Raw genomic sequence first — 122,983 nt, 5'->3', positions numbered from 1 at the left:
TGTGCTGCACCTCACCTGCTTGACTGATAGATCCTGGTCAATGTGAAGTTCCACACTGCAAGCCGGCCAAAAATAGCTCTGGCTTCAATAACCAGGTTAGTCAAATCAACCGTGACTGAGCCAGCATAAATCCTCTCTTCACAAACTGAAGTGCTGCATGCCCCGGCCTGATCAATACGTTAATTAATCCATGACTCTTTGATCAAAAAATGTGGCCTTTCAAAAAATGCTCTTTGGATAGGAAAAGACAGAGACTCTTTTTTTCCCTTTATGAGGGAAATGGTTACAATGGTTATTGTCTCAATCAAGATACTAAGCTAAGGTCCCTATTATTGAATCATTGAACTATAGATGTCAATGATGCAGTCGAATAAAGAATGATTAATGGGAGTAATTAAAGTATACAGTGATTGTTAAAGGACAGGACTATATATATATTTTTGTTTTTGTCAACAAATCCTACAGAAAGATCAAAAACAATAATGTGTTAGTCCACCTCTTAATACCACCTGCTTTCTCCAGCCTTTCAGCCTTCCTGGTCTGAAGCTATGTGGTTCCCTCTGAAGTCTTAAATCAAAAAAAAAAAAACAGGTCTTAATATATACTTTCATTTTTAAAAAGTTATGTAATTTCCTGTGCACTATGGGTTTTAGAAAATGTTATTCAAACAGGAGTAACTTTGTTGGGAACTATTTTCAGCTGTGGATTAATATACATTTGATGCTCTAGAAAGTGCAACAGCAGGACGGCGTATGCGGGATAAACTTGAGAAATGAAAAACAACTTTACAAGCTGACAGACCAACAGAAATAAAAACAAATGTTTTTAATACGGCGCTCTGTTTTGTGTGTGTGTGTGTGTGTGTGTGTGTGTGTGTGTGGGTGGGTGTGTGGTGCAGGGTTTCACTCCAGACTCAGGTTGGCTCCCTATCTGAAATGAAAGGCTTGGTCTCAGCTGTAGAGTCCTGTAGACCTTCAGGGCTTGCGCTGCAGGCCGGTAAGTTCTCTGCATATCCTTCACTGCTTAATCACCAATACATCTTCCTGAGCGCAAGAACTTCCTGCGGCCACTGGCCCATTATACAAAACTTTCCGGTGGCAGGTTCTGACCCCAGGCAGTTTGAGCAGGGGATTGAGCCTGGACCCTCATTACTGCGATTTTGGAGAGGCTGCAAAGTCCACACTGAAGTCAGAGCTGTGATGTACTTTGAACCTTGTGGGTGTTCAGAATGGAAACATCCAAAAAGTACACTGCTGCATAACCAAAGTTTCCACTGCTAAGTATCCACTGAGGAAAAATAATGTCAGATATTGATTTTATTGTTTTTGTGTTTTTACTCTTGTGCTTTAAAATAGCTAAACATCCATTTTTAATGACTCGACTGAGAGGGAATCTCCAGACTGCACACTGTAAATCATGTGACACTACAAAGTGACATTTACTAATTGGAAAAATAAAGCCCTTTGCAATATTTATTTTATCTCTAAAGCTTATTTAGAGATACACAAGACTGCACAAGTCAAGTAAACAGGGAAACCCAGCAGACATAGTAAGTGTCACAGTGTATTTGCTGTGCATCTCTAAACTGTGATTTAGCTGTGATTCATCCCCTCTCACATGAATAGGCCTTCGGTTTGATGACATTCTCTTTTGAAATGTGTCCTCTGTGATATGCAAAGTCACTCAGTTCAGGAGAAGAAACAACAGATACAGGCAGGTCACCAGGCACCACATGCAACTCCAACTGATCTGGAAGAAGCTGGAAGAAGAACTGTGACCTCGCAGCAAATCCTTTACCTTACAAGGCATCCCCCTCCTAGTTTGTGACAGAGCTTTAAAGGCGATCTATTATGCTTTTCCATATTTTCTGTCATATAATGTTACAATGTCGGATGTTAAAGGTTGAAATTGCTATGAGCCAAAACCTCAGATTTCATACTGTTCTGAATGTGTCAGTTTCAACAGTTTTTTCCTACTCTTGGCTCCGTATGATTTCTATATGTTGCCAAGAAAGTGATTTTTCGGTTGCAAATGAAAACTAAGCTTGTTTGATTTTTCTAAAGAAGAAAGTGCCAAACAAGACTGGATACGGTTTCTTTTTTTGGGCCAACATTAGCCTGGTAAACACGCATCAGGGTCTGAACTAAGGACTGAGGGCATCGTATGCTGAACACATTGTAACGCCTGTTAGGCAAGTTTTTGATTGTGTTCTGTATAAATAAAATTGACTTGTTGAAATAATGTTGAATCATGTTTGTATAACCCTCCTGAATAGAGGGAGAGAATAACCTGTGGAGCAGTGTTGTGCAGTGAAAATACGCAGGTGTGCCTACAAATGTTGTTTAAAAAACAAGTTGATTCTCTTCTGCAGAACAATTCAGAATCTTCAAACGGGTCACTGACGAATGATCAGTCCTTTTGTAACCTGTCCAGCCATTCATTAATTCATTAGTTCGCTTACTTCAGTACTTTATTAGCAAACTGAAGAACCATACCTTCTGTAGAAACAATGCACCGATACTAACTCCAACTCTGTAGCATATGTAAACATATGTGTAGAGAAGTGTACATGTACACACACATATACACATAGAGTCCAACACCCACACAGCTAGCATGTGAGCTACACATGTTAGTTCTTGCACTCATTGGCAGGGTTTGGGGGTGTATGCGGCTGACTAAGCATCACTGGAGAGCACATTACATAATGCCGTGATAACATGAGGACATCATTAGGGCAATGCCAGGGAGACAGGAACCCTCCCAAATCCCCCTCCAAGTCTGCACCCTCGCCTATTTCCTACCAGCAAAGCATCATGGAAGGGGTGCCCTTCAGTTGTCTACATCTCATTACATGAGGTTCAACGTGGCCTGCAGCTTACTGCTGACATTCAATTAAAGTCTTTCATTTTTCCATCATTTGGTCCGCCTCCGTGACTCTGCCAACGCTCCTGCTGTCATTTGATAATTATTCCAAACATCCCTCCAATAAGAGGTGAATCTATTTATTAGCCTCGGCACCCCAGTGAGTGCCATACACCTGTGCTGCTCTTCAGGATGAGGATGGTGATGTACTGTAATGTTGATATTGTGGATTTTGTTTTTGTACTGGGAATGTAAAAGAGGAGCAGTAAGAAGGGTAACCTGGCTGCTCAGAAGGTTCTGGTTCACATGTCTTTACATATCCTTTGGATATTTTGTCATGGTTGAGTTGTAACATCAAAGGTTCAGCGTGTAATATTTAGGAGGATCTATTGACAGAAATGCAACATTATATCCATAATCATGTTTTCAGTGGTGTATAAAGACCTTACATAATGAACAGTTATGTCTTCACTACCTTAGAATAAGTTATTTCTTTCTACATAAACCGTTTGTCCTCTTAGATGGCATCACCATGTTGCGCCTCCATGTTTCTACAGTTGCCTAAACAGACAAACAGCTCTATAGAGCACATTTCGTCACTACACTGAATAAGTACGAAGAAAAAAAACAAGAAGAAGTAACGTTAGTAGTAGTATTAGTTGACTGATTTATTAGAAGTAAAAAAAGAAGAGAAAATTGGACTAATGGAGGCCCACACACATTATTTAGCACAAGAGCCGACAGAGCGTGACGCCCACAATAGCTTTTCCTGCACGCTTGGAAAGGAATGGGTGAGCGGTGACTGATGGTGCATTCATGTGGTGTTGAAATAATCTTATTTTCCTCCTTAAATCTTTGTTGCAAAAAGAGAAATAAAGTGTGCATGGAACATAAAGAAGTGTACATTTTGCAACCATGTAATTTGTAATATGGTTATAACAGCTAGTTTGCTGTCCATGCAGAGTGAACTAGATGTCTGTGTGTTGTTTATACGCTCTGATAATGATAATCCAACACATCTTTGTAGATCTTTGTAGTAGCTTCCACATTACGACTTAAGAATGCATGAACACACACTGAAGTTTGAAGAACGACTTCACAACTCAGGAAATGGGAACATCCAAGGTACAAGGTTATTTACATGTCATTATACAGCACAAGGTGGTATAACAAAACTAAATTTGTAATCCCTTCAAACTACACAAAGTGTATATTAAAACATGGTAAAAATAAAATAAAACAATATATACAGTCATTTATATACATATATACACAGACGTATACACCCCGAACATGAATGCAGTGCATTTTTTGACAGCAGCAACAAGATGATAATTCACACATAAAAAGAGAAACAGTGTCCATCTTGACACCATTTGAGCACCAAGTATCATCGATGTAAAACACAGAGTCTACCTCCTCTCATCTTGCCGGAGTCTTGCGCTGATAGCTCAGTCCACTGACCGCCCACCGAGTGCATGATTCGGGAGGTTGATGGGGCAGGTATCTGTAAAGATGTGGGCACAACAGTCTCTGATTTCCGTTTTGTCCAGACTTTTGTCCGAGGAGCATGTGAATGCACCTTGAGCCGCTGGTTGCATTTTGCAACCCTCTCCACTAGATGCAATTAAAACTTAAACACTGAATCTTTAATTCTGGGTCAAACCTCAAATCATTATCCATGAAATTGGCTAATTTTAGAATTGCTTTATCTGAGAGACTACACATACTTTTCTGTCTAACTGGGAAATATATTGACATTTCAAACTATGGGTGGTTAACTATATCAATATCACTGTCCTGATTCCATACTACAATGTATACTAACATTAATAATTCATTAAATAATTACATTTTTATAGTACTACTAAACGGCATACTTTATTTACTAATCATTCTTAGTAATTATTAATTATCACATTCATTATAGACGAAATCTGCCTAATCTTCATGTGGCTGCAGTTGTTAACAGAGCTATCGTCAATTAAACGAATGTCCAATTTCAAATTTGAAAATTTCACAAAAAGCATGTTTTGGTCCAGATTCGATATGTATTGAATGGTTTGCATTGAAATATTGTAGTTGAGTGTCCATAACTTTGGTGATGCTCTGACTTCTCCTCTAGCGCCACCGGCAGATCACAATGTTCCCTTAATCTGTGAAGTAGCTTGGCACGTTCTGGATGGAGAGGCACAAGATTTTATGGTTCCCAGAAGATTAATCCTTTAGACTTTGCTGATCCCCTAACCTTGAATCTAGTCCTAAAAAGCAGTTCAACAAGACATGTGATTTGATAAAAATGTACAATTATAAATTAGGGCTGCAACTGATTTTCATCATCAATTAATCGGCAGATTATTTACATGTCAATTAAATACACATTACCAACAGCCCAAGGTGATGTTTTAAAATGTCTTGTTTTGTCCAAACAACAACTCACAAGCTAAAGACATATAGTAAATGATAACAATGAAAACTAATTAAACAGAAGCTCCTCTCAACTGAGAAGCTAGACAGTAAAGTACAGTATGTAAATATAATGTACGGTATATATATATTTATATAAAAAAAATAATAAATCAGCTAAATCATACATGAAATAGTTGCTGATTCATTTCCAGTCAACATCCACTCCTCTGCTGCTCTGAGGATGCAGTTATAAGAATACATCTACTTTTGTATGAACCTTGAGCTGTCATCCCGCAGTCTGTCTCTGTCTGTCCGAAGTCATCCCCGCTGCCTGCATTACCACCATTCACTCTAAGGAACACTGTCACATGTCTGATGTGACATTACATAACAGTTTTCTTCCCATGTGAATATTTAAGCAGTGATCAACCACAATGGGACCAGCTTCTATTCCCACAGTTCCACAATAAACATTGCCAGCATGACCCTCATTAAACCTCAAGTGTGAAAGGTCACGTACCAGCTCTGAGTTATTGATTAAGCTTGAAATTGATCAATGGCACACAAAATACCAGGCATGCACATATAAGTCATGAGCAAATGAAGAAACAGAAAATCTATACATATGTTTACATATACAGTATCTCTCAAAAGTGAGTACACCTCTTCCTGCTGTCAAGTGACTCGTTAGTTTGTTAAGGTGTGTTAAATTTGGTGTTATCGCTCTCACACTCCCACATACTGGTCACTGGAAGTTCAACATGGCACCTCATGGCAAAGAACTCTCTGAGGATCTCCAAAAAAAAAGTTGTTCTACATAAAGATGGCCTAGGCTAGAAGAAGATTGCCAAGACCCTGAAACTGAGCTGCAGCACGGTGGCCAAGACCATACAGCGGTTCAACAGGACAGGTTCCGGACAGGCCTCGCCATGGTTGTACAAAGAAGTTCAGAGCACGTGCTCAGCGTCATATCCAGAGGTTGTTTTTGGGAAATAGACGTATGATTGCTGCCAGCGTTGCTGCAGAGGTTGAAGGGGTCGGGGGTCAACCTGCCAGTGAAGACAAGCAGATTAAGGGCATGGATTACTGGAACCATGTCCTGTGGTCTGTTGAGACCAAGATAAACGTATTTGTTTCAGATGGTCAAGCGTGTGTGGCGGACACCAGGTGAGGAGTACAAAGGCAAGTTTGTCTTGCCTACAGTCAAGCATGGTGGTGGGAGTGTCATGGTCTGGGGCTGCATGAGTGCTGCCGGCACTGGGGAGATACAGTTCATTGAGGGAACCATGAATGCAAACATGTACTGTGACATACTGAAGTAGAGTATGATTCCCTCAGAGGACTTCGGAGACTGGGTTGTATTCCAACATGACAACGACCCCAAACACACCTCTAAGACAACCACTGCCTTGCTGAAGAAGCTGAGGGTAAAGGTGCTGAACTGGCCAAGTGTGTCTCCAGACCTAAACCCTATTGAGCATCTGTGGGGCACCTCAAACGGAAGGTGGAGGAGCACAAGGTCTCTAACATCTGTGATGTCTTCATGGAGGAGTGTAAGAGGACTCCGGTGACAACCTGTGAAGCTCTGGTGAACTCTATGCCCAAGAGAGTTAAGGCAGTGCTGGAAAATAATGGTGGCCACACAAAATATTGAGACTTTGGGCCCAAATTGGACATTTTCACTTAGGGGTGTACTCACTTTTGTTGCCAGTGGTTTAGACATTAATGCCTGTGTGATGTGTTATTTTGAGAAGACAGCAAATTTACACTGTTATACAAGCTGTACACTCACTACTTTACAGTGTAGCAAAGTGTAATTTCTTCAGTGTTGTCACATGAAAAGATATGATCAAATATTTAGACAAATGTGAGATACTGTATATATACAGACCTATAGAACAAATTGTTAGCAATAATTGATGTTTTCATATGGATTAATCCATTATCTTCTGTTAATTTCCCTTATTAAACATGTCTTGCCAGGTCCTGAGAGTGCTCTTTATATCTTCTACATTGAAAACATAAAGTCTGATGAAGCTCAAATTAATAAGGACAAAAAGAGAATAAATCCCCAATAGAGTGAGTGACAACCTTTTCACCACCGCTGCTCTGAGGTAACAGCATTTGATAGGCTGGCCCTCCTGGGGTATTGATGGATGCTAATGATTGAGAGAGTAAACTTGGGGTTCTTGCTGCAGATTCGACGTCCCACTGAGTGACACATCTGACACACAGTAATGAGACACTTAACAGCTCCTTAGATATCCAGCTGAGCTTCCTCTGGACTGAACATGACACTATCCACCTGTCTGGCTGCCTGCCTGTGTGTCTCTCAGGTAATTATCTTTCAAACTAAGAAAAATGTTTATTCTTGTTAAGATGGTCCTCAGACATATCTTGTGAAGAGCTTACACGATTTATGTAAATATCAGAGTGAAGATTTCAGATGAATCTAGATGAAAACTGACCATTTTCAGTAACTAGTGACTGCACTTAAAAATAGTGTCTTGAAACCAGCTAACATCTCTTTTTCTTCAGAGTTTTCAAAAACTTCAAACTTAGAGGTACTTTCCCCCAAAGAGTTGACCAGGAATAAGCATAATATCATAATTTGGTCTTGACTTGCTTAGCAGAGCTGAGATTGTTAAACGTTCATAGCCCCTTATTTAAATGATTCATTTCAGAGTGGAAAATGTCAAAAATTCAGAATGACATATTTTCAAAGAGTTGTAGACAGTCCTCTAGATGTTTTTCAGTGTTTTAAGCTTTAGTTAGCTCATGATAGCTTTTACATTTGTTGTTGTACACTCCTAAAACAGCATGCAGCAGGTTATTCTTGGTAAAATCTAGGTAGATGATGGAATGACACATAATATTTTGCTTTTTAATAATATACTATTTTAAGTTTCTTTCTTCATATTGTTATTCTGATGCTTATCTTTGTATGATGCCTCTCTGTTGCCTTTTGAGGGGTTTTTAAATATTTTTATTTGCATATTTAAATACTGTATAAGCAGTTTCATTGGAGATAAGCACAAAGGAAGAGTTATTCTGAAGTTGATGAAGTGTTGGGAAAGCTGCTTTAAGAAAGTTATCAAGTCCATCCTGCTTTTCAAATTGATGAAGTTGTAATTGTGTTTCCTTGTGTTAATTATTCAGTAACATCTTGTATAAAGGCCCAATTTATAAAAAAAAAACCAATAATAATGTTTTTGAGAATTTTACAGCAAAATCCCTCTTTTTTCTCTTCCTGTAACATAAAAATATTTTTATATTTGAGCTTGAACTTTGTGAGACATACATACATTTGTGATCCAACCACCATATATTGAACCCTCAGTGTACATAAATAACTGACATGACATGACAATCTCCAAGGGGTACTGGAAGACAACTTCAATCACCACAATCAACTTTATTGAAATGAAAAGATGGAGCTTTTAATTCATTTTGTCAAGATTGTGCTGAATTTCAGTTGTACAGTCAGCTGTTTCATTACAGTGTTCATTCATTGCAACGTTTTTCTGCAAGATATTTCTCTCTCTGTCGTTGCTATTCCTGCACAATGACAATCACATGTCCTTTTTTTAACGTACAAAAATCAGTCACAGCTTCTGTTTCTGTCATACAAAAATTTTTTATTTATTTTTCCAAAGGCAGCGGAAATGTTGTGGTGGCAGCCCGGCTGACGGTGAGTGTCCTGGTTTTTTCTCCTTTTTATCAGTTTTTCTGCTTTTTTCCCTTAGTTTTCTGTTCTCTGCCTGCCTCCCTGTGTTTTTTCCCCTGTGTGCTCTCTCTCCCTCTTCTCCTGAGCCCAGCCAACTACCTGCACCTGCATCTCATCAGCCAACTCATCAGCCTGCCACACCTGCCAGTAATCACCTCATGACTGCCTGTATTTCAACCCCGGTTCTCCACACCATCCTCGCTTGATCGTCGTTGCTCCATACCCGGTGCCACTTCCGTGTTCAGGCTTCCATGTTTCTTGTTTTTTCACATTTACCCTGTGCCTTGTCGCTGTCTTCCCTAACCTTGTCTCTCTGTCTGTTTCCCTACCAGGTACACTCACCCTCGTCCTCCGTTCGGCTGGGCTCATCCACTGGCCCACTCCTCCTCGGACTTCCCTCACGGCGTCCTCCCTGTTCCCCCGCCTCTCCTCGCTTCCTCGGCCCCTGTGTTCCCCGGCTCCCTGGCCCCCTGTCTCCTTGGTTCCCCGTGCCTGTGCTTCCCCGACGTCCTCCTCTCCCTCCACTCCTGTCCCTCTCACCCTTTTTCCCTCAATAAACCTCCTTCTCTCAGAGTGCTGCATTTGGGTCCTCTCTGTCCACACACCACACCTCATAACAGGAAAGTGCTTAAAATAAATAACAGGAAGTTGGTGGTTAGCAATAGTATGACAAGCAATAAGCATCATTATGACCAAACCAACCTCATATTTTATCAAATAAAGTGTGGTGCAAAAACACTACATCAAACTAAAGTAAAACCAGGTCAGTTTCTCTGGTAAACACAAGTACAAGTGTTCGATACTCGCTTGGACACTGCTGTCATTCTTCTTGCACATTCTTAGCTTTTTAATATCCCACATGAATGGGGTCATAAGGGACTGTGTGAGTGAGTCACACTGATTGCTGTCTGTAATTGATTGCACTGCTAACCTGTTTCCCCTCATGGCAAGTTCAACAGTGTTCAAAGGCTGCATTAAAGAAACACCACGGCGATTACTTTTTCACACATTATTTCTACAACAATACTGTAGCTATACTTAGTCAGGCTTGTACTTTGAGTTTCTCTAAAAATGACTGTGGATGTTTGTTCATCATGTTTTAATATAACCCCTCATGTAACCTCAGGGTCACTGCTGCTTTCTTCAGGGAAAAGCTGATGGTATAGATGGTAAGTTAACCCAGGTTCAGAGGACAGAAGACTGAAGAAGAAGCTGTACAAAGAAAAAGAACACTGAGTATGGCTGCAAGGTGCAAACAAGTGTTACTGATCGGGGTTGGCAGGCCGCATGATAGAATTTAATCCTGGGCTGAAAATTTTTGCAGCTGCAGACACTGACCATAACTCCTCCACAGATATATTTAGGTGTGGAGAGATATGGGTACATCACTGTCTGTTAGTATATGTCCCACACTATCACTGGATGTGGTGTCCAGCTGTCTGTACTTTCCCAAAATATATATTGTTCAGTGACAGAAAGCTCTAGCGACATTCACCTCTTTCCATCCCCTGGAGTATGGTTAAGTTTTATTTTTTATTTATTCTTCACACTTTATTTTTTATATACACACTAGTCCTTACAGTATTCAATTGACCAGTGTGCGGGTTATATGCATTGGAGTTGTTTGTAAGGTAGGAGCGGTAGGAGCTTGATATATATATATATATATCCCTCTCACCCCTTGGGGGGTGGTATGTGTCATCATCAAGCTCGGCCTGGGAGTTTGAGGTTTCTGTGCAGTACCTTAGCTGTCTTAGGACTGCACTCTTCTGGACAGAGACCTCTGATGTTTTACCTGGAATCTGCTGTAGCCACTCTCCCAGTTTGGGGGTCACAGCACTCACCACTGGCACCACTGTTGCTCTTACTTTCCACATCATTTCTAGCTCCTCTTTCAGCCCTTGGTATTTCTCCAGCTTCTCGTGTTCCTTCTTCTTGATGTTGCTGTCGCTTGGGATTGCCTCATCTATCACTGCAGCCTTCTTCTGCTGTTTGTCGATCAACACGATGTCTGGTTGATTAGCTATTACCAGTTTGTCAGTCTGGATCTTGAAGTCCCACAGGATCTTAGCTCGGTCATTCTCAACTAACTTCCATTTTGACCTTGGGACTTCTGGTGTTCCTGTACACTATGCCAGCTACCTGGTTATGTGCTGTACTGTCTCAAGGGCATCCTTGCACAGTCTGTACCTTGGGTCCTGCCTGGTGTGGTAGACCCCAGCCGCTATTGATCTTGTACTGAGTGCCTGTTCTTGTGCAGCCATGATTAGTGCTTCTGTGCTGTCCTTTAGTCCGGCCTTTTCCAGCCACTGGTAGGATTTTTTGATATCAGCCACTGTTTCTATTTGTCTCTGGTACATGCCGTGCAGCGGCTTGTCCCTCCATAAAGGTTCTTCCTCTTCCTTGTCCTCGCCCTCAGGCTTCTGCTGCCTGAGGTATTCACTAAGCCCTTCATCTTTGGGGTCCATCTTCCTGAAGTACTCTTGGATCTTTGTCGTTTCATCCAGGACAGTGGACTTGACACTCACTGGCCCGCGGCCTCCCTCGCTACGCTGGGTGTACAGTCTCAGGGTGCTGGATTTGGGGTGAAACCCTCCATGCATTGTGAGGAGTTTTCTTGTCTTGATGTCAGTAGCCTTTATCTCCACCTTTGGCCAGTTTATTATACCTGCGGGGTATCTGATGATTGGCAGGACGTATGTGTTGATGGTTCGGATCTTGTTCTTCCCATTCAGCTGACTTTTCAGGACCTGCCTTACTCTCTGTAGGTATTTGGCTGTGGCGGACTTCCTTGCTGTCTCCTCATGGTTTCCGTTAGCCTGCGGCACCCCAAGGTATTTGTAGCTGTCCTGAACATCTGCAATGTGGCCTTCTGTTAGTTGAATCCCCTCGGTTCTGATCATCCTCCCTCTTTTTGATACCATGCAACCACACTTGTCTAGTCCGAACGCCGTTCCAATGTCGTTGCTGTTGATCCTGGTAGTGTGGATCAGTGAGTTGATGTCTCGCTCAGTTCTGGCATACAGCTTGATGTCATCCATGTAGAGGAGGTTGTTCCACTTCAGAACCGGTATTCGTAGTCAGTCCTTGTGATGATCTGGCTGAGGGGGTTCAGGCCTATGCAGAACAGCAGTGGGGATAGTGCATTACCTTGGTATATGCTGCACTTGATGGTGACTTGTGCAATTAGCTTTGAGTTGGCTTCCAGACTAGTTTTCCACAGCCCCATTGAGTTCTTGATGAAGGCTATTAGTGTCCTGTTGATCTTGTACATATCCAATCATTCCAGTATCCATGTATGTGGCATTGAATCATAGGCTTTCTTGTAGTCAATCCAGGCGGTGCACAGATTCGTCTGCCTGGTCTTGCAGTCTCAAGTGACTGCTCTATCAACCAATAGCTGGTGCTTACTGCCCATTCCCTTCTGGACCCTGTTCATGCACTGAGCCATGTGCCTACTCATCTTAGCCGCTATGATGCCTGACAGGAGCTTCCATGTTGTGTAGAGGCAGGTTATTGGCCAGTAGTTGGATGGGATTGTTCCCTTCTGGGGATCCTTCATGATCAGGACTGTCCGACCTTGGGTTAACCATTCTGGGTGGGTCCCCATTTGTGCTGCCAGGCGTTCATGGAGTGCAGTTAATTTAAATATATATATAGAACATGTTATGCAAAAAACTGAAGCATTGCAAAGGATAAAAAACCCAAAACATTATCTAATTGCCTGAAACCATTCAGTCATATTCCTATAAAGCAGAGTAAAGTAAGGAGGCAAACTTGTGGTAAATTCTCACAGTCATAAAAGAGCAACTTTGACAGCATCCACAGCTTTGTCTTTTTTTAAACTGTCAAATGACACCTCAGCATATTCACAGCATCATTAGCAAGAATAGCCTACTGGCGTGAATAAGCCTTTCTGGGACTTCTTTTCCCATTATACAGTTCAGTAACTGTAAAAAATATAACACATTCGTAACACATACAGAGTCAGATGTGTGCTGATTTTTACAAATATAATAAATGTAATACAAATGTTTGTGCAAGAATGAAAAGTCAATAAAAGTCAAAAACAGTAAAGAGAACCAAGATACAGTGAGGAAAATAAGTATTTGAACACCCTGCTATTTTGCAAGTTCTCCCACTTAGAAATCATGGAGGGGTCTGAAATTGTCATCATAGGTGCATGTCCACTGTGAGAGACATAATCAAAAAAAAATAATCCAGAAATCACAATGTATGATTTTTTAACTATTTATTTCTATGATACAGCTGCAAATAAGTATTTGAACACCTGTCTATCAGCTAGAATTCTGACTCTCAAAGACCTGTTAGTCTGCCTTCAAAACGTCCACCTCCAATCCATTTATTATCCTAAATTGGATGCACCTGTTTGAGGTCGTTAGCTGCATAAAGACACCTGTCCACCCCATACAATCAGTAAGAATCCAACTACTAACATGGCCAAGACCAAAGAGCTGTCCAAAGACACTAGAGACAAAATTCTACACCTCCACAAGGCTGGAAAGGGCTACGGGGAAATTGCCAAGCAGCCTGGTGAAAAAAGGTCCACTGTTGGAGCAATCATTAGAAAATGGAAGGAGCTAAACATGACTGTCAATCTCCCTCGGACTGGGGCTCCATGCAAGATCTCACCTCGTGGGGTCTCAATGATCCTAAGAAAGGTGAGAAATCAGCCCAGAACTACACGGGAGGAGCTGGTCAATGACCTGAAAGTTTCCAAGGTTACTGTTGGTAATACACTAAGACGTCATGGTTTGAAATCACGCACGGCACGGAAGGTTCCCCTGCTTAAACCAGCACATGTCAAGGCCCGTCTTCAGTTTGCCAATGACACATTTGGATGATCCAGAGGAGTCATGGGAGAAAGTCATGTGGTCAGATGAGACCAAAATAGAACTTTTTGGTCATAATTCCACTAACTGTGTTTGGAGGAAGAAGAATGATGAGTACCATCCCAAGAACACCATCCCTACTGTGAAGCATGGGGGTGGTAGCATCATGCTTTGGGGGTGTTTTTCTGCACATGGGACAGGGCGACTGCACTGTATTAAGGAGAGGATGACCGGGGCCATGTATTGCGAGATTTTAGGGAACAACCTCCTTCCCTCAGTTAGAGCATTGAAGATGGGTCGAGGCTGGGTCTTCCAACATGACAATGACCCGAAGCACACAGCCAGGATAACCAAGGAGTGGCTCTGTAAGAAGCATATCAAGGTTCTGGCGTGGCCTAGCCAGTCTCCAGACCTAAACCCAATAGAGAATCTTTGGAGGGAGCTCAAACTCCGTGTTTCTCAGCGACGGCCCAGAAACCTGACTGATCTAGAGAAGATCTGTGTGGAGGAGTGGGCCAAAATCCCTCCTGCAGTGTTTGCAAACCTGGTGAAAAACTACAGGAAACGTTTGACCAAACAAAGGCTACTGTACCAAATATTAACATTGATTTTCTCAGGTGTTCAAATACTTATTTGCAGCTTTATCATACAAATAAATAGTTAAAAAATCATACATTGTGATTTCTGGATTTTGTTTTTTAGATTATGTCTCTCACAGTGGACATGCACCTACGATGACAATTTCAGACCCCTCCATGATTTCTAAGTGGGAGAACTTGCAAAATAGCAGGGTGTTCAAATACTTATTTTCCTCACTGTATATACACAGAGTCACCAGGTGGGAAGCACTATTTTATGTTCAAGTTGTGGGTGAGTGTATATCAAAAGCTCTGAAAGATGCTCATTTAAAAAAAAGCAAACAGCAGACCAAAGACATTCAGCTCTGCTGTAAATCCTGGTTGACAGGTTGTCAGTGACAGATATGTCTGAGGAGACAGAAGCTTTCCATATAATGTGCTGACGTTTATGTCATGTTGAATTAATAATTCATGGCAAATTTACAAGCGCCTATAGGAAATCTCATGGGGAAGAAGTGCCTACAACTGTCTTTAAACACACCTGCTGCTGCTCTTCCCCAATGTGTTATTCATAAGTCAGGGCTCGGTCTGGGTTCAAGATTCAGCACTTCACTTCAAGCATTGCTGGGGGCTTTGAAATCTTCCAGCAGTGAACAGTTTATTTTATAATATCACTATAAAACTGATAAAAACTGCACCACTTGTTGCTGATATAAGGACCATTAAACTTTATGTGTTTGATATACACAGTCTTCCTGACTTACTCAGGACTAGACAGTATATAAATTAGAAAATGTAAATTCAAGAATAACAAAGGCCGTTTAAACTAAATTTAACATGCACTACAGTATGGGAATTCAGTAACAAACAAATGCAAAAGCCAGTGTGTTTAAAAAATGCTTTTAAGATATTATTTGACCTCTTAACCTTTTCTACCCCCACAGACTCATCTGTGGGCCTGTTGTTTTAACACAAACCCACTTAGCTCAAAGTGTATTGAAAGCCATAAAATGTACCTTATATTGGGGTCAGTCGCATCAAAATGTGTATAAAATTATGCTGAACACATCTCTGTTTGGGGCCAAAGTGCAACCATAGAAATGGCATATTTTAATATTTTCTGGATCTAAACATGATATACTAGTTTCAGTGAAGTGTTGGAACAAGCAGATGCAGAAAATATTGTATATATGAAATATACATTTTGGGTGAAAAGTAATGTATTTTCTAACTTTGAAGCTCCTTAGGGGGAAATGTGTTGGGTTGCAGTTAGAGGGATTACTTTAAGCACAGCAGCTTTAAAGCTGCTTGTTGTGAGGATTCTTTGAAGCAATAAAATGCACTTACTGAGTGAAATATTCAAACATGAAATGACCAGACTGGGAGAGCCAGGCCTAAGGATTGGGATATGCTTATGAAAAGTGTTTCTTGGAAGTCGGGAGGAACATGTGATGAGGACAGTAAGTGCTACATGTGTAGGTCAACATCAGAGGTCATATCGTCAAGTCCAGCTGGACTGGGGACAGCTGTAGGGAGACAATCTGCTGAGAGACATGCAGTTCACTGAGCAGGACACACACACACACACACACACAGTGTCCCACAGTCACTGTAACCACAACCAGAAACGCAAGCACATTCACACCCTTATTGCTTAAAATAACACCACGCAAATCAGGTTTATTTTCATATTCAGACACTCACACACACACACACACACACGGAGACGAAGATAAAACGGCAGTGAGAACAGCAAACCCTGGGCTGTTTATGTATGCAGGACGAGGCAGAGGTCAGAGGTCAGGAGTTCCAGCCACATGTGATCTCCATTATCACACCATAGGACACAACTGGATCTGAAGGAAACCTGGACCTCACAGTGCTGAAATGTGCCTGTGTTAAAGCTGTCAGGAGTAGTATAATATGTTATATTAATAGCACTTCTTTCAGCTTCATGAAAAATTTCTCTACCACAGGACAGGCAGTTTGGGGTTACTTAAATGGTGTTGCAACATCACCATCTTGTGGATGCCTCTAGATAACTGGATTGCAACAGCAAATTACATGTGTGTATGTACTGATATTTAATGACATGCAAAATTTGCATGATGCATAAGCTCACTTTACATAATTGATTTATGAAGCATGTATAGAAACATCTAATAATAACAGAGAACAATAACAGACTTCAGAGTAGAGTATTTGTTCATGCATATTTTCATAGTGTCACAGCTCACTAGTGTAGCATGGTTTGAAATAATGAGAATGACTCAGGTAGGGTGGGACAAAAAAAGGTGTTTGCTGTGTCAGAGAGGCAGGCAGGACACCGGCAAAAGGCACACAAACACATGACTTAAGGACACTCAAAGGAGGATCTAGCGAGGAGTAAGTGGATTGGTATATATACTTTGAGGCTAATTAGGGAATAATGGGAAGCAGGTGGTTGTGGGATTCAGGTGACTGGAACTGGAGGTAAAACACTTAACAACATACATTGAACAACATTATAAACGCAACACTTTTGTTTTTGCCCCCATTCATCATGAGCTGAACTCAAAGATCTAAGACCTTCTCTATGTATACAAAAGGCCTATTTCTCTCAAATATTGTTCACAAATCAGTCAAAATCTGTGTAAGTGCTTCTCCTTTGCTGAGATAATCCATCCACCTCACAGGTGTGCCTTAGCCAGAAGAAAGGAAGAAGAAATAGGCCTTTTGTGTACATGGAGAAAGTCTTAGATCTTTGAGGCCAGCTCATGATGAATGGGGGCAAAAACAAAAGTGTTGCGTTAATAATTTTGTTCAGTGTATGTTAACAGTTTTTCTCAGAACTATTGTTGCTGGGACAAAAGCTGTTGATGATTTTGGGGGCGATCAGAGCGGGACGTGAGGCACAGAAATTCCTGTAGGATAACTTTATTTAATAAAAGCACTCTAGATAGAGGAAAAAACAGCCCAGAAGTTCAAGTTAAAGTACATACCTGGTGCTTCTTCTCGTGACGTCCAGAAACATGGCTGCTTGAGATATTCCAGAAAGCCCGAATAAACATTGGCAGAACCACTCAAGAAGCAGTCTGTGGAGAGTGATAACCTTTTATTTTCAGTAGCTGAAGTTTCAGCAGACTATAATATAATCCATATGTTGTGCTTGTACATGAAGCTCAACAGCAATGTCACGTGTGGTGTTGTGGCATATTGGGACTACCGGCTGGCCATTACACATGTGTTCAAACAATTTGATTAACCCAAGTATTATAGTAGCGTAAACTGTCAGAAGCTCAAGGAATAGCGAATGTGAAAATTCAAGTGATATGGTTCAGGCTACTACCTAAAGTAAATATTTTGTTGTGATTTAATTGCAATAAACGGATCAATCTCATGCCGAAATACCAACAATATGATGTTGATTTGTTAAACATATGATTTCATGCTTTGTCAGGTCTGTCAGCAAGACAGCAGAACAACAACATTTAAAATGTTTGTTTTCTGAATGGAGTTCGGATCGATCAGGGATATGCTATGCTGACTTGTTCACAGTAAAGTACAACAATAGCTGGAATAAAGCAACAGACACATATTTTATGAATTCACCAGGTAATTCAACTTCCTCGCTTTCTTTTCTCTGAGCAATGTCCAGTTTTGACTGTTTTTTCTATGAAGTAGTAGTCCAACAACTCTGGGTGCCCACTGACGCTAACAACATTCGAACCGGATGTGCACCAAAGGTTGCTGTCCCGAAGCTCCAGTGAAAATAAATCAACGTTGTAATCCCAAAAACTAAAGTAAATAGCTAATTTAATAAAAGCAGTTTTCTCAGAGCATAATCCAGACAGACTACGGGTGTTTATTTGTCAAGAGCTGCAGTGCTGCTCCCGGCTCTGTCCTCAGCTTTCCCCTGCAGTTTAGTAGCTCTCTGTTGGCCAGCGGATTTTCTGCCTGGTCCTCTCCACACAATGCTCTGAAGATGCCCGTGATGTTTGGATAATCTCGACGCTGATAGGCTATCATGACTCAGCGTCATGCGACTTTCTCGCTTGAGCGGTTCTCCGCGTCTTTGCATTGACTTTGTATATAAACGCACCGCCCCCAACACTCACGCTTTTGGTCTGAAAGCACCTTTACTCTCTCTCTCCTGCAGAGGAGCACAACAGACAGACAGAGGGAAAGAAAAAGTGAGCAGCAGCATGACAGAGGCCGGGTCAGAATTACAAAGAGCTGTTCGCTGTTCTCACTTGTGATATGATTTTGCAAATTGAGCGTTTATTTTACAATATAATGTAACAACTATATTATTTCAGAGCTTAGCAAATACCCCTAAAATCAGTAAAGGGGAAAAAAAACTCACTTACTCTGATAGCCACTGTGCCAGGCCTACAGGTTCTCATATCCTATCAGAAGGTGAACAACAGACAATTTGTGTGTTTTCATCCAGTCTCAGTTTATAAGAATTTCTTTGTAAAGGTGTGAAACAGGAAAACTGTAATTCCTATTAAACAGTCTGTTCATGAAAGGACAAAAATTAAATTAAATATGTCAATTCTTATTGATATTTATTAATTATCAGTATTATTTATTAAAGGCAATTCAATCAATATTTTTCCTATTTCATACAAGGTAAATTTAGTGGAGAATTATTTTCTTTCTTGCAATTATTGATGTAGGGTTTGGCGCTATTTACCCTGGACTTAAGATGTTCAAATTTGTCTTGTTAACAGGGTGTTTTATACGACCATTCCCTGCGCCCAAGAAGAAGAAGAAACAACTTTAACTGAAAAACAAAAACTAATTCACTCATTTTTCTCTGCCAAAATTTTTTTTGTGTTTTTAATTAAACTTTCATAACCATTTTAGTCCAGCCTAACCACAAGATGGCGGCAACACTCACTGCACAGAATCTTTACATATTCATCTAACTGCTTCTTTGACTGTTTGTTCTTGTCATACAGCTGAGAAACAGGACGTGATAGACACGTATATACATAAATATCCAGGATGAGTCTGTCCATTTTTTACTCAATGCTCCAACTGTTTTCCAAAGTTGCAAAGTCCTGTAATATTTAGGTTACTGTTGAACAGACGCTGGAAATGACACATTTCTTTAATCAGCCTGGCAGCCTCCAACTCTCAGATCAGTCACATGCTTAAGACTTCAAGAAAAAAGGCGGTGCTACACTTGAGCAGAGGGGTCACATCCTACTCACTGCATACACTCCTCACCAGTGGACGGGCTGCCTGACACTTAGTTCCTCCTGGAAATCACTGGCAGGAGTTTGTAGCGCTCAGCAGCATGGAAGTAACCAAAGGAGAGGACCGCTCGGCTGAACAGGCTGCGTCTTTATTTGGGACACCAGAGCTGGAAAGTCAAGGCAGAAACAATGAGCGGGGAAAGAAGAAGAAAAACCACTGTAAAATCATAACTGGGGTACGTTCAATAATACCTACCTACCTCTCTGTCTGCTCACCTAACTCTCCTCTAACTCAACACTAGAAACCCACTTGAAGCATATATGGTCACAATGCAGCAAAATATGACCTTTGGTGTTTTACTGAAACTGAATCAAACTGGGTCTTGCCTTTAACTATCTTATCAACAACTCTAATACTCACGTAAAATTATACATAGTGCATCAGTATACCTAATGGAAATAGTCATTTTTATCTTCTGTATCGTTAAAAGGCTCCATAGTGTCTTAGTGTCTTAAAATGTGTCCATAAACTCTCTTAAAGAGTACTGACTATATAGTTAACGATTAGTCGATTCGTTGATGGACCAAAAAGCAGTAATTTTGATATTGTTTCAGTCTTTTTTTCAAGCAAAAATAGTCAGGAAAATGGCAAACATTCTCAGGTTTCAGCTTCTGAAACCAGACGATTGGGGCTTGTCAAATATTAACGTTTTTGTTTTTTTTAGGACTTTTGGTCCAACAAACAATCTGACCTTGGGCTCTGTGGTGTTTTGATGGAAAGCTTTTACACATTTGGCATTTTAAAAGGCTAAAAGATTAAGCAATTTATCATGAAAGTAATCTGCAGACTAAATGATAATGAAAATACTTGTCACACTCTGCCTGTCTGCCATGCGGTGTTTTGCACTTTTGTGTTTAGTTAGCGTTATTTTGGTCTTTTGGGTTTTGGGGGTCCGTATTGTCTTTCGTCTAGTATTCGGTAACCCTTGTCATGTCTGTTACCCCAGTGAACCCTCTGCATGTCTGTCTCTGTTTTCCCCTGCTCTCTCTCTCTCTCCCTACCTGTGCCTCCTTAGCCTCATGTCTTTCACCTGTGTTGCTCCCGCCCTGCTCCTTAGTCCCTGTGTGTGTATATATACCTGTGTCTTGTCTTTGTTGGGTCATTGTTTATTGTCACCCAGTGTTGCAGTTTGTTCTCGTGTCTCCAGCCTTACTCACAGTGTCTCCCTGTTACCCTGCTCAGTTTTGGATTCTGGTTTTCACCCTTTTGGATTTCTGTTGGACAGCCTTTGTTTTTGGACTCAGTCAATCAGCCACTCTGTTTGTAAGTGTGCTCGCCTTTCGTTATATTAAAAACCTTCACTGAACTGCCAGCTAGCCTTCGTGTCCAGCGTTTGGGTCCTCCAACCAGCTCAACCCTGCCTCACCCACACCAAACCGTGACAAGACTAGTTTCAGCTCTTGTGACAGTTTCTGACTTCATAAGGCAAAGGCATTACTCCTAGGGAATGAAATACCACAGCCTCACGTCTACCTTTCTACACTGTTTATTCTCAGTGTAATTCATTCACAACTGTCAAACAGCCCAGACAGTCAGTGCTGCCAGTGTGAAAGTGGAAACAAAATGTTATCACTTCAGTGCAAACAGACAGAGGCCAGAAGTGTCTCTGCAGGTGGAGATGATCGACAGTAGTGTAAAGCAGGACCGGACCTTTTTACACCACAGTGCTGATCCAAAAGAGTAAAGTTTCAGCTGAAGGTTTGGTGCAGACACATGCACTAGAAAGAGAAGTGTAGTTTTAACGATGACTGATGGTGATACACATATATATACTAGGGTACAATATGTTTTCATCAAATAGCTTGTTTTGCGCGACCAACAACCCGAAACTCAGCAAATATTCAATTTACTCTAAAGTAAGATCAAGAAAAGACAATCAAAAATAATGTAACTAATCAGTTATAATAGTTATTGATACATTTCTTTCGAATGACTAACCAGTTAAACACTGCAGGTCTATTTTGCTTTGACATATATGCACACTAAGGTGAGAGGTAAGGCTAAGGTCAGAGTATCAGTTCCCATTGTACATATGGCACTGTAAGGTTATTTGCATAACATGTGGAGTTGGTGGTATATTCATATCATAGACATAACACCTTTTTATCCTGTTTACCTTGGAGATACTATAGTAGGTTTTTAAAGGCAAATACTGCTGCTTTTGGACTTAAACTTGCTGAAAGTCAGCAAACATCGAGCCAAATTGCCTTTCCCTTAGTGCCTCTATCTATCTTATGACCTGGTTGAGAATCTGTTTGGACATTAGAATGACTGTTTTGTTTGTCTTCCCCAAAAGGTTATTCTTGACACAGAGGAAAAGTCTACGAAACAACAGCAGCTGTTATTGTTCACAGCTCCTTGAGGCATTGAGACAAACCACACATATTCTGCAGAGAAACTAAATCTGGGATACATTTGGGACTTTACATGTAGCCTAAAACCATAATTGAAAGAATTGCAAAGAAATATATAATTACATGTATTAAATACTGTTTTTGTGGAGCTGTGGTTGGAGCTGTATCAGAAGACTTTTATCGTATTAGGCCAAATGGCACATTCTAAGTGAAATACTGTATGTAGCTGTATGATTACTAATCTACCTCATCACTGAAGTAAAACTGTGTCACACCTTTCTAACTATACAAGCAAACTATAGCTGGATCCTCAGGAAGAGGTGTTTTCAGCTGATTAAACTGATTAAATACACATATGGCGAAGTCTAGACAACAATCTGCTCTGTCCTGTCACATTTCAGCCGCAGTACATCTGTTAATAATATTGATATTGGGACATGTTTCACAGCGTTTTTCAAAAGAATGATTGCAACATTTTGGGAGTCAAGACAGTTTTTCACTCTAATGTGACAGTTACTCATTCGTTTTTCAAACTGGTGACCTTAGGCAGACATTTTATTTCTGTAGAGACAATAGAGACAAAGCTGTAGTTAGTAGTGGGTTTCAGAGTCAGACGTGTAGGTTTCCACTAGACAGACCGTTTACTTTCACAACCCACAAATACCACGTCTTTCCCAAGGTGCCTGTCAAATCCAGGTCTCTTTCTCTCTTCACCTATAGCTGGAGAAAATAAGTGCTCATACCCAGACACCGCACGCACACAGCAGCATATTTTCATACCCATCTAGGAATTCTTGTGTATGTTAATCAAAATTTAATTACTTGTGTCAGAGGGCTGTATTTGTCTTACAGCAAATCAAAATATCAGACACAAATAAACTTGCTGCCTATATGGCTTTATTTTAAATGTTAAACTGAACGGAGATAAGTTCATCTGCTTTGGGGCAAAAAAAAGAGGATTACACTGTACAAGTGAAAACAAGATATATTTCAACACAGGTGAAAAGATATGCACAGAAAAGCTAAATAAAATGACACTTCAGTGGTTGTTTTGACTTGAGATAATATTAAAATGTTTTGACTCCTGTGAGGGAATGGGAATCTTCCAGCAGAAAAGGTTACGGCAAACACAGAAGTAATGCTGACTAAGTTAATATTTGTCTTTAACCCTTGCTTTCAGAGGTGTATGTCAGTGTCATACAGTTACACTTACAGCAGTGGTTCCTAATGGTCCCAGGTTAAATATAAGGGGTCAGACTCCTTTGATTTGATTACTTACTAACCTTTCCCCACCAGTTGGCAGCCGTCTCTGGGCAGAGATGAGCCGAGCAGCTTATAAAGAGGCAGTTAGGCCTCCGTCTTTCTTTGACTATCATCTACAGAGGGCCAAGACCAACATTTGAACAGTTGGAGATGATTAAAATCACTGGCTAGGATTAAGGAAATAAATAACAATCCAACTTCAGCAGCTCAGCACTTCAATGCCTTTTATCCTAAAAATGTTTTATTAATTAATCAATGAATAGACAAATTAACAAATTTGGAAGATTTGACCTGTTACAATTAATCCTTCGAGGACCATGAGTGTCTGTACAAGGGATTTACAGACTCATTGACCTGCTGGTGATCCTACAGAAAATCAGCAAAGTCAGAAGTATATCCTCTGGGGACCATGATTTACTGTACACAGTTTAATTGCAGTCCACCTAAAACTTGAAATATTTGAGTCTGGACTGAAACAGCCAACATTACCATGTATAGAGCCAATGCTGCTAGTGTTCATAAACACGAATCCTGTTGATTCTGCAGAATGTCCTGATTTATGGCTTCTCTCAAGGAGCCAGAAATCTGTTGCAGTTTGTTTATATTTTGGTTAAAAGGCATGTAGCTGACACTAGAGTGTGTCCAAAGTGCCAGTAGAATAAGTCTTTTGTCACAGCCATTTTCACCACAGTATCATTCAAAATATTGGTGAAATCTAATTATTTTTTGTTCAGATTTCCTTTACATTGAGTTTAAATGTTGTTACCTCTATCTATATGGAATCATCATTTGTAACAATAACACATTATTTGAAAAACATTGTTGATCATTTTTCAACAGTGTGTTTGACTTTGTGCAGTTTTTTGCCTCTCATTTCTTTTACCAGCTAGTCACCAGAGCCAAGACTTCAGTCGAAGCATCTTCAGTCATGTTTGTTGACAGCTGCAAGTGATTTGTGAACTGTTATCTTCAGTACCAGTAACAATCATCCTGACATTTTTTTTCTCTGGATTGTAGGTTCTGTTGCTGTGCTTACTGGTGGTTATCCTGGCTGTGGTGTTTTCTCTGAGAAAGAGCAGTGATGGAAACGGTAGGCACTGATGATTTTGCAGCTATAGCATGTGGCTAACGGCAGGATTCAATTACAGTATGGTATGGCTGCAGTTTAAAGCTGACCTGTGGAGTTTTGACCATTGGTATCACATCAGAGCAATGTTTTGATGAGTTGGTCCCCATCTTGTTTGTATCTCATGCACACACACATGTTTCTGCCAGTGGTTTCACACTATTCAATTGACTGACAGGTGGCAGCAATCCGCCCATGAAAGTAAAGGCAGGAAGAAGGCCACAAGCTAGCGGATATGAACAATTAAGTTTTCAGTATTAAAAACAAGTGGTTTAGTAAATAGTTTATCAGTAAAGAAATGCATTTAACACATTTTAGACCTCAATGATCGATCAGCTAATGATTGTTGAGAAACAGTACCACAGTATCTTCTGTGGTATTGTCAAAAAGACATTTTGGCAGACAACAGCGCACACTGTGGTCCCCAATCCCATTTGACCTAATAGATCTGATAAGGATCACTAGAATGAATAGAATCAAAGTAGTTTCCATTGGGATATTCTTATTTTCCTGGAGACAAAAAGAGAAATATTGGATATTCACATAAAAATCCACAGGTATGGGCTGTAACTTGGACAGTCTGTGCTGTGCTACTCCAGGAAACAGGAAACAAACTGTTTTGCCCTTTTTAAAAATTGCAATAATTCTCCCAGATAGAGGAGTTCATACACATATTTACGAATGCTCATCTGCTCTTGCTTTCCCTCAGATGTAAATATCACAATACCTTACTACTGTATATTTTCTGACTAAGCTATATGTGAGCCATGGTCTTCACTCCACAAAACATACAGTGAATGTTTTGAGACACATTGGCTGCAGCAGAGAAACAGACAGAAATAACCATCTCAGGTTACATTTTTGAGCACTTATTCAGGAAAGGCTGGTAAAAATACAAACTACAACCTAGTTATTTGCAGAGGAATAAAAGAAGCCTTCATCATGCTTCTGTGAGGCTATCAGCCTGCTGTTTGGGCTACCAGAAAATCGACCTAATATAGAGCCTGCTAATGTCCCACTGTAGATCCCTCAGAAACTCTAAACTGGCAGTATTTACAGCAGCAGTGAAAGGTGATCAAGTTACCAACCAGCCAGTGAAAGAGAGACACAGAGGTGAAAGGAAACTCCTGAGACTGCATGTGATTTGTTGACAGGAAATGTTTCATCAGGGTGGTGCGAGCAAGCCTTCTTGGCAAACTGTTGCAAAATACATCATAATCACACATTTAAGCGAGATAGGAATGTTTAACCGAGGCTGGCATGTGTTTTGCAGCAATTCCCTCTGGTTTGCTCTTTGTTGCAAACTGCCGTGCCAAAACGCCCCTCTTCCATTTCGGGGGCAGCGGTAGTGACTGTGGGCAACTGTCCCCAGCCTGGGCGGGGCACTCTCTCTGCTGCTCCCTTTTAACTTGTACTTCTTAACCAGCTAACATGAAAGCCATATGGGAAGAATAAATTTGGACTTTTCACTCACCCACACTCATATTTTGGCGTTTTTCACATCTATGCAGCTTTGTTGGAACCTCTACGTCTTTCATAAGGCCTTTGGAAACAGATGAAAAGAAATAAAAATAACCCAAGGCTCTACTTCTTCCTCGAGACTGACAGTGTGTAGTAGAAAACGCTGAGACTGGATTCTCCCGTGGATTACAGACCACAGCAACTTGTCTCCTGAGACGGAGCATCCCCGTGTTCAGTCCAAAACCACACGGCTGGCCTCCAGAGGCAGTGAGGAGGGGCTTTCTCACCGACATGCTAAGACTCGCTCTGTCATGTATCCAGTCAGCAGATGTGTCAAAAGAATTTATTAAAACAGGTTTGCAGCGTCTGTACATGTTGTGGGGTGCTGCAGTTCCCTGTATTTCACTTACAATGTCTCACATTAAGTAAATGAATAGTCTGAGGTAGTGATTTCCCTTGTTTCAAGTGTAGGCACATCACTATTTAAATGATCACACCTTAAGAAAGGCTGTATTTTTTCTCCCTGTTTTGAATCCAGATGGTTTCTGTTGCATGTGAACACATCCTGCCCAGGAAACACAATCTGGCTCTCAGCCTTTCTGTGCTGTTATCCATTAGTGCTTTTACACAACATATTCATGTGGTTCCCAGAGTTGTGCTCTCATCTAGCGCCAAAAAACACTGGAAAGACTTCGGCCCCTCCCTGTCTTAAGTCATCTTAGGAATATGTGGATGACAAAGTGATACTTCTGCACTTTTGCTAACTGTTGTGTGAAATTACTTAAATTATAATTTTGCATGGTTTAACCCGAAAACCTATTTTCTCAACCAGTGTCTTACTATAAGTGATGAGATCCTACGTGAACACTGTCTATGTGAGTGTGAAGGTCTGATACTTTGACCTTAGCCTTACCTCTCACCTTAGTGTTGCTTGCTTCAGTTGACAGCACTGTCAATGAAATCTGATGAAACCTCAACCACACAGGCCTGATGAAGCAGATTAAATTAGTTTTTGACAGAATATACAGATAACCTAAGTAAAAGTTCTAATACTCTGTACCACACTGTAAAAACACTCTGATACAAGTGAAAGTACTGCATTAAAAATGTTACTTTACTAAAAGTGTAATCAGGAACATTTACTTAAAGTATTAAAACTAAACATACTCAATGCAGAAATATTTCCCTGTGACTGTATATGCATACATACAGTATGTGTGTGTATATATTATGAGATTATTATTACTCATGCATTCATGTAAAAAAAGCAAATCTTTCTTTTGTGAAGGTGGAAGCATGAAATGTTTTTGCATGAAAAATTAGTTGATCAAAATAGTTGCCAATTAATTTTCTGCCAACCAACTAATCGTTTTAGCTGTACTTGTATAAACTATTGGGAGGTTTAATTTATAACAAAACATCATATTTTATAAACTCTTCATATGTTTTATGTCTTAAAAGCTTAATTTGTAAAGTAACTACTAAAGCTGTTAGATTAATGTAGTGAAGTCAAAAGTGCAATATTTCCCTTTGAGATGTAGTGGAGTAGAAGTAAAAAGTGGCATTAAAAGAAAATACTCAAGTAAAGTACAGGTACCTCAAATTTGCACATAAGTACGGTACTTTAGTAAATGTACTTAGTTACTTTCTACCACTGTTTGTTTTTTGAGTATTTGAATCTTTAATATATAAACTAAAAATAAAGATGCTTTTTCTGAACTTTAAAGAGAAACTATTGACCAAATTATTATTATTCTGTTACCGTGATGAAATAGGCAAGACTCTGAGACCTTTTACATATGTTTAAAAATATACTGTATACAATATGCCTTGTCACTCACAGACAACTCTCTTCTTTTCGAGCAGGAGGGAAGATCTGGCTGCAGGAGGCCGATGAGGAAATTCAACAGCCACAGTGTCCACCCGGGTAATAATATACTCTTGTTCTGCTGTTGTGACGTGAGAACTGATGTGTTTTTAAAAGAATATAATACCTCATATCTCAGCAGTTTGGATTACACCACCTTCTTTTCTCTTTTTACAATATCTTTCACCATGTTTTGGTGCTGAGGATGAAGCTTTAAAGCTGTGTTGCCCACTGTTGAGTCCATTGTTCCCAGTAGGCCGTTCTTAGTGGAAATTAAAGTACAGAGTAAAATAGAAGGACTTCTTTGACACTGTCTGGCAGTTTAGTCAGTTCATCTTTTTTTTACAAGTTTATAAACATTAACACATGACTCACCAACAATGTTGCTTTAGTGGGAAAAAATAAATGTCTCTATGGAAACCAGGCTAATGACTCTGAGTGATCAGGCATGTGTTGTTGAGAGATGTGTGCGTGCGTGCATGAGCATGTGGTCACTCACGCGTGTGAGTTTTTGCTTTGGCAAGGGAGAAACCTCAGACAGACTCATTACACTATGGAAAAGAAAACCTGTGGCTCTGAATAAAGCTTTTTTTGGTTTTAAAATATCTTAAAACAAATGATTGTTGTCTGTATTTTTTTTACATCAAAGTCACATATTCTCTCTGGGTTGTTTATAGGGTTTGGTCTTTACACACAAAGAAGAAGAAGCTCTTCTGGAAAATGCTGATTGAAAAACATCTTTTACATCTTGATTTTTATTATGTTTATGGGTTGTCCAGGGCGATATTAGGAACGCCTTAAGGGAATTCCTTCATATTTGGCACAAACGTTCTCTTGGATTCAAGGATGAACTCATTAGAATTTGGTTGTCAAAGGTCACCTCAAAATACCTTGACAAACATGTTTGTGTCCATTGCTCAGGAATTGATGCAGTATTTAATTAAAGTACATACAGATGTTGAAAGGTCAAAGGTCAGCATCACTATGGCATCACGATGTGAATGAAAAACACTTTTTTTGGCCATTATTCAACACCATCACTCAGGAACAGAAGGGGAGATTGTGAGCATATTTCACAGTTGGTTTGGACACTGAATAGGTGACACTTGACTCAAAGGTGAAAGTTCTTTGTGACCTCAAAAGAGGTTTTAGGCATAATTTAACAATGAAGTGGGCAATTCCAGATTTCACACACGTTGACCAGGACGATACAAAGAGTAAATAATGAATATCGAGCACAATACAGGCTTTTCTCCATCTCATCCAGTCGGTCTTTCACTTCCTGCCTCATTCTGAATTTCTAGCTTCATCTGAATCACATGGCTGGCCAATTGTGATGCTTTGAGTGATTTTCACCTACAGCTCGGAGAGAGTCTTTGCATCTAAAAATGCCAGGAGAAACCTCATTTTGCATAGCATAGTCCATCTTTACATAGTGATCAAGTACACGTATTTTGTTTAGCCAATATGTTTTTGATAATCCTTCATTAATCAGTTTGATAATGTACATTTATTGGAATCATATCCTCAATATAATAATAATTTTCATTTAGCCAAAAATACACTTTATACCTTTTATTTAGTTCCTTCCAAATATTTTATGACTATGGACGGATATGGATGTAAATTGCAACTTGACTGGTTGGTTGAGGTGTACAACCATAGGGCGGCTCTAGTTTTTAATAAACAGATTTTTTAGCAACGATCAACAAGTTTCAAGTGAATGGTAAATGAGAAAGCCAAACTTTGACCAATTTATTAAAGGATTATCATGTTCATTTGTATTTGTATTTGTTATTGGCTGAGGCAGAAACAGAGCTAAAAGGAGAGTGAATGCTGAACTTAAATTCATCAGGTGCAGAAACACTATGCTAATGTTTCTGTGTTTGAATGTCTAAATAGGCAACTATTTGCTAACATGTTAGCCATAACAACTATACATGTCGTTTGTGTTTACAGCTTGTCTTGCGGCCCCCAAGTAGCAAAAACATTTAATTTATATGGCTTTAGCCATAAGTACTTCAACAAAATATAATTTAGCTATAGAGCGGAGTAGGCTATTGTTTGATAATCTTCAATACAAAACATTGAAGGCTTACTTTGGTCAAAGAATGATGATAAAATATCTGTCAGTCATTTAATGCCAACTTGCTTTTATTGGACACTTCTGGTTGATATTCACAAAGTATTCAGTTTTAATGTAGGTGCAATATTTTTGATAGTGCTATAACTAATCCTGAGAAATGAAACATTAACCTGTAACTCTTGCTGATAATGAAAATAATTCAGCACTCCCACTGAAATGGGAGGGGCCATTCCTCACTTCAGGGAACAAAGAAATGGAACTAACAGAACTCTTAGTCTGTCATTCATCGCCAGTAGTCACATATCTCTTCCTGTTCTCCTTTAAGTGTTTGTGTGGTCTGTAATTTGACTTTATTTCCCCTCTTGCCTGCTTAGTCAAAGAGCTGCTTTGTATTATCTCTACACAGGCCTCCTGTTTAGCACTACTGCTACTCTACTGGTGCAAAGATATCCATGTGTCCTGCCGAGTAACTATCCATTTCCCATTCCCAGACCCACCTCATTGTTTACTTAAAGCATGGTTCTGCCTCTCTGTCTTCCCACCCAGTTTTTCCAGACCTCCTCTCATCCTGGTGTCCTTGGATGGTTTCAGGGCGGAGTATCTAAAAGATCACAGCAGCCACCTTCCTGTTATCAACAAGTTGCGTAAGTCACCAACGCTGTTGACTCCTCAGCTCTTCACAGTTTTCTTAAACCATGTACAGTACTGTTTACTGTTTACACCTGGTGTGAATGGGCATTACTGTGTTGCAGGAAATGCCGGAACAACAACTGCATACATGAGACCTGCTTATCCCACAAAGACCTTTCCCAACCACTACAGCATTGTGACTGTAAGTCCTTTCTGGTCAGGGGTTGATTTATTTTGACTTGTTTTGTCAGTGCTAGAAGAAGAACTCATTGTACCAATATAACAAAGTAAAAATAATCAAGTAAATGTCCGACCTTCAAAATCTTACTTAGGTAGAAGTATTTATAGCAAAATGTACTTAACATATCAAAAAGTGTTATTTCTGCAGATAAATGGCCCTGTGATTGATATTATATTACATTATACTTAAAGTACATTATAAGATTTATTGTAGTTGAAAGTAGCAATTTACTGTTGTATTTGTTTGAGGTGATGCTAGTTTTAACTATTTTATGTAAAGTTTAGTAGCTTTGTCCAGTGGTTCCCAACAATGGGGTCGGATCGTCTCCAAATAGTCATAAGAAAAATCTGAGAGGTCATTAGATGATTAATTGGAGAGGAAAGAAGAAAAAACTATGTTCTGATACACACATTTACTTTCATTTATTCTAATCTGTCTTTCTATCCAAGCTTTGGTGGCGAAATATTTGATAACTGCATTTTTTTTGGCCTCAAAGTTATTTAAATGAAACCATCTGAGAGGTTTGTAGGGAAAATGTCTCTGCTAAATACTCAGACATCTGAAATTAGTGCAATTGTTCTCAACCTGGGGGTTGGCCCCACTACAATGGTCCAGAGATAATTAATGGGGCTGTAAAGAAGAAACATCAAAGCTCTGTGAAACACACTTGTATAAATATTTTGTAATATTCTGTAATCTGTGCTTTTGAGTTTTACATCATTGGGACTCCTAACAGTTATTTAAATGAAACCGTCTGAGGAGTTTAGAGGAGAAATGTCTCTGATAAGAAGCCCAGAGTAGACACAGTTTTTTGTAAGGAGGCACAAACCAAAAAGGTTGGAAACCACTGGTTTAATCTTTAACAAATAATTGTATTTCATATCTTTTTATGTAGCATTTAAATGTAGTGGAGTAATAAGTAATATTTACCGTTTTGAAGCATAGACATCTAGCAGTATAAAATTGCATAAAAGCAAATACCTCATAACTTGTAAGTACAGTACTTGAGTAAATGTAGGCTACTTACTTTCAGCCACTGCTGTTAGTGTATCACAGTTCAACAGAGGATTTCCCTGTGATTGTAGTGCTAGTGTCACTTCACAGTAGTAAAGGGGTTACTGCTGATGTGTAATGGCTCACATGTGCTTGTGGAGAGCAACAGCAGTGGAGGGGGATTTCAGGTTGAAACCAGATCCTAATCAAAACAAACTGCTGCAGTAATATTTAGGTTAGAAAGATGGGAGAGAGGAGGTAATCACTCTATCTCTGTGCAGCCACAGTATCAAAACATTTCACCTTGATTGTTTGTTTTTGTCTCTGATTCCTGCAGGGCCTTTATCCTGAGTCTCATGGGATTGTGGACAACAAGATGTACGATGTGACCCGAAACGCTTTCTTCAGCTTAAAAACAGATGAGAAAACAAACCCACAATGGTATCAAGGAGAGCCAGTAAGTGAATCACTGCAGCCACGGAGGTTTAAATTCACTGTTCAATATTAGTCCTGAAAACCCTGAGGCTGCAAAACAGTTCTGGACCACTTTAGGAGAATGTTTGTGGAGCAAGGCTACAGCTGAGTCTGAGCCCAACATTATTGTTCTGTAACTCGTGAAAGTTAACACACTCTGAGCATTGTGCTCATTCATCTGCTTTCCCTGTAATGAGCTTCTTGATATAATTATGGATTCTGCTTGTGCAAAATGACAGCTTGTGAGGGCTGTGAGTTGTGCTTGTTTATAGGCTTTGTGGTTTCCATTTAAATGGGATGCCTCTTAAATCTCATTCCTCAATTGCATGACAGACTGCTGCTCTTGAAAATACACCATGCAGCGGCCATATGACTTTTCAGGAGGGAAGGAGAAATTGATGAACAATGACCCCTGGAATACATTCTTTCGTAATAAACATCTGGAGCAACATGCATGCAAGCCTGCTGCATAAATAAAGCACTTCTACCAGCAGATCGGTCCAATAGGTATTGATTTAGCATTCAAATATGTAGTTCGATTTCAATCAGTCTTGACTTGGCTGTGTGGGATTACACTTTTATCGTAATGGACTAAACACTGCTGCTGTGATGAATGAGTTACGTATTAGTTTACTACTGCTTAGCTTGTCTGAATTAATAATGAACCTGGATGACACTCCTCTTCTCTCTTCTCCTTTGTCTACTAATGTCTCCTTTTCTCTCATCTCCTTTCTGTTGCTTGTATTTCCTTTCCTTTTATTTTGACTCCTTTCCTTTATTTCCTTCTATTTTGTACTACTTTTCAATTTCTCTCATTTCCTTTCCTTTCATCTTCTTTCCTTCCCATTCTTTCCATCTCCCTTCCTCTCCTATCCTTCCGGTTCCTTTTGTCTCCTTTCCTCTTCTTTCTTTTCCTTTTCTTTTCTTTCCTTTCATCTCCTTACCTGCTCGCTCCTCTCCTCCCCTCAGGTCTGGCTCACTGCCATACGTCACAAACTGAAAGCAGGAAGCTTCTTCTGGCCTGGCTCAGATGTAGCCATCAATGGCACCTTACCTGACTTCTACAAGCTGTATGACAAGTGAGTGATTCCATTACGTTAGATGCTTTTAAATTCGTCCCAAGAAAATTCATGGTATAATGTAGTGGTGTATTGATGTGTTCATAAATTACATGGTACTTTTTTGGTGCACAGGAGCATTACATTTGAGAGGAGGGTGTCGACGCTGTTTGAATGGCTCAGTTTACCACAGGGAGAAAGGTATTACATGTCCTTTTAATCATGACAAAGACGATGGTGTGAGTCACCATCATAAAAACGCTGAACATCACACTTAACTGGTATCTTTGTGTTTTTAGACCAGACTTCTACACTTTGTACCTGGATGAACCTGACTCATCAGGACATATTTATGGGCCAAGAAGCCAACAGGTTAGTCATTCACTAAACATGGAACCAGCAATTGTGAGCAGGTTGTCAATTATCTAAAAGAACAACAGACTAGACGTAAAAATCATGACAAAGTTCAATATTGAACCCCTGATACAGTAGCTAGAAAAAATCTCCAATTAAGGTCCAATAACTAGCTTTTTCCAGAGCTTTCAGGTGCACTTCGCGGTCTTCAACAGAGCTTGGTGTTTATTTTGTTGTTATGGAGACATCTCAGTTGTCATCACGTGAACCTACAGTAAATGTATAACTTTGTTCATGTGATAACAGATAATGGTGTTGTAGTACTCGAGACTGGTCTTGGTCTCGAGACCGGTCTTAAGACCACTTTTTGATGGTCTTGGTCTCGTCTCGGACTTGACAGCATTCGTACTTGGTCTCGGATATTGAGGACTCGGGATTTTATTTCAAGACCAGTCAAGACCATAACTTTGGGAATAAATTGCTTTTGCATTGTCTGATTTATTTGTTAACATCCTAACTTTGATTGGATGGAAAACATATTGCTTTGAATGCAACTAATAACCCTAATTAAACATGTGTTATTCCTGTTAACGACTGTCACCCCTCCCCACGATGGTAAGCATGGGAAAGGAGTGTTGAATAAAGATGCTTAATTGGTTGATTTCAGCTCTTAGTGTTTGTATGTGGGTGTTTTAATGGGAATGTGGATCTTTCAGATCAACTTGAGAAGTACCAATGATCATGTTTCACATTTTAACGTGTGTCATGTAATGTGGGGAACTGGTCTTGGTCTTGACTTGGTCTCGTTTTGGGCCGTTCTTGACTACAACACTAACAGATGATCATCCTGTGTATGTGAGGGAGGCATTGTGAAAAACGCCAGCCACTGAAGACGACAGTGAGATGCAATTGAAAGCTCGAGAAAACGCCAGTAGAGAAAGTGAAATTCTGTTCCTGGAGCTGTGTGATATACGACTAGGGCTGCAACTAATGATTATTTTCATTATTAATTATTAATTTGTTTTTTAAGTTGTTCTATAAAATGTCTATAAACTGAAAAACCACTAGACAAACCTCAAGGTGCTGCCCAATGTGGCGTCTTCAAGTCCAAGCGCAAAGATATTCAGCTTACCATCACATAACACAGGAAAAGTTGCAAATCTTCACATTTGAGAAACTGAAAGTAGTAAATTGATCAAAATAGTTGCTAATTAATTTTGTGTCGATCGTCTAATCGTTCCAGTTCTACATTATCACAGTAGCCATTCAAAGAAATATTATGAACATTTAGTTATGAACAACTAATTGTCTAATCTTTCAGTTATTTAATGATAATAATTCATATTTAATGATAGTTTAAACAATATGTTAAAAAATAAAAAATCTTAATTTTACCTTGTCAGTGTCAAAGGAATTGGTTATTTTTATAAGCTAGAGCCAGTTTGTTTTATTTTATTTTTCATTCCGCATCTTTCCTCCATTGTGAAGGTTCGCAGTCATCCAGGTCATAGTTACCCAAGGAAGGATAAAATCAAGGGCAACTGACTTTGTTGAAGATTTTCCTCTATTCAGAATGTTAAACTAAACCAAACCTCATTTAATAAAGTCAAGGTTATGAACCATGCTGACAAAGCCATTTTGGTTAATTACATTTGCTAATTATTTATTTGCTGAAACAAGTTGTTTTTGAGGTGTTTCCATGATGCACTTACAGTTTCTGAGCATGGTTCTTCTGCCACAGTAACACGTTAATTCTGTTAAAGCTTCAAATGCTGTTGTGCCTTCAGGTCGTTCAGGCCTTGGAAAATGTGGACAGGATTGTGGGCATGCTAATGGATGGCCTGTTACAGAGAGACCTGCAGCACTGTGTCAACCTGATAATCGTATCAGACCACGGTGAGCCTTGACATAGCTGTGATACGGCCTCTGGTCATTGTACAGAAAAAAAGTGTCATCTTGAAATGTTTGACTTGGTTGAGTCATTCCACCTGTTGTAAGATAAAGCTACTGATAATTGTCAGAGAGAAAGATTTGATGCAAAATCGGTGAGTACTGTTGTCAGTGGTGTGTTAAGAGGATATTTTGTGACGAGAAGTTTCTCTGGACATCTGGAGACCGTATGTTTAGTCTTGTAATTAGGTATACTAAATATCAATGTGCTGGAGTGAATGTGGCTCAGGGCGATGCCCAGCTATCCTCATCAAGGACATAATCTCCAAGAGAAGATTTTAATTTTGACTTACTGTGCTAGTTATTAGTCTGCAGCTTATCATCAAGGAAAAGTGACAAGAAAGATTCAACATGTCCACATGTTACACCCAAAACGATGTCAAGATATGTTACACTGTAAATCTGAATCTAAAAATGTGCTGTAAATTTTAAGGGCTGTAAGTAAGTCTTCAGATCTTCAGGCACCTTTCTGGCAAGATAAATCTGTGTGCCACTACAAGGGAAGAACATTTAAGCTAAACAACATCAGCAAATGGGAAATAAACAAGAAAAATCATACAAAATCATGCATTATTTCATGCTACCATGGCCACATTTGTATAGTCTTCAACTCAAATCTTGACCATTTATGAAAAAAAGACAAATTAATAGTCTCTTTTTTTTTACAGTGTTGAAGTGCAATGACTTCCCCGAGTTGGTTGATGAGGGAAGTACTGAGAGGAGTCTGAGAAGTCCGTTCAGTACCAAATATTTATTATAGAAATGCAAACAGATATATCTGGATACATGCACAGCACAACGGCCTAACAGCAAGTCTGCTGTTCTTCCACTAAGCCTGAGTATATATTTAGGAGACTGCACCCCTGCTGTGTCTTGTATAGATATCCATATATGTTGAATTCAGTTTATGTAGCATGTTCTAGTGCGCCTTAAGGGCTGTAAAAGTGTGTGTGCGTGACTATATTCAAAAAAGTGTGAAGTGTGTCAGAGTGTATTGTTGTCAGGGCCCGGTTTCCTGTTATTCAACACAAGCTTCTAACTGTCTTAATTGCTGAATTACCTAAGATAACATATCACACAATGTTGAGTATCATAAGTAATAAGTAAGCATATAGGAGAATCATATCATGCAATATCACTGTAGAGTTGTATTGTATATCCACAACAGGCATGGAGGAGGCTTCGTGTGAAAAGGCAGCAATTTTGTCAACCTACCTGGACAACACTGGCGACTTTTCTGTCATCCAAGGCCCTGCTGCTCGCATCAGACCCAGTCGCCTCCCAGATAATTACTTTTCCTGTGCGTTCCTCTCAATAACACTCGACTTCTCTCCTTCCCAGCTTTACTGCATCACTCAGTGTCAGTTTGTTTGTAACCAGCGTGGCTGACCTTGTTCTGTTTTTCTTTCCTCAGTCGACTATGAGGGCCTTGTGAAGAACTTGTCGGTATGCGAAGTATTCCAACTGTGACTTTTGTATTCATAAGAAGAATGAAAAATTATCTGCTTGCTTGACTTTTCATCAAACAAGTCCATTCTTCCTCAGCTGTGTGTTGATTCTCCTCTTCTGTCTGTTCTGAAGTGCAGGACCTCTGACCAGCCAATGAGGCCTTACCTCAAAGAAAACCTCCCCAAAAGGATGCACTATGCTAACAACAAACGCATAGAGAGAGGCCACCTCTATATGAAGGAAGGTTGGCAGGCGGCGCTGTAAGTCATTTGTCAGTACGCTGTCTCGAAGTTTTCCCTGTGTTGAGAATGTGTCAAAAATGGAAGAAAGACGCTGAAAAGAGGACAACTGTAGGTCACACACGCACACCTCCAAAATGTCAACAATGTGTGACACAGACCTCCGCTTCAAGCAAGCTGATTGGTTGATCCAACTCCTGGCAGGAGGCTGGTTAGAAACAGAGAAAAGAAATAAAAGCATTAATGTTGTATAAGTTGTACATACAAATATAAAAGAAACAAGCTCATGTATGTTCGCCTACATGCAGCCTCAAGAAGCATTTTTCAGCCTAGAGCCAGCTCCATTCACTGAAAAACACTATTAGAAGTAGCTGAAAACTCAAAAGCTAACCAGTGGACCATTAAGACTAGATTATTTTGTTATACGCAATCAGGTGATCCAGCAGATTTATTACACTAGATTACTATGTTACTTTATTATTTCATTATTTTAATTGACTGTGTTTTTCATGAGGACTCTGCAAGCACAACAAGTTCTCAAATTGACTGGCAAGGAGAAAATAAAATAGACATTTTGCACAAAGTGACAAAATAAAATGAAGCAAGGTAAAGCGAAGTGGCAAGGTCAAGTACTAACAAGGAGAAAACAATATTAGCCATTTTAGTTTTTTTGGCTGTCAAAGTAGGTCAAAAAGGCCTTTTGCACTCATTTGGCTATAAGTTGCGGTCACTGAACTGAGGATTATCAGCATGTTGTACTAAATGAAGTGACTTAATGCGAGGTAAAGTAAAATGCCAAGTAAAGTGATAAAGTCAAGTAAAGAGAAGTGACTACCTTCACTGACTAAGTGAAGTATAATAAAGTAAACAGAAGTAAAGTTGCAAGTTTCTCAAGCCTGTTCATTTTAAATAACCACATTTTAAAAACTCATATATTTTGTGTTGTGTGAGAATTTTAAGTGCACAAGTGATGTAAAACTACCTGTCCATTTAATTGAATGGAAATCTTAACATTTGAGGACTAAGTATAAAAGAGTCCACATTCCTAATAACCTTTACCTTGGTAAAAGACTAAAATGTAAAATGTAGCACTGATGTAGCAATAGTGCTGTTTTACGGGGCAGATGTCTTTCAGTGGTGAAAATTGTTTTACCAATTGCGTCTTGCAGATTTAAAAGTGAATGCTTACAGATTCACCGTATAAAGTACAGTTAGATTTTGTTTATATGCAGTATAAGATGCCAGAGCTGCTACAGTTGTTGGTCAGGAGTTGTCTAGTCTTGTGTGAATTATAGTACAGTAGATGTCATGGAGGCGGATGTAAACGTCTGATGATAAAAAAAAGTTTCTTTGGCCACACAGAAGTTGAAGCATTTACAGTAATTAGTGTTAGCAATCATTTATAATGAATGAAGCGTGGTATGTTGGAGAGGAGTTGTACAACTTAACATGTAATCTTGGAAAATTGCTTCAGGCTGAAGAATTCAATCAGTTGACTTGACAGATGCAATAAACAACAGTGTATTTGTAGTCGCTCTTTAGGTTATATAAAATTAAACTTGCTTGACCCTGAAATTGAGATCATTTGGGACGAACTTTTCCTTGAAAATAAGATAAAAACACATATCAGTAACTGTCAGTCGTGTTATAGTGACTTCTACCCTTAATTATTGTTATTCTATCTCGACAGTAACCGTGCGGATATCAAGTACTGCGCAGGGGGATTCCACGGCTCAGATAACCTCTTCACCAACATGCAGGTGAGAGGAGGGAAGTTGTGTGTGTTTGTCCACCACAATAAACACTGTCACGAAATCCTGTTTGAGTCCCGATAATGCCAACATGGGACAGTAGGTCACAATTACAGCTAATAACACAATAAAACTCAAGATACAGTTTAGCTATGAAAGAAACTTCAGACATCCAACTCACCAGATGCTGAATCATAAAAGCCGTCCGTTGAGTTCTTTGAGTTTCTGTCTGCCACTTTCATGTTAAAGTCATCAAAGTACATCTGTGTATATTTCTGGATGTATAATTTGCTTACAAGTCTGCTGACTTTGTAAGTTAAGAAAAGTCAACTACTCTACATATGGCTTTCAGCCTGCCTACACACAGCAGAGAAAGAGAGCAAAGTACGCTTAAAATGGACAGTTTACTCACCTGCAAATATCTCAAAATCCCGCCACACCAACCTCTTTCCTAGAACTGAAATCCCTGCTTTGCTACTTTAGTTCATTTCAAATATTTACATGTGGTCTAATCATGGTACTGAGTGTTTGGCATCTTGTTATTACAGAGAGAAGGTTTCCATTTAGTTCATTGTACTCTCTCATTTGTATCTAGAAATGCCAAATAAATGAATGAATGCCGGTGTGTTAATATGTATCTACTTTCTCCAGGCAATCTTCATTGGCCACGGTCCAGGATTTAAAGAAAACACTGTTGTGCCCCCTTTTGAAAACATTGAAATATATAACCTCATGTGTGGTAAGTTGCTTGTAGCTCAGGAATAGTTCATCGTTTTAGAAAATACGCTTATTCACTTTCTTATATGAGAAGGACCAGCAACTCTCATGTACTGATGGCATGTGAGGTAGGCATGTGAGGTTGCCAGGTGACTAGAGGATACTTCATGAAGTACTGCTAGCAGCCACCAAATAATCCTGGACATAACCTCCCATAAAACTACAATGTATTGTATGGCTGTAGATTTAGTTAGTTCAGGGAAGCAATGAAGTCAGGCTCAACTCACAATCCCAGCACATCAGCTGATAGCAGCCCATCTCAAAGCCAGCCACATTAGCTGCCAGCTCATCTGATTCCCTTTTTAGCATTCATTGCTAAATTACACACAAGACGCCTTATATCTGCTTTAGCCTGCCTACCCTTGCTGATTCATTTGCAAGCATTGATGGGCAGAGATGTGAGCTCTCCCTGCCTTATGTCTTTTACACATAGGCAATTGGAAGTGCAAACAGAACAGAGTCATATCCCCAAACATAACTTACTTTGACAACTTTGATGAAAGTTGTCCTGACTGAAACCAAACTATTTTACAACAAAAATTAAATTGTTCACAATTCCTCTTGTTATTGATATTAAGTAAAATGTTGTTTTTTTTACAACCTGGGCCTAATTTTCACAGTTTTACTGTAGTCATCAATTCTCTTAGTTATGAAAACATTTTACTCAGCAGGTTAATTGTAAGAGCACAGCAACACAGTTAAAGCTGGGGTAATTTAATTTTCTGTTGTATTTGTTGAAATTTTCGTTACATCCTGATAGCAATCAATAAATCAAATTATCTGGCACAAAAATGAAAAAAATCTGTTCCACAAGGCCAGTGAATTGATTGGCTGGTCTAACTTCCTGTCTACCAACCAACCTGCCTTCTTGCACACACTCTGCCTGTGCACTCACTGCAATTGAAAATGTGTTTTGGGGGAGTGGCTTTGGAGGGCAGCCTGAAGGGAGGTGGCGAGATTTTAATGATGGATTCTTTCAAAATGTAGCTGTCTCTTGCTAGTTTCTCCAACGTTGCCTACCACAGCTTTAACACAGTTCAGAAGAGGGAACAGATGAAATTCCGGCACTGAATATCAGTTTGGTACCTTGCCTCCAAAAAAAAGAACAGCAGGAAATAATCACTTTTGCAACTACCAAAGCATTTGGAATTCAAAATTAAGAGAAACACCCAAAATACGTATGACATTGCATTGAAAAACTGCTTCTACTTACAACAACAGTAAGTATGTTATAGTAGGTCAGAGTAGAATATAATGCTTGAATCTAAATGTTTAGAAATGTTTGTAACAGACAGATGATGTTCATTGATGACTTTTTAACTTCCAAATAATTTGTTCAAGTTTACTGTCCAATTATGGACTGTTAATTATGCAACAAAAAAAGTTTTAGTGCTTGCCTTGTATACAGTATATGACTTGAGTGGCTCAAGGCTGGTAGAACCCTAAAGGATTTCAAGAAACCTAATATAAAGGCAACTTTCTTACTTAGCTTAAATTCAGTTTGAAACCTGCGTGATACCTAAAGTTACTAATGATGGCTGAATTTATGAAATGAAGGTTCTTGAAAATGTGTTTTTTCTTTTATTATCAAATGCACAGACATGCTTCTTTGTTCCCATCCTCTCTCTTACTCTTTTTCTCCTTCAGACCTCCTCGGTATTCGTCCTGCTCCAAACAACGGGACTCACGGCAGCCTGAACCACCTTCTGAAGAGTCCAGTCCACTTCCCAGTTCACCCAGCACAGCTCTCCCATGATACCCCCTGTGAAGCCAGCGACCCTGTCTCCACTGATGATCTGCAGTGCACCTGTGCATCTCAAACTAAGACAATGGTATGTGCTAATACGTTACTGAGATCATGCGCTTGTTTTTAGCTGTGTTAGCAGCGTGGTTCAAAGAATGGCAGTGTCTGTCGGTTAGTCAGTCCAGGCTGAAATATCCCAACAACTGTTGGATGGATTGCTATGAATTTGAGCAATCAGTATGTTCTTGCTTCACTTTTGGGGAGCTACGTTTTGTTTTAAAATAATGTTTCCCTCTCTGTGTGCTTGAACAAGTTTGAAGTAGATGCATCATATTTAACAGTTGGCCATTTTGTGATGCAGACGATTAACATGTTGTGAAATATAATGCTGTACAAAAAGTACAGGTACCCTTATACTACCCTCAAACTGACAAAAAGTCACTTCAGTCAGTTCACAAGCTTCTGATGTGCATGTTGAAAGTGTGGGACTATAGATTCATGGCAGGTTTTAATGTATGTAATGCAAGCATGCTAACAAAAAGTGTGAATTTCTTTTTAGGAGGCAGATATGAACAAACATCTTATGACAGTTAATTCCAGTGAGTATCTTATTTTTTGCATTTCTAATGTTGTTGGGTTTTTTTGTTTATTTTTATTGAAGATTTTGTGTGACATTTGTACACTTTCCCCTTTAGGTGTTAAAGCTAGCTTACGCCGCCTACACCATCCCTTTGGCACCCCTCACGTCGTCCAACCAGGTGCCGCCTTTTGTCTTCTCCATCAGTCTAACTATCTCAACGGATACAGTAAAGATCGCCTCATGCCCCTCTGGGTGTCGTACACCATCCAGCCTCTGGTGAGTCCGCTGTTTGGAGCTGTCTTTTATCTCTAAACATAGCCTGTACAGTTGAGTTGTCCCAGCTATATTTCTTCTGTGGTTAGGGTTTGGCTGCAGATTGCTGCAGATTGTAAGAGGTTGTTTAGTATCTGAATCCCTCCTCTAAGCGGCTGTTACTCATCTTCTGTGCTCATGTTGGCTCAAACAGTTCTTGTCTTTCTCATTATGCGGTTGAGCTTCAGTGTAAATTGTGACCTCAGGCAGAGTGATACATTCCCTTGAGCGTTTACACTGTTGTATTATACTGTCTGAATGATAGAGCAAGTGAGGATGTAGATTTGTTTTCATTTAAGCTTTATCCAAACACAGTACAAGCTAAATATGGCTTGTACTGTACTCTCTATGTTCATTTTGGCTTGAAAGAATCATGGTTTAGATTGTTTTTTGTTTTATCTGTGTAATAGAAGAATGTACATTAATATGTTCAACCCACAGAAAACTTCAATTTCACAACTTTTCAATATTAACAACTTCATGTATAGCTAGCGTCAAACTAGTCTGCCTTAAATTTCTATTCTTGTACATACAGGATGTTTGAAAATATGCACAGCTTTTGATGATGTGTTTTTCTGCCTGTAATCAGGGACAGTATATTTAGTAATACTTAATTTTACCGGTTTGCAATTTCCTAATAATCTCTCTGAAGAGTTGTATACATTGGTACTATTTATAGGGGGAAATAGGAATGTCATTGAAAGAAAATCTCAATTTAAACTCAAGCAAGTATGATTAATTATTCATGAATCACTGGATATTGATTTATTTCCCATTGATTTAGAATTGTATTGTCTGCCTGTAAAGAAATTCAAAAGTTTTAGCCATGTTAGCAGAGAGGCTCTATGGATGGCAATATCTGGACCAAAGTGGTCCACAGTGAAATATTAACAGCTACTGAATCTATCGACATGAAATCCATGTCCATCAAGATATTTACTGTAACTTTGGCAATACCCCAACTTTTCATTTAGCCTCTCCAGCAGCTGGTAAAATTATTATTTATCCAATAGGTTTATGACCAAATACTTCCAAAACTAAGACATTTCCTTCAGCCTCAGCTGTTCTGCTTTTGTCGCTCATTAGCAAATGTTAGCATGCTAACATTAAATTAAGATGGTTAACATGGTAAATGTAGGCCCTACTGCTAAACATTGGCATGTTAGCATTTTCATTGTGAGCATGTTAGCATGCTGATGTTTGCATTTACCTCAAATTACCACCAGGGCAAAATACAGACTCACAAGCCTCTAGCATGGCTGTTTACTCTCTGCAGTTCATTGAATTAAAGACTCACTACTAGCGATTCTTTGAAATGAATCAATTGGAAGTTTCCAAAATGAACAGTGTCTCTATTTTCCCTCTAATTGGTGCCAAACTACACAGTCCTTACCAAGAAATTTCTTAAAAATAAAGAAAATTCAAAAATGGCATGTTCTGGTTAAAAATCTGTAATTTTATTCTATAACAGGCAAGGGGAGTGTGGGGAGATTCTTATTTTTAAAGAGCTCTGCAAACAGAAACAATGTCCTCGCTGACTCATATAAAACCTAGCCGAGTGATCTTACACAACAGCTCCACACTGTCCAACACTGACTGATCCTCTCTCTCAGACCAGAGTCCGACCCCTGAGCCCAGAGTCGGAGGCGTGTGTTCGTGCTGACGTGCGCATCCCACCGGCCGCCAGCCAGCTGTGTGCACGCTACAGAGACAACCCCACTCTGTCCTATGGCCTGCTGCATCCCCCCAGTGAGTGTGTGTGTGTGGTGGAGGGGGTCATAGCGTGCAATCCCCAGCCGGGTGTTGAATTGAAGTTGACGTGTTTTAGAGCCACATTCTCATGCACAATGCACCCATGCTTTTGCTCTGCAACAGTAAGAGTCTCACAGGAGAATCACTGTATATTTAATGAAATTCAGGTTTCAGGTAGCTGCACAAAAGGAAGTGAGAGCCTGAAAGAGTGAAGAAAAGCTTCATTCTGAAAACACAGAGCTTTATATAGGCTGTAGGCTAATAAGATGTATATTCAAATATGGTAACATGAACTATATATAGCTACAGCTATGTACATATATACACATGTGTCACCGATAACATTACATCCAGAATATTCCGAAGTGCATGTTTTGAATTTGCATCTGGCGTGACTGTAAACAGCAGATCAGTACACATTAGACTTTTACAGCATGCAGTTTGTGTACATCCATATCCAAATTGCAAACAAATTGACTTTTCCCTCACCTCTCATTTTTCTCTCTATAGATCTGAGTGCCAGTGGACATGAGACAGACTCTCTAATCACAAGCAACATGGCACCAATGTTCCCTGCATTTAAAGGTGAGTCAATCTTGCAAGTAGATATTGGTTCCTGGTTTTCCTGCTGCACCCAGTGCTAGAAATGTGAATCATGGTGATGCATGAGTTTAGAATTTCCTTCCAGAGAAGTCAGAAGGGTTCATTTGCCGACTGAAGCTTTTGTGCTGAATGAGAGCTGAACAATTTAATTGAGTAGTGAATATCACAACTAGACATTATGTCAGGCTCTGTTTTGCTAAATTGTTAAAAGTTTTCTGAGAGCATGTATTGCCCATTCCAATGAGCCATTTATATTCAATATTGTACTTTTTAAACATGATTTCCTAAATACAGGCTATACTTTTGGTTCACAGGAGTCTAAAGATCTAACCGCTGTGATTATATGGGTCTACTGTACTTTAATTTAGTCATGCTCTTTCTGTAAAGCACAATTAAAGGTTTAGTCAGAGGAACTTTCTCAGACTTAATCCTCCTGCCATCCTGCTGTAGGCAAAAACATTTTTTCACGCTAAGATTCACTTTACGGGTATTTTTTTCGGAATTGCACTGAAATGATTCACCAGACTGTTGATTGTGTCGGGTGATTAAAAGTTAAGTGTTTCAGACAACAGAGCTAGGCTTGGGTTTCCACTAGGACCACCCACACTGTAAATGGAAACTTGCTATGAAGTATGAAGTCCCGACCCCCCCCCCCCCCTTCCAGACACTACCCTTTGTGTTATGCCAGAAGCCCATATAGTAATCAGCTGACAGATGCCGCCCCCTGGTGGCAGATGACTGTGTCAGACTGTGTGAACCTCTGGTGAGGAGGCAGGAAATACATGAAGACAGGCCAGTTAACTTAAATATCACAAAACAAACCAGTAGGCCCAAACAATATTCCATCTCTAATACAATTAAATCAACACATAAATAACACATGAAACCTTTGCTGACCATTTGCTTTACAATACCTTAAACTGACTGTACAATACATTTTGGAAAACACACTTATTTGCTTTCTTGCCGAGATTTAAATAAGAAGATTAATATCACCATGTATGTACCTTCAACATAAAGACAAGAGACTGTTAGCAGACGGTTTAGCTTAGCATACAGACTTAGAATACGGGGAAGCAGAGTCTTGTTCTGTCCAAAGGTAACAAAATCCATCTGTGAGCACCTCTAAAGCACACTAACACTTTAACACATTATTTGCTGTTTGTTTAATCTATACAAGCTAAGCTAAACTAACAGTGTCCTGGCAGTAGCTTCACAATGAACATACGTACGACACAAGTGTTGTATCAATCTTCTCATCAAACTCTCAGTAAGAAAGCAAAAAAGTATATTTCCAAAATTATTCCTTTCAGTTTTAACTTGTAATGATGCAGTCGCTGGCTTCTTTCTAGCGACCACAGGATAATCTTCTGTAGTGCATTGTTGGAGAACTAAAAGGTAATTGTGTGTATTTTCATAACCACAGATGTTTGGGATTATATCCATGATGACCTGCTTCCAAAATATTCTCAAGAACTGAACGGAGTCAACATCATGAGTGGGCCGATATTTGATGAAGACTTTGATGGAAACGTTGATGCACTCAGAGCAATTTTAAGGTAAGTCAGCGGCACACACTCCAGGCAGGTAGTTAGGGCCGCACAACAAATACATAATGTGCCCTTTTTTTCTTGAATAATGACTTATTGAAATAGCTTCCTATGTCCGAATTACAGTCCAAAACCCAAAGATATTAACTTTACTGTCATATATGATTAAGAAAAGCTCCAAATCCTCACATTAGAGAAGTTTGAAACAATAAATGTTTGGCATTTTTGTTCTTGAAAAATAAATATCAAAATAGCTGTCAATTTAATTTCTGTGTATTGATCTATTTGACTAATTCTTCCAACTGTACAATTGATTGTGCTTATGATAATCAATGAGCAATATAGATTTCATCTTAATTTTGAAAAAAAAGCCTTCACACATGGGTTAGTAGAGGAAAGAGCAATGTGTATTTATAAATAAGTTGTGGGAGATGACGATACTTCCTGTGAGGTCTCACTCTTCCTTGAATACAAAAATACTACTGGTGAAAACATTTCCAGTTTCTTTTATAGTTAATTCTTTAGAAAAGAAAGTTTTGTACTAAACTTAGGTCCGATGCAATTATTCAATCAAAAAGCCAAGCTTTAAGTCTTTAGACCTACATCAAGGCAACTGCATATGCACAAGGATATGTTTTGTCGATATACTCGCTTTGAAGGGTATTGTGCAAAGCCTCCATATCTCAAGATTTGAGATATTCTTCTTGTTCCATTGCATTTTGTCATGAGTGCAGTAAACCTTCCAAAAGTTTTGGCTTTAAAAGTGAATTAAACATTTGACATAAAACTTGCATTTGAATTAAAGTACTGTATTTATCTGCTGCTTTTACACACCCACAAGGACTGATTTCGCACTCTTGCAATAACTTTAAGGCCCTGAGAATGCATTTTCTCCATCAGCTTCTTACTGTGAGGGGTGGTGGTTTGTCAAATCTAATCAAACTACACCCACACAGTGCTGATGAGTGTTTGAATTTTAATCTCTTAAAACCTAATTTTCAGGGACATTAACTTAACCAAAATTTAGTTTGAGTTTTGACCATTCAGCTCAGGTTTTTTTTCTGCACACATCAAATGTTAAAATAAGAGCTTTCGAGAAAGGAGGCAGCAGCATCTTAAACCCTGTTATCTCATGTTTCTCTAGGAATGAGGCTCCCATCCCGACGCATTTCTTCATGATCCTGACCAGCTGCGGGAACTCGACCTTCAGCCCTGTTAATTGCGAGGGTCCCCTGCAGGCCAAGTCCTTCATCCTGCCCCACAGACCTGACCACACAGAGAACTGTGCTGTGAGTAAAACCACTGACTCCTCTGCTACTGGTCAGCCAACCTCTGTGGAAATCTGCTGACAGATCCCACAGTAGAAAAAATGATCAAAGCTGAGAATTTTTAATAGATCACCCATTAAATCTTCTGTCTTTGCAGCATGGGTTGAACGAGACGTGGGTGAAGGAATGGCTGCAGTTTCACACAGCAAGAGTCAGAGACATCGAGCTTCTGACCGGACTCAGCTTTTACCACGCCAGGTTATCAGTGGAAGAGACACTACAGCTCAAGACATATCTACAGACTGCCTAAAATCAGAGGCCTTGTCGAATGAAGCTTTAATTTCCAAAGAAAGCGGTACTGGTCTGCACAACAGGCCCCTGTCCACGTGGACACAGTTAAGTTCCATCCAGGGTTTTTGTAATACGACAGATCCCCAAAAAAGTTTTATTGTTATTTGATGTGTGAAAGCTGTATATTTGTTTTTGATCATGTTTTGATTAATTAAGTTTTATAAACTAGATTCGGGAGCTAAGGCCACGCCTCAAACTCATCCAATTTCCGCACACCAAGTACTTAAGCACACCTTTTCCGTTCACGTCCCCTTGACGCGGCTTTCTCATCCCTCCCACCCAAATCCCTTTCTGTTTCTCTCTCTCTCCCTCTGCTCTCTTCTCTCTCTTTGTCTGCATACAGGAACCAGGGAGGTTTCCGCACGTCTGCAGACTAAGAGACGACTCACCCACCCCAAGTCTCGCCTCCACCAGTTTCCGCACACCTTCTCGCCAGCAGACACTGGTCTGCTCTTCACTCACACATCCATCGGCGCGTATCTGACTCCACCCCTTCATCCCTCACCTGTCTTCCCCTCAGCCCTTCATCCATCACACCTCAACCCCTACCCCTCATCCCTCGACCCTCTCCCCCATCCCTACATACCTCAGCCTACCCTCTCGGCACTCGATCCGTTCTTTTCATATAATCTGTCTCGGCTCCATTACAAGCAATAAACCATTGTTAATCTTCTACGTTCGTAGGCGTGGTCTTTGTTAGTGAAATGATTTTATAGAGAAAATTCAGAGGGCTTTTTTATGATTGAGGCTCCGGTGCTCTGAACCAAAAAACACCGTCACATCTGCTGAGTGGCAGTGTTTCCTCAGATGGGAACGTTTGGCGGGAACAAAATAAAAGGGAAAAGAAACACTTAAAGTATTGATGGAAGAAGAATCTATTTATACTACAATTGCTTTTATTGACAGGGGCACTTCAAGAAACACATGACAATCTGGAAACAAATTGCTGCCAGACAGCTGGAGAGTTTGCTGCAACAGCCGGGGGAAAAAACTCGAAAGAATCGAATAAAAAAAATAGGTTTTGGTACTCGACAATAACACTTTCACCACAGTTCATGGTAGTTGTTTTTTTTGTATTTTCTTAATACAGCACCAATGTTGTTTTTAAGTATTTTGTAAATTTTTGGTTTGGTTAATGACATATTTGAGTGTGTGTGTGTGTGTGTGTGTGTGTGTGTACTGTATGCATGGACGGATTATGAGACAAATTTGTCCCTGGGCACAGACATGTAAAATGCCCCCGACCTCCTGCACAGGAGTGAGAGACCCAGACTGAAAGAGACATAAAATAAATACAAACAACTCATTTTGTTTGTAGTTATTCTGTGTCTCTTTCTAGTAATGTCTTTATCTCTTTGTGGTTGTTTGCATCTCTTTGTAGTAATTTTTCATCTCTTTGTGGTTGTTTGTTGCCCAAAATGGTGTCCCATATATTAACCCATCCATGACTGTGTGTGTGTGTGTGTGTGTGTGTGTGTGTGTGTGAGTGAGTGAGTGAGTTGCTGAAATAATTTCTGGTATCTTCATAGTTTCTGTTCAGCCTTTTTATCTTTGCTCTTCACAGCAACTGTCTGGAAGTCGAGCTTGGTAGGTCATTTGTGGAAAATATATATATACATTTCCATAATGCATAGAGTTTGTCAGTCTTGTCAGAAATGGCAGCTATGGTCAAATACACAATTTCATATAAAACTCTTCCACACTGAAATTGTGACTTGTATTCTTTATTCCTTTCCAATTATGTTTTGGGCTGTACAGAAACATTTTCTGAACACAGTATTACAACTAACACAAAGGAACTCTTACAAACCCATTGTGAGATATAGCCAACCAGCAGTTGCTCTGTTTGCCAGCTCCAGATTGCAACAGTACATGTGAACACAAAAAGGAAGGAAACCAAGCTCTGTACGTTTGCTTCTTGTTATAAAATCTGCCACTTCCTCAAGCTTGCCACTCCGGCAGTGCAGTGAGCCTGAAGGTAAGATCTTGCAGCTTTCTGCTCTGCACCTCTTACGTCTAAAGTGACCTAGTTTTCATGTCACAAACCAGTTTGCTTTCCTTTTGACTTTGCTGTACAACAGGCTGGACTGACTCAGTACTTTTTCTCCAGGAAAGGTGATTTAGCAACAAAGGGTTTGCTGCAGTAAGGTGCATATGTCTGAATGCACTGTACAAGTGGAAGTTTCTTGCATTGTTTACTCTCCTGCTGGCAGCATGAGGTGTATTGACATTCTACATTCTTGTGTCACAGGTTGACAAAGGCATATGTATTAATCTGTACATGTATTGCAGATTTGAATCTTATTATTATTATTTTTCACTTAAGTCTTAAAATGTTTGCAAAAGCAGGTGCAACTCACTGTGTTATGTCTCTCAGTGAAGTACAGTGAAAATGTACAAGTTGCTGTCACAAGTGAGTTTCCTTGTAACTCCAATTTAGCAGTGTTTATGTTTAACATATTTTAGTTAGAACTGCACAAAGACGAGCTGTTAAACTGCTTGGAAACCAATTGCATGGTTTTAAAAATACACAGATGTCAACACCATGCAGAAAAATTCCTGCAGAGTATTTTGACATACTTTCAGTTCTCTACAGGGTTTGTGTGATGCCGTCAGCTTTTGGCATAATTTCTAAAATAAAGAACCCAGAGCTTGTAATTTGTTAGCGTGACCGTCAATGGGCTTTTACTTGGAATTTGCTTGTGGCTGTAAGCGCAAACATGCCGCCAGGCCTGACATGAAGTATGCAGTTGCTCACACAGGTCTTCCAGGAAACTACGCTCTGGGTGGGAAACGTGTCAGAGACCCTGTGATCGTTTTGTTCTTTCTCACAATCTATTTGGGTGCCCTTGTAATCAGTCAGGAGTTCTTTACTGTCACAGCTGTGGTGGGTAGACCACCTTCTCTTCTCAAATGTCAAGTCACAGTCACCACTAAACCACGGACAGCCTGAATCATTACACTCCCTCTCGCATAGAGGCAAGAGTGATATGAGTGTACTTGCATTGATGTGCTGATGATCATCCCCTATACACTTAACAGCCTCCTGTCATTGGGCTATTGGTCTTTAAATGAGGAATCAAATCACAGATACACACAACCTTCCTCTTGTAGAATTCTTCACATCTTGCCTCATTGATATTTACAACTTGAGAGAATCCCTTCAGGCATGGTGCACGTCAGCAGAGGACAGATAACCACTGTGTCCCTCTGTGAGCCTAATTACGGCTGACGCTGATTGTTTTCTCCAGCCTCCTGGCAGCTCTGGATAGTAACAAGGACAGGCTCTTATCTAGCAACACAGACTGGCATTCATCTATTCAACAGGCCACTTCCTCTCTGCTCACCATGCTTCACTTGTCTAGTGCTGAAGAGAGAAATGGTTTTGTTCCTAATTGAGGTGAGCACTATTTGAACCTTCTTATGAGATAAATGGGAGCTTAAATGAATAGTCTGACATTTTAGGAAATATCTTCATAGTTAACATAGAGAAATAAGAGTGGTATCAATTTTTTAAATTAACTCTGGGCATGAAAGCAGACATGCGTATTTCACAAAATAAAAATGTAATGATAAATAAAATATTTAAGTCTCTCTTTAAATTTTACGAAATGGCTATCTTTATTTACAAAATGTAAAGCTTCAGGTGTTGCCTTTCTTTTTGAAATGGATATTTAGCTGCTTTAATAACATTTGAATAAGTCGACTGACCTGCAAAAAAACAAAAAGAAAAAAGAAACTAGAACACAGACGCACATCAACCATCAATAATGCAAGGGTTGGCATTTGGTTTGTTTTGCAGCCCTGCCATCAAGCATCACTGCTCTTTCTGCAGCTGAGGAAGCTTTGGTGGTTTGCCAGGAGAGGGGTTGAACACTACTGTGGGGGGTGGGAGGCTTGTGACACTGACAAAGGAGTGAAAGATGATGACATGTGCAGTGTGAGAAAAGCCCAGGGGAAACAAATCAGGATATTGCCCAAATGTGGTAATGTGTTTTCTAGTCTCATGTGTTGCTCAGAGGAGCTCTGAGGTTACTCTAGCTCACTGACTATCTGAATTATCAAGCAGCAGACTTGTGGTTTTTCACTTGCCTTTAGATAAAATAATATTAAAGAGGGTTTTTCCACAATTGACAGGGTAGACAGTGAAGTTTAATTGTCCAAGTGGAAACACAACTATCTGCTCAGGAGGGCTATATCTGGCTCTGACGTGGATGGAGATTCTGTGGAGATCTGGATAAGGACCAGCCCCTAGAATAACCTTTACTATTTCACTGGGTTTTTTTTTACTGTTTCAGCTCCAGAAGACTAAAGCGTGAGCCTTGGACCAGTAAAGGGGCAGGGTTAAAGAGCAGAGGAGGAGGAGAATGTAACAAAAAGAAGACACTTGAAGCAGAGAGGAAGAGAGACAGAGAGGAGTGGACCAGTGACAGATGATCAGAGGCTGTTGTGTAAAGATGGATTTAAGTTTTCTTCACGCTCTGGAGAGAGAAAGAGTCCTGGATGTTCTTCAGAGAGACAAACAGCTGCGTGCCATTGAAGAGGACAGGATAAGGTTAGTCATTTTTCACCATTTTCATAGTTACTTGTGAGAAATACTGATGCTGAAAGGAGGCTCTACTACCTCATTTCAGCATTTCAGTTATCATTATGAGAAAGGAACAAGGTTAACAAAAAGAATCATAATGTCAGCAAAATATGATTTTTTCTTCTGTTACAAAAAGCTTCATATTGGTTCCCGCTGTGTTACTCAGTATATTTTATAATCTGGATATGAAATTATAAAGACATTGTGTTTAAATCTTAATTAAGCAAATTAACTGAAAATAAGCTTATCACTTAATAACTTACAGAAGATAAGTTTTCTTTGTGAAACTCGCTGCGACAGTGGTAAAGATGTTTGTGATTGCCTTGTGTTTGCCTACATCTTCATCTCAGGAGGATGAAATCTGAGCTCCAAGAGCTTCGGAGGAGAGGTGCAAAGAGTTACGCCCGGCAGTACGGCGAGCGGACCTGCGCCCGCTGCCAGAGGCCGCTGGGAAAGTTCTGGAACTCGGGCGAAGTCTGCCGCGGGTGCAGCCACCGGACCTGCAGCAAGTGCCGCGTGGGCGTGGGAGCAGCGGGCTGGAAGTGCACGGTCTGCCACGCCTACAGGTGCGGTAGAGAGCTAAGGCAGCTGCTTAAGGCAAAGGCAACTGCCTGATTTGACTCGGTGATGCTCCGCACAAAATGACTAGCTCACTCTAGCGGACTCACTTTCTGGGTTTTACTCAGTTTAAAACTATAATGAGATATTTTATGTGAACTGTTGTTTCCCCCCTTTAAACTTTATATATTGACTTTCTTTAATTCGACAATGCCTCTTTAAAACTTGTGATGGATATTGTAAGAACAAAGGCAATGTGAAAGGGGTTGCTCCTAATGATTAACCTTCAGGGAATCATCTTTAGGAAGCTGCTTAGTGAGTTTCAGCTCACTGCTCACTGTCTGAAAAGCTGAGCTTAAAGAGAATGAATACTGGACTAATATTTATCAGACTTGACTCCAAATGAATAACATTGCGATGTGTAAAAAGGCAATTGTTTGCTAACAAGTTTGTTATATCAACTTAAAAGGTCAGGTAATGTTGTGTTTGAAAGGCAGTCAAAAAAACTCAGTTAGGCCTATTGCAGGTTCATTATACAGAATACATTAGTCCATCTCTCAAAAGTAAGACTCAAAGTATCTATTGTATATAAGAATATGTAAAAGGCACAAGGATAGCATGACCTAAGAAATAATAATGCTGTCAAGTACAGTAATTTGAAGAGCTGTACTTCTCCTTCCATCTCTTCTTTTTCAGTAGCAGTGCCACTAATTATGTTATTGTCTCCTTCCGCTCATTACCGTGTTTTTCTTCCTCACAGGGATGTGAAGATCCGGTCTGGAGATTGGTTCTTAGAGGAGAGGGCACAGAAATTTCCTGTCACCACAGGTTTGTTTACAATACTCATAAATAATTATTGATGTCACCCAGTTTAACTGCATTGATTAATAAAATATGGGTTGTGTTTGTTTGTATGTGGAGTTTAAAAGTTACTCAATTATTCAGTATTCAGTTTACAGCATGGTAAACTATTGTTATAAGAGGTAGAATGGTAATATTTAATTGTGTGTGTATGGAGTTCTTCGACCAATAAGGACATTTAAATGCTTCCTTTTAATCTTTACATAATTGCTAATTGTGCCAGATTTGGCCATAATATAGTCACGGTGAAGTCATATTTAGTGTTCCTGTCAACATACCTGAGATGATAAGTTGTCCTGACATGGTGAACTCGCATCTCTTTGATAGTGTGCAAACATGTGGCTTTCACGCTTGTAGTGCCTTCATTCACAATATTTATGTTCTTTACAGACAAATATGAGACTGTTGGGGAGAAAATATTAAAGACTTACAACATGCTGAGGTATGAGGAATCTTAACATGTTTATTCTGAATGTTTGTAGCTGCTTTAATTCGTTAAATGAAACACATAAAACACGGAGTAACATGTTTTTCTTTTATATTTTTCACAGTCATATATCAGTTGTACCTCCCACTCCTCCACCCCACTTGGATTATCAGTTTCTGAGCAGATCTGGGGTAAAATACTGAGTTTTCCAGCATTATTTTTCAGTAAAAGTGTGAAATGTATAAACTGAGTGCTGATTAAAGTTGTGTTTTGATCTGCAGGATTTTAAAAACTCAAAACCTTTTACCAAATCAGTGGAAAATCTGATGGCTTCCTTCACCAGTCATATTAAAAGTAAGTTTATGCATCACTAAACATGTTGTCAGTTAAACCATGTATGAGGAATTCTTTACTTAACAACCTAAAATGTAACAATGTGCATCACTTCCTCTGGATGTTATCACATCATCGGATGAGCTGAATATATATGCAGAGTAGTAACCACAAAGGAAGTCATTTGCCTGAAATGATGATTTGATGCAACAAAAAACCCTCTCAGCTCATCATCCTAACATCAGCAGAAAGTTGCACAGGATGATGGGCATAGATAGCAATGACATGTTGCAAAAAAACCCCCTACTACTCATTTGAAATTTAATAGAAAATTTGTCAAATCGTTCTTGTGTGTGTGTGTGTGTGTGTGTGTGTGTGTGTTTCTCTTCAAGTAAACATTCACTTTGTTCCTTTTTTTCCCTGTGATTTGAAGTGTGTGACTTCTCTTTTCACATCTCAGAGATTTCCACTTCTCAGAACGATGTGCGAGGAGACCTGCTGAGCGTTGACAGCAGCCGGAGACGGTCAGGCTTCATCTACAGCACTCAAAAGAGCCTGTCTGACACAGACATCAACAAATCCAGCACTGTAAGCCAGCTGCAACACTTCGTACATTCAGTTCAACAAGGAAAGTTATTGAGCTCTTGGTGCACAGGGCCACAGGCTTCAAACAAAAGATGAAATCAGTATTTCCAGTCCACCTTTACCGGCCTAAGACCTATAAGTTGCAAAAAACGCAGCTCAAATCCCTCATCTTACTTTTCTGCTGCTAACTCATTTACACTGAATTGACTGAGAATGTTTACAATTCAAGTAGGCTGATGAGACCACTGAACAAGCCCATCAAAGGCCATCACTGAAAGTAATCTAAGACCTTTACTGGTCCCTACAGGTGATTAGAATGAATTTTAAGCTCAGTAAAGACATTGGCCTCCTTCTTTATTCAGCTCTTTAAAGGCCCCAGTCTTCCAAACCTGTTCAAGAAATGCAAAGACAGCGATCACGAGGGCACTTCCACCGGGGCAGAAGAAGAAACTTCCTTCGGTTCTGAGTGCTCTGGAGGAAAAAGAGTAAGTAGAAGCTAATAATAAGTGTGAAAATGTCCCCAAGTAACATCCTGTGACGGTTGAAATATCTCATCTGATTGTGATCGCTCTAACCTCTTAGCTCATATACAAAACCCCTTCTCTGTGTGTTCTATACTCCTTTGGATTGTGTCCTTCTACCCTTTTATACATAACATGGGAAGCTACAACCTGTAATTCACTTCCTCAGGGCAGTAACAGCAGCATCAGCACAGACAGCAGCCTCTTTGAGAGCATCAAGGTGGCTGGAGAGCTGGAGCTGGCTCTGGCCTACAACACCAGCACCTCCTGTCTGGAGATAACAGTCGGCGCCTGCAGAAATCTCACCTATGGAGATACCAAGAAGCAGAAGTGTCACCCGTAAGGATAATAAATATAGTGCTCTGCATCGTGCATGGTATGACCCCATTTTGTTGTGTGATTCTCCATCAAAACCTCAGCATCCTGCATGTGTTATTGCTTTGTATAGATGCGTCAAACTTTACGTGCTGCCGGAAAAGAGTGGCAAAATGAAGACAACCGTCAAGAAAAACACAACTGATCCGGTTTATAATGAAGTTTTCAAGGTGAAAAGAAGCAGTTATGACAATAAATTTGGTGTTGTATCATGTTTGACTTGAACAAATTAAGTGAAGTTTTTTGTCTGGTTTTTGACAGTATCACATAGAGCGCCACCTGCTGTTTGGAAAGAGACTGCAGGCCTCCGTGTGGCATTCAGGAACCCTGAAAAGGAAGGTGTTTCTCGGTGAGATCCTTATCCCACTGGATGGCTGGAGGTTTGAAGACAAGGCCTCCCAATGCTTCAACTGGTACCCGCTTTGTCCAAAGGTAAAAGAGAGCAGACCAGCAAAGACCGCAGGCCAAGAAATAGTCCAGCATATTATCCCTGTAAAACCACAGATTATAGTTTTTACAGTTTTCTTTTATACAAATCAAACAAGTTATAATGTGCTAATTACTGGAATTTAGAGGTGCTGGTGGGCTGATTTTGTTACATTAGGACAAATCCAGGCTAGCTTTTTCCTCGTTTCCTGTCTTTATGCTAAGTTAAACTAACTGGCTGCTGAGTGTAGCGATATAGTAGCATACAGTAAAAATGAATTTAAGCACATTTTCTCTCTTACTTTAAACAAAAGCATTATGAAATAACTTTTAATATGAACAAATACAAACAAAACACATAATACAACCGTGAAATGTCTAAATTTTGAAGTACATTTCAGACTGCTCATTATCATAAAGACGTATTTCATCGTCATCATATATGGTGACAATCAGGGTAGAACTAGTCATGTGACTTGACTGTTTGCTCATCGAAACTGAAGCGACAGAAAAGGAAAAAATACATTTTAAAAACTCTGTTATTGTAAAAAGAAGCATTAAAAAACATTTATAACATTTTATTATATTGTTTATAAGAATTATTGGATTGATTTATTGTTATATCATATATTTAGTTTGTATTTATTCATATGATTATTTATTTCTTGATTTTTTTATTCATGTTAAACCTATTGGGTATCCACAGTTGTCTGAGGGATTGTTTTTGTTTATTCTCTTCTTCTTTCTTGTATTTCAGGCTGAGAGTCCAGAGGGAGGTGCTGTGGAGCAGGACGGAGGAGAAGTGCTGGTCAGAGTCAAGTTAAGCTCCAACAACCAGGGTGAGCTCCTGCAGCTCAGCTCTCTCAAGTATCTGCAAGAAAAACAGTCATGTCTGTCTGTTCGCCAGTTAATTTAATATTAATTTATTTCAATAATTATGTAATAATAGCACATTTGCTCTTTCACCCAAGAAAATGTGTGATGGTCATCTTTATGAATCAAATGAAACTGAATGATATTGCAATTGTAGGTATGCACAAAAACACTATATAATGTCAGCTTTTGGAAAGAAACTTGCTTTTTTGCTTATTTATTTGTTTTATTCTTACTTTCTCAAATCTATGCGTAGCATTAAATCTTTTAATGTAAAATAAAATATAAATATCACGGAAGGTTGCTTTTTTATTGTCTTTTTCAGAGAGGGTTGGGATCCAATGATGTTGGGGGACTTGGGAAATAAACATGATTCAGCTTGACTGATTTGTCAACGCTGATGTATTATTCATAAAAACAATAAGAATTGCCTCTAATAAGAATTCCACAGCTCATAATACTTGTTGTCTGATAAATAAGATAAGTAGGTTGTCGGTTCTAGTTGCTTTAAAGGAATAAAACACACTATGTTCCAGCAGCCATCGGGTGTTGGTTCTTTTATTACAGCACTAGGAGTCAGGAGAACATCTCTTTTGCACACTTTCATGACAGTCATGCAGTCAGAGGTTAACACACTATCACATGGCAATGATCGACTAACTGTCCTTATCAAACGCACCAAACACCTTCCCATTAATGCAAACACTGTTCAGAACTCCTGCGTCAGAGTGTAAATACATCTCATTGTGGCCCTGCTTGTCTCTTTTGTGTGAGCATTTCAGTGTCTGCAGGCCTGCGGGGTGTGTTATGTGTGTTCTGGTGTGTGTTTATGAATGCATTAAAGAGTGTAAGTGTTTAATAGCAATGAGGGTGTGTTTATATAGATATTTGTGTGTTGTGTTTAGGTGTCCGCCTGAGGGATTAGACAGAGAGCTCATCCAGACAACGCCCATTTCTGAGGGTGAGACCAGGTGAGACTGGGCTGTTCAACAGGACGAGAATCTCTGAACCTGGAGCCCACGGACCAGAGTCCCTCCTGCCCCTGCTGCCCCTCTGAGGGACCCATGGGAGGGGGCTTAAATAGACCCTGGTAACAGCAGAGATTTCCTTTATCATATCCTAAATAACTAATTATCTAGTAACCCCACCTATTTCCCATTTGCAAGCATATAAAACAATAATAAATGGGTTATATCACACTAAAACTTAAGCATTTTTAAGCAGACATAATTACATTTTTATGTGATTATTTGCAACAACTCCTCCTGTTAAGAATTTATAACAGTTCATGAATGGTTCACACTGTAACACACTTGTTATCATGAAATTGCTGTTTATATTTTATATGAACATGAATTGTGATGTATTTATTAAGATTTTTTTTTAATAAAGCAAATATTTATTTATCAATTCTTGACTCACCATGACAACTGAGCTGTACCCGCTAACCAAGGCCATAACATGCTGCTGAAAGCTCTGTGAGAAATCTAGTAAGCGGATATCTGAGTGAAGACATTATTATGAAATTGCATTAACAGTTCTTTGGCCACTTGGGGTCAGCAGAAAAAGCTGTAAACACTGACATGTTATGGCAATATAAAGTTAACATGGCGAACATGTTAGCTAACAGCAGCTTAGTTACACATCCGGCTGTTATGGAGCAACATTAGCATTCATTTAAAGTCACGTTTACAAGTGTCCACCTGAAGTTCAATATTCAGTCTTCTTTTAGCTCTGTTTTTGGTCTCCACCAACTCCTGAGGGAAATAACCGCCTCTTTAGCTGTTAAGTGCTCCAACCAGTTAGTCGCTAAATGTGCCTGCCTGCTGTTTGTTGCTGAGCAGGTAACACACCGGCTGCTAGCTGTAGCTTCATATTTTTCATCTAATTCTCAACAAGAAAGCGAATAAGAGGATTTCCCAAAATATCCATCTATTCCTTCAAATATCTTTACAGTTGTGTGAATAATGGATCAGCCGTTAATACGGCAGTTATCAATGCTTCACAGTACAACTTATAATTGTCAATAAGATTTTTTCAATAAACACTTAAAACATGTCCTTGAACTAAATTATAGTGTGCTGTTTACAGTAGTGGAAGAAGTACCCAGATCCTTTACTTAAGTAAAAGTAGCAATACCAGAGTGTAGAAATACTCTCAAGTCCTGCATTCAAAATTTTACTTGGTACAAGAACATTAACATCAAAGTACCAAACGTAAAAGTACTAATTTGGCTGAATGGCCCTTTTCAGAATAATGCATATTACTGTATATTATTGGATTATGATTATTGGTGCGTTCATCACTTTAATGTTGCAGCTGGTAAATCTGGGCTAATCTCAACTTGTTTTTATATACATTTTATATATTACTTTGTATACTGTTGTGTAGCTTGTGTATTTCCCCTTGGGGATCATCAAGGTTTTACTGATGTAATAATCATTATTTATTTGCTAGTGAAATAAAAAGTACAGTATTTTTCTATAAGTATTAAAGTACCATAAAAAATACTTTAAAAAATAGTTAATATATAGTTAAGTTACTTTTCACCACTGTTGTAATCAAGCTAGCAAGTGTCTACTGCTTATGTAACAAAAATTGGGTTTTAAACTAAAGCTACTGTGCAGCATTCATTGTATCTTTCAAATTAAATTTCCTGCTCAAAGTGATGTTATATCAGGAGTCAAGCAGCTTAACATCCGTGCAAATGAAATTACTGGAAAAGACACTGGGATGATGTTTCTCACAAATCAAATTTGGAGCCACACCCGCAGGAATCACAGGACGTGGTTGGATTTATATGAAGAGTGAACTCTCCCAGGCAGAGAAACAGATTTTTCCTTCTGTACAATGAAGCCTTTCTTTTCTCCGTATGATGAGCTTGTGAATGACATGCTCAGTCTGTGATTTCACTGTGCCACGAAAAAAAAAACGTTCCTGTGAAAGTGAGTGGTGATGTCATTGACCTGGAATTCTTTGTTCACTTCTTCTTCAGGGTCACCATGGCAACAAATGCAAGATACCCAACATCATGAGTGTGACGACATTCAACGTCTCTGCCAACAGACAGACTCAGCACTTTACCCACCTGCTCTGTTGGCAGTACTACTGTTTATCTACATTGTTTATAAATATGGGCTAGTCATGGTTCATTGATATTGATCATATGATGCACATGGTGTTTTTGTTTCTATAAACTGAATAATAAGTTTGTAAAGAAATGTGTTTTTAAGTTATTTATCTGTCCTGCTCACACACATCCCTCTTCTTTAATTCCCTACATGGCCATAAGTATGTGGACACAAACATTACACCTATTTGTCAAATCCCACTCACCTAGACTGCAGCCATGCAGCTCTGTAACACTTTACACAATGGCACAGCGGTACTTTGACTAACATGCTAACAATGAGTGCATTTACATGCCCACTGGTATTCTCGTTTTTATCGTATTCGGGAGATGAGGTCAGGTTTTCGGATTATCACTGTGCAGTTGTGTCTTAATTTCTCACTATCTCAGCCACTGTGTTCTGTATTACGGTCTATGGTTCTGTACCGAGAATGTTCACAAGCATATCCAAGTTTCTGAAACCAGTATGGTGTTTACATGCACAACACATGACTGAGATACTCCAAAATACCCGGGATAGCATGCTTTATGCTCTAAATCACAATATTAACATGCCGATGCTCAGCAGATACGATCTTAGTTTAGCAAACTAAATGTGGGAATGCCATTTGTTTTGCAGGTATTTGGTCATAAAACTACTGAACAAACCAAAATTTGGACCTGATATGAACATGTGTACAATATAGCAGGGGGTCACAAAAGTCATTAGGATTCATCCTCTTGGAACCATGAATGTCTGGACCAACGTTTGTGCCAATTCTAGAAGATGTTGAGACATTTCACAGGATAAGTGGAAACGCTCATCTGCCGATATCGCTGGACAAAAAGTCAGGGGATCAAAGTTAGTAGATTTCATCCTCTGTGAACCATGAATGTCTACAACACTTCAGGGCAATCCATCCAATAGTGGTTTTAGTTGGGACCAAGTGGTGGACCGACAGACCTTCATTCCCATCCCTAGAACACGTCACTAGCATGGCTAAAGATATTGAACTCTTATTACTGGAAGTAAGGTGCTAAAAACAAAAACATTCCCAGTCCAAAAATCTAAAAAAGTATGACACTTTTGGTCATACAGTGTACAAAGTAAAAACACAATGATGGGTAATCACAGATTTTTCTTTATTGCCAATATGTTGAACACCTCATTATAAAATCCTGCTCACATACAAAGGCCAGCGGAGCTGTGTGTTTCCATTACAGTGTCAGTAGATGCTACTCTAGTCCATTTCCAGAGAGTGAAAGAGTGAGATGGTGTCATATTGTCTCGGTCAGTCCGCTGCGACCAAGCTGCAAAATGAAAACTCTTTATAACCTCCACCTCAACCCTCATTTTAACACTAAAATAACTAAAGGCTTTCAAAGTTACATCAATATTTATTGTGACTATGCACCTTCGCTAAATAGTAAAGACCTACTGTCTGGGACTAATCCCTGCAGGGGGACCGCCAGAGAGAAAGGCCACTTAGGAGGATAAAAGCACACAGCACATGCTCATCTCTCACTCAATAGCGACATGACGCAGAACAGAGAAAGAAAATATATTAAATCTAAGTGTCAGTCAACACAGCGCTCCGAGGATAAAGATATTCCTCAGCATGCTGTTAACTGCACGGCAAAAAAACTAATCAAATGTACCTAGGCAGATAGCAATATCCTTAACTGATTTAATGGCATGCAGCAGGATATTTCCTACAGTAAAAAATAATAATAATTTACAATTAAATCTCTTTAATTTAGTGATCTAAAAGAAAACGTATTGGAAAATATTATTTTGGTCAATATATAAAACCTTTGAAACATATTAAATGTTTTCATTATCATTAGTAGATAGCAAAAATATACAAACCAAGATGAAATACCCTTTTTTAGGTCCCATATACAGTATAAATATTAAACTAGGCATGATTTTAAACTACTGTATAGCAATATTAAACATAATGTAAGTGTTCAAATATAATGGAAAACAAAATAAACATACATTTCCCCTTTCTGAGTGGCCGCTATGAACGACAAACTGTCCATTTCTTCCTACACAACACATGACAGACATCGTAAAGAAGCGAGGCTTTGACTACATATTATATGTGCACATCATGTGAAATAATAATAATAATAATAATAAAATTTGGCTAGTCCCACTACATCACACCTCTGGATAAAAACAATAATGATTTGGTCTGAATTGATCAAATGACACATTCAAATACACAAATAAGATCTGAAACACTAAGAAGAGAAAGGTTTTGGCACTAAGTTTTCTTCAAAGCATTTGCAAAGCCCCGCAAACCGCGAGACAACACTCACAACAGGAGTGTGTCTCTGTAAATGATGCTTCTGCTGCGCTTATGCTGCTGCTCCAGTTTAGTCTGCAACTGTGTTATTACGTGAGTTTGAGTGTGTTTGTGTGTGTCATCCTAGAGCACGAGGTAGTGACCATTCAGAAAGGGTACGTTGGCTGAGGGCCGAAGGCTTTTTTTATAAGGCCTCGAACTCGTCGATCCTCTGCTTGGTGTTGCCCTGCCTGATCTGTCGCAGGGTCTTGTATTTGTCTCGGCCGGCCCGGACGTTGTCAGAGTGAAGAAGGTCGTTCTGGGTATTCTTGGATTCATCACGTGCATGAGCCAGCTCTGAGGTCAGGGCCTGAGGGCGGAGAACGAGAGGAGGCATGAGATGAAACCTCAAACACAACATCTCCACTAAACCAACTCTAGCATAAAATCCCAACATAGTAGGGCCACTGTGACATCTCTCCACCATGTCTGTTGGCCAAAATCCCTGCCTCATTCACTACTCCCTATAGAACAGACACACTTAGCTGTTTACTTATAGCGAGCAGTACATTTTGGACACTAGTGAATCATTATCATTTTATATCATCATATGGTGAAGTGTACTGCGGCATCTATAAAACGTAAAGCATCGTCAGCAAAGAGTAGTGCACATGCTGTGGAAATACAACACAAACTCAGACAGAATACTGGATGCATTGATAATTGAGAAACTCTATAAAATCGAGGTTGTGTCAAAGTCAGAAGTTGTGGTCCATGGCAGTTAATTTAACGATCTGCCTAAGCACATGATAAGATGTACACCAAACTCAAAAAGGTGAGAGTGCGTCAGAACAATTTCAAACTGGGTGTGCAGCAGTAACACAGGGGAAAAAACTAGGGTGCATTGTCACCTAACCTGTTCGGTTTGGTCAAAAAAAACCTCTGTTTGCCTCTCTGGTTTATTTTGGTTAGTCTGGGCTGGTGTGAAAGCTGTAAACCACAACTGAAAAGGAAGGTCTCTGCTCTGGTGCATTTGTGGTGTGAAACCAAAAGTAGACCAACCACAGCATTTTGTGTCCATAGATATCTGATTTCTAATTATGGCACAAAATGCCTCTCTTTCTCTCTTTGTGACACCCGAGAAGATAAATAAGCACACACAAAAAGGCTCAGTAATGTGCTGCATGGCATCTCTTAACAACCTACAGGTGTGAGAAAGACTATATAGAGGCAGATATCACATGAAATAAAATGAATAAAAGCGCTGTGCGATATGACGATATTCATCGACGATTGAAAAACGTCTATCGTTAACAATTATGCTCTATCGTTTATTTCATTGTGTCGCAAATTCCACACTTTACCGTAATATTTTGGTGAGGGAACAGCGCTATGCACCATGGAGAAGTCAGCTTAACGTTGGTATTCGACATCTATTGAATGTATAACGTAAAACGAATATCCAACTTGAAACTAACTTCACCGCGGTCCGTTCTTCCACACGTGCTAGTGTTACGGACAAGACATTGCATTAAAAATAATGGACAAGCCACACAACACTATCCAGCAGTGCCACCCATGATGTGAGTGTCAGTCAGGTAACGTTAAATAACTTCTCCACGGACATAAAGCTTGCTTTAACAACAAGACATGCTGTTGTTGTGATGCTAGCTGGAGCAGCAAGAGAGCTGCCAGTGTCGCTGTCTGGAGCTGCTGTGCTGCTCTGGGACCGTCTCGTCCTCTCATGATAGCTTTGCAGCAGCAAGTAGCGTCAGTTTGCTAATCCACAACCTACCAAACATTAGTTACATTACTGTGGCGTTGTTCAACCTATATGGTATTTATTTCTCATGGTGTTGAATTTCTCCAGAATCGCTTGCCTCACCAGTTGGAAATGCCATATTTTATTGAATCATAAAAAAGGTTCTATATCGGGATATGTATCATTATTGGGATATGAAATTACCTATATCGGTATATGAATTTGCCATATCGTACAGCCCTAATGAATAATGTATCTGCGTCTTGGCAGCGTGAGGTGTTTACTTTCTCTGATTGCACAGTGCTCACCTCCAGCTGTTTCTGGACGCGCAGGTTCTTCTCGGCCTCAGTCAGGCGTTCCTCCTCGCGGCGGTGGTCGTTGATGCCTTCAGTCTGCAGGTCGGCGCTGTTCGTGCTGGCGTTCTCCTCGCTGTCGCTGTTGTCGTCCAGGTGGTCGTACATGGGAGGAGGTGGAGGTGGCGGGGGCGCCGTCATCACCATGTGCAGCTCCTCCTTGGTCTTTATCAGGTCGTCCTGGGCCTCCCTGGCCTGGTGACAACAGAGAAATCAGAAACAAAGACGGCCAGTCAGTTTACTTTTCTTTGTAGTAAATCTTTATTTTCCACTTTTAAATTTAAAATATACACACACAAATCCCCCCTATATAACCTCTGATTTTGATGACAGAAATAGATCTCAGCATACTGGACACTGCAGTTTGCCCTCACCCTGAGCTGCCATGTGTCGGCCTCCTCCTCCTTGCGTCTCTTGGCCTCCTCCAACATGTTGATCTTGGATGTGTGCTCAGCCAGCTCTGCAGCCTGATACAAAACAGCAGCAGAAACACTTATTTGAGAGTCCAGATTTAATACATGTAGGTGGATAAAGATATAAATCTTTACTTTATCGGGTAGAGTGACTGAAAGCAAACAGAAAGAAAAACAAAAGTACATACAGCGTCAGAGATAATCACTAAAAAGAAGATAATAACTAGATGTAAGATTATTAGGTACGTTTAAATTTTGTTTTTGTTATTCTGACATTTGCTCTCATTCCAGACAAGAGTCTTTTCATTCTTTGCAGAACTACTCTACTACTACTACTCGTCTGTGTATATTGTTTGTTTGTTTAAAGCGGGTACATGTGTGGCACATCTGCAGTCTCCCTCAGCAGGTGAGTGTCATCTAAATTATTGCATGTTTGAGTTTATTCATCAAATCCATCAGTAAAACATCCTATAAACCCATCTAACGGAGAGTTTTAGGAAAACTCGGTGGTGAAAGTACTCATCTCTACAACTGAATACAAGGAGCTGCACGTTTTGGTAAATAAAATGGTGTCTATAATTTTCGTCAAATTAGCATCTTAATTTACTGCAAAAAATTTACTTGGTCAGATGGACAACCACTTCCTGACAGCTATGTAAAAATTAAAACAAGCTTCCAAGTGAAATACGAATATGCCACTCTAATGTTAAATGAATATGCATATGAATCACTTAAAAAGACTGCCTTGTTTGGAAAAAAAAAAGAAATTCCTAAAAGATTACTGTCATCTTCAAAGACGTGTTCTGTCATTCATGACTTAACAGTGATTTGGTTTTAACAGCTACATGTAAGAGCGTTAAAACAACATTTCTCGGCGGAGCTAAACGTTACGGTAAACAACAAAGTTTGCAGAAGCAGAAGATTGAGTGTTTAAATCTTTTTATATTTGGCAGTTCAATCATCTTCAAAGCTCTCAGTACTATCAGAAAAATGGAAAAATGTAAAGATGAGAGCATTAGTAGTAGCAAAAAAAGAAGGTGTAGGGCCTCCTGATGAAACGTAACCGGACTCTGCTGTGTTTTGGTACATTCCTTATGGGCACCACAACAATCTGAACAGCTTGTCTTTCACCCGACTGAACAAAACCGCAGGCTCAGTATTAACTAGTACACCTGCTTTAGTTGTTCACCGTGTGACACTATGCGAGTTGCGGCCGACAGTGGAGCACTTGGCTGTGAAATTGTTATGCGAAAGGTGTTCAGCTGGAAAACCGGTCACTCAGTGAAAACACAGGGACACAGTGTACTATTATCAATACGCTATGTGCTGGTTGATAATACAACACGTCTCTTTCAGTTGCAGTCAGCGGAAGTTGCACGGAGACTTAATCCACTGCACAAGCGCCTTAATAGGGTTTAAGTATAAAAGGGTGTCGCAGCAGGTGTCTGTGCTGGGGTTTCTGGCTGGACGTGGAGTAGGAACCACAGCTTTACTGTCCAGGCTGTTAAAGTGAAAGAGGGAGCAACACACAGTCCTGTGGGTGGTCCATAGTCGAGCGGCTCAGGGTGAGGGGGCGGTTTGTCTGAAGTAACCGGGTGTGGTCCAGCTGGACGCTACAAAGTGGTTTTGTCTGGAGCTACAGTAGCAAGGCACTGCTGAATATATCCTGCAATGTGCCTGGTACAGACCTGGACAAAACAGCTGAGTGTAATGAGAACTACATGACTATAAACAAAAAAAAAAAAATATCTTCTCTTGCAAAACAGGTGCCAACATTTGACATTTCCTTGAAGGACCTGCTAGGCGTCTATATCAGTTGTGCCACTACTAAATACTCTTTTGTGTTATTAAAGTTTAAATGAATAAGTATGTTAGTAAATTTGGGAATGTTGGAAACCTGGTTTAAAGTCCCTAAACAATTCCACAGTGTCATTAAAATACTGACCAGCTGCTCCTGACTCTTCTTCTGGTCCTCAGCCTGGCGTGCCAGCTCCTCTTTAGCCAGCAGGGCAGCCTGACGCTCTGCCTCCAGACGAGCTGCCTCCTCCTCGGCTCTCCTCCGCTCCTGCTCCAGCATCATGGCTCTCTGAAGCTGGTCCTGCAGGTCTATGACAAAGAATCGAGGGAGAGAAAAAGAGAAATGAGACAAATGCTATGCTCCTGTGCACAGAAATGCTAAATATGCCTTTTTATGCTCACAGCTGCTGGCAGGCAAAGGAAAGAGGCTTACTTTCCAGCTATTTCCCAAGATACTACAATGTCCTACCTTTTAAACCAGAACCATTAAGCTCTGTGATTTTGGTCTCTCCGTTTTAAAGGATAAACATTGATAAACGTAGTGAAACAGTGGTCTAATTAGATGCAAGTATCAAAAAAGTCCTGAACAATAAAACTCTTTCCCGTGACCGTGTAAACGTTCTGTTATTTGTATTTTTCAGGATGTCAAATCGGCTGGTATTTAAAGCATTTAAAAACAAACAAATCGTGTGGCACTTATTTATGAGCAGGAAACTTTATAATCATTACTGAAGAGGAAGCAAATTAAGCTATCATTAATTTTTTTAGCCTCATCGCTTGCTGTATGTTATTTTGTAAACAATAAGGGCTTCTTAAGGTAAAAAAAAAAAAAAAACACTGCTGGTTTCTGCTGTACCAGCAGACAAGACTGTCACAAGCACTAACAGTTAAAACTAAAAGTAAAGAGTCAAGGCTCACACATAGTTTTGTTTTCCTGCTGTGGACACTGAACCAAATATAATCTAAACACAAAATTAAGAAAATTACTGTTGTACAGATTACAGTACTGCTAAAGTAAATTACAAATGCTTAACTGCTTCAGCTTACATTCAAAATTGTTTACAAAAGAAGTAGTCACATTCACCTACCCACATAATCACATGTACACATATATTTGAACCACGAAGTGAATCGGGCGTGGTCCAGCTGGACGCTACGAAGTGCTTATGCCGCCCCTCACACCTCCCTCACCTCTCTCTGCCTTCTTGGTCTTCTCTTCAAACTGGTAGAGCCTCAGCATCAGATTCTGCTTTTCTTGCTCCATCTGCTCCTTCTCTTTCTCGATGGCCTCCCTCTTCTTCTTCTCGTTCTCCAGCTGGGCCCTGCAGATAAGACACAGCCGCCGTGAGCCAACAAAGACTGCTGACATGGTTTATACATTGTTACCGCCGACACAAACAACGCATTCAACACGTGATTGCACAAAGCTACTCTATTATCGCTGTTTCAGAATAATTAAAACATCTGTGCATCTGTAATGATCACATGATAATTTATCTCACATGACTATTTGCAGGTGAGGCCTTGCGGTTTGAAATTGCACCACGTTTACAAGCATTTGGCAACAAAACTGCTTATGTAAGATCCTGTGAAATGTGGCATGAAAACAGCTACTAGGAAGCTGCAAGACGTGAGCGAAATTATCAGTAACAGGGACTCTTCGAAGAGTTCTACCAATATTAGGGCTGCAACTATCACATGTGTTCATTATCAATTAACTGACTAAGCATTTCGTCTATAAAATGTCAGGAAATAAAGAAAAATACCCATCACAGTTTCCCCAAAGCTCAAGTTTAAATATTGAAATGTCTTATAGTTCGAAAAACCCAACGATCTTCAATGTACTTTTAGAGAAAACGGAACATTTGAAATGTACACTTTTGTCATTTTGCTTAAAAAATTGCTTTAAACGATTAATTCATCATCAAAATAGGTGCAATCGACTTATCGATTATTGTTTCAACATATTCGGGTGTGAATTTTGTCTAAAGCTGCGAATAGCAAATATTTTTTTATAATCAACTAATCTGGCAATTACATTTCTGATTAACAGTTTAGTCTATACAAGTCTAACAGATATTCAATTTACAATGATGTGGAAAAGTAAAAAGTAGCTCTGCAACTAATGATTATTTTTGATTAAGCACTATTTGCTTAATTAATCATTTGGACTGGATGAATGTAAGTAAATGGCAAAAATAATGCTCATTATTTTGTTTTACTGTATTTGTTGCATATGTATAGTCTATTTGAGCTGCAGCGATTAATCACTGCACAGTTCAATGAGTCTTGTATTTACATTGATATCTACAGTAGATCCATGAAAAAAAATCATGTTAAAGTTTCAGTGTAAACCATGAAAGGGAAAACTTCTGTCTATCTGTTGGAGGGCCGGGTTTGTACATTTCCTTGCATTACTCGATTACTTTTGCTGGAGCAACAACCTGCTACCTCCCTCAGGGTTTAATTATGTTTAAATTAACTGTCTTAAGGGACTCACAAACCACCTTGTAACCGTGTTTGGACTACAGCCCAGCCTCTCTCACAGACACAGACCACTGTGAGCTACCGCGTGTGAATCCTAACTCCCACTCTCACTGGTATTTACTGTGTTGTCTGCTTGACGTTACATCACAATGTTTGAACAGCTGTTCTGCGACAGACAGTGGACCAACAGCTGTAGCTGAGACCGGGGTCAACATCCATTCACTTTCAGTTCAGCCAATACAGGAAGCACATTTCCCGTACTTGACAAGGAATGCAGTGTCATTACTCACTGAATGGTGGTTTTACTTTACAACTGCGTATCTGCCATTGGTGAAGCTGCTTCATACAGCTTGAGCTTGAAGATTCACTATTGGAGCAACTTCTCGTGGTGTTTATAATATCATAAAGCCACATATCTAAAGAAAGTACCATGGGTTGTATATTAGGTAGTTTATGTGTAACAGCTGGTACAGCCTATTTAAAGTTTCTTATTCACTATAGCAAGTTATTCCTTTAAATAAAGGTGAAGATTGAGAGTATGCATCTTTTAAATCAACTAGTCAGTTGACAGAAAATGAATTGTCAACCACTTTGGTTTCATCATTTCTTACAAGAAAATATTTCGTCAAACATTTATAGGTTGCAGCTTCCTAAGATGTCAGATGTCTTGCTTTTTTTTGTTTTATATGACTATAAACTGATTATGTTTGGGTTTTGCACTGTTGGTTGGACAACAAGACATTTGAAGACATCACCTTTGGTTGTGGGAAATTTTAAAAGGCAGTTTTTACTATTTTCTGACTATTTATAGACCAACTGATTAATGGATTAGTGAAGAACACAATGAGCAAATGAATGTATAACAAACATATCATACGCTGCAGCCCTAAACTTGTGTAAACTTGGGCTAAATTCACAACTTTAACTTTTTATCCGGATAGTGTTACTTTGGAAAACAAACACAACATATCATATATACATGTTTCCAGGCGCCTGCGTACCTCTCCAGCTGTTTCTGCTGCTTCTCCTCTCGGGCCTGGGCCTTCATCTGCTGCACCTCAATTGTGTCTGGCTTGCGGCGACGCATGTACAGCTCGTGGTTGCCCATGCACAGCTGCAGGATGCGCTTGTTTATGCGCAGTCTCGGGGCATAAAACACAAAGTCCTGATGTGTGTTTAGAAAGAAACAGACAGGAGGAATAAGAAAGAGAGGAAAAGTGAACACCGGGTGAATAAAGTGTTCAGCTGCCTGTCCATTGTGCTCTGCTGGTAAAGAACAAAGACTCCAGTGGTGGCTTTGAGCAGGTGCAGAGAAACTTTTAATACAGATTACAGCTACAGTACTATAGAGAATGCTCCACTTATTGTTAAAGGTAAAATAGCCTAGCCTAAACAGATAAGGCATATAACGCTTACTTTTGTGGGGTTCATGACAAATGACATTACTTAGAAAGGCTATTCTGTATGCTAGATCAGACCGAGGATATGTCTAATGGTCTTTCTCTCCACTACAGAGAAACATGATGCTGCAGGTAAAACAGAAGCTGAGAGCTTAAGTATGGACACACGGCAACTTAATAGGCTCTGAAAGCTTAATTTTATCCGAAGAGGAACAAGAACTCTTCAGCTGGAGAAAAAACTTTAAGAGAAGAAAAAGTATTTTAAGGTTTAGAATTGCAAGCGTGGGTAAAATGTAAATGCTGGCTGATGCTGCTCAAGATTTACTCACCGGAGACTTTTTGTCGATGGGCTTGATAATGAACTTCTTATCGTTGAAGGAAATGTTTCTGATCTCACTCCAGGGGAAGCCAATCTTTGGGGTCAATCTGAGGAAGTGACCACACGAACATGAGCGTTATACTGTGACACTAAACTGCTTTGTGAGGGGCCACAATGTAATAACGGTGTTAACTGGAAAAACCAATACGCCCATTCTTGATCCATTTCGAAAAACACCTTTTTTTTATTTATTTAAGAACCAAAAATAAGCCTTACATTACATGCGGTTAGCCAAATTATACAACAGCACAATGTACATTTTCCTAGCTATATGGACAACTCACAACTGTACATATCACTAGTGTCCGATGATCCAAACAGTTCAATTCATTTCACAGATGTATGCAACAACTATTTGGAATTAAAAGAGGACAAAACCAATATAGTTATTGGTGCTGATCCTAAAAGAGATGTTATATTTGTGGACTATGGCACAATAGATTCAATCTGAGGCAAAAAGCTTAGGTGACATTATACAGAAATGTACGACTATATTTTTTACACCTGAGAAATATTGCAAACGTTAGACCATATCTTACTTTCGCTAAAGCAAAGACATTGGCTTGATTTTTCTAAAGTAAAGACATTTATAAACTTCATTTTGAATAAAATGCAGCTGCTAACAAGTAAGAGGGGACATTACTCCAATCTTAGCACCTTTGCATTGACTTCCTGTCTCTTTTAGAATTGATTTTAAAATGTTAGTACATTATTTTACAAGGCTTTACATGGGTTAGCATTCATACTTGAAAGACTCTCCCTCTATGCTCTCAAACATTACAGAATTAAAGGATCAACAGTTAAGACAGAGAAGAAAAGTATCTGAAGTGAGTCTTTAGAAACAGCTTAAGACTAACCTTCTTAATTTTGCTAGTAGTCTGTCTGCTTGCTTTTACTCTTACTGATGCCGCCTTTTACATTTTAATGTTTTAATTGTTCTTAGAAATCAGTCAACTAATTGATAAACAGAAAACTAATAAACTATTAGTCAAATATTAACTTAAAAGGTAACTGTTTTGATAACTGACTCACAGTTTCAATTGTTTTTCAAGCAAAAATGCTAAATATTCTCTAGTTTCAGCTTCTTAAATGAGAGGATTTTCTGCTTTTCTTTGTCATTAATGACAATAAAATGTTCTCTCTTTGGGTTTTGGACTGACAAAATAAGCAAGACACTGCAGGTTTTCACAGTTTACATTTGTAACTAACATTTTAGAAACGTAAACATTATAAGAATGAAAATAACAGTTTTATTAGTAATACAGACAGTTAAAGTGCCTTGTTGATGCTATCAAACACTAAATAATTTCAGACGAGTCATTAATTTCAGTCAATCCTGTGCTTCATACTGTGTCTCTCAGGCTGACTGAATGTAGATTTCTGTATCCACTGTTCGAGTATGAGGGATGAATCTGGGGTGTGGCTCGCCGCTATTGTGCCAGACAAAGTGAACAGATGCCAATCTTATTCAGCATAATACAAATAGCACTGCAAACATTGACAAGCCGATAGTGTTGTAATGTAGAAAGGCAGCCATCCACGGTGCAGCGAAACTGTGCTGTGAAACCGCACTGCCTGAACTGGAATTTCACTCAATTATTGACCCTGACACATGCTTGAGGAATTGAGAAAACAATGTTATCTCAGCCATTGAATATTTCTATCAGAGTCTTGTGGTTTATGGAGCTGTGCTTTATCAATGGATTTGTAGAAACTACTGTGTGTACTGATGCGGTTTATAAAATGTTGCTGACAGCTTGCAGTGATTTATAAAAGAAAAAAGACACTGTGGTTGGAAAAAATGTAGCTGGATTTCTTTATTAAGTCACTGGCTTTCTCTGTGGCAAATATTACTAATGTATGAGAAAGTATTGGCTAGGGGAACCAGTATGTCAAAAAAACATGAGTAATAAAGGTATTTTTCAGGTTTCAGGTGCTGTTAATCATCTGGTCTAAAAAATGTAAAAAATAAAGAACAATGTCTGCAATAATATCCTCAAAAGTAACTTTATTTTTAAATTGATTGTTTTGTATGACTAACAATCAAAAACTCAAATATATTCAGTTAACTATCACAAAAGACAAATAAAAGTAGCCAGTCCTCACATTTGAGAAGTTGAAACCTAAGAATTTACTTCATCGATAATGAAAATAGTTGCCAAAGTAAAACACATTTTTTGGGTTCAGATGCTTTTGCTGCCTGATCCCTGATGACTTTGATCGCTAGATATCAAAGTTACTATTGAGTTAGTGTAAAATAGTGAAAAGAATTCAGTATCAATTGATAATACATTTTTGTTCTATAAATTTCAGATGGAATAGAACAAGATGGTGTGTGTGTGTGTGTGTGTGTGTGTGTGTGTGTGTGTGTGTGTGTGTGTTTGTTGACTCAGATGGTTGCTAAGACCAAACCTTGGCTCAAGAAAACCCTCTAGGACAGGGACTGTCCTATAAAATGAGCAGCGCAGAGCGGCAGAGCTGAAAGAGTTAAACCAGGACCAGACTGCCTCAGCAAAGCCTTGGCTGCACTGCTGCATTGTGGGCCAGCTGCCCTCATTGGAGAGACAGTAGGTTAGCCCCACATTCTTAAGTGCCGCACAGCTTGAAAAACCAGTCGGCGTAGCCATGGTTACAGCAGAGGGCACCGTGGAGGAGAGGCATTTCTTTGCTGATCCCAGGGAGCACATAAAGAGACACACAGGGACACAAAGAACCAGCAACAATGTGTTCTTCACTCTTGTTGGAGGTTTCATACCGCAGTGAACGCACAATAAGGCTGATGAGAAACACAAAAGCAGTTACAGTAATTAAGAAGTTTAGACTTCAGGAGTTAATCTTCAACTGATATAAGAAAAGAATTGGCCAGTAAAGGGTCAATTAGAGGCCTGACTTGCTAAACTCTGTCATTACCCTTTCAACCACTTGCTGTATTAATGTCTTCCACTATAAGGCAGACAAAGTAGACCACACTGCTTTCAATAGACGCCGGCAATGAAAGTTGACACAGCCAGTTTAATGTGGGAAGAGCAACAATCTGGCAGTGAACAACAGAACAGAGGCGAGTAGGGCTGCAGAGATTTCCAGAACAGGGTCAGTGACTGAAAGGCAAGTCACCTGGGATGTGAAGTGCTCCTTTAACACGGTGCACTTCACTCCTGTAATCCCACAGACGAGGCCGCCAGCCACAGGACATCTCAGAGCTCATTTCACCAAATAGAGGGTGATTACCTCCCAGACTGTCTTGTCCTATAAAAAAGTGGCAGTCTCAAACAATACCAGACTGGATTCTGGCTCTTAAAAGTAGGTTTCCCTTGAAGCACAATTGCAAACAAAGAAAAGAAAAGTTATCAAAACCAACAGAGGAATATTTCCTTTTTCTGCCATACTGTCTGTGGATAAACAGGAGAAATGGGTAGTGATTAAGTCGTAGGTTAGAGCCAAAAGTAAGTCAAGGGGGAAATAAAACTGGGCTCCTGAGACAGAAATGAAAAACCAAGGTGTGCAAATGCATGGCAGTACATAAACGGCACACAAACATATGCTTTGTGCCTCTGAAGGTAGTCTTTAATTGTACCTCTGTTAGCAGAGGAGTGAACAAAAGACATCTCACAATTATATGCCGCAAGTGCACGAGTTATAATCTATATTATGTGAATAATAAAACAAACGTGTCCAAAAAAACCCTTCATTTTTATTTCAGCTCAGGGAATCTACAAATAATGTTACTGCAAAAAATGCATTTTATAGGTCAGAGACATAAAAGATTAAAGCAAACTGCTGAGCTTTGATTTTCTATTATGTCTTTGGAGGAACGCCTCCCAAAAGACTTGGCCTCCAATTGGCCTTCATTGTTATTCCTGTCATACTGTCTGCAGAGGAACAGGAATAGTGAATCAGTATAGACATGGACCTGGCCGAGCCAGTTTAGCTCTGTTTCACAGTTCTGCAGTTACTGCAGCAGGAGACAGAAAACCATAGCCACGACAGACACTAACAGCAGGGTTGTTGACTTTCAGTATGTCAAAATGCAGTGCTTACTTGTCCTCCTTCTCATAAATGTTAAGTCCCAGGGCGTCCACTCCCAGCCACAGCTCTGTTCCCTTCTTATTCTTGATGTCAAAGTAGTTGACTCCGTACATTTCCAGGTCCTGGGCAATTTTCAGGTACTCCAGCATAGCGTCCTCCCTGCAACAATTATCATTATATTTTTGTAAAAATGTATTTGTAAATGTATTTTTTTAGTGCATTAACTAAATGAGTGACACTTTATTAAAACACACACACACTCACTTTAACATCCCATGGTGCTCCTCGTGCCACACCTGAATCCTCTCCTCCCACTGTTCTCTGGATAACTTGTGCTGCTCCAGGACTCTACAGAAAGAGAGAGGAAAGTAGCAAAGGTCAGCTACATCACTGTCCAGAGACCATTAACAGACCAGACAATCTGATACCTTTGGCTTTGGTTTGATAAATAACATGATAGGCTCTCTTTTCATGCAAGCATTGCACTGTGCGAACTTTGGCAAAGTGTGGCATTTTCCCTGAGTGGTGTTTTTTTCTTGTCTGCATTAGTTTGGTTTTGCTCAGTTTTTTTGGTCAATTTTGTCTTATGGGCAAATGCTTCTATAAAAGGTACTATAATTTACTTTTATACTTTTTATATGTATGTTGGATATTAATTTCTATTAAAATTAGGATTTTAACAGCTAGGATTTGACAATAAATCAGCAACAAGTCATTGATTATATTTTTCCTAACATTTAATTAAATATTAAATGTTGTGTTATATGTGAAGGGCAAGACATAGTAAAAACATAGGTTAATAGCAGTCGTAGCACTTTGCTTTATGTTTGGTAGCCTTAGTAGTTCCACTTTTTGAAATGTAAGCGCTTTACATGAGAATGGGTGAGTAGGTAAGTTTAATCCTCAGTTCTGTATGTATACATGAATGAACGAATGACTTAGAGGCTAAATTGGCAACTTTATACACTGACAGTCATAATCTGAATAGTTGGCACACAAGCACTAGGAAAAACATTTCTGACTCATCATTATCTATAATCCTTCTTTCAGTGTTGATGAGTGCAGCTCTTGCTCAAGTTTAAGAGTTTTAGTTCCTTCTTCCTCTAAACATTCTCTTAATTATTCAAAAATCCTAGTATGCAACATTATTTTCTGCCAGTGCCAAACTCAACTGCTTCAGTGTAATAAGCAAAGTGCATTTTGTACGCAACAACTCGCCTTTTGTTCTAGATGTTAATGCAAGAAATAAACAAAGCTTGATTCACTGTTCAGAATCTCCTAGCACATCTCACCTGTGTGGCAGCAGGCGTTCAGACAGCAGGTATCCAGGCCGGTGGACTTCTTTGTTGTAGTCTCCAAACTTGGCCTGGACAGAGTATGAGGCCAGCAGTACGGCCGTCTCTGGTGGACAGTAAACCTCGTCACTCAGGATGCCCTCCTTCACCTGCAGGAAGAAAAGCTTCTGGGTGATGTCCTGGATCAGCTCCTCAGACACATCCTCCGGGAAGAATTTGGCCCGAAACTTGAACTGCAGAGGGTTCTCCTTCTTCACGTCCTGGGATGACACCTGGACAGGAGTTACAACATAGTTATAGTAACATCTAGAATCATATGGACATTAAATGAATAGTTGGACATTTTGTGAAATATGCTTATTTCCATTCTTGCCGAGAGTTAGATAAGAAGACTGATACCACTTTCATATTTGTACAGTAAATATGTAGCTGCAGCCGGCTAGCTTAGCTTAGCATAAAGACTGGAAACAGGGGAAACAGCCAACCTGAATCTGCCCAGATGTAACAAAATCAGCCTACCAGCACCTTTAAAGGTCACAAATGAAAACGTTATATCTCGTTTTTTTAATCCGTACAAAAAACGAAGAGTATTTGTTGGCCAGGAGCAATGAAGTTCCACATACCCAGGATTTCTTTTCGTTAACTTGCTTCACTAACCCTAACAATCGTGATCAGGCTAAGTGCTCACACAACGCTAGTTATCAACTCAGTAAGTCAACCCAAGGTTTATTCTTTCAGTTGCAGCGGCTGTGTGTCAGTGTTTCCACATTAACATCCAAGGGCACTGAATGTGAAGTGGTTGTTCCAACTCACTTTCAAGAACTTCTTCTCACTTCAAAAATCGGCTTCAGTTCCCAACATTTACTGAAAACATTATCTGTGGCCAAATAGCAAAAGGTGGGTCGTACATAACCACTCTCTATAATAAAGGAAACAAATCCAACCTAAAGTTTATTAAATTAAGCTTAATTTGAATATCAAAATATATGTTATATATAAAAAAAACATAAAAATTAAACCATTTCTTTTAACGGCTGCAACATAATGAAACGGACTTGTGAGCAAATAAAAAACAAATATGAAAAAATACTTCAAAGTGGTAAGTAGGCTTACTTTAATATATTAACAAGTAAAGTACAAGTATGAGGCTTAAGTGCTTTAATCTCTGTTGTAGACAGACTGTGTAAACTGACAGTGGCCTATAAAACAGTCTGCGGGATCTTCTACGAATGATGATGCCATTTTTCCATGAAAACTGATTCACTATGCGGTGCTATAGTTCTCTTATATAGCAAAGCCTTGGCTGCACTGCTGCATTGTAGTATAGATCTCTTATCTCGAGCATAACCTGCTCTGGAGCGGTTATGGCGATGCACCACCAGTAAGAAGTCGCAGGACTGCAAACCCAGGGTTAAACCTTAAGTTACCTTGCTAAATCCTGTTTCGAAGCACAGGCCTCTGGAGAACCACTGATTGCTTGGCAACTGTTCGTGTTGGACAGAGCCATGCTAGCTGTTTCTCCCTGTTTCCACTCTTTATGCAAAGCTAAACTAACCAGTTGTTGGCTCTAGAAACATATTTACCGCAGATGTAACAGTGTCATCAATCTTCCCATCTAACTCTTGCCAGGAACAAGCATATTTCCACACTATTCCTAGAATGTCAACCAGCTGGAAAAGCTGGATTGGACTAAGTTGAGCATTTATCAGTTGTATATGATGTATATGATGTATAAATCAAGACTTAGATTTTTTTAAACTCGAGAACCAGGATATGGATATAGGGATCATGATAGTTTACAATTTAATCAGTATATGGTTTTTAAGTATAAACCATCTAATCATACTACAACTTTGAACCCTGTAAACTTTTATTTGCTAAAAATGAATCAACATCAGCGACATAAATAAATGAGTCAATGTTTTACACATTAGGAAACAGCTTCCAGTTCCACAGTTTCATGGGTGCACTGCCCCTACTGAAAAAGGACCTACCACTCTCATTTCGTGGAAATACACTTTATTAACTCCGAGCAACAGTATGTGTTTACACAATATGCCTCTTCCTCTCATTTCAAAACAGGAACCAAACGTTCTTGATGGAGAGAACGGGGCCGGGAATATTCCAGTTTGAGCGAGTCATTGTGCTGATGAGTTGTAATGCAGCATCAGCACACAGCGTACAGTTTACTGCTGCTGACTGAGGCAAACGTAACCCTTTCTCTCTCTCAGTGACCCTTGTTGTTTAATCTTCCAAAGTTTCCTTAGATCAATTAACATGGTTTCTTACATTTGTTTCAGTTAGGAAGGTATTTGTCAGAAATATTCTCTCAATCCAATTAGAAAGAAACAGTCTTAATCTATTCACTGTATTTTTTTACAGTCTGTGGTTCATTCTGCACTATTAAACATATGAGGCAGTAGAGTCTAGAGTACTCCACCAATTTAGCATTGCACCCATATAACACTGTTTTCATTCCATACATTCTTCTTAAGCTATGTTACGATTTATTACCCAGATCCATTTTTTTTTTATTAACTGGCCCATATCAGACTCCAGTGTGAACTGGCCAAGACCTGAACGTTACCTGGATGTGCAAAAGAATAATACTATAACCCACACAGCACGCTGTCGTGTGGAAGTGAACATGGAGGCCACACAATTTATTTTCTCTGCCAGAGTTTCGACAGCCGCGCCTCTGATTTGGGAATGTTAGGGCCAGGGAGGGCTTTTGGTTACCCAATCAGAGACAGAGTAGGGGGCAAAACTCAGGGCAGGGTTTTGTGTCACGTGCATGTTAGTTGTCCGGGTGGAAACAGCAGAGAGACCGAGATTTAGCACTTATATGCTCTTACGATCGGAAGGAAACTGGAAGAGGGCAATGAAAAATGGGAGGCTTGGCAAGTAAGTGTTTGCATTCCCCACGGCTCCAGCACAGAATTATGTTGACCGTCACTCTATAACAGAGACATTTTAGAGGAGATATGCCACTCAATCGCATCGTCAATACAACTCTATGGGGAAAGCCCGTAACGGCAAAGATGGCAGTTATCCCCCCCGCTAGAAAGCCAATCGTCTGATTTTAACGGCCAAAGCGGGAAACATTTCAGCCAATCGTGTGGTTCCACTGACATAAGGGTCTGTTTTACTTCTACTGCGCGGAAGAGGTGACGCATGCGTAGCAGAAGTATAACCGGTCAGGAAAAACGCTTTTTAAACCTTATTTTGGGGCAAAGTCGTCAAACCTTTTCAGCGATTCTTATCAGATTTTACTGCCGATTCTGTTCATGTAGTTTTTATGTCTTGGTGACCAGTGAAAGTGCAGTTCTGGCTCTCTCCCCGTTCTCCCCGTTTGACCTGTATCTAATTCAAAGTCAAACTGGAAAACATCCAATTCCATGTGACTCGGGCTGTTCTGTTATAAAAAAAATAAAAATAAAAATAAAAATCAGATCAGAGCCACATATGAGTAAAAAATAAATAAATCAGATTTGGTGCAGAGCCACAGAAGGCTTATTAAAAAAGTTTCATATACGAAGCAGTACTCCCTAAGACCTGTTAAAATATGGATGGATACAATGGATCAGACCAGTTAGATTGTCAGCAGCTTTGGGAATAACACTTAGTGAAGGTACAGTAACCCTTGTTTACTAAGGGACAACAGAAGAACAAAGGCTGCTCTGGTTCACAAAGAGTTCACACTCTAACTCAAATCCAGCTGCAGCTGATTACACGCAGTGCTCTGACCACCCCCAGCACAGACAGAAACCAAACAAAATGATCTGCAGTGTCGGAAGTGGAACCACAATACAGCATGTGAATATATACATACAGTAATGCGGTGGCTAATGATTGACTGACAGGCAAACACTGGAGCTCTGATAGTACCGTCCCATCAAAAGAATGCATTCTTTCTCTACTGTATATAGAATTTGACTCCATAGGGAGCGGTGGGAGGTTGGGACATACCTGAGACAATGAGTGAAATAACCATGTAGGTATGTAGGTATAATGATATGTAATTATACAGGATTTTTACTCCAATAAAAAAGGAAAATAATCACATCAATATATTTGAAAATAAATAAATATTATAAATATATTGTTGAATACATAGCATGGCAGTATAGAATGATTCATAGTAAATGATTAAGTATGTTTAACACATTGCAAATGTTTTTCACAATAATTTGAGTATTTAAAAAGAGGATTATTATGAGACTAAAACAAACTAACACGTCTTTTTAAAGCTGGATCTTACCTTTTTGTCCAGTTTAAGCCAAGTGTAGTAACCTTTGCCATCCATATACTGAAGTCCGAAGTACCAGACCTCACGTAAGCCGATGGTTTTCACCACCTGCACAGAGAAAAGGAATTATTAAGTCTTAAAACACAGTAGAGCTGCAGCAAACAAGAGTTTTCATCATCAGTTAATCTGACAATACTTTTTTGGAATAATCCATTCCTCATTTCGTCTGAAATGTAATAATACCAAATTTACCAAATGTCCAAAACCCAAAGATATTCAGTTGACTATGAACAAATCCTCACATTTACGAAGCATTTTTACACAATTCTTTACTGATAAATGACTAAAACAATTAATAATCAAAATAGCTGCTAGTTACTACTGAGCTACCGATCAATGTATTGTGTCAGCTATAACATTTAGAAAGACATGCAGGAGACTCACTGCATTTTTTCAGACTGCATTACTCAGAATTCACAACCTGCCGAAATGATGATGTAACTGTAGAGATCACGTCTTTAAACCTCGAAAATCAATGAGATAATTTTTCCAACAAACATAAATGAATTACTGGTGGATTTTCTGCAGCCGAGCGAGGATTTGAGACAAGGCATTTCAAGGATTTACAGACGCTGGCAACGCCTGAAGAATCTAACCTTAAGGTGACATACTCAGGTACCAGACTAATCTGGTTATCAACCCTCATAGTATTACACATTCCCAGGCCTGAGTATGGACTTGGCTAAGCTAATGGTACAAACCACATTTAACTACAGCCAGGACAAATAAAAGTACGCTCTAAAACACAACATGTGTGTTGTTTGAAGCAATCTGGCAAATATATGATCTGGACAGGGAGATGGTCCCATGGATGGTTACCGTTGGCTCTGACCTTTTTCAGAGTATATCTCTTGAGCCTGGCACTAGGGCTAACTAGTGCCAGTCATTATCAATCTATTGATTACTTTCCTGATTAATTAATTAAACATTTGGTCAAAGAAAATGTCAGAAACTGCCAATTATATTCAGTTTTATATCATGTAGGACAAAAGAAATTTTGTAAATACTCACAGCTGACAAGATGCAACTTTTTGGATTTGTGTAGTAATGACAAATGATTATCAAAATAGTCTAATAATCGAGCAATCATTTCAGCTCCCCTAGCACCTTTATCAATAGTGAGTCTTGCAGTTATGCGAGACTGAAGATCAAGGCTTATTAGGCTACTCTAGTGAGGAAGCCAACATATTCACAACCAAATGAAAACAATATCAGCACATTTCATTCTGGGGAATTCCTGGTAATGGTCAGATTTTTTAATAACGCGCAGCTAAATTAAGAGTGTTTTCTCTTCTTGCGTTTGAAGTAACACTTAGATCCCATCTTTCCGTCTGTTGCCATATGCCACAGCACAGAAGAGCGTGATGAGAGCTGGTCTTTCACAAAGTGGTCCTATTGTTTGACCAGTGAGGAGGAGTGATACTGTATAACATGGGCGTGCTGCATGACCAGCATCCTGTCTCTGTTTGTTTATTTATTTATTACAGGGACAGTGCATATTCATAAACATTTCTGTCAATATGCCAGAATTAGCCTAAAGGCTATTTTTCATCTGCAGTCCCTAGACAGATGTTAAGAGTCACTGTTTGAAGATTTTTTCAACCAATTTCTGAGGCATAAAGTAAAAACCCAGTTACAGATCTGGAATAATCACTTGTGCTGCAGGAGGAGCTACCAATTTCCACTGGCTTCTGAAGAAAAACCTCAACGACCAGAGGCTCTTTATGGCCTTCAGAGGCAGAGCATTTTTCCAAATAGCAACATGCAGGAATTCATGTTTGTGTGCGCCATTAAGTGGGACAATCTCTGTGCCGGGCCCTTTTCTGAATGCATCTCTGCCAAATTCCCCACCCAGTCACCAGGTGTGGTGCTAAGTTGCCTGGGTGAAGTATGAATCAACACGCTGGCACTCCGGCAAAGCCCATTCCCAAAGATAAGCTCCAGCCAGGTTTAAAATGAAAAATCAAACTCCCCTGTCTTAGTGGCCGACACAAAATACAGGGCAGGCTGACCTGTGGGAGTAAAAATGAATGGCTTTGATTCAGGGACCCTTTCTGATGGATTGCATTTAGTGCAACAACAACAAGCGATAGAAGGGGCTTGAAAGGAGAGAGCACTTCAGGCGGCATCTCACCTGTAATGAAACTCACAAGTCCACAGGAACAATCAGCCCTTTCATGGTGGTTTTGCTTTGGAGTCTACAGAGTGAGAGGCAGAGAAATGGACTGGGCTACAGATACCTAAATTAACTATTTTCTCAGGGGATAAGCTACTGCCTTTGTAGGATTGGTACAACGTTAGCACTAGCTTACCAACCATTAACACTTTTGTACTTTACTTGACAACTAAATAAACTAGTTGTAATGGTGTGCGTGTTTTAAACACCTGCTGGCAAAGGATACTGAAAATAATACACTTCATTAGAGGAGGATTGAATCTCAATCTGGGGACACAGGTTTAGTAATCCAACATCGCAGCAGGTTGGTTTGGCGAGCTGCCCTGGCTTTAATGTGTTGCTAGGTCGATCCAATGAACGTCAAGAGCTCTTAACACCTCAGATATTCGCTCTAGGTAAGATAACTGAAAACTGAACACCCCAGTGCAAAAAGTCAGGGTTTCTGCTGGATTCGCAAAGTTACACTTACCTTTTTTAACAACACATAGAATGCATTTTAATACCTTTCACAGTGAATCAGTCCAAAGTATCATGGGAAACCAGTAGGGACGATGTAACCTATAATTATTTATTATTGTATCACATTTCGTTCTGTACTTCCCAGCAGCAATAATTCAACCGATTGAAAATTATTAATTTGTTTAAATATAATTGATATACTTGCACATAGATGCTGTAGCTAGCAGTAGAGATAGTGTTTGAGCTCTAATGGTGCTGACTGAAACACACACAAAAAAGGATTATACAGTCTCTTGTATGGGATTTCTTAATACCTTCTAAGACCTTTTCTTGATGAAAATGACCTGTGGGCAGTTCCTTTCAAAATGCTTTTGCAATTGTATCCAGCCTACTTCTGTCTACTTCATTCAGGCAATCATTAAAAAGCCGTAAACGTAGTGAAACATTTGCAGTCAGGTGACTAAAGAAGCTAAACCTTCACAGTTTTTGCCAAATTCTTAAGAACAGTGTCACCGCCCACTTCAGACTTCAGACAGCAAAGGGTTGCGGTGCCACAGAGGAGCACTTAAGTCTGCAGCCTCGTCTTAAGACTGATCTGACAGAAAGTGAAAATTTCTCTGGCTGGTTTATTGGACCTCTGGATCTGTGGTGAAGGGAAGGAATGCCACTGGGCTGAAACAGCATTATGCACAGCATCCTCTGTGCTGAATAACACAGAGTCCTCCAGCGACTGAAGAGGGGAAGGGAGGGGTTCACCCAGTCGGGCCCCAAACATGGACCTGCACAAAGAGTGTGTTTCGTAGTGAAGAGGTGGGGCGTGGCAACTGGCCCTAAGGAAATAGGTCTAATAATTTCACAAAGTGTTACAAAGACAGTATTTTAGAAGAATAGTTCTACTACAATACTACGGCAAAGACGAAAAGCCTTCATGCAATACATTACAGCTTTGCAGCTATGCTTAAATGTGGCTTTGACATGTCGATGTGTAAGTTTACTAGTCAGTCAGATTATTCAGACTTGGATTCAGTTCAAGAAATTGTTGAACTGTTTAAAATGTTGCCATGTTTTCAGCTGCTTTACCATCAATCATCCTTCTGCTTTTAACCAATCCAAACCAGTTCTCAAGAGCTGAAGCGGACAAGCTTTCCAAAACCACATTAACACAGGAGAGAGCACCTGGAGACTGGGTGACAGGGTTTGAATATGGCAAACACATTGGGAACACATAACTAACCGGTACATCAGCTGTAAACTACAACTGCTGTGATCTTTATAATTGCGGCTTAAGGTAAAATGAACGTTCGTCATATGGAAGTGAGACTGCTTGAGGGTGTGTAGGGGAGTGGTAGAGGTTTGTCTTTAAGAACGGCATGACAGGGCCTAAGGTTGTGATCAGTGCTGACCACACGGGCCACACCAGGCTTCACACTCGCCCTGGAAATGAGCTCACTCCTGTTACTCAGCATTTCCACAGAACCTGTCTAACACTTCTGTCTTTACAGCTGATTGCTGCCAAGGCACCAGTTTAAAACTAAATCAGGCTGCTGACAGACTTCAGGGACGCGACCATTAAAGCTAAATGTCAGAGAAATTAATCTGTACGCACTGAATGGCTGCTCTGCTCGATCTTTAGACAAGGTGTGGGCCTTCGTTTCCCAGGCTCAAATTAGTAAATTGTATCTTTGCACCGAAATAGAGCAGTGAACCGTCTCTGACACTATCACAGGGAGTGAGTGATTATCTCTGGCACAACCCACTCAGATCCATTCTAACAAGTAGGCGCCAACACCTATAAATAGAGAGATGTCAAAAGCCGAATATCTGGGTCCTCAGCTACTTTAGAGCAGTGGCCCTGCTGCTGTATTTGTCCAAAGACACAAGTGTCACAAGTGCTATGTTGGTCAAAACTAGCCAAAACACATCCATACACATGCAGGGACATCAATATGACACAGAATATACCAATTTCTGAACATGCTGTTATTCTAGTTGATTTATAGGGATATTATACTTAACATGAGTGTATTCAGATATTTTTAAAATTTTCTCTACCGTGTTGTTGACATGCCCTGACATCTACAGTTGGCTACACTTGCTACTGATAAACGAGTTATACAGGAAGTGGCTAAAACAATGCCTTTCCTTCCCCGGTGCTGTCATAAGGCTTCAGAGAAGCGTACGTTAATGACAAGTCATCTACATTCAGATTTTAGGTACTGATCATCACAAAAGTATTTTACAACAAGAGGAAAAGTGAAAATCCCTCTCTTAAAAATATGTGACCAGTAATAAGAACCACAAAAGGTCAAGAACAAAATACCATGCCAGCCACATACTACCGCTTCTAGTTATTCGATAACCACAGCTGCTGTAATGGACCGACTTACTTCGACACTGAATACACACCTGATGAAAGAGCGAAGAACAATTAGGATTAGGATTAGCCTTTATTGTCTCCCTTGGGAGAAATTTGTCTTGGCCATTCAAGAGACCACAGTGTCTGGCAGCACACAACCATCACACATGAATAACATTTAACAGCTTACAGTGGCACAACACATAAGTGTTCCAAAATTATCAATTTACTGCAAACCAGACAATATGCTTTTACTAAATAACCATGTGAGTGACATTTCCTAAAATGGTGCCATGGGGACAAGAGGATCACTTGCAACAAGCATGTCAGTAGTTAATAATCAGTAAATAGATGATCTTAAGTCCATGGGAAAACAGTGTCCTATACTATGGAGCTACAACTGTTGTCCCCACTTGCTCTGCACTGAGACTGCGTACCTTCCTAACGGACTTCATTCACAGCTTTAAAAAAAATAAAATAAAAAATAAATTAAAAAAAATCAATAATGCCATTAACGCTTAGTTTAATAAACACCTTTGTTCACTGCAATTTTTCATCACAGGAAACCATTAATTAAGAGTCCCCGAACCTCACCGAGAAGACTGAGACTGATAAGGACACTCGAAGCCAGCTCCTGTAATCTCGTCTGCAGGAGATAACTTTTCAGACCTGGATGTAATGAATGGAAAGAGCTTTGGAGGGATGATAATGAGGGCAGACACTTTCTCTTAACACAGATCTCTCTCAGTGACGTCAGTCCAGTTAGCCAACATGATGACGAAGGTTGGAGCAGTTTGTAAAAAGTTACTTTATTCTACAACGTTGTCGCGCATCAGAAAAGCTTTCATGGCGAAACACTTATACTTTTATACTAGTTAAAAAAATAAAATAAAAAAAAAACATTTTATGGAACAATCCAACATTTTGGAAAAAATGCTATTAACATTTTCTTCCTTGCAGGGGGAAATATTTAGCTGGAGCAAGCAGTTTATCATAGCTTAGCACAAAGACTGGATACAGTGGCAGGACCCTCTCATGTAAGTATGTTGAACTATTCCTTTAACTCTACAACTTATTTAGTTTGTATGTATTGTATATATGTATATCTGCTTTTATCAGTACCACCTGACCACGACAGGCTGACTTAAATATAATTTTTTCTAAAAAAGGAAAATAAAAATTACTTCTAAAACTCGATTCCAAATTGTTAGCATCTTGTTTCCAAAACCTTTCAAAAAGTGATAGTGAAAACATATTTATAGGTCAACACTGATGCTAGGGGTCAATACAGAACTGATAGGCACTGTACCTGGTCGAACAGCTGCTTGCCGGTGGTGCTGGGCTGGATGGCAAACTCCAGCTCAGCGTCCATGGTGGTGACGCGAACATTGACCTGTGGAAAAACATGAAAGATGAAAAGCTGAGCCAGGGCAACAGTACAAATACATGGTTTAGTATGCTAAGCTATAAAGCTCTGCTTTGGTGTGTGTTTGTGTGTATGTGTGTTGAGTAAGGGGTGTGTGTTTGCAGAGTAAACACACGGGGATCTGTGTTTATCTCTGCTGTCTCAGAGCCAGACAGGCTTATTTAAGGGAATTCTGCTGCAAAATCGAAGTTGTTTTTAGTGAGAATATTCAGCGATAGCTCTAACTTTTGATTTAAAGGAACTATGTGGGTTACGAAGTGGCATATCTAATGCTACTTCCACTTATTATTCACCAAGCTAAAAAGAAGCACCATGGAGAGAGGAGGGCTAAAATATGGCAGCTAACTTCATTCAGAATCAACATCAGAATCAGCTTTTATTGCCAGGTATGTGTACACATACGAGGAATTTGACTCTGGATTATACATTGCTCCCAATGTGCTTACTTACAATAATACAACAATAATAAAATCAGACACAGGCTACTGTATTCACACGCATTCTCAGAGAAAAGGCATGTCTTTTCACTTTTCTGGTTAATGATTGATCAGAACGGCCTGTGCATACAGAAAGAGGTAGTCAGTCGAACTAAAACCTGCTTCAAGAGCAAAGACTTTAATGTCCACTTAACGGGATCCACCCCAGTGATTAATATGCAATTTCAAACCCATTAAAAATAGCATGACTGTTGCGCTGCACAGAATAATGACATCTGACGTCAACTGCGTCCCAATAATGGAGAGAAACAATATTCTGTATTGTACATGTATGCTTACAATAGCTGCTTTGAGGTAATGCACATACTGATTATCTCCTCTGTGGGCATAATGTCAAATGTCTCTGGTATTTTGCGTGGGGTTATGAAAAGACACAGACCCTCAAAGTATTGACTGAGCTTATTAATGCTCAGTGAAAGCGATACAAAGAGGTCAGTGGAAAGAGAGTGGAGAGAGAGAAAGCCCTGCAGTGACATCTTTCATCTCTAGTCCATTGTGGTCGGTGCTGAGCCTCAGTGGTGAACAAATTCAATGACGCCCACAGGAAAAGGGATGTCTGGGGTACAGCAGTGACTCTCTGGTGACTCAGATGTCAACTAATTCCTATGAGGTTAGACAGGCTGAACGACTAACTGACAGGCTTAAATCCTACTGGGAAGGCAAATCCAATCACAGCATCGGGTGCAGAGCGCCTCACCACTGTGCTGTCCAGGATATTGTAAGAACACAGTCGTCTAGACAGTTGATATTCAAGATGCCCCATATATTTCATCCATGTTTCTGCTGCTTTCAAGTGAGCTGACTCACTTGGGATTGAAACTAAGGATCTGAGGTGAGGCAAAAAAATTGAAAGTGATGTATTACTCAGAGTAGAGCTGCAATGATTAATCGATTAATAGATTATCAGAATAGTTGACAACTAATCTGTTAAAACAAAGAAAAACAATAAAAAATTCTCCGATCCCGCTTCTTAAATGATAATATTTTCTGGTTTCTTTACTCCTCTATGACAGTGATATGAGTATGTTTAGGTTGTGGACAAAACGTAATTTGAGGACATCAACTTGGGCTTTGGGAAACACCAATCGACATTTTTTTACCAATTTCTGACCAAACAACTAATCGATTAATCAAGAAAAAAACCCACATGGAGTTTGAAGCTCTGTCCCGCACTGTCACATGTACATACAATTTGAAACTTCCTTTGAAACCTTCCAACAGGGCGACTTATACCAGCTTCAAGTCACAGGTAAAAAACAGGGGGAGGAGGGGAAAGACTGCATTTACTTTACACAGCAGCACAAAGATCCCCTTCAGCTGCAGTGCCCCAGCAGGCCCTCGCTATCATCTACATTCTCCTGCAGCAGGCTGCCAAAAACGACCACAAGACAGGCGCAGCATACATGATCAGAAATGGCTCTAAGAAGTGACATTTTGAGGCTTCCCTTATTTTAAAAGTAATTCTAGGATTGGTAGCAGCAGCTCTGACAGATTTGGGATGCTTCTCTCAACATCACAGATGGAGCTCCTTGAAAAAAAAAAAAAAAACACACCCTAACCAGCAGAATGGAATATGTGAATGTGTGGAGCAGACGAGCCAACAGAAACCACCGAGTTAGTGATATCTGATCTCAAAGTAAGTCCTCCAACGGTAACTCACAATAAACTGAGCCCATTCAGAGCAGTAAAGAAAACATGACACATACACTAAAAATATACCGGGCAAGGACCCAGGGTTCCACAATGAGCAACTTTAGTCAGAGGAAAGTACAGCCGCTCATATTAACCATATAAAGCCCCGCCTCAGACGTCTCTGCAGTAATAACTGGCAAAGTATAGCTACAAGAGCGTTGGTTCCCAAATCTAACTTGGTGTAATGACACAGAGCACATTTTGACAGTCTTGGTGGAAGTTACAAAACTTTGGTAATGGTAAAATAAAAACAACAACCATAACAACAACAACAACAACAACAGGAGCGCCATGGTAACCAAATAGTACAGTGCATGCCACATAACCGCAACATCCCTGGGGACAATTATTATAATGTATGCCCCCCCCCCTTGTTTCCTGTCTGCTTCTCCACTATCAAAAAATTACAAAAGTGCCCCAAAACAGATCTTTTTTTAAATAAACAAAACAACAGCTAACACAAGCTCCTATACTACAGTATTGAGGACAGAAACATTGACGTAATCAACTTCATACCAAACTGTCAGCCAGCTCCAAGGCCACGCCCCCCTTTTGGGGGAAAGAATCGTGCTTTCACATAAGGAGAGAAACAGAAAAATGCTGAAAAGGTGTTGTGTAGCATGTTGTCGTATAAATCAACACACAAATCCAGATCTCATTTGAGGCGCAAAAGATACATGAATATTTACTGTTAGTGTGGGAAGTAGCTAAATGATGCTGGTGACAGTTAATACTGATGGATAGCTAGTTTGAGTGGGAGGCTGCTGGAGTACAGTCATACAGAGTATAAGATGCAGTAAACCAAGACGTAGATGAGAAGTTTGATACCACTCTCATGTCTCTACAGTAAATACTGTTTGTAGCTACAACAAAAAGCCCATTTGCTTTGCTTAGCATACAGACTATAAACCACAGTCTAGCACTTCTAAAAGCGCACCAATTAATTTGTTATATCTCATTTGTACAAAAAAGCTAAGAGCAAAGATGGCAAGTTTGTCGTCTTACATGTGACTATTATATATAATTTGTTAAATAGTGAGCATTGAAGGTGCCTGTTACCTTTGGACAGTTTCCCGTTACTAGTCTTAATGCTAAAGCTAAGCTATATTTACGGTACAGACGTGAGGTTCTAGATCACAGTATTCCACCCAAAAGACCGAATTGTTATCATACTAACCCTTTTGCCTTAAACACAAAAGGTCCAAAATATGAATTAATAAATATTTTTTATAAAGAAAGAAAGTAAAAGGGGACATGGCCACAAGAAAGAAAGAAAAACAACTAAAGCAGAACAAGTACAGAGGTCATATTTATAGCTAAAGCTGAGATGATTAATGGATTATTATTAATGGAACAATTAGTCAATTGATTTTGTAAACGAAACAATCAAGTCATTCCTCAAGAATGTCAAATATTTCACCTAAAGGACACACCGCCCTCCCTGTCCCATATAATCATGACCTGGATATTCTTCTGCTCTGGGTCAAGTTAAAGAAATGAGGCGGTCATCACCTCAGTAGTTAATCTGTGAATAGATAGCACTGCATTCTTCAGTGAGGACCATTCAGTATTTAACCCTCGGCATAGCTTTTTAAGAGTCGCTATGGGGATTCCACTGAAATACTATGACAGTAATATAGCCATAAATGACTGCTACTCATTTAAGTCTAGAGCCATAGCACAACAAGAATGGAGAGAGCAGGCCCAATGTGTCTTTTACTACGGTTTTAAGAGGTGACATATCTTGTGAGAGTATTTTCACATTAACATTAAACACATGTAATTTGTACGAGAAAGAATGAAAGTTAAAGAACTTTAAACTATATTTGGATTTGTGAATCAGGCCACAAGGGCGTTCCAGGCAAGATTGAGTTATCAATTATTTTAAAGGAACAAACACGAAACAATAGGACTGGACATGAAAAGGAAACACCCATTCATGTTGATTATGGCCAAGCCCTGTATGGTTTGTGTCACTGGGCTGCGGCCTCGAGGAAAAAGGATTCTGGGAGAACCAAGGAGCAATATCGTTTACATCTGACAATGTGTCACTCAGACAAGTGAAACTAGTCCTCAAATCTGGTCCAACTGCCGCTGGCTGTCTTGGTCCTTTGCAATAATAAAAAAAATATTTCTCTTTTTCCAAACCAACAATGCTGGAATGTTTAATAGCATGCCAAATATGTGAGCTGAAATAATTCAGATTGCATCAAGTTTTCTGTGCCCATTAGCATCCAAATTAAGGCACTTTTACCCTCTTTGAGCTTTTCTTTTCAGGGACTTCAGTTACTTTCTGAATAAATTCCTAAACTTGTCCATGACTGTTTTAGATAACAGTTAGCAGTGAAGAAAAAACAGAAAAGGTACGGAAAAACAGGGACAAGACACAGGGTGAGAATGCTTGATTCAAATCTAGGACATCATGTGCAGTACATGACATGTATCTCACACCCACAAATACATGAGTCACATCACTGGCTTTGCAGATACAGTATATTAAGTTTTGGTGTGTTTTTTCCAAATGACTCTTGTATGTTGTATGAGCCACTTTACTTTCCCCCCCCCCATTTACAGAGTCAGGGCTGTGTACAAACACTGGGTTTTTTTCAGCGCACACACAGAACAGAAAGCTACATGAGGAGATATTTGCTGAATTTGACAAACATATGTGTACTGGATTTTAATAGCTTACCCCACCTTTAAGCAATGAACAGAAAATTAATTAGATTAATAGATAATAAAAATAATTTGTCGTTGCAGCCCTGAATTAAAACAGGTCGTATGCAACATAAGGCTTATCTCACTGTAGCTTTGGGTGTTGTTTCCTATCCTCCCCCCATCCCCTGCCTCCCCCACATGAAATATGTTTCTGGCTGCTTGAGCCACTGACACTCTTCAAACCAGTAATCTAATTACACACTTTTCACAAGACTTAAAACTATAAACCCTTCTTTGCATATTTCACCAATGCTAAAAATGAGGGTCAGCACTTCCAGAATTAACTTGAGAGCACAGCATCAAAGGAAGAAACTTTATTAAAACAGACTTAGTGTCCAATTGATATTTTTCACGGCACCTTGCAAGGGGTCATTCACAAGTCACGTCAGGAAACCAGAGGATAAAATAAAAATCAAAGGCTTGTATTACTTTCTGGATATCACGGAAAAGAAAACAGTCTGACATTATCATCCAAAAACGTTGTTTTGTGGCAACCGGACTCGTGTGCTGCTGCTATCAGACAGTAATGATGTCATTTCCACAGTGGCGCTCATGACAACCATGAAGCCTTTCTAAACAAACCGACAACACACTTTATGACCCTGACTGGGGCTTTAGTCACCGTCATTACAATATAATGCTCTGTTCACCACTAACCGGTCTCTGTCCTGATCTGAACAGCGATTCAGCAGCAATTTTAGCAATTTATTTTTAGAAAATCTATCCAATTTTGATGTTCTACATGTGCTACTTAATAAACTTTAGTAACTGCATATTTTAGGTATCTCTGGACTTTCTAGTTTACTTTTTAAATAAAGAACAGAAGATTGAGATGAGTTTCATTCAGTGTTTTTTAAAGGAAATATGCTTTACTCATATCCAACAAATTCATTAACATTTTCCTTCATACTAACATTTCCAAACAGTGAGCCAAGGGAAGTGCATGTGCCATGTGCAAATGCACAGAATGTGATAGCTGGGGTGGGGCAAACAGAATCAAGTGTAATTGAGGGCCAAAACCTGTTCAAATAAACAGGACAGCTTCATCAAATAATGTCTTTTGTTTTGCTTTTCTGATGATGAAATGTCAGTGATCGGTAAAAACTGTAAGTCAGTGTTTCACATTTTACCACGAGTCCAATATGACTATGGGAACCCAACATTTAAGTGAGGAGCAACCCCAAATTTCAGCCTGAAAAATAACTTCAAAAGACTAACAGAGAACCCTGTATTCATCCAAAACTCCTGAGGACATGTACAATACATTTTCCTCTCCCACCCTTGCTTATGATGGTGCCCAAGTGTACAACATTATAGAGGATGGTTTCAAAGATATAGATCCTGTGATTATGTCCAACCACGCACATTTATAATGAAACAGTGCTCAGCTGTCTAGAATACAAGACTCTCAGTTCTTGTTCCTAACTTTGGAGCAAAGTGGCTGATGTTCAGTGAAGCATATGGGACACCCCCAAGGGATAGGAGCGTGTGATTTGAGTGGCATTCCCCTTTAACACAGACCCTGCTGATACTGATGGTGTCTATGACAGAACTACATCTTCAGTCAAGTGAAAACTCGTATTGTTCTGGATGTGATTCAGTCTTTAAAATGTATTCCTGTTTAGTTTAAAGCCCCATGTTTTGTTTCTGGCTAATTCACTTGAGAGTTTAGCAGAAGTGACACCTTAACTAACACAACAAACAAACATAAATCACCTTAACAAATCAACATAAATCAAACTGCCAAAGCATTCATTCAGATTCATTTTATTTTCACACTAAACATGATATTCTGAGTATCAGTAACGTTAAGTTATGCTACCATTCAGTTAACGTTACCACAATGTTTATAGTTAGCCAAAACCCCTAAGATTTAATTCTATATAAATTAGCTAGATGAATGTGAGACGAGATGAGAAAATCTAATGAATGTTAGGTATTTAGTCTTCCATTAATGTTATCTTTCATGTTTAAATTGACTGACTTATAAAGCAGTGATACAGAAAGCAGTAACTGGAATTATAAATAAACCAGAAGGCTAACTTACCGCTTTGGGCATTTTGCTGTCCTTTTCCTTGCTCTGTGCGACGAGCTGTTAAATTGAAATAAAAAGTGTTTCCAAAGAAGAGACCTGTGTTCCGTGTGGCTGTATTTCTTCTCTGTGTCTTCCTGAAAAGAGAGAAAGAGGAGAAACGAGTTTGAGACTCTTCGTCGTTACTTAAACCCTGGTGAGTGGAGCGCGGCACTCCTGCAGACGACAGTCATCAGGATGAATCACCGAGAGAAACGTCAAGTTAACGGCAGCTAGCTAGCACACCACCGGAAGTTACGCCTCTGAACTTCAAAGTAAGAGCAGGAGTCTGCTCACTTGTATTTCCTCACAATATTGACCACAGCTACCGTTAAATAACCCAAACAATTCTAAACTACTATTTGTTCATATACCCAAAACCAGCCAACTATTGCTGAAACAAACAATTATATTAAGTATGGATTCACCTCTCAAATATCTTTTCAATTAATCATTTTGTCTACTAACTGTCTGACAATGGCGGAAAAAAACATCACAAATTCTCAGTTCCCAAAGTGATGTCTTCAAATTGCTTGGTGTCTCTTAAAAACACCGCAAATGCGTTAAATTTACAATTACACAAAATAGAGAAAATCAATACATTTTAACATTTGAGATGCTGGAACCAGAGAGGGTTTGGCATTTTTGCTTGATATGATTTACATGATTAATAAAAAAAAATTTTTTAAGTAAATTAATGAATTTTCTGTGTTCCTCAAAATAGTTTTATTCTGTATTGTAAAACCGGATGTCCTGTATTACTATTCTACCTTGACAATTGAATCACCCACGCACCAAGCAGGTTAAATATGTATAGTAGCCTACTCAACGTGCCTCACCCACCAGCTATGATAAAGTTATAGTCCCCACCCTGCTTTGCCTTTAATTTTGACGCCTTAATTTGCTGACAATCCCACACCTCAATTCAGATTAATGGAAGCCATTTACACCAGCTCTGGTCAATAAAGTAGCTTTAAGAGAGAAAAAAAAACAATGCTGCATTACACAGTAAATAACCACCAATAGTCAAGGCCAGTGCCCCAGTCGCAATCTCTTGAGGTTGTTAAAATGTAAGAAATTGTAGTGATTTTCAGGGTATATTTCCACGGGCGGTAGCCTACACACCCACGGCGACAGGGAAACGATTCAAGCCAAGCAAACGAGAAATTCCACCTCTTTGATCGGCACAGACGGAGGACATAATTCATAATAAAACTAATTTTAAAAAGGTTCAACCTCCTAAATCTTTAAACCCAGGCTTTGGGCTTAATAACGCTGCCCTTTATGCGGGAGCTTTATGTCCGCTGCAGTCAGCCACATCCTCACTGTAATCCCACACACACCTGTTGTGAGATTTGCCTCCTTTGTGCAGAGCAGCAGAAAGTGCGCGGAAAAAGTGCGAAAAGTAGCAGCCGATCTATTTTTTTGCACAGCTTCGAGCTCGCTGTAACCTACTGTCGGCTTCCGTCAGAACAACAGTCCGCTGGCTCAAAGTCTTACCGGAGCTGATGAGATGATGAATGTTCAGCGGTCCGAAGCTGGAAGCCGCAGATTTCCCCTCCCTCTGTTCACACCAGGCGCAATATGGCGCTCATCCATCCCACTTTAGCGCCCGGCCGATCCTATTCCTGCTGTCACCGGCAGGCTGGAGAAGCACTGGTTCACAAACCTGGGTCCCAGTCTGGGGGACTTTAAGGGGTTTTCCCTCAAAAACCAAAGACACGTTCATTATTGTTTAAGGGGCATTTTAAATGAAGATGGTTTTTCCCCACCTACAGTAGGGGCAGTTTTAAGTTTTTAATCTAGGACAGCCAGAGCATTATGTCCATGAGGGTCGTAAGAATGGAAACTATAAGTCTTCCCTCACCGTTAGAAGATGGGATTTGGGGCCTATAAAGCCCCAAACTCAACGAGATCAAGATGGCAACCTAAAATGTGAAGCATTGTATGATTGCGGTACTGAAAACATAGGCCTACTGCACAATGGCTATTGATTCAAGTCAATAAAGGCTATGTCTAATCTCTGGTCTGTTTAATTATACATTAATGATAATTTGTGGTGGTTTCGACATCATCATTTGCTAATTTTTAAATATCAAAACCAACAGCAGTATTAATATGTCCCAATTATATACTTTTACTAGGCTATATAAAATTCTATTTCTCATACTGATAATCACTGATAGATAGAATAAATAATTGCCATCTTGCACATACATATATATACATACAGCTTATTATGTTTGTTGTCACACACCTAGTCACCAAAGCAAACTCCTTGTAAGTGTAAAAGCTACTCGGCACTAAAGCTGATTCTGCTTCTGATTGAAAACTCATGCAACAGCTGTGTACAGACTGAGGTGTCACCTGTTAGCATTGATCACAGCGGAAACTTTTTTTGCCACGCTGTAGTTCACTGGGGAAGTGCGCGTCATCCGCCCCTCCGTGAACCAAGGAAATGCTGCCAAATTAGAGGGGAGGCGCCAAAGGTGAGCTGGCCAATGGGATGACGGGATTAAAATAGAGCCGTATATATCGGAGGATAGACCTACTTCTCACCGTACAGTGATGTGACAGCCCTGCCTCCCGCTTTGTCCAAGCCTTAACCGGCTATATCCGTCATCATCATGACCATTGTCAACACCACCATCATCATTATCAGAAGCCCTTACTGAACTACAATAGGCTTGTCTGTGAGCCTATTGACAACTGAAAAGTCTCATACATCAGGTGGTATACACACACACGTTTTTGTTTGGGCGGTGAGATATATTTGCGGCGACAGAAAAGTCTGTCTGAGTAATGCAAAACATTGTTGAATTTGCCTGTTAGTGCACCTGAGCGAACTGTTTGCAGAGCGATGCCAGATGCAAATAGATAAAAGTCACAGGAAGGCACTTTGAATGGTCCTCTAAATATTTGAAGTTCCTTTAAACCTGTTGTTCACCTGCCCTGTGACTGACATCTCCTGGGTTGTATTGACTGGTTATCACTAGTATGAGGCCAATGATAATAAAAAGCAGACTTTTTTAAAGCCACAGCAGGAAACATTAACACACTTCTGAAGAAGGACGATTGTAGATTTACAGCAAATCCCTGCAATCGTTGCTAAAGAAGTCTTTCATGCCAGATTTATTGGTTTCGCAATGACTGAAACTTCACTAGCTGCACACACAAAAGGGAACTGTTTTTTGTTAAGATTACTCTAAAATGACCAGTTCTGACATCATGCTGGAGAGTTGTGGGTTTTACAGTACTGTGTTTGACTAAACTAGCCATGAAAAACCCAGCCACTGATGAAAAAACAAACTACAGATAAAGGCTACAATATGGATTAAACTTCAGAGAGACGAAACAAAAACTGCTTTCCAAGGTCAAGAATGAACCCTGAAGCTCAATGAAATATCTCATATTGCTTAATCTACAGTCCCCTCCAAAAGTATTGGAACGGTAAGGCAAATTCCTTTTGTTTTTGTTGTTCACTGAAGACATTTGGGTTTAAGATCAAAAGATGAGTAAGAGAAAAGAGTTCAGAATTTCAGCTCTCATTTCCTGGTATTCACATCTAGATGTGTTAAACAACTCAAGACATACCACCCTTTGTTTGAACCCACCCATTTTTCAAGTGAGCAGAACTATTGGAACAAGTGACTGACAGATGTGTCTTGTTGCCCAGGTGTTGCCTTTTAGGTTGATTGTCCAAACATTAAATAGCTCTGCATGACTAGTCTAAGTTTTCATCCTTGGTTCAAACCTATAAAGACTGTATTTCCTGTTATAGTGGGTAAAACAACATGAAGACCAGAGAACTGTCTGTGGGAGAAAAGCAAGCCATTGTCAAGCTGAGAAAAGAAGGAAAATCGACCAGAGCCATTGGACAAACATTGGGCATAGCAAGCACAACAATTTGGAAAGTCCTGAAAAAGAAAGGAACTACTGGTGTACTGAGGAACAGACGTCGAACAGGTCGGCCAAGGAAAACAACAGTAGTTGATGACAGAAATATCGTGAGAGCTGTGAAGAAACCCCCCCAAAACATCAGTAAGTGACATCACCAACGACCAGTGCAGTGCAGTGAATTCAGAAGTGGACAGAAACATTTTGTCTGCCAATTTACAGAGAAATGCATTGAAACTAATCAGGAAGAAGTTTATCATGCAGCAGGACAAAGACCCAAAGCACACTGCCAACAAAACAAAGGACTTTATCAGGGGAAAAAGTAGAAGGTTTTAGACTGGCCAAGTCAATCACCTGACCTTAACCCAATAGAGCTGCATTTCACCTCCTTAAGAGGAGACTGAAGGGAGAAACACCCCGAAACAAACAAGAACTGAAAGAAGCTGCAGTAAAAGCCTGGAATAGCATTGCAAATGAAGAATACAACAGTTTAGTGATGTCGATGGGTCGCAGGCTTGAGGCAGTTATTGCAAGCAAGGGTTATGCCACCAAATATAAAATGTTATTTACTTTAAGATTATTTGTTCCATTACTTTTGCTCACCTAAGAATGCTGTGGTCTAATACAAAGGGTGGTATGTCCTGAGTTGTGAATACCAGGAAAAAGCTGAAATTCTGAACTCTTGTCTCATACTCATCTTTTGATCTTAAACCCAAATGTCTTCAGTGAACTACAAAAACAAAGGAATTTGCCTTACCGTTCAAATACTTTTGTAGGGGACTGTATTGACTGCAGCACACTTCTGATATACAGTAACAACATCTGAACAAAATGATCAAAATGAAAAAATGCTAGGGTCACTAATTTTGTACAAATTTTATCCTAAAAAAGTATGTTCAACCGCTTCAAACACTGAAGAAAGTGTCAGAAAAGTTGCATAATTCATACCGTACAAACAGGAACCCTTGAAACATAATTTACAAGAATGAGTAGAAAGTTTGCAAAAAAGGATAACATGGAACATCTTGTATTTGAATTGTCCACTATTTCACACATTCATTACTCATCATTAGAATTATAATACTTATTTTAACTTTGAAACAAATGACATTAGAATAAACTTTATTACACTAGTATTAGTAATGTATGGATGTCTCTGCAGAGATGCACCCTGAACAACATGTTTGTTTTAAATAACACACATGGCTAGTAATGTGTTCCCAAAGACACAACTCACGGTAGTTTAGTCAGTGAAAAAACACTTTATTTTTTAGAATACATTCATGTCCTTGACCTTCCTCAGTCAGTCATTACAGCTGAATCTGTCTACATGTCAGATTCAGCTGTCTGCAAACCCGTCCATCCTCTTCTGGGCGACCTCACTGATCATAGCTGAAAGAGAGAGACAGCACAAAGACGTTTCAGTCACTGCTCTGTGTACATTATATTTGACATTAATGACCTCTGTGATGTTTAAAAACAACCGCTAGGTGGCACTCCAACAAAGTCTATGATCTGATGACCCCTGGAGGAGGACTTCTGAAATACATTTTTAGCTGGCAGGGATAATAACATCGGCCTAGAACCTCCAACAATTGGACAGGAAGGTTATATTTATTAAGATTGTAGGATGGTTTTGGGCTGTAATGAATCTGGTGTGGAATTGTCTATTTTTGTGATTATTCAAAATTAAAGGGGGCAGGGTAGCATTTTGAGTCAATTCAGCCAATTTGGGCCATAGTGGCTTCCCGTGCGTACTGAAAATTTTCATGTTTACAGTGGGTATGTTTAATTTTGCTTGGTGGCAATCTGTGAAGTTTATAAAAAGTTTACAAATTTGCCATATTTCATGCTCTACATTCACATTTTATGATGTACCAATACCTGTCTCAAATGTTTAGGTACATGTATACATGTCAGTTTTGTCAGAACAATAAACATTTATGGATCGTGACAAAAAACTGCAGGATATTTTGCACTTTTAATATAAAGGCCAGAAGTGTGTTGTCTATGCAAAAATGCATTTAAAAAGTAATGCCCAAGTGTTGGTTGAACTGGTTAATAACAGTTTGTGGTGACCCATATCTGGGATGTCTGACAATTTTCTGTTCCATTTTCAACAATTATGGGGGCAGAAAATATAGGATTTTTCTTCTTCCTGCTCCTATTCGATCAAGAAATGTATTATTTTGTGACAGGTGTCGAGGCTTACAGGTTGTGTACAATTTTGTGCTAGTAGTGTACAATGAAGTGACGCTGTTGCTGAATGATGGTGTGTTTGTGGCTGGTGAGAAGACTTCTGGTTGTTGTGTTGGATTTAGGAAGGATACTAAACAAACATGGAGCATTACAGAAAGCAGGTTTGCAAATTAGAGCATTGCCCGGCTTAAGCAGAGGAATCTCTCCTTCACAACTGAGAAGATCATATTGTATTCCCTTACTGTCCAGCAGCTCTCTTGCTGTGTATCTCTTCTCCAAAGTGTTGTTAACCTCTGCCATCAGCCACGGGAAGAAATCAGTCTCAATTTCTGGAAATCATGACCACAAATATGATAAAAGGTTAAACACTCATCTATGTCTTCATGCACAGAGTATCATGCTCATATATTACGTGTCACACATCATATTACAGATTGTATGAAATGGAGTGCAGTGGTGCCCTCATCTGTCAGAAAGGAGAAAGCTAAGATTGAGTGGAAGGCGATGCTGGAGAGCAACGCAGCAAAGGAAAGCTGACCTTTCTCCACGGGGTCATAGAAGTAACCGTGGCTTCTCAGTGAGGTGAAGACTGCCGGGAGGAGGTCAGCCAAGTACTGCTGGGTGTACGCCCGGGCAGCAATCTTCTCAGCAGTCTCTCTTTCTTTCTTCAACACCTCCTTCTGCTCTGCAATTCTACGCTCCTGATGTCAGAAGAAACGTTTGTTAAACAAACACAAACTGTGGTTCTGAATGTGAACGATCAAGTCTGTCGATTTGATATGATAGTGATTCTCAGAAATAATCCTGCACACAGAAGCAGGTGCTTATTTAGGACTGTGGCAGCCACATGTTTCCTTCATTTCCTTAACTGTGTAGTGAATTGGGGAAGAAGAAGAAATTTAGTTTGAGGTTATGGTTTGAACAGATTAGACTGACAACGGTGTCTCCCTGGCAACATAAGCAAACAAAACTCTTGTGAAATAACCAACTGTGTAGTCACATTGAGTCACATTGCTTGTAGTGATAATCTAAGAAGATTTCAGACATCTAAACCTAAGTTCTTATTACAGTTTTTTTCAATTGCTAAGATACAATGGTCAAAACTGAAGCCACTTTTTCAAAACTCATCACACAGTCTGCATTACCAACATGCATCCTGGCCAAACAGTTAATCTCACCTCCAAAAGACACTCAAACCACCACACTTCATATAAGCCTCAAAATAAACTCAGCCAAAACACTGGCAACAATAACCACTCAGAAAGCATACACTGTCACAACACACTGACCTACAAAACACTAACAACAGGAAGCATTATGTAAATTTGTTGAACTTTTATCCTTGAAATGTGACTGATATTTTCACATAAATCAGTATTTCATTATAGAATACAATTCTTGTCAGTCACTTTGATACATTTCTCGGATTAGAATTGAAATTCTACTTGTTCAACCTCCACATCATCTAGTCGCTTGTGCACACCATATGTAACAGCAATTTCTCAGTCTTTTGAGAAATTGCAAATTGCACATGCTTTGACACATTTATGCAAATTATTATGTACATTTGTCTGCTGTTTCCTACATTATCAATTGCTTACTATATGTCATGTTGATCACAATGTATTACAGTATACTGGTTTTACCCCCCAAAACATCTAGACATAAGTTCATTGCGTAAGTCACTACATGTAAAATGGTTGAACACGTCATAATCTGCATTTTCCTACATATGTCTATTAGACTTGTTTTGTAAATTTGTCCTACAGTAAATTGATGAAGTTCTGATCTGTTGTGCTGTGAATAAGAATCTGTGGCCCAATAGACAGGAACGTCAACCCGAGGGGGTGTTTTCATGTTTCCATTTCTTATTTAGTAATTGTTTCCGTTGTGCTATGCAGTGCTGTAAAATAGTCTTGTTTTTTTATTTTCTGTATCACAATACAAAACAAATTACAGTGCATACAGTAACTGTGAATCCTGTCCAATCTCTTGCAAGGTTTACTGTAACTCTGTACTGTTGAAATTGATCTATGCCATACAGAAAAAGTACAGCCTTGTGCATTTTCAATCATTGTCATAAAATGTTTAGCCATTTTGCAAATGTACCAAAGCGACTGAGAAAAAATGGAAGAAACCTGTAACATATTTTCACTTTATTGACTGTACTATAGTATATGTTAAAAGAATGAATAAGAAATGCATTCAGTAATTTACTTGTGAAAAAAAGAAGTTCCTGACATTTCAGTGCTTCAATACACTTTTTTTCAGTTGTTTACATAGTTAACACTGGTACCTGAGACCCAATGACCACAGTCTGTAATTTATGTACCATCCCCTTGAACCAGTTCTGCTAAAATATAAGCACATTTCTTGCTTTACACTCAGCTTGCAGTTTTACAGTAAAACCACATTCAAAACTTATACACATATTTCTCTAAAACATAAAATGGATGTAAATGTTCTGCAAAGATTTTCTATATATATCTGTCCTGCTACAGCAAAAATGCAGGAAATTTGGTGTGTTAGCATTTGAAAAATGTGCTGCAGATATACAGTGTTTTGCAGGTGGTGAAGTAGTAATGGGAAAAGAGTTCATGGATTTTGGAGAAAGTGGTCATTGAATGCATTTTGTGTGAAAACAATGAAAAATGATTCGCAGTTTTGTCCACATACACTTCTGTTTTGCTGACTGTGTGAAGAGTTTTGACAATATGACTTCAGTTTTGACCAATGCAGGTTAGCAATTGAAAAAAACTGTAATTGATTTAAAAGGGATCTTCTATCATTTACATACCTTCTCCTGACTGTGGCGTCTCTCCTGCTCCTGAAGCCGCTGTACCTCTGCCAGCTCGTTATTTCGGAGCTCTTCGAAGGCCCTCTGCTGGGCCCTCAGACAGGCCAGCTCTTCCTCCTCCATCACCTCCTCCAGAGACTGTTCTATTGTCTTACCCACCAGGACCTCCAACACTGGCTGCACCTCCCTGTCAAAGTCAAACAGCTGCAGGGGATACTGGTAGTAAGTAGCGTTAACAGTGTGCATTTGAATTTTATCAAACATGCAAACGCTGTACATGTTTTTTCTCATTAACATCCTACATGATAAAATTTGTATTGCACTTCCATAAAGTTGGGGGGCTCAGAAGAAACAGACAATCATAGCAGAGGCCGCCAACATATTCTGACTTTTAGTCTCTATGGGTCACGGTCAAAAACCGCTGGATCCTACATTTCCCATGATGCATCATGCCTATGAGATCTTTTTGTGGACTCTCCCTTCCTGGTAAGTTTGTTCACACAGGTTTTATATTATACTGTAAATCTGTAGTCTCCATAACAAAGCTAAGATAACCTTAATGATATGGTGGCCTGACTTGGGTCAGTAGTGGTAGATCGTCCAGGTCAACAGAAGACATTATAGAACTACAAACTGGCCTTTTTGTGTGGGGTTTCTCATTTAAATAGTATCTACAACAGGTCTAATATGTTTTTTCTGCTGAGGCTATTAAGTGTAGAAGATGTGGCCAGACCTCTAACTGGGAGTACCTACCTCTCCCTCCTCTATCTGTGTTTCAACATCTTTGCCAGATTTGGCTGGAATGAAGAGTGGGGTTGTTGGTTTGTCCAGGAAAGCATCAGTCTGGCACTCAATATCTGTAGCCACTATAACATCACTCAGTTCTTCAAGATAAAGATCTGAAAAGAAAGGTCAGAGTAATACAAAGCAGCTTTGGTTTACCAACTATTAGCTGCAACAATTAGTGGATGAATGGATTAATTGTCAACTATTAAATTAATCGCCAACTATTTTGATAACCGATTCATTATTTTCAGTAATTTTTTAAGAGAAAATGTCCAAATTATCTGGTTTCAGCTTCTCAAATGTAAATATTTTCTGGCTTCTTTTGTCCTCTATGGCGGTAAACTGAATATCGTTGGGTTGTGGACAAAACAAGACATTTGAGGACGTCACCTTGGGCTTTAGGGAAACACTGATCAACATTTTTCACCATTTTCTGACCTTTTATTGACCGAACAACTAATCACTTAATCTTGAAAATGATCGTCAGACTAATCGATAATGAAAATAATTGTTATTTGCAGCCCTATTTCCAACAGCACATTTGACACAACTGAATATACTATAGATGTTAACATCCTGAGGTTGTCTTGAGAAAAGTCTGACCTGTTTGTACATCAATGTGTTTTCTGCCCTGCAAGGCATCGGGAGTGCTGGGTCTGAACTGCTCCCTGACTCGTTTACGAGCAATGGCTCTCCTCCTGATCTCCTGTTGTGTTTGTGTTTCACCAGGGTCTGGCTGTGCCATCTGTAAAAGGTGGATGATAATATACATAAAGTGGCAGAAAGAAAGGGAAACCTACCAGGTATCAAGCATGGTAAAACAGATGTTTCATACTTACAGTTGGTATAATGTGTTGGGCGTATGTGTTTCCTCTGACAACACGACGATCATACATAATATTTCCATAATTACTCTGTGTCCTACATTGTCAAGGGAAGACACTCATTAGTAGCTGACCTTGACACTCAAAGGTGTCATCCATGTCGTGTGCTGGTCTTTGACAGTCTTTGACTAAGGTGGCATTTAATTGGCATATACTTTTTCAGGCATTTTCTTTCTGTCTGGTAACACAGTGGTGGAGGAAGTACTGAGAATATTTACTAAAGTAAAAGCAGTGATACCACACAAGTTAACATGAATTCAAAATTGTATCTAAATAAAAGTGTTTTCAGCAAGTATTTCTAAAGATATCAAAAGCATAAGTTTTTGGGTGTTAGGTTATTATATACAATGGATTATTGGACATATATTATTTTTAGCTTGCTGAAGTCAAGTCAGTTTCAACTGATTTAGCATGTATAAATTACTCAACAGAGAATATTGAAGTATTCAGATACTTTACTCAAATAAAAGTATTAATACCATACTGTAAAAATACTCTGTTACAAGTTCTGCATTTAAAATAGTACTTAAGTAAAAGTAAGTATAATCAGGAATATTGTACTAAAGTATTAAAAGTAAAAGTCCTCAATGCAAATGTCAATGTAAATGTCCCCTGTGACTGTTACACTACAATATATTATAGCATTAGATTATTATTACTCATGCATTAATATAAAATCAGGGTTTTACTGCTGGAGTTTGTTGAGGCTGAACTATTTAGACTGCAATTAATGATTCTTTTCATAATGGATTAATCTGGTGATTATTTTCTCCATTAATCGATTGTTTTTCGATGAATATAAAAAATACATTAAAAGAATTATAAGGAAAGCAGCAAATCTTCCATTTTGTGAAGCTGGAACCATGAAATGTTTTTACATGGAAAATTACTTAATTGATTCTAAAAATAGCTGCCAATGGATTTCTGTCAATAATCTAATGCACAAGCTGTACTTGCGTAAACTGTTGGGTAGTTTAATTTATAACAACAAGTACTAAGGTCTGTACAGAGCTCGGTAGAGGGCCTTTAGCTACTCTGCTCCCTTCACCTGGAATACATTGCAGACTGACTTGCAGCTGAAAAATCTGACGCCCTTTGGTGAATTTTAACATGGGATGAAAGACTGGAATTAAAGTTATGCTGTTTATATGTGTATCTTAAAAGTCATTGGTGAATGTCCTTTGGTTGTTGCGGTTGTGTCTGGTGTTGCAAAAGGATACTAAAGAACAGTCCCCTCACCAGCCACAGCCTGTTCACCCTGCTGCCTCCTGGGAAGAGATACTGCTGCCGCACCACCAGACAGCAGAGCAGCTTTCTCCCCCAAAACTATCAGAATTTTGAACTCAAATTCATCCTCAGCACTGTTCCACTGAATATAGTTTATTTTTGTTAACCATTTTTACAGTTGCTTTTATATTAATGTATCTTGTCTGCTACTTAGCAGTGTCAATATCATTTAGTATTTCATCAGTTAAATAACTTGAGACATTTCCCTGCTAATAAAGCCATGTAACGTTAAGTTACAGTGATTATCTTTTAATTCGCACTGCATGCAACGTAACGTTAGACTGGTTTATCTAGTCTATCTGCCCGATGAGATACAATGAAGCAACGTTAGCACTTTGCAAACACATTAGCAACAAACGTACTGTTCAGACGGAGGCTCTCTGTATTTGGAGCGGTTCTCAACGGGTCTGGGGCGACTTGAGAAGGTATAACTTCCGTTAGCATCTCGCTGGTTGTGTGAAACAAAAGCCATTTTTGTTTTTTAGAAACTCTCAGGAACCATTAGACACCGTACTAACGCAACTGAGAGGAAAGGAGGCAAACTGTTTTAGCAACCGTCTCCAGGAAATGTAAAAAACGGCTGTCACGTCACTTCCTTTAAAAAATACAAGCGTTGTCAGTAATATTTCTGCTGCTACTATGCAAAGCAAGTTAAGTAGTATAGCATATATCAACATCAAGGTAATTCATTGTACGTTACATAAAACATAAAAGCAGCAGAGTTCTGTTTGCTAAGTTTGTTTTATTATTTTCTTCAATCTTCAATCATTTTTTCTGTGTTTGTTGTTTGTTATTCCATTAAATGAAAATGGAGAACTGATTTACTTCTTGTGAGTTGTTGCTGATTTACTATGTCAATAAAAAAGATTTATAAAAATACAACATAAAAGCAACCAATGGAAATATTAAAGGTCATTTAAAAACAAAATAAAAACAAGATAAAATAGGAGAGCAAAACATACAGTGCAGTGTAAGATATTAATCAAATGCCTCAAATTTGATTTAATAAAACTGCAGCAAACATAAAATTCTTTGGCCTTGATTTAAAAGAACTGGGAGTTTCAGCAGACCTGCAGTATTCTGGGAGTTTATTCCAGATACATGGTGCATAAAAACTGAACGCCATTTCTCCATGTTTAGTTTTGACTCTGGGGACAGAGCCTCAGAGAGTCCCAGATGACCTGAGAGGTCTGAATTGCTCATAACGTAGCAGAAGATAAGAAATGTATTTTGGCCCTAAATGATTCAGTGCTTTGTAAACCAACAGTTGTATTTTAAAATCAGTTATTTGACAGAAAGCAAGCCAGTATAAAGACCTCAGAATTGGAGTGATGTGACCCACTTTTTTGGTCGTAGTGAGATCTCGAGCAGCAGTGTTTTGAATCAACTGCAGCAGTCTGATTTTTTGGGCAGACCTGGAAAGACACCGTTACAGTCATCGAGTTGAGTATTTCTAGATCCTGCTGAGACCTAAGTCCTTTAATCCTTGATTTATTATTCATGTGAATAGGCTGATGGTGTAATCAACCTAATGTGGCTGTTGAAAATCAGGTCTTAGTCAATGACTATATACCAAGATTTCTGGCTTGTTCCGTCGTTTTTAACATTGCTGACTGAATCTGAACACTGACTTTTAATCATTCTTCCTTTGCTCCAAAAACAATGACTTCAGTTTTATCTTTGTTTAACTGAAGAAACTTCTGGCACATTCAATCATTGATTTGTTCTCAACACTTATTCTGCGCTTGTATGGGAATATAGTCCACATGTCATATTTTGTTTGTAAATGTGTGTGTCATCTGAATCATTTTTTAAACATAATTTGTTGTTCTCCATAATCTGAACCACTGGATCATGTAGATGTTAAACACAAGAGGCCCTAGCATGAAGCCATGGGGAACTCAACAGGTCATTTTTGTCAGCTCAGGTGTGTAATTACTTATAGACACAAAGATGTCCCTGTCCTTTAAGATGGATTCAAACCAGTTTAGTACTGCGCCAGAACGCCAGTACAACTACTACTGCTACTGCTACTGCACAGCTTTCACTGCTACTATTATTGCTACTGCTGCTACTACTAACACTTCTCCTACCGCTACTACCATTATTACTCCTATTACCACCACTAATTGTAATAACAATAATCATAATCCTAATCTATTTTAACTCAAACTAAAATTTCTGCTGTTTCCATCATTATCCAAGATCTTTCTCAGCAGTTGTGTATGTATAGATTTTCCATTTATTCTGAGTGTTTTAAGGACATCTCCATGTTGGCTTAAGGATGTAGTAGTAGTAGTAGTACCACAAAGCTCAACAGAAAATCAGGTATGTCAACAGATATGCAGATTACTATCAAAACAGTGCAAAAGCTAATCAGACTTTGTTGAAAAACTGTCAACACCTCTAGTGGCTTTTGTAAATCCTGTGTTTCAGAAATTCTGAGTATAACCTGTTGACACAAGGACATACTTCCTGTACAGAAAAGTCAAAAGGTGATGAACAAAGTCAACCTTGTACTGCACTTCAAACACTTATTTATGATTTATGAGTAGCATAAGAAGAACTTTCAAAAACTGCTTTTCTACTTGAACAATTTCTACTTATATTATAGTGGTGATTACATACTGTAGTTAGAAGTAATAACACAAATTATTGTTGTGAGTTGCGGTTGTAGCCTTGACATCTGTTGCAAGCTCTACCCCTTTTGCATATTTAAACAGTGTACAAGGAAAACAAAACTGTGCACTTGAAAACAGAATTGTTATTCTCACAGGTGGCACTGAAATGTGGGTGGCATGAGGCGTTTAGTACAGGGAATGCAAAAACTCCACTCTATGTTAACCACAGAGAGCATTTTCAGCTCTACAAAAAGTCTGAAAGTGTCAAAGAACAGTGTGGCAAATAAGATTCAACTGTATTTGTGAGGACAAAGGTGAGAGCTCTGTGGTCAGGGTGACAACTGAACAGGCAGTTTTTTATATCAGAGATTTCATGGCAAAGATGATCGTGACATAGTTTTTCATGTTTGATTTGTGTATACTACACTACTATTATTACCAGCACCACTACCACTACTTCTACTGCTAGGACAAATGCTATCACTGTCACTGCTGCTAGTACTAATCCACTTCTATCACTACCACTACTACTGCTCTTGCTACTACTACTTCCAGTATCACCGCAACTAGTACTACCACTACTTCTAAAGCTACAACCTCTACAACTATCATTACAGTATATTACTGCCACCAGCACAAATACTATTACTACTATTACTACTGGCATTACTGTTACTAGTACTACCACTACAACTATTACTGTAGCACATCACTACCCCTACTAGCACAAATACTGTTACTACTACGACTACATAAATTATTTTGCCATAGTTTTGCATATTATGCAAAACTAACTGTTTTATAACAGGCGACTATTTAAATAACCAAACAAAAGATTATTATATAACATTTCCATGAAAACTATACGTCATTCACAACACAGTCAGAGGAGAGGACCATGTTGGAGTTACGTCATGTGTTTTGGATCTTTTTATAAAAATGAATAATGAATGTCCATTCAGTTATGTGGGAAGGTTTCTGTGTGTGTAGAGGGATGATATTTGCTCTCCTCTCTGCATGTTGTATTGTTTATGCTTCAGCTGTCACAAATCATTAGGCATTATTAAAGGGAAAACAGTTCAGCTTGCCACTGTGTGAGCCTTCTTTCATTAATATTGGCTGTCAGCCACGAGATTACCCAACCAGCAGGGCATACTTCCCTGCATTCATCTTTTTTTCAATGTAGTAATGTCATGTTTTGTTATGTTGATTATTCCAGACTTGTAGCCTTGATTCACAAGGTGAATTACTGTATTTCAAACATATTCTATTAAGCACAGTATAGGGGAGGAAAAAGCACCCACACTGTAGTCGAAAGCCTTCCTCATCATTTCAGCATACCACCTACTGTTTTTAAAGTGTTAACTCAAGTGAGATATGTACATTGAAATGTGTTTTGCGTGCTGTAATCATTCCTCCAGCTATCCACTTAATTTGTGAATTTCAGACTGCTGAAGTCGTTTATTAACTTCAGATAAGAATATAATTTCCACTGGGGATGTGGGGGACATGTCCCCCTCATTTTTCCAGTTTCTAATTGATGTTCTTATTGAAATCTCTTTGAATATTGTCCTCTTATTATCCAGCTTCTTGAATCCACACGAGAAAAGAGAGAAGATGATGAGAATGTTCATATGCACATCTGAGAAGCCTCCAGTTATCAGTAATCAAGAGCGTTACAAGCAGCAGCAAGTGGTGCAGAGAGGGTTTATTTTGCCTCTCAGGCCCTGCAATGTTGGTGAAGGTTGCTGGTGAAGATTGTTGGGGCTGTATGCATTTACATTTACATTTACATTTACTCATTTGGCAGACGCTTTTATCCAAAGCGACTTACATTTGAGGAACAACATACAAGCATCAACAGAGCATCAGCATCAACAGAGCATCAGCATCAACAGAGCATCAGCATCAACAGAGCATCAAGCATCAACAGAGCATCAAGCATCAACAGAGCATATGCAGCATGAAAGGAATACCTGCAGACACTATTCAGGGCTGACAAAGTACTTTTCCCGTCTGCCTGTATTTCAGATTAAACTACAGTTTCTCCTAAAAGACACTTATGAATGTAAGTCATATATAAGCAAATACATTATCTATCATCTCTATACTGGCACCTAAACATGATTTTAAAAACGGTTAGGGTTAGATTGATTTAAACTGGAACAGAAAATACAGATTAAATGATATTTTCTGTCACAACTGATTGTGTAGGACAACAGGGAAAAGACCCAAACACAGATGGAGGAGGCAGCAGGATGACTTAAGTGATTTACTGGTGATGTAGCTTACAGGCAGGTACAGGTAGGCAGGCTGGTATGAAGTCAGAGTGAGGTCCAGGTAAGAATCTGCAGGCCGGATGAGGGAGAGTGGTAACAGATGGGGAAAGGCCTGGTAACTGCAGGGCTGATTATCATTCTAACTCAGAAGTGTTCGTTAAGAGACTGTTTGGGGCCTCATAATTCATTAAAAAAAATATCAAACTGTTTGTGTCCCTGTTTAAGATGAGGTTTGGAAATAACCTGCTGTGCAACCACCATGTGGGCGAAGTGCCTTCAACAGATACGTCACAGATCGATGGCAGATATGATCTGATATCTCAAGTTTACTTTTTAAGAGGTGTTTCTTTGCAAGGAATAAGATTAACATGCACATTATATTGAGCTCCAATGTCCAAATGTCATCTTTAGCCCAGTGGTCTAAAAGACCACACTGAATGCTGCCACTCTGATGTTTCTTTCTAGTACTTCCTGCTCATGACTGAAATCATGTGATAGCTCAGGTTCACACTTCATGTTTTAGAGTTTGCAAATGTGATGCAAGGAGTGAGAAACAATAAAAGCAACATTTGTCCAAGATAACGTAAATTAACATAACATACTGTGCTTGCAATACATGGTGACTTTATGAAGTTTGTAATGTTTATGATTTTCGTAGGAAAGGTGCTATTTGTGTAAAAGCTTGTCTGGTGTATTTGAGGCTTGTGGTGGCGTTGTAATCCATTGTTTTGTAAGATCTTCCTGGTTTTTTTTGTTCCCCCTGTTCATAAATATGTTAAGTATAGAGTTTTATAAATGGCTCTTTGACTCAAGTTTATTAATGCAGACCTACTGTAATGGATTTTGGAATTATATTGGCAGATGTTGCTTTAGCTAACTTCAGTTTGCTAAATCATGCTCAGTTTCAATCTCAATGCAGCTTTTGGATGAATTAAATTGACATGTTGAGGAAGGAAACAATGTTTTAAAACACTTTTTTTTCAGTAGGAAGGAAGAGGTGGCATCAGCTCATCAGAGACAAGAGGAACAGCAATTCAAAGAAAAACCAAATCCGCCCATGTGACCGTGTCTGGTTTCCTTCTGTTTTAGCATATGTGCCAGAACATGCTGTTCTCTCAATGAAGTCTGTTTGCGTCTGTTATGTAACACATCTAGCAAAGAGAAGTTGAGCCAAAATTTTCACTCTCCTCCAATTTTTCATTAATTAAGGACCAATAAATAAAACTGGGGAACAATTCAAGACCACCACATACATTTGTAACAAGAGAAACAGAGAACACATACACTTTTTTTTTACTTTGTTATTTTCTTTTATTGCATAGTTTTTCTACAACAACCATGTGTCATGGACTTGCTTGAATCTGGAAGATCTCTTGACAAAGAGTATCCATCTATATCTATTGCTATCTGACATTATTTACATTTTAGCATACAAATAAACAAAGCATATTTTATCATTAGAAAAGTGCTTTACTGTAGTGCAAGAAAAAAAGACCATGCAAGGTTTGCACAAAGCAAAACAAATTGTGCTCCATGTGCTTGACTGTACATATGACTAAGTCAAAACAACACAACAAAAAACTTATAGCATATTTTTATCCACAGTGAAGTGTGGTTCCATAGCTTCATTGTGATAGACTAGATATCTATCATGATAACTACATATCTATTAAATGTTGTACTCTAAATAGTACTACTGACAAAGTGCAACCAGAAAGGCAGCACATAGCTGACATTTATTCAAAGTGAACAACAGTGAAAAATAACAAATTGGACCTGATGTACATATACAAGCATTTCTCTAACACAGAGCAGCTCAGTGGGCAGAGCCTAAAGAAGGGCATTTCTCTGTCTAACCAACAAAAGAACAGTGAAAAGTGAAATAATAGGAGAGGAAGTGGCACCTATTATGAAGCCAAACTCTCTTGCTATTAAAAAAAAACATACAATCCAGCCATATTAAGTTGTCTAAGTTAAAAGGGCAGGCTAGCTAACCTTCTAAATTGATGAATGCTGTGGCTCTGAATGAATGAAAATAAAAGAAACTTGCCAGGCTGCTTATTTGCAGCTTGACAACTGGTTCTTTGACTTTGCCCACTGAGATCAAACTCCGATAAATGATTGTATCGCTAAAATCCAATCTGAGAAAAGTCAATCAAACATAAGACTCTTTAGCATAAGAAAATTCCTCAAACACAGGCTGGCTACATCGCCGTGACACAACGTCATGACGACTTGCAGACACCGACTCAGACATAGCTCTCTGGCGGAAAGGCTGCCGCTGCTCGACACTCTTGGCTTTGTCCTGGGCTGCTTGAGCAAAACAGTCTATGTACTGATTGACAGAACAGGTAGCTGGCAAGTCATAATTTACAGAGGATGGACGGGACCTCCTGTCCAGCTTTATGGCATCGTGTACAGTCATTGATCCGTACTGGGGAGGAAGACCCATGTTCTGCACTGCCTGCTCGTACGCTGGAGGCCTGCAGGGCAGCTTGCTGTCCACGTGCTTAAACACTTCAATGGCAGACAGAGGGCGTGGCTTGTGCAGAAGCTCAGCTGTTGTATCTGCTTCACTCTGAGAGTCCTCCTGGAGAGTTTCACAAGGGAAGGAGTTTTCCTTCGGAGAGTCTTTCTTCAGGCTGCTCCTGCTGAAGGCTCCTAAGCTCCTGGTCCTCATAAGGACTTTACTGGCAACTCTCACAGAGTGTGAACGTCTCTTCTCATCTGCAAGTGGTCTGGCAATGTCCTGTTGAGCCTTTGCAGCCACTGAAGGCTGGTTGGTAGCATTTGATCTCCTGGGGCAGGCTGGCGACCCCACTGGGGAACTGGTGAAAACTGAGCTTTCTGACTGATTAGAGGCAGCACTCTCTAGGGAAGAGCACGAGCAGTCTTTGCCTGTCATGTAGGGCAGTGGATCCATGTTGGAGCTGCTGCTCAGTTTTGGAAAAGACACTGGCCTTGCTCCACCTCGTACTTTGAGCAAGAAGGAGTCATCTGAGATCTGCTTTTTCAGAGGCTGCTCGTCAAAATCATCCCTCTCCATCGAGCAGTCATCATGGCTCCTGGAGTGGCTGCACAGACTCTGCAGATCTGCTGAGAGGAGGATGATGGGCTCAGAGCAGCGACGGTTGAATGTTGGCTTTTCGTCGAAGATAGCATCAGCTGGCCAAGACGAGATGGTGAAGCTGGGACTGAGAGAAGAAGATGACCCGCTCTCTCCATGCGTGGAGCTGGCAGTCTCTCCTGCCTCTCCATCTCCATCTGGGTCGGTGCTGTCATACGCGGAATCATGATGCTGAGAGGACAGCGAGTCTGTAGAGTGGGAAAAGGAAGACATGATTAGAATATCTAAATACAATAATTACTCTCATTTGTTAAATTCATACAATTTCAATTTAACTTGAGTTAGGGACTGTACGAAAAGTATTACGGATGAGGTGGGATCAGAAAATGGGGATGCATTCATGTAATTTAAACGTCTTTTAATTATTCCATGTGCCAGATTTTTTAGTCATTAAATTTGATGCATTTCTTGCACGATTTACCACAAACAAAGGTAAATAGGTACATCAAAATAGTTAAGTCAAAATCTTTTATAGGTGTCATGATCAGAAAGGTACATTTTGACAATCATGTCTCTGTAAATGGCTTTATTTTCTAGCTGCTAGTAAGAGCAATATCTTTGAGAAACAGGAATTGAACATTATCTCCCTAACGAGTGTTTAACGGACGTTTCTTCGTTCTACATTATAACAGGAGTCAAATGCATCATATAGAGTTTAACCTATTAAACTTGAAATCCGTGTTGAGTTGATAAATTAGGCGGTGTTGCAAAAGTCAAGGTGAGGGGGGTTTTCAAAAGTTAAATAAAAGGGGAAGCCCCTCTCCTTACACACATAATTTTAGTACAGTCCCAAGGCGGAGATAAAAACAGAGATTTGAGTGAGTGTACCTTCATCAGTATCCAGCAGATTTGGGATATTCTCTCCAAGTATTTCACAATGCTCAATCAGGAACTGAGTTAGCTCTGTGACCTGCAGCAAATCAGAAAAAAAGGAACCCAATGAGTAAAAGTAACAATAACATCAATTTTCAAAACTAAAACAGAAAAGAACTCTGAAAATCAAAGCTGATGTTCAGAACAGATACAATCCAGGACGGCACAGTGTTTAATTCGGTCAATAGCGAGGTTTTTATTAGCACTTAACTAAACAAACAAACAAGAGTTTGTGCAAGTTTAACTTTGCTTATGAAACCTTTTGAGGTTTTCTGCATTGTGAACCGCAAAGCTTCAAAGCACCAAAAGTGAGAAAGTATATTCATAACAAGACTTTTTACCTTCTTCATCTTTTCCTTCTGCTCATCCAGCGGCGTGCCATCCAGCTGCAGCAGCGTGGGGGCGATACACACCGCAAGGTTGTGGGCGTCCATCTTGTTGGTGTCCGCCCTCTCGAGGATGTGATGGAGGACGCAGACTAGATGCTGGAGGAGGAGTTTGTTAGCCCCGGGTAGCTTGTCTACCACCCTGTCGGCAGGTTGCAAAAGGAGGAAGGAAGAGAACAAAAAGAGAACAAAAAGAAGACATTAGCTTGGCGCTCTTTTTTTTTGTTTATAGTTTCTTCCTTCTTTAAATAAAAGACAAACTAAAAAAGGAGAAGTGGTCTGTATTAAACCTGCAGATGGATGGCACTGGGTATGCTCCAACTCCACTAAAAGCTTTTGACCACATAAACAGTATTGAAAATGCCAAGAGATTTCTATTCATATACAAATGAGCACAGCTGCCGCTAAATGGCACTTATTAGACTCCTCAGCAGGCATTGATTGCTTACTTTCTGATTTCCAGAGCTTTCTCCTGGGTGTCTTCGTTGTCCAGAGCTGTCATCCAGTTGTCATAAAGTTCAGACACCAGCAGGCTGCCAGGAAGCTCCTTCAGAAAACTCTGCAACAAACAAGAGAGGGATGGTGATGAGACACAGTATTTACAAATAGAAATGATCTGATGTGACACTCAACTGTGCTATTAAACTTAACTGATGCTTATCTTTAGGATTTGAGAATGAAATGTGTGGGTCACTCATATTGTAGATGCTGGCTTAATTAGATGTTAATGCATTCTACTGCTGGTTTTGATCAAGTGAAATATCTGAGTACTTCTTCCATCACTGGGGTAGTAGCAGTGGGGTTATAGTAGTTGTAGAAGCAGCTGCAGCAGTAACAGTATGGCAGTAGACGTTGTGGTTGTGGTAGAAGTGGTAATGGTCAAAGTAACATAATAGGAGCATCAGTTTAATCAATGCTGATGGTGTAGCAAGTACTGTAGTAGTGGTAGTTGAATGGGAACGTACTTTGAGGAGCCCCACAAGCAGAACGACCGGCTGGCTATCCATGTCCACCTCCAGTCCACTGTTGATCTGCTCTCTGATGTCCCTCATGTTCTTGTTGTTGCACGGTTTTCGAAACACTCCCTCTGTGGACGGCCCTCTCTTCCTCAGCAACACCAGCATCTCCTGGTGAAAGTACGCGTGACAGAGGTGAGATTAACATTGCAACAACACAAACAAGCTGTGTGTGTTCAGTGCATAATTGGCTGACATAAATCAATATGCCGCTTATGCGCTTGCATGGTTTCCTGTCCTCGTTGACATGTTCTTAGAACTACTGTCAAAGGTCAGCCAAGTAGGTGCTTGTTTATTTTCCATGCTCATAGAAGAATTACATCTATCTCAACATATCTGCCTTAAAACAAGAGGAAATTCTGCCAAAAATGTAGGAATGAATTAAACCACACAGAAAAGTATAAAAATAACAATTTATTTTGAGTGCAAGCAGTTTAGTTCTTGAGAAACTTGACTTGCAAGTGAAAGTGATGAGGTGAGAGATCTGACATTTAAGGTAGGAAGTCAACTTACTGCGACTGGTTTTGGAAGTGAGCAGTCGTCTGGGCATATCTTGCAGAGTGGCTGTCCAAACAGCTGTGTCTTTGTGTCTGCATCTGATCGGCGTGCTTTTCTGACGAAGCTAGAGCCCTTTCCGAGCCTCCTCACCAGGTTCCACTTGGTTTCTGATGTGGGCAGAATTGTTTTATCCATCAGCTTATTCAACACTTTATATTATGTTTACAGATTGAAGCACGTATCTAACACTTCTATTCACAACAATTTAGAATTAGTGCGACAAAAACACGTGTGCAAGAATTGAGGCCAACGTGTCAAAAGTAATTTTTGTTGCCTTCTCATTCCCAGTAGTTAGCTTTCCTTTTTTTCTGTCTCTTATGTTCTCTTTGGTCTCATATATCCAAGCATGGCACAATCAATGAGCCCCTCCCTCCCTCAAAACTTCCACTTTCAAACTCACCAATGGGCTGTGCTGGTTTGTCCTCCTGGTTATTCGGCTGCTTTGACACAGCAGAGATCTTTGCATCTCCCTGGCAACAAAATAAAGAAACAGTGATGTGGTGACGAGTATGCAAGAGGAACATGAGCATGAGTAGAGGAACTCATGGAGGGGTTATGTTTTCTCAATCCTTCCGCACCACAAACCCTCATCATCCATGCCTACTAAAACGTGAATGAGTGAAATAAGCGTACTACAAAATACCCTAGTAGAAGCCAAGAATCTATATGTATCATCTTCAAATAAAAATCTTTTTCATTTGCGGCTTTAACTGTAGTTTTTGCAGCCACAGTGTGCATTTAAGAAGCTGTATACATCCAGCAAATCTGTCTAATGTATCCTTTCGTTCCAGCATGAGCGGAAAGGCGCAGGTGTTTTTCACAGCAACTGTTGTTTCACTTGAATATCTTTAATCTCAAGAAGCCAGAGAAAATGGGGGTTTTACTTACATCAAGTGGAAACTCAATGAATTGTTCCATGCCACCTCCTGTTAGAGTTTTAGTCTAAAAGAAAAAAAGAGAGACGGGACAGAGAGAGACTGTATTTAGCAAAAGTTCTGTTTTTAAAAAAAGTGTTTTGGTTTCTTTCGGACATGGCACAATGGGTGGCGAGAGACTTACTGTGATGCTGCCGCTCAACACCTTCATTAGGACGTCTGGAGGTGAAGAAGCACAACCAACCCTCGCTTTTGCGTCTTTAATTTTTCTAATGAGAAAAAGATACATATAATACATTTATTACATACAATAAATTTACCATTTGTCTTCAAATTCTTTGCAGCCTATGCCTCAGTATGCACATTTTTTAGTCTGCATTTTGATTTTACACGGCCACACAAAGTGTTATTTTAAGTTTTCGTGCATCACCCTAGCAGTGGATCAAAATGATGCCACTGACTTATTACAACAGTGACAAAATGAACCCTGTTCTTCATTACTTAAATATGTTATCTTGCTTTCATAAACAGCACTTTATCTACAACCTTAATTCAATTCAAAAAATTTCATTGTAACAGATTGATACGATCACTGAACACTCATTCATTTAGCTGATAGTTGTGTAATTCCTGCAGCAATGCTACGTTGTCAACATTGATAAAAATGTATTTACAATCTAGCTCAAGTACAGTCCAACTCTAATCAATTCTGAAAATTGAAAGGATATGTATGGCAATTTGTTGATAACATATAGATTATTAAAAGCCTAATTTGAGAATAATGTTGTTTCTTACCTGTAAAGAGTATCTAACCAGCGTTCTTTCACCTCAGGCGAGCTGTGGGTGAAATAACAGCATAGTATGAGTTACTAATCCACAGAGAGCATAAAACAGACCAGTCGGTACAGTGGGAGGACTGAGACTAACTGCGCACCCACATTCTCTTTTAACAACTCTGGTGGAAACTGTAACTCAGTCATGGGAACAGGAAGCAGCGTCACGGCGGCTCCTGGCCAGACACCTTCCACTTCCTCCTAGGCTCGGTGTGCTGTGGCTTGGCGTCCGTCAGTGGAAACATGATGACAAAACAGATACGTGGGCCTACATTAACACCTGAAAGGCTTCACCTTTGATAACCTGTGGAATCATTAATGCCAGGCAGCTTGCAGCACCACATCACTGTATGTCAACAAGTGAGCACATGGTTTCTCGTAGGCTCCATGATCCCCTCCATGTGAGTGAGAAGGAATGAAACTTTTGCACACTGAATCATACCAGAAGTCTCGTTTTCTAATAAAACAACTCAAAACCATCCAGGGGATTCATCATCTTGGAAGACAACAGCGAGTCAGAAAGAGTTTTATGGTTTGGTTGATTATTTTTGCGAGAAACGTGGGAGTCAGTGAATAACACAAATGAAGCATTTCTCAGACGGTGCTTTGATGAGATAGATGGCATGCCATTTACTGTAGATAATGTATTTTCAGTCATTTTAATCGATTATACTCAACACTGTCCTGCACTTCATCTTTATTGTAAAGATCAGTGTTTAAAGTCAGCTGATGTTATTCCCCTTACATGATGATTGGTTTGGCGGCCAGTTCCACGCTTCCTATTTTGCAACATCTTGATGCTGCAGGGAGGACTTTCTCTTTGCAACTTCCCTGTTTTTCATGAAGGCCACAAATCATATGACCATTTACTACATGTGTGGATATTCCGTGAACTGCCTCAGATTTCATTTATTTAATGACAAAAAAGAGACGGTCAAATAAGAAACAGAAAGCCTTGTGTGTACGTGTGCTGCTCTGTCAACATTTGGGAAATACACTTATTAGCTTTGTAGCAGAGAGTTTGATGATTTGATGCCAATCTCTCATCTGCCTGGTTTGAGGCCACAGCTAGCAGCCAGTTAGCTTAGCTTAGCACAAAGACTGGAAACAGGGGAAACAGCCTTGCTTTTATAATCTGCCTGCCAACACCTCTAAAACTAACTATTTAACACAATATCTCATTAATTTAATCAGTTGAATACTTGAAGAGTTGCTGGTTGGTGGATTTTTTTACTGTTAGACAGACACTTAAAGTTAAGATCAGGGTGTAAAAGAAAGAATAACAATGGACTAAAGAGCCTCACAGCCACATGATGATGCATAGACATGTGTGATCAGCATGCAACCACATGTGAATCAAAACACTTCATGAGCTGTTGTTTGTATGTGAGTCATCTGGTGCAGGTCTGCTCACCGAAAACACACCAAGCAAAAAGTGAGAGCCCAGGCCAAGACGAGAGTCACCCTGAGGTCAAAATCCGCTGCTGTTCCCTCCTCATCCTCCGGTTCATCTTCAAAACCGTAAAGCCAGATGTCTTCGAGGCTCACTCTGTGCTTCAGACGGTAGCTGGCAGTCGACCTGTTAAAACAGAAGCAGAAAGAAAGGCAACAGCCATCTAAATAGTCCTTTAAGTTTCCATTTGACACAGTGTTGTTTTTCAAGATTGAAATGCAGGTTTCAGTTCACATGTCCGTCTTGACTGATTTTTCCCCCTTCTACAATTGTTGCTCGTTTTGGAATACAGTTATTTCTTCTAGCACCCTGTTTCCCCTGTTTGTGAAACAGTTGGAGCTGAACACAGAAATAATAGGTGTAATTTAGCATGTGAGAGCTTGTTTTGAAACTGGCAACTTCAAAAAATCTAATGGATCATCTGTACGAATGAAGCACTTCCTTGAACACTTCAGTGGAAAATTGATTTCTGTACATGATAACAAGGTGAGAAACAATCGTCTGTGATGCAAATATTGATTGTCAAGGATCAAAAGACAAAATGCTCCTGTGATACTATTGGTGGACATTTTCTTTGGTGCAGCAATATCACTATAGAAGGCAAACTACACATTCTGAAGGCATATTTCACAATTCTGAATAAAACAGGTGTTGACTTTGACAGCTGTTGAACTGAGTGTTGTCTATATATATAAATAAATATAAATAAATATCAAAGTTAGCTAAACTGAAGCCTACGTTTTGAGGTGACTGAAACTCTTTGTGCCCTGAAAGAGAGGCCATGGTGGAGTCTGAAATAGTAACTTTTGTAAATGGTTGAAAAACAGCTATCCAATCACTAGTCACACAAAAGGCGACTAGTGATTGGATAATGATGATGATTATCCAGTCACTACACTGATTAGAGGGGGAGTCATTCATCCATTCTTCCCGCTACACTTCTGTACAACTTTAGACAATGACCCTGCTGACCTCAGTAGTGGTCTATTGACTGGATTCGGTAGTGCTGATCAATCGGAGGGGGAAAAAAGAGAGGGATAAAAACACACATATCGACAATATGTCCTGAATATTAGTATCTAGCCTGTTGGAAGTAGGCTTTCTGAGTTATGACATGTTCTTTTGACGGATGCGAAAAAAAGATGTGTGTTTAGTATGACGCTAGAGCCCGGAGGTGATTAGCCTAGCTTAGCTTACAGACTAAACTGTAAAGACAACAAAGACTAACATTTCTGTTTGTGTACAAACATGAAGCAGTGGCTTTAGAGGTGTTTGGAGACATATTTTTGAACTTTGGTCAGATCCAGGCAAGCTGTTTCCCCCTGCTTTAAGTCGCTAAGCTAAGCTAAGCTAAGCTAACCGGCTGTAGCTTCATATTTATTGAGAGTGGTATTGATCTTGTCATAATAACTCTCAAATAGAAAGCAAAAGGTGTATTTCCCAAAAAGTTTAACAGTTGTTATAAGGCTGTTGATATGATGATATCAGCGCTCATCAACAATTATTAAAATGATCACAAACCAACTAAACCAGGTGAGTTTTTTTGTGGTTTCTCAAGGTCTGGTTAATAATCCAGCCTTGGTATGACACCATGACTAGTAAACTGAACTTGATGAGTAAAATCTGTGAAGTGCCTTTTTAATGTTTCTCCACAAAATGCTAAAAAAAAAAAAAAAATGAACACTGAATGGTACCATAAACAATATGTGGAAGTAATGAATGTTCATATATATATACTCATAAGACTCCAAAGTCTCTTATTGTGTTGTAATGTAGTCCCAGCTGTGCGTACCTACTGGAACAGTGGGCAGGTTGTGGTACACAGATGAGTGTTGTCCTCCCACTCAAGAGCTATAAAATATCCTTGACAAACAGCTCTAATCTGACTAAGATGAGCAACCAGTAATTACAAAAATGCAAAGCTTGTTTATATTAACTGTTTAATTTTGTTCAGTGGGAATCTTCAAGATAATGCTATTTTCATCCTACAGGATCAAATGAAAGGTAGATTTTTTAAAATTGTCTCTCGAGGTATGTGTCGTGAGCCTCATTTCAAGATTCAAGATAGTGCCACTTGTGAGACTAATGAACCAGCATTTAGAAGTGTATTTTCTTAAAGACAGCCAAACTTCAGCTGAAGATGTGTTGAAATTATTTTTTGAGAAGAATTTTTCCATTGAATACAGTTGAGTTTCGTGTCATGTGACTCAACTCAGAGGGAACCACCATTCTTTCTGCTTCTAGTCAGAGTGACTAAACACTAATAGTCTCTGTGGGAGATTCCCCAATAGTCCAAGCATACAGTCCAAAAATACTCATTTGGTTTTTACTTCCTCTTTCACTCTCCCATTTCAACTGTACAAATATGTGAAAATTTTCACCAGAAAGTTATTTCAATACCACATCAACATTACAGCGGAATTTCCTACATTTGTTTTTGACTTTCTGTCCGTTGGTTCAGATTTCCTGTGGACACTTATTTGAGTTTCTTCATATTTAACTGAAAATAACTGATAATCACCATCTATATATTGGGGAATGTATAAATATCTACACTTACTTGAGTTTGGCGAAGATAATGACGTCGCTGAAGAGGAACAGGTGTCTCTCCTTGGTCTTTGAGCCCTCGGTGAC

At 39.5% G+C, this 122,983-nt stretch overlaps 5 protein-coding genes and 1 long non-coding RNA gene across 10 annotated transcripts in view; 2 read left to right on the top strand and 4 right to left on the bottom strand.

Annotated features, from left to right (window-relative positions):
• Positions 1 to 18,010: 18,010 nt before the first annotated feature.
• On the bottom strand, positions 18,011 to 19,785 carry LOC119908562. Its single transcript, XR_005445310.1, has 3 exons — positions 19,650 to 19,785; positions 18,782 to 18,820; positions 18,011 to 18,564 (listed from the first exon to the last, which is right to left on the bottom strand). It is a non-coding gene; the product is annotated as an uncharacterized LOC119908562 (long non-coding RNA).
• On the top strand, positions 19,638 to 49,620 carry enpp1 (ectonucleotide pyrophosphatase/phosphodiesterase 1). Of its 2 annotated transcripts, XR_005445308.1 has the most exons (24): positions 19,638 to 19,854; positions 24,314 to 24,386; positions 27,750 to 27,810; positions 30,383 to 30,480; positions 30,589 to 30,668; positions 32,038 to 32,157; positions 33,144 to 33,253; positions 33,368 to 33,433; positions 33,532 to 33,604; positions 35,374 to 35,482; positions 36,705 to 36,836; positions 36,951 to 36,982; positions 37,118 to 37,245; positions 38,915 to 38,984; positions 39,627 to 39,714; positions 41,400 to 41,584; positions 42,056 to 42,095; positions 42,192 to 42,352; positions 44,002 to 44,137; positions 44,651 to 44,725; positions 46,170 to 46,302; positions 47,438 to 47,582; positions 47,719 to 47,956; positions 48,256 to 49,620. XR_005445308.1 is itself a non-coding variant. In XM_038726340.1 (23 exons), the coding sequence occupies exons 1-23, from the start codon at positions 19,720 to 19,722 to the stop codon at positions 47,869 to 47,871; spliced, it is 2,403 nt and encodes an 800-aa protein (XP_038582268.1). In that variant the 5' UTR covers positions 19,638 to 19,719; the 3' UTR covers positions 47,872 to 49,620. The 2 variants fall into 2 exon arrangements, 1 of the variants encoding a protein (XP_038582268.1); XM_038726340.1 differs by having other exon boundaries at positions 47,719 to 49,620.
• A 207-nt stretch (positions 49,621 to 49,827) lies between these two features.
• sytl3 (synaptotagmin-like 3) lies at positions 49,828 to 60,676 on the top strand. 3 transcript variants are annotated; one of them, XR_005445309.1, is made up of 15 exons: positions 49,828 to 49,890; positions 52,211 to 52,467; positions 52,851 to 53,066; positions 53,819 to 53,886; positions 54,310 to 54,361; positions 54,471 to 54,537; positions 54,628 to 54,700; positions 55,140 to 55,267; positions 55,627 to 55,749; positions 55,955 to 56,124; positions 56,234 to 56,330; positions 56,422 to 56,592; positions 57,344 to 57,425; positions 58,365 to 58,549; positions 60,455 to 60,676. XR_005445309.1 is itself a non-coding variant. In XM_038726342.1 (14 exons), the coding sequence occupies exons 2-14, from the start codon at positions 52,346 to 52,348 to the stop codon at positions 58,382 to 58,384; spliced, it is 1,389 nt and encodes a 462-aa protein (XP_038582270.1). In that variant the 5' UTR covers positions 49,828 to 49,890; positions 52,211 to 52,345; the 3' UTR covers positions 58,385 to 58,869. The 3 variants fall into 3 exon arrangements, 2 of the variants coding, with proteins under 2 accessions (XP_038582270.1, XP_038582269.1); XM_038726342.1 differs by lacking the exon at positions 60,455 to 60,676 and having other exon boundaries at positions 58,365 to 58,869; XM_038726341.1 differs by lacking the exons at positions 58,365 to 58,549; positions 60,455 to 60,676 and having other exon boundaries at positions 57,344 to 57,758.
• Positions 60,677 to 61,689: 1,013 nt separating this feature from the next.
• Positions 61,690 to 96,130, bottom strand: ezrb (ezrin b). Of its 2 annotated transcripts, none has more exons than XM_038726676.1 (14): positions 95,979 to 96,130; positions 94,455 to 94,576; positions 87,384 to 87,467; positions 81,036 to 81,131; positions 76,772 to 77,046; positions 75,744 to 75,827; positions 75,492 to 75,638; positions 71,404 to 71,500; positions 70,676 to 70,839; positions 68,379 to 68,509; positions 67,336 to 67,496; positions 65,352 to 65,444; positions 64,933 to 65,172; positions 61,690 to 63,232 (listed from the first exon to the last, which is right to left on the bottom strand). In XM_038726676.1, exons 2-14 carry the CDS (start codon positions 94,464 to 94,466, stop codon positions 63,068 to 63,070), a joined length of 1,749 nt encoding a protein of 582 aa, XP_038582604.1. In that variant the 5' UTR covers positions 94,467 to 94,576; positions 95,979 to 96,130; the 3' UTR covers positions 61,690 to 63,067. The 2 variants fall into 2 exon arrangements, with proteins under 2 accessions (XP_038582604.1, XP_038582606.1); XM_038726678.1 differs by lacking the exon at positions 95,979 to 96,130 and adding an exon at positions 95,822 to 95,959.
• A 3,487-nt stretch (positions 96,131 to 99,617) lies between these two features.
• Positions 99,618 to 106,887, bottom strand: rsph3 (radial spoke head 3). The gene is made up of 8 exons (XM_038726672.1): positions 106,691 to 106,887; positions 104,997 to 105,078; positions 104,761 to 104,902; positions 104,125 to 104,270; positions 103,372 to 103,575; positions 101,113 to 101,275; positions 100,817 to 100,903; positions 99,618 to 99,767 (listed from the first exon to the last, which is right to left on the bottom strand). Exons 1-8 carry the CDS (start codon positions 106,798 to 106,800, stop codon positions 99,715 to 99,717), a joined length of 987 nt encoding a protein of 328 aa, XP_038582600.1. The 5' UTR covers positions 106,801 to 106,887; the 3' UTR covers positions 99,618 to 99,714.
• Positions 106,888 to 112,514: 5,627 nt separating this feature from the next.
• tagapb (T cell activation RhoGTPase activating protein b) overlaps positions 112,515 to 122,983 on the bottom strand; it is a 10,510-nt gene continuing 41 nt past the window's right edge. The window contains exons 1-12 of the mRNA XM_038726670.1: positions 122,910 to 122,983; positions 120,311 to 120,475; positions 118,859 to 118,900; positions 118,248 to 118,332; positions 118,077 to 118,130; positions 117,589 to 117,658; positions 117,144 to 117,295; positions 116,580 to 116,741; positions 116,064 to 116,173; positions 115,570 to 115,756; positions 115,184 to 115,265; positions 112,515 to 114,543 (exon numbers count right to left, since the gene is read on the bottom strand). The exon at positions 122,910 to 122,983 is cut by the window's right edge and continues 41 nt beyond it. Of these exons, the coding sequence (XP_038582598.1) occupies positions 113,384 to 114,543; positions 115,184 to 115,265; positions 115,570 to 115,756; positions 116,064 to 116,173; positions 116,580 to 116,741; positions 117,144 to 117,295; positions 117,589 to 117,658; positions 118,077 to 118,130; positions 118,248 to 118,274 (2,004 nt within the window). The 5' untranslated portion in view covers positions 118,275 to 118,332; positions 118,859 to 118,900; positions 120,311 to 120,475; positions 122,910 to 122,983 and the 3' untranslated portion in view covers positions 112,515 to 113,383. The remainder of the gene's footprint in view (positions 114,544 to 115,183; positions 115,266 to 115,569; positions 115,757 to 116,063; positions 116,174 to 116,579; positions 116,742 to 117,143; positions 117,296 to 117,588; positions 117,659 to 118,076; positions 118,131 to 118,247; positions 118,333 to 118,858; positions 118,901 to 120,310; positions 120,476 to 122,909) is intronic.

Source organism: Micropterus salmoides, unplaced genomic scaffold (genome assembly GCF_014851395.1).
Source record: "Micropterus salmoides isolate LMB-PRFRI ecotype aquatic unplaced genomic scaffold, ASM1485139v1 Ms_hic_scaffold_18, whole genome shotgun sequence".
Classification (NCBI taxonomy): domain Eukaryota; kingdom Metazoa; phylum Chordata; class Actinopteri; order Centrarchiformes; family Centrarchidae; genus Micropterus; species Micropterus salmoides.
The sequence above is the reverse complement of the archived record's forward strand: the minus strand, read 5'-3'. Positions and strand labels throughout refer to the sequence as shown.

Bases quoted from the DNA above. Each gene is read 5' to 3' on its own strand.
- enpp1 (XM_038726340.1), top strand. From the start codon at position 19,720: ATGGAAGTAACCAAAGGAGAGGACCGCTCGGCTGAACAGGCTGCGTCT. The intron at 30,481-30,588 runs GTAAGTCACCAA...ACTGTGTTGCAG, and splicing joins TCCTGTTATCAACAAGTTGC to GAAATGCCGGAACAACAACT. The intron at 32,158-33,143 runs GTAAGTGAATCA...TCCTCCCCTCAG, and splicing joins AATGGTATCAAGGAGAGCCA to GTCTGGCTCACTGCCATACG.
- sytl3 (XM_038726341.1), top strand. From the start codon at position 52,346: ATGATCAGAGGCTGTTGTGTAAAGATGGATTTAAGTTTTCTTCACGCT. The intron at 53,067-53,818 runs GTGCGGTAGAGA...TCTTCCTCACAG, and splicing joins ACGGTCTGCCACGCCTACAG to GGATGTGAAGATCCGGTCTG. The intron at 54,538-54,627 runs GTAAAATACTGA...TTTGATCTGCAG, and splicing joins AGTTTCTGAGCAGATCTGGG to GATTTTAAAAACTCAAAACC.
- ezrb (XM_038726676.1), bottom strand. The intron at 68,510-70,675 runs GTACGCAGGCGC...TCTTATCTGCAG, and splicing joins CAGCAGAAACAGCTGGAGAG to GGCCCAGCTGGAGAACGAGA. The intron at 65,173-65,351 runs GTGAGGGCAAAC...TGTTGTCACCAG, and splicing joins CCGACACATGGCAGCTCAGG to GCCAGGGAGGCCCAGGACGA.
- rsph3 (XM_038726672.1), bottom strand. From the start codon at position 106,800: ATGGCTTTTGTTTCACACAACCAGCGAGATGCTAACGGAAGTTATACC. The intron at 104,271-104,760 runs GTCAGACTTTTC...CTTTCTTTTCAG, and splicing joins ACACATTGATGTACAAACAG to ATCTTTATCTTGAAGAACTG. The intron at 103,576-104,124 runs GTAGGTACTCCC...TATCCCCTGCAG, and splicing joins CACAGATAGAGGAGGGAGAG to CTGTTTGACTTTGACAGGGA.